General features: G+C 41.2%; 4 protein-coding genes across 23 annotated transcripts; 2 read left to right on the top strand and 2 right to left on the bottom strand.

Moving 5' to 3' along the window:
• Nucleotides 1-20,614: 20,614 nt before the first annotated feature.
• On the top strand, nucleotides 20,615-82,519 carry DOCK5 (dedicator of cytokinesis 5). Of its 4 annotated transcripts, none has more exons than XM_015882883.2 (52): nucleotides 20,615-20,816; nucleotides 35,588-35,671; nucleotides 37,828-37,868; nucleotides 38,115-38,170; nucleotides 38,967-39,063; nucleotides 41,902-42,050; nucleotides 42,929-43,064; nucleotides 43,212-43,369; nucleotides 44,015-44,096; nucleotides 44,398-44,527; nucleotides 45,261-45,333; nucleotides 46,792-46,934; nucleotides 47,273-47,398; nucleotides 47,947-48,071; nucleotides 48,403-48,501; nucleotides 48,645-48,717; nucleotides 48,857-48,960; nucleotides 49,614-49,806; nucleotides 50,353-50,450; nucleotides 50,928-51,017; nucleotides 51,453-51,553; nucleotides 53,503-53,637; nucleotides 53,997-54,108; nucleotides 55,104-55,174; nucleotides 55,882-55,988; nucleotides 56,320-56,456; nucleotides 56,757-56,852; nucleotides 57,326-57,424; nucleotides 59,903-59,997; nucleotides 60,500-60,578; nucleotides 61,121-61,221; nucleotides 61,335-61,393; nucleotides 61,606-61,760; nucleotides 62,794-62,879; nucleotides 63,168-63,324; nucleotides 63,959-63,999; nucleotides 64,112-64,202; nucleotides 64,501-64,620; nucleotides 65,103-65,192; nucleotides 65,970-66,074; nucleotides 67,493-67,634; nucleotides 69,466-69,547; nucleotides 69,734-69,818; nucleotides 70,540-70,626; nucleotides 70,753-70,929; nucleotides 72,606-72,689; nucleotides 73,051-73,188; nucleotides 73,283-73,449; nucleotides 73,636-73,813; nucleotides 75,981-76,119; nucleotides 76,892-77,007; nucleotides 78,727-82,519. In XM_015882883.2, the coding sequence occupies exons 1-52, from the start codon at nucleotides 20,774-20,776 to the stop codon at nucleotides 78,826-78,828; spliced, it is 5,634 nt and encodes a 1,877-aa protein (XP_015738369.2). In that variant the 5' UTR covers nucleotides 20,615-20,773; the 3' UTR covers nucleotides 78,829-82,519. The 4 variants fall into 4 exon arrangements, with proteins under 4 accessions (XP_015738369.2, XP_015738368.2, XP_085366276.1 ...); XM_015882882.3 differs by having other exon boundaries at nucleotides 75,978-76,119; XM_085510150.1 differs by having other exon boundaries at nucleotides 20,649-20,812.
• Nucleotides 82,520-82,794: 275 nt separating this feature from the next.
• GNRH1 (gonadotropin releasing hormone 1) lies at nucleotides 82,795-87,052 on the bottom strand. Of its 6 annotated transcripts, XM_085510162.1 has the most exons (4): nucleotides 85,645-85,885; nucleotides 85,181-85,322; nucleotides 84,425-84,520; nucleotides 82,795-82,944 (listed from the first exon to the last, which is right to left on the bottom strand). In XM_085510162.1, exons 2-4 carry the CDS (start codon nucleotides 85,319-85,321, stop codon nucleotides 82,903-82,905), a joined length of 279 nt encoding a protein of 92 aa, XP_085366288.1. In that variant the 5' UTR covers nucleotide 85,322; nucleotides 85,645-85,885; the 3' UTR covers nucleotides 82,795-82,902. The 6 variants fall into 6 exon arrangements, with proteins under 6 accessions (XP_085366288.1, XP_085366285.1, XP_085366287.1 ...); XM_085510159.1 differs by lacking the exon at nucleotides 85,645-85,885 and having other exon boundaries at nucleotides 85,181-85,495; XM_085510161.1 differs by lacking the exons at nucleotides 82,795-82,944; nucleotides 85,645-85,885 and adding an exon at nucleotides 83,579-83,725 and having other exon boundaries at nucleotides 85,181-85,495.
• Nucleotides 87,053-88,148: 1,096 nt separating this feature from the next.
• On the bottom strand, nucleotides 88,149-95,697 carry KCTD9 (potassium channel tetramerization domain containing 9). 4 transcript variants are annotated; one of them, XR_014932234.1, is made up of 12 exons: nucleotides 95,647-95,697; nucleotides 94,872-94,993; nucleotides 94,083-94,126; nucleotides 93,740-93,836; nucleotides 93,217-93,275; nucleotides 92,534-92,662; nucleotides 91,949-92,016; nucleotides 91,751-91,869; nucleotides 91,341-91,490; nucleotides 90,960-91,065; nucleotides 90,595-90,728; nucleotides 88,149-90,335 (listed from the first exon to the last, which is right to left on the bottom strand). XR_014932234.1 is itself a non-coding variant. In XM_015882892.3 (12 exons), exons 1-12 carry the CDS (start codon nucleotides 95,692-95,694, stop codon nucleotides 90,219-90,221), a joined length of 1,170 nt encoding a protein of 389 aa, XP_015738378.1. In that variant the 5' UTR covers nucleotides 95,695-95,697; the 3' UTR covers nucleotides 88,149-90,218. The 4 variants fall into 4 exon arrangements, 3 of the variants coding, with proteins under 3 accessions (XP_015738378.1, XP_085366281.1, XP_085366280.1); XM_015882892.3 differs by having other exon boundaries at nucleotides 91,751-91,846; XM_085510155.1 differs by lacking the exon at nucleotides 91,751-91,869.
• Nucleotides 95,698-95,724: 27 nt separating this feature from the next.
• Nucleotides 95,725-104,430, top strand: CDCA2 (cell division cycle associated 2). 9 transcript variants are annotated; one of them, XM_032448843.2, is made up of 14 exons: nucleotides 95,725-95,825; nucleotides 96,479-96,998; nucleotides 97,227-97,357; nucleotides 97,718-97,865; nucleotides 97,976-98,211; nucleotides 98,519-98,600; nucleotides 99,099-99,322; nucleotides 99,415-99,493; nucleotides 100,072-100,127; nucleotides 100,477-100,617; nucleotides 101,332-101,506; nucleotides 101,978-102,132; nucleotides 102,555-103,436; nucleotides 104,140-104,430. In XM_032448843.2, exons 2-13 carry the CDS (start codon nucleotides 96,659-96,661, stop codon nucleotides 103,398-103,400), a joined length of 2,613 nt encoding a protein of 870 aa, XP_032304734.2. In that variant the 5' UTR covers nucleotides 95,725-95,825; nucleotides 96,479-96,658; the 3' UTR covers nucleotides 103,401-103,436; nucleotides 104,140-104,430. The 9 variants fall into 9 exon arrangements, with proteins under 9 accessions (XP_032304734.2, XP_085366279.1, XP_015738376.2 ...); XM_085510153.1 differs by lacking the exon at nucleotides 95,725-95,825 and adding an exon at nucleotides 95,910-95,947 and having other exon boundaries at nucleotides 97,721-97,865; XM_015882890.2 differs by lacking the exon at nucleotides 95,725-95,825 and adding an exon at nucleotides 95,910-95,947.
• Nucleotides 104,431-108,225: the final 3,795 nt, after the last annotated feature.

The raw sequence follows: 108,225 nt of genomic DNA, 5'->3' as shown, positions 1-108,225 counted from the left end.
CTTAATCATTAGTCCCCACTGCTTTTAACTCTGATATTTAATTGTAGTTCAGCACTCACTGCTAGCCACAAATGTAAAGGTAGCCAGTTGGCCTTGATGCAAACCTGCTCTAAATCCCATTGTATCTTAATACTGTCTTGTTTGGGAACATGATTTTGGGGGGTTAATTTGCTACTGACAGCTTCAATGCATTTCTGAGCTCTGTAATTCTGGCTTCTTGGGAGCTGTGCTTCTCAGATGCAGGAAAACCTTGTTGTTTTCTATTTCATCCTGTATTCCAGAACCTGCTCACATAATTATTGTTTCCTTTCTCAAGTCTGTTTTTAGCTCTGCTGTTCCTAGCTGCAAATCTTGAGGAGCATGCAGATGTTACACAATGAATAAGTCATCTTACGTGGAGGAAGATGAGAGGATTAAAGTAGAGGCTTGGAATGAGGAAATCTTTGTGGCTTTTTTTTCTGTTGAGTTCTGCAGTTTTCATGAAGTTATTTATATAGATAGAAATATCCATCTGCCTGAACGTCAGTTTCATCAGGCTTCAATATTTCACTTGAATAGCTTTAAGGAGATTACTCAAGTTAATGAGGAGTGTGTGTAGCAGCACTGCAGGTCTTCCCTGCACTGTGTGCCTCCCACACTTCTAAAGTCTCTGATCCTAGTAAACTGATTTAGAATACTTGGAATTGTTGCCTGTGAATCTTCTCTGATAGCTAATGGGTAGATCATTTGTAGTGCATAAAAGGAGCATGAAAGACCTGGTTCTTGAAATGTAATAGTTTATCAAAGAAACAGAATTAAAGGATAAGGAAAAAGGAAAGGGAAGAGGAAGCATCAAGGCTTTTCCAGCAATTTAATTTCAATGTGTGTTTCTGTGTTTGATTGACTAACAACATAAAACATTGTCTTATTCTGGAGCTTTTCATCTACAGATCTCAAGATGCATCAGGAATACTAATTGAGTAGCTTGAGAGGAAGGTTGAATTGTCCTGAGTTGTAATTTAAGAACGTTTAAGCTGTACTGGCTATGTTTCCTAAATGTGGTCCAATTGCATTTGCTTGCACAAAGACAACAATAATCTGATTTCTTATGTGCTGTCCAAATTGACACTGCTGCAAAGTAGGATCAAAACGAGGATGTGTCTTTTAGTGTGTTATAGATTTGATCACTGATACTGGTTGAGATTCTGATCAATGTCTTTCCAGATGGAAAATACTTAGCTGTGTCTTTCCTGTAGTCTGTCAGTATTTAGAATGATTATGTTCAAAATGAAAACTCTTATTTCCCCTGGCTAGTACACCAGGCATGTAAACCTATCTTATTAAAGGACTAATTTACTTAACAAGGCACAAAATTGGCTTGCCATCCTATGAATAATTGGAATAAATATCTGCCATCTGAGCCCTTGCTGCAGTCACCAGAGCAGATTAGATTTGCAAGGTTTGGCTGCAGTGTGTTATAAAAGGGCTCACATACAGCTTGCAATCTGCCTCATGGGCTGTGGGGTCACAGATGGGTCTCATAAGAATCCCCTATGAGTAGGAACCCCTTTATCACCCTGACCTTCACACTTATGGAATTGGAGGTCTGGAACTAGGACAAGAATTTGGAAATAACTTTTTATTACACGAAATGGGAGGGAAACAGAACTAAGGTAAGACTCTATCTTAATGCCCAAGGCTATCTGTAGGCTGTGGATATGATGCTATCTATAACCTTGCTCTGAGCTCAGGTTGGAATCTGTGAACTTCAGAGGCAAAGATGGCAGTGTGGCAGAAGTCTATGGCCAACACAGGGTGGGCACTCATTTGAGGCTAAATCTTTCAATCTGCTGTTGTCGTAACAATAAATCAATACAAAGAAAGATAGTGAAAGAGATATTGTTGAAAGCAGGTGGTTTATCGGCCATAGCCCCAAATTCTGCACATCTTTGCTTGTGCACTCTTTATTACTGGCTAAAATAATACCCTATAATTAAGTAGGTTACTAAAGAGCTTGTAGATTCTAACATATGCAGCTGCTGCAGCATTTTAAATTTGATTTGTTAAGGGATATAGACATCTCTATTAAGTTATCGGCCTATGAGAAATGTGGAATAGGAAGGACCATTAGCAAACGCCATATGCTAACCTCAGTCGTGTCCGCATTATAGGTTATGAACAAAGGCATATTCCCAAATGCAGTTAACTCATATGGAAGAGACCTATAGGGTCATCATGCCCATTGTTCTCGTGGACAGAGCAAAGAGGGTTTAAGTAAAGGAAAGAGGACACGGACAGATGCAAAGCTGTGTGATGGATATGCCTGATTACAGCATGAACAATAGCTGAAGAGAGGGTCATGCAGAGCTTGCTGCTGCGAATTTACTCAAAATTTAATGAGCCCAATCTGCTACCTTTGCATCCTGTAGGAGTTTTGCCATTGATTGGAAAGACAGGAAAATAAGACCTGGTATCAGATATACAGTTTCCTTCAAAAGCTTTTTAGGGGTGTTTCAAGCCAGTTTAGACTGCTCTGATTATGTTTTGCTTTCACTTTATGAGGTATTAGCTGTCTCTTATAGTTTTCTGACTCAGGACAAGACTTCAGTGTACCTCCACATTAGAAATAACCCATAATGTCAAGAAGGGAGCTATCTAGAACATAATTACTTGCAGTCTTACTAAGTGACTTGGAGTCACACTTAAGGTTAAATTTCCTTCTAGGTAGTTGTGAAAGCTGATTTGATTAATGGTATCATGCACAGAATTCGCCTTTGCTATTAGATTACTGCTGCCTTTTTTCCCCCTGATTTTTGCCAGTGTTTATTGATTGAGTGTGATGCTCCAGGCATAAAATAAATAAATAAAATCCTGCTGTCCTGCAGCTGATCAATGGGTGGTTTCTACAAGCCTGCAGATCATGTTACAAGGGCAATAGCTAACGTGGGCTCAGCAGATGCAGCTGCAAGCTGTGATTTTTTGCATGCAAATGTGATTTAAGAATAAACCCATCTCCCTGCATCTCTGCTCTCTGGCTTTAAAAATGGCCTTCCTACTCCATGTTTCATTACAGTGCAGTTGTTTCAACACCTTTCTATGTGATGTGGCTGCCACAATCACAGTTAGTGCATCTCCTAACATACCATAATTATGATTTTCCCCTTCCCTGGATGTGCAAAATAAAGCTTTAGGAAAGTTTTATAGGAGGAAGTGCACAAGATTTCCAATGAGATAATGTTTTATGTTGGTAAGGTGAGCAAATAATGATAGGAGTATTGCTCCAAATAGCACAGTGCAGTAAGGAAGGCCAATCTGAACTTGTTATGTTGAGTTATCCATTAACTGATGCTACTCAGCTGCCTTACAACCCCACAACATCATGTAGAATCTATATAAGAAATCAAATTCCAGTGCTGAATCTGATCTTGCCCATAATTGTTTAACTCCATCTTTATCAGCAGCCTGTCCTAACCCATTATATGATCCTAAATTAGCTAAAGAAAGTGGGACTCTTTTTATGGATTTCTATAGACTTTTGATTAGGTCCTTACACAAACCTGCCTCAGTCCATTAGATTTACTGGGTGCTTTTTCAACAGTTCTGCCCAATCAAGAATATTTACGCTCCTAAATTCAGCAGGGAACTTGCTGTGGAACTGAAGATGTCTCTGTGCATCACTATATTGCACCATGGAAGGGCCATAAATATTTGGGGAACTTTGAGCTGCTACGCCAATGCTTTTGAGTCAGTAAAAGTCAGTAACAGAGGATCACAGATATTAAATTAACCTTCTATCCTTAATATCTATTTGTGTTGAGGGATGTGGTTTAGTGGGAGCTATTGGTAATAAGTGAATGGTTGGATTGGATGATCTTTTAGGTCCTTTCCAAGCTTGGTGATTCTATGATTCAATACTGTTTCAGTGCTCAGCAATGCTTATGTCTGCACACCTGTGTCCTTTTTTACACCTAATACTTCCTATATTCCACCCTTTCACATCTGCAACAAATGTGTTCTTTTGAAATGCAAAACAGTGGCAGAAATGGTTGCGTGGAGATGACTCTGTGATGACTGAAGCTGTGATGAGCCTTTATTTTAGAATCAAGGAGGTTAACAAACATGAAAGAAAAAGCTGTTGAGTGGAAGAGGCCTGTCTTATCAGGCTGCTAACATATCCTCAGCTTCACTTGCTTTGAATCACTGTGTTCTAGCAGACATCATATTTCAGCCTGGATGTTTTTCATTACTTTTAAAGGGTAGGGATATCTGTTCATAGACTCCAAAGCCAGTGTAAGTCATGTTTTCAGAATAAGCAAGAACCATCCTATAGGATTTCAGTTTTTAGTCACTGTAGCAGGAATGTTAAGTCACAACAGGGCCAACCCAGGGTAACTCAGGTGTATGCAATGTACCTGAGTGACCCAAAGGGCTGGAGCCAGTACCCATCCCTTCCCAGACCTCATTTAAGGGTTGGTAGTGGAGGCAATGGGATTCTTGCTGGAGATCCTTGTGTACCTGAGGCCTCAGCAGCTTCTTTCCTTTATTTTTGTGCCCATAGCTGTTGCATTTGAGCAAATCCCCACTTGCTGCAGCCTGGGACCTTGCTGCTCTGCTGTTATTGCTGTACTTTCCATTACATTACTGTCACCATAGGCCAAATCTTGCTGGCTTCTATTTTAGTCAAGCAGTGTTTTGTATGAATTGGTTCAGGAGGGATTTGGCCTCATCTTTTTGTCGCTTTAGTTGAGTCCAGCTGTGGGATGTCTGCACAAACATCAAGTGTGAGTTGTCCAGCAATCAGCAGTGACAGCAAAACATGGTTCTGTTCTGTGTTTACAGATAACAGCCAACAAACTGACCTTGTATATCAAGCATATCAATAAACCAAGCAGCTCTATTCTTTTGAGAAATAACTGCTCTCCTTCCTGTTCTCTCTTTTTTCTCTCCCCTTATACACGTGCTTATTTTCATTTGGTAGAACCAATGGTGCCAGCTTTAGACACTTCAGCTTTGGTTTAGATACACTTCACAACCAGGCTACAAATCTTTCAGTTTTGAGTGTTTATTTTGAAGGTAAAAAGCCCAAAGTTGCTGCATGTTATTCCTATTTATGATGCCTCTGTGCTTCTTGTTGGCATAATTTACAGTACCTTAAATGAATTAGTACCAGAGCTTCCCTGGTCTTGAAAGAATAACTATGCATCATCTTTGACACAGCAGCTAATCACATCCAGGAGAATTCAAAGGCATGTAGTCATAAATTATGTTATTTCAGCTTAAGATAAGGGTTGGTGGTGAAAAACTGGGTTGAGAGCCAAACAGAAGCTTCAGCTTGCAAAACATATCCTGATGTTGGGGTTGAATTCTGAAATTCTTAAGGTCAAAGCGTGCAGAAGTTGTTTTTAATCTCAGCTGATCAGCAGTTCCTTCCTAATCACCTTTTGTACCCCCAAAGCTCATTAAAGTAACCAGGAATGTTGATCTCTAGGTCTCTTACCTCCAAGTTTTAGATCTGTTCAGGTAGACTTCATTTAGGTTAAAGGCAAAATGATCAGGATTTCTAGTGATTAGCTCACCTGTGCTACATGGAACTCACTTCTACTTTGCTTGCACTAATACAGTCTATAACCTTAAGTCCTACAACCATCTCTGTTAATAGATGAAGGCTTGCTGTCATTGCCGCAGTCATTGTGAAAGGCATCTCTAAATATAGCTATAAAAACTATACAGCAGCCTTACCTGACACACTAACTGCTCTGAATCTCTCTTCCTGCCCTATGTCTCTATAGCCACCACTGATTCCACTGGCTTGGCTGAATCATTACTAAATTACCTGAGTGTAAAAGGAGAATCAGATCCACCCGCTGAACCAGAAAGCACTGTACTTTATTCTGTTTGAAATGAGAGATCTCGTGCTTCAGCTGTCAGCAGTGAGACAGTAGATATCACCTGTGGAGCACTTCCAGACAAGAGAGAGCACTGAGAAGCTACTGACAGCTTTTTATTTCCATTACTGGGAGCCTGAAGCATTGATGTGAATGCAAAAGAACACTTTTGTTAGGCATGTGTGCCTGGCTTACATATAATACCCCCATGCCATTCTTGTTTGCACTTTCATGTGACATTTCTTCTTTGTTCCTCTATAACCGGGCATTCTCTAAAAGGAGCGTTTCTCCTTTCCTCTGCATGGTGCTGCATTTTGTCTCTGCTATTTTGTTTTTCCCCCAGCATCCTCAGTTGATTGGGCTGTAAGTAGTTAGGTGAGGGGTGGAGGACGGAAGACATGCAGGCTCTGAAACAGAACAGCAAGGCGCACCTTTGTGTAGCACAACCCTCTTGTCCACACTGCATTGTCCCTACCAAAGCCCCATAGGTTTCTCAATCTGTGCTCTCAGGCTCAGAATCTGGGCTGCCCTTCACAGGGGAGTGAGGATAATGCTGGCATGGCTCTTCCAAATTCAAATAGGTTTAACCTCTGGGACTGCTCCAATTTATTGCCTACAGCAGCTCCCTTGCAGGCTAGTAACAGACAACCTGGAACTGCAAAATATATTCTCTGTGTTTCCTGAAGTCTTTGTATAGGAAACTTTGTTAGCATTGAGGAAGAGGAGCAATCAAAGATAAAGATGTGAATGTAATAGATGGATTTGTATGGCTGGAAGAAATTCAGGTCAGCTGTGAAATGAAGAGTTTAAGGAGTTCCTTTAGGAAGTATTTCTCTACTTTAGCCTTAACTAAATTCTACTTTTCCTTCATTCCCCTGGCTGAACTGTTTACTGAGAGTTGACCTGAATTTACAAATAGTCCATTTTCCACCAAAAAAGCAATTATTTTTTTCAGTGAGTTGAAAATATAAAGTTTAAACAAAGATTTGCCATACAGAGCAGACGGACTGGGGAAAACTGCACTGTCATGCAAGCCTTGTACTGGATCTTTGCAATAAACACCCAGCAATTGGGATTCTCATGCAGGCATTTCCAAACCCTATTCCTCTGCAGCAAGCACTTCCTATGTGTAAAGCAACAAACCAAACTATCCTTTACAGATGCTTTTATGTACGTGTTTAATGAGATTTTGAGGTAAGTGAATATAGATCCTTCATATTCTGGTTCTTTTAGGTTAAACAGCACACAGTTTAATGCCTGCTTTTCTTTGCTCAGAGGAAGGGTTAAGCTTTGTGTTTGTCGACAGCATTGCAGCAGAGGGGATAAAGTAAGCTTGAAGGGCAGAAATGATGTACTGCATCTTTAATAGGGTGTGTCTAATCCACTTGCTGCAGTCTCTGCTGCAGTGAGGTTCAATTTGGGCTCTGTCTGTCTTTTGTTAACTCTACTTATTTTATGATAATTGGAGATAGCACAAGAATGGCTGTTGATTTCATAGTAGCCTATGAAAGGTGGGAACCCTGGTGTAGCACACATCTCCAGGTCTATCACCCATTGCTCAGACTGAAAACTTTGTCAGTGATTCTGTACTTTCAGTGAGCTTAAAGGTTGTGTTGTATATAAAAAGGAGTTAGGCAGGGATTCAGGTACACTGTGCTATCTTACCCTGTTAGCAACTACACATAGTCATCAAATGCATTTTGCAGCAGTTGCTAAATGTTACTGGATCAACTTGGCCCTTATAGAGATTATTAGGCTGTTGAATATCCCTGAGATTTTTAACAGTCCCTCAAGCTCATTTTACCTGCAGTCATAAAAGGCTTTTTAAGGTATTGAGGTGTTAGAGGATTAAAAAGAAGAGATCTGGAAATGGTATCATCTGCCTTCAGGACTGCAGTGCTGACTGTACTGCACTGGGCAGGTCCAGAGCCACATACAAAGTCATTGCACAAAGCTTTCTGTAGTCTCCTGAGTGCTTGTTCCCATTATATATAAACATCCATCTAGGCCAGAATTATCATATTTAAAACCTGTGAATTTGCGTATCACCAACTTAGTAGAGAGTGTTCACAGCTATTTTTGTGTTTAAGAAAGTGTCTTCTTTAAACTACCTTGTAATTTATTACTTCTCTGACATATGGTGTTGCTATAAGGAGAGTTCCAATGTCACTAAATGTACTTGTGGTTTCACACTCAGATCTATTCCTTCTAATTGAACTTTTGATCAGGATGCGAATCCACAACTTGGTCTTTTTTTTTCTACCATGTTGAAGCAGTAACAACTATTTTGTTCATTGAAATCAAAAGTTGATATTTAACCACATCTTAAATAATTCAGGCTATCATTTTAATAGCAACTTGCTTATTCTCACAGACTCACACTGCTAATGCATTTGTATGCACGGCCTCCTGCAGAATATGTGAAGTCCACTGAAAACTAATCAGGCTTCTTGTTAATATTAAGGACAGTTTGCAAGATCAGCCTCTATAATTATAAAGCAGCAGGCATAATTTCTGCTCATCTGTGAAGCGTTCACAGTACTTCTGGTGTTGAAAACGAGATAGCACTTGTTTAATCTCCTCCAATGTCGTGAGGGTTCTCTATTTGAAGCCCTGCAGAGTCTTCAGAGGAGACTGCAGAAAAAGGAGTTGCTGGCATTTCACTTAGAGTTATAGAGCACATATATTTTCAGAGGAAGTGCATAGCCAGGCTTCAAAGCTCATTGAGCAATGTTACCTCTGGAACAGCGCAAACCCTTTTAGATGACACAGTGCATCAGCTATACGAACAGTGAAATGCTGCTGATTCATCTCTATCCTTCCATTCTCTTACCTGAACTGTAGTGCCATCAAGTGTCAGTCTGCAGGAAGGCAGCAGCCCTGCCTGATCGAAACAGGCAGCTTCCAAATTATCTTTTTCCAGGGTATGCAGTGTTCTGCAGCAGGTGGGTCCAGATCTAAAACAGAGAAACATGAAGGTTTGAAGTTGGGGTAACAGCGTGGATCCTTCCAAAGCCTGAAAAACTCACTGTAACTATCAGTGACAGGTTTAGGAATGCTCTCAGCTTAAAAGTGTTGAGTGATTGATAGACGTAATGGCTCAGTAGCTGATACACTGGGTATCAATCCTACAGCATAGCTAAGACCAGAATGTAGCAGCAGATGCTTTATTTGTGACCTGTTCCTTACTGGTCACAAAAGCAAATGTGTGGAGCTGATGGGCTGGATTTTGTGAACAGGGAAAGAGCTGGAAGATGCCTTATCTGTTGGCCTCTAAAACACTATTCCTGTTGGTGATAGATGGAGAAAAAGAAAGATGATACTCATGTAAGACTGTGGCAGCCTTGAATTATGGGACAATACATCATATGAGTGCATTAATCTTATGTAATTTCAGAGAAGGAAACTTGCCCAAAGTGATGTAAATAGAAATCTGGAACATTTTGAGGTATAAACTCTATCTGATTCTCAAGTGGACTCTGCCAGGACTCACAGTGCTGGCATTTTATTTCAATAACACTCAAGGTGATCCACATTTGTCTTGCATTCCTTCCTCTGAGTTATAAGGAGGGAATAATGTCTGTATCAAGCAATCTGTATCACATCTGAGATCAAGTAATAGAAACACCGTTCTCTTCCTGTCAGTAGAGATTTACTGGCTAATTGTACTGTACTATTAACCAGTGCTGTTAATAAGGTTGGAATAATTGTTTAAGTAAGTAAGCCTACTGACTGAAATGTGAGTATGAGAGCAGAACACACTCAGGATGGGGGCTGTAGCTCATTGAGAAGTTGTTCCCTATGGTGTATTTTATGGCTTGCAATGGAACCTAGCTGAATTTTTCCTAAGTAGGCAAAAACTGGAGGTAGGCAAGCAGAAGGTAAAGCCCTATGAATTTTCCTTCTTAGAAGAAGGAATGCAGAGAAAACAATGGTGTGCCTCCCCAGGAGATCTGCCTGTTCCCTGCAGAGCTGAAACAAACACTGCCATGTTCATAGGGCCAGGGATGGCTTCGTCAAATTGCAAATCAAATCTGCTTCTGCTTTCCTTCCCTCAAACAATATATTGAACTGCTACCTATGAATCAGCCGTCCCATCTGGTACTCACTGAAACCAAAGGGCTGAATCACCAAACTGAATAGAGTTGGAGCTGGCTGCTTAATTGGTGGGTTTATGTCTTAATATGGGAGAAAGGTTCAAAGCCCTGAGAGGTGTCAGCGTGTCACTGAAGGCAGTAGAGTGGGACTGACTGACAGCAGCTGAGATCCAGTGCTCTCATTTGTTTTCTCATACAGACTTTAGACAAGTAATTATAGATTGCACATAAGCACACGCATACAATGCTTTTAAGGACAAAAGACTCCATCTTTTTTGGTGCAGTTTTCTTTGTCGTTTGTTATGCTGCAGTCTGGGCTAAAGTCTATGATCTCTCTACTTGTGCTACTGCATACGCTTATATAGAAGAATATAGGTCTGATTTTGGAGTCCTGCAGTGTTTAATCCTTCACCATGAGAGCTGGCATTGGATCAGACGTCGTCTTGCTAAGATTAGTCTTCAATTTCAGTAAAGAAATAATAGAATCAAGTCTTCCTCCCTTTCTTGCAGTGCAGTTTTGATTATCAAATTAGCATTTCTAGACCATTGTATTAGAGAGGACTGTTTGGGTGGGGTGCTGGCAATCTGTTCCTATATGATTTCTATACAAAACTCACTAATTAAAATCCAGAATATCAGGAAAACGGGCCTTTCGCTCACCTACTACAGAGTAATTTGCTAGCAAGTAATTTTCTTTTCTATCGCTTGGTTGGTTGCTTTTGCTTTGCAGTGTGCATACCCTGAATGCCTGGCAACAGTGATCTGACGTCAGCCCGGGCATAGAGCAGCAGAAATAGTGCCTTGTCACTGTGTTCTCCTTGGGCGTGAGCTGCATTATGCTGTTGCAGGGACAGTCTGTCTTAAATTGCCTGCAGAGAGAAATGCAAAGAAGGTGCTTAGCCCAGCTAGACATGGGGGTTATAGACAGTGCTGGCAGTGGCTGCATGCTGAGGGCATGGGTCTGAGCACAGCACGAGCTGTTTCCTACTGGAACAAGTGACTCCTTGTCAGCTATTGCCAACTGCTGTGCATAGCAAAGTGGCAGAACCGCTGTCTTCCGCAGTGCACAAAACCATCCCATGCAAAGCAATGGTTCTCATTTCCTGTAGGGCCCATAGAGCAACGTGCTGTAGTGAGTCATCACTCAGCCAGTTGGCACTATCTCACCCCACCGACTGCTGCTGCTTTTGGGCTCCCACAGTGACTCAGAACATGAAGTTTTATTGAGAAATATGCATGCAGAGTGTTCAGAATATAACAAGGATGGTTTAGGATATGAAGTCTGCACAAGGTATTTGTTGCATTGCTCTGAGGTTTACCTTCAGTTTGCTTTGTTGGAATCAAGTAATTGCTTTGAATTTTGAACAGTTTTCAACTCCTTTTTCTCCTGCAAAGGGAGCAGACCAGTGGCCCCAGTTGTGCTTCAGCTTTGCCATAAAGGGGCCCGGAGTGCTTAGGGCTCTGCAGAGCAAACTGTTTCCCACATTGATCTCTTGGTGGCATCTAGTGTTTCAAACATGTAACAGCATCTACTTGCAAAAGGGACTGCGGTAACCTTGAGGACTTCCATTGGGATTAAACATTTGTAGATCTCTTTTTGTGCTGCACATCAACTCCTGTGAGGGCTGCATGCTTAGACCTTGTAAAAGAAACGATTTCTAATGCCCTCCCTCTGTCCCAATGCTTTCCTTTGATATTGGCACTTAGTGAGGTTTTTTCTTCATCTTTGATACATCTGCCATTAATCCTCGCTCTCGGCCATTTATGATCTCTGCTGCCCTCAGTTCTAAGCTGAGATTCTTCTTCCCTCCCAACAGCTGTAATAGTTTTGTTCCTCTGAAGGGATGAAACAATCCCTTGGAGCCTGTGTTAGAATTAACCTCGTGCTATGGGAGCACTGAGACAACAGAAGGTGTCTGTGAATGTTACTGGCAGGACTGTGTTCAGGCTCTGTGCCCCTCTCATGAAAGGCAGAGGAAGAAGGCGGTAATGTCACAGCTGGGAGAAGTGGAACTTAAGCTTTTTAATGGCTGGTGCTGGAGATCTTCAGACCTATGGACTTTTCTGCTTATTATTTCAGCTCTTTGACCCCATCTCTGTAAGCCATGCTTACTTTGCTTCATCTTTCTCTTCTCTGCCTCACTTTATTAGAGGAAAAAACACTTACATTCAGTATATCATGCAGCTGATACACTGTATAGAGCCAGCACGCTGTCCTGTGGGTCTACATATGTGACAGATGAATGTATATCTCTTTGAATACATAACAAAACTTTCAGTGTCATTTGAAGTTATTTCTAGATACTCTCCCCAGGAAGAGGGAGATTCTACCTCTGGAAAGTAAAAACTGAGGGAGATTTTGCAAGACATTTCCTTTATAAATGAAAGCCTGCCTCAAAACAGAGAGGGTTGACTTATACAGAGGATATGTAAAGCTCCAGAGGCATTCTGTTATTAGCAGTACTGAGCGCATCAGGCAGTGTCCCAGAAAATCAGTGGTTCTGTATTGGTACGGTCTCTCTGTTTTGTTTTTCCATGTTCTGAATACATCTTTTCCTCTTTTTCAATGGAGAAAAGGAGTAAAGCTGAAGAAAAAGGTCAAGATAAAACTCTTAAAATGAACCAGTATTAGATGCATGGAGAGATTCTTAGTGCTTGAATGAAATATTCATAGGCCTTGTTTGTTCCTATGCAAATGAAACTGAATCATCAGAAATATAGTCTTTATTTTCTATTAGCAAGTGTGCATCACGTAAAACTTAGTGCTTATTCAGGGCATTTCCTCTAAAGATTTCCGAACTCCTTATTTAAGTTAATCAAATCCTGTTAGTAAATATAGGGACTGATGTGGGATTGGTCTGATTCTTCTACTCTTGCTGTACTCTATCTCAGTCTATACCTTCCATTCATCAACCAAATCTCTGTGCTGGTTTTGTCAGGAGGTGACTTCTGCTCTACAGCCTGTCTGAAACCTTTGGGAGAAAAACACTCTATTCTTGTATGCAACTTAGGGAGGTGTTTCTACCTTTCTGGTATCCTAACAGCCAAAGTCAGAGGCTTGGATTTGTGATAACACACAACATAGAGACTTCCCAGGAGCAGAGGAAGGAAGAGTATTGCTTTTAAGCAAGGGATTATTGATTGCAGTGTGCTGAAGGGAAGTATGACATTTGCTCACGAATCCAAAGAATTATTGGAAGCTCATTTCCAGCCCTGAAAATTTTGATTAAATCTGACCACAAAGCTCCCTGCTGAGGACACTTTCGGGAACAAGCTCTTCAGACATTAAAGATGTAAGAGTCGCATTAAAATATAAAATAGTCGATATCCATGATTCATCTGTGATGGATAGATACCACAGGTATTGCAAGAGGGCTTCTACTAATAGCCACTTTGGAATTAGCCAGTGATTCTTAATGAAAATGCCTGCCAGCGCTTCCTCCTTTTAATCTTTCACATGATCTCGAAGAGGAGGGAGGAGTGGGATCACTGGAACAAAAGCAAAATACAGAATGAGAGTTTAAGCCTCTTGGTAGCTCCTTGTTCTATTGTACTTGTGCCATAGTGGTCCCAGTTGAGAGTTCTGGCCTATATGGTAGGAAAGAAGCAGGAATAGAAGGAAAACAGGCTGAGTTTTTCCTACTGATATAAAGAAACTGAGTAACTCTTGTAGGTACCAGACTGCAATGACCCTAATATATCCATCATTGTACATCATCTTTCAACTCAAACGTTGCAAAATGCCCTTCTATGTATGTAGAGTGCTAAAACCAGATTTCATTACAGCATTCCTTGCTGTTCCATCCTTTGTAAATGGAATAATTATAGGTTCAGTAATCTTTTATTCTCTCATCTTTTGCAATGAAGCATCTCTTATGGGTGGGTGAAGAGTGCCACAACAGCAGCAGCGACATGTTTGTTCTCCCATCCGGAAATTAACTGAGCTCTGTTGCATCTCACTGATGATAAAAGTGGTTTAATTTTCCATAGTAAATAGGAACAATATAGCATAACAAACCCCACAGTACGTTAGCCTTGAAATTAAAGTATTTTATCAGCTATATGTTTCTACACAACATTTATCTCCACAACAATTATTCAGTCCTATAGGAGAAAGGAGCCCAGACATATTCACAGTGTGAAATGGTGTCATAAAACAAATATTGCCCTGGGGATGCTTTTTTGCTGTTCCAAATCTAGCAGAACTTTGTGCTCTCTTATCACAGTTCCAAACCATTCATGGAGCTGCTGTACAGTATAGAAACAGTGGTAGAAAATGAATAACTATTTCACAATATAATAATGAAAAAAGAGGAGAAAATATAACCTTGTGACCATTTAGAAACCAGCAACTAGATGAAAGAAGGGTTAGTAGTTCATGGCTGTTTGGTAGACCAGTACCAGTGTGAGACAGGAGTATAAATGAACCCAGCAGTTGTGAAATTTCTTCCTCCAGCCTCATTTTTTCTTGTTGTATAATAGCTAATGGGTAAAATAAAATGGCCAAAGCACAGTATGGCAATTTGGAATCCTTAGGTTTGGTTTGCAGTCTCTGAAAAAGTCTCTAACATAGAAAGAAATGAGATTTTGCTCCTCAATTCACAACAATTAGCGCTAAATGGTGCTGCCATTGAAATTGTTCTTTCTCTATGATTTAGATTGTCCCTTTAGGAAGAAAAAGAAGTGAAAACAGTTTCTTTAAGCCCATATTCTGGATTTTCTTGTACTTGTTCTTTAGGTTGATTTACTGTGAAGTATGGAAATGGATTTAGTTGTGAAGAAAGTTGCTTGCTTCTTGCTCATTCTTAATTTGTGAAGCTCCCATCAGTAACTGAGGGAGTTCTAAGCAACCCAGTATATAAGTAGGTACAACACTGACACAAACACACATTTCTTTCTTTCTTCATCTCTAATACCAAACCAGTCACATGAGTTCATAATGATTATTTCTTGTGGAGGTTTCTGGCCCATTTCAGTCACGTACTGAAGATCTGCATCTTCCCCTATGGCACAACATCAGCTCATTGAAATCTGCATAGAAACACCAAGTAAAGGACTGTTCGCTTCTATCAGCTGATGTGTTCTGCTGTATCCTTAAATGTGCTGACACTGCTCACAGTTTTATGGCAGGCTTCATTTGGGTAACTTCTTCAGATCCCTTGTTGACAGAACAAGGTTACAGAGATCTTTATCTTCACAGATTTTGCAATAAAAGCTTGAAGTCTATTTCTGTCAAACTTGCTCGTTCTCTTATCCCTTAGAAATAGCCACAAATTTAAGTTTAGCAATTTTGATTGAGGATTTTACCTGAGGCCACTGGCTTGCAAAACCTTTCATCAACCATGCAGCAATCTTTTGAGAAAGAGAACAGCAAGATAACCTTTACATATACTTTCTGCTAATCTTTCTAAGAGAGGTTCAAAAGCAAGACAAAACCACTTAATATCCAGCTGTTGGGAAAGGTCTTGTTATCCCAAGTTGAAACATAACAGTCGGGTGATCTCCAAGTGAAATTAAAGTCACAACCCTAGTTGTCATTGTTGAGACCAACATTTGGAGCGTGAAGTGTGAAAAGCAAAGAAAGCAATTGATTTCAATGAAGTTGTGCTGATTTGCATCCACTGAAGATCACGTCTGCTGGCTGAGTTACTAACGTGGATTCCAATAGTAGCTCATTCATGAGCTGAAGAGCAGAATTTAATGCTGGCCCATGGGGCTCTTTCTCAGTGCATGTGGCAGCAGTAAATGGGCTCAGGTGAATTATAGATGATGAAGATAGTTAAAAGCAGTTTTAAAGCCAGATCTCTGGATGCTGTACCCTGTGAGGTACAGTATCTCTTTGCATTTTGTATCAGGAGTATTGAATTTGGGACCTACAGGAGTAAGGTATCGACCTGCTTGTACTGGTGCAAGTAAATGAATGTTTCCATGCATCATATACAGCAATAGAGATTCTCTCAAGTGTTACAGACACCATCTTACATTTGCACTTTCCTTGATGTATTTTGCCTCATTGGAGTTTTGCAGCAATTGTAGAAGTTGGTTGCATGATTGGTGCTTTGATTTGCATGGCTAGGATTCATGTCTGAACAAAGGAAGAGATTACCATCTGGAGAAAATGCAGAGTAGATGGGAAGATTCTTCTATCAATCCTTAATAAGAGATAGGTGGAGGAGGGGTAGGGAAACTGCGCTTTGAAATTGTAATAAACTCAGGCATAAAAAATACAAAGCTATTAAAATGAAAACAGCAACTAACTGATAACTCAGAACCTGTTCAGCTGACCTAAGGATACATCAAGGCAGACTTTTCCAAAGCTGCCTAAGGGTTGTTATAGTCCCCATTCCTGTCTAATTGAAAAAGAGTCAGGTTTCAGTAGTCAGATGGCTTTGGAATTCTTCACACCAAATCATGAAACAGAGATGATTACTTTTCATCTGGAATTCCTCATGTGAAAATAGTGATAAGTCTGTCTAATGAGTGATTACACTACACAGTGCTGTGTTAGCCCAGCTCAGTAGCGAGTAACTACTGAAATCAACAGCTCTGTACCATTAGGACTGAAGAAATGCAGGGATGACGTGGAGGAAATCCAGTGGAACTGCATAACTTTGTGGCTTCAGACTTGTCCCATGCTGGAGCTGCTAATTGTGCCAGATGCTGCTGATAAGGAGAAGTAAAGTCCTCTTGACCTCTCCAAGACTCCACACTTACTCCACAGGATTTAGCATTCGAGGTACTTGCAAATTCCTACTAGACATCTTTCATGTCATTAAGCATCTAAATACCTTTATGGATCTATCCCCAAGACATGCATCAGTTTTTGGAAAAGAAAACTCTATAATTGCTTTTGGGATTTTTGCACAAAAGCAATCACTTTACATAACATCTTCTCCCCCTATCGGGCCTCTCAGAAACATTGCTTACCCACTGCTCTCCTTAATATATGATATACCCAAAATATCATGCAAGATGACAGGTTTTATCATATGCAGTTAGCAGCTCCCAGGAGTTTGCTACTCTGCCTTCTTCAGAGAAGTACTGTATGCTCTCCTTAAGAAGTGATTTGTACTGTATATACATAAAACAGAGACAGGGAACTCCCATTCACATTAGACCTTGGGTCAATGGGCTGTGCATAGAGCTGCTATGTATTTTTTCCACTGAAGGAGGTGTTTCCTTCCATCATTGCAGGAAGATGGAACAAATTGTATTTGTAGAAGAGAGGGATCTTGCAATGATTCATAGTCATTTGCCTTTTCTTTAGTCTTAAATAGGAGAGGGCATTTCTGTATGAGTTTGTTGTACTTTAGTTCTATGTGATAATCAAAAGATGGGTAGCAGCTGTAAACCTTAATGTAGGTGAGGAATGTTTGCACTTTCTCACTGCTGTGTTGATTGAGGAAAGCAAAAGATTGCTGAAATCAGTTGTTTTGTTGGAAACCTGCTTAGAAATATCACTGTTGCTTTAAGCAGAACAACAACATGCACTGGCAATGTGATAATGCAAGCTAGTATTGTTATACAAGCATTCGCCTTATTTGGGTAACAAAATATGCAGTGAAATAGTCAGCTATATATACATATATCTGGGCTGCGAGATCTTCAGATAAAGCAAAATGTAACTGCATGATAAAACACGTCCAGGCAGATGGGTAAAAACTTCTTTTGTAGTGTATGTATTTGCATATTTAATTGCATATATGGCTTCCTCTGTTGCTTTTTATTTATGACTTCTGCTGGTGATTGGAAATTAAGGGCCTGTTTCTGATCTATACCTGATCATTCATCAGGTGGAAGGCTTGAATTATAACGTGAACAAACAGAGGGCTTGAATTGTAATAGAGGGCTTTTTTCTTTGCTGTGTGGTCATGCACTTAGTATTGTGCTGAACAGCTTTATTATTGTTTTCCCCACTGTTTCTCTTCTTTCTCTTAATTTAGAGTGTAAGCTGCTTGATCCAGGTGCCACCTTTTTCTTTATCTATGTAAGATGAACTATTGCATTCACCTGCATGGATTCTAAGTCTTACCACAGGAAAAACTTTCTGTTGCTGTTTCTATTCACCCAGTGAATATCAGCACATTCTTCAGCTATTGAAGTTCTCTTTTGGAACATAGGAGGGCACTAGAATCACGTTTCTTCATCTCTAATTACACCACAAAGTAAAGGGATGCAGTTAGGCAGTGCTTTAGAAACTTCAAGTTTTGAAATGCTACGTTTAGATAAAGGATTAATTCCAGATGGCAGGTAAATGGCAGCTATGAAATATGAAAGCAATTCAACATTGTCAGTGCACTGAAATACATATGAACCCTGGACACCTAAATTGCCCTGACTTTCATCTGTAACATGACATCAGTCTTGTGGGCTTGATGTAAAGAGAGAGAATCTCTGCTGTAAACCTGATGATTATTTAATTATCTCTCTTGCTATTGTTAGGGGCAGAGAAGAATAGGATCCAGACTGCCATTAACATCCCTGCTTAAGCAATACATAAGCACTGAAAGATAGAAAGAAAAACATTTGGTAAAATAAGGTTAATAAAAGCCTTTCCTCAACAAAACCTACTTTCAGTGGTAGCTGCAGCTTCTTGTTCCCTGCGCCCCCAACACTTGCAAATCATTGTATTTAACAAATCATTCAACTATCTCCAGTTAAAAAACAAAAAGCAAGCAGCTACTCTAGTTGCTGCTTGTCTGTCTTTCATGTTTTGCTCTGTTTTTCATTTGCTGCCAAGAATTTGCTTTACCTGGGCTGGAAAATACTGGTTCAGTTTAGTCAGCTCAACTCTTAACAACAGGAATCTTACAGTATAATGAAGCTTCTAGGTTGGCAGACTCTCCAACCTCCAATCAAAGGCCTTGGCAGCCACAATGTGGGTCTTCCTTTGAAAACTCATGTCACAGTCTTCCTAACACTTTGCTATTCTGGCCTCAGATCCAGCCACTTCCCACAGTCCCTCTCTGGTCATGTCCAAGATGCTCATTGAGCTGCTGCTTTATTTGGTGTGAGGCTATAGAAAGCCATTGCTCAGCATAAGTAAAAAGGAAAGGAAGCAAACTTTACCAGCAAGGTAAAGCTCTTTGTGAAGTTACTCCCTTTAAGTACGTTCGGGTGTTAGGATGCACGTGGCTGCTTGAACTGCAGTGAGGAATGTTTGGCTTGAAGTACTGGAGCTTTTACATGAAGAACACTTCAGGCATTGCTAAAGCAGCACTCCAGGGTTGAATGGATGGATGGTGAGTTCCTTGGACAGAGAGGAATGTAGGGTGATGCAAGAAAAGCAGTCTACTCTGCTTCACTCATTGCAAATGGCCTCATCCAGACAGTCTGGTATCAGATCAGAGGGGCTCAGAACAACCATCACCCCTTTGATTGCCTTGTTAGCTTTATTGCGTTGCTCTTTGTATTGAGGTCTGGAGTGGTTGCAGTATTAACCTTATATAAGGAACAAGAATAAAAGGATTTGCAATGTATCTCAATATCCCTTGGGAGCAAAGCACATCAGTTCAGAGCAGGGTTTGGCTTTCCAATGGGGGTAACATTGCAGTGCATCACAGCTGGATAAGTAATGTGCTGTGCAACAAAAGCTGAGCATCTGACAAGACCAGCAGGTATTGTTAAAAAGCAACAGTGTGTTGGATGCTGGTACACGTGGTGTGTAGTGATATCAAGTGTAGTGATGCTGAACATGTCAGGCTGGCAAGGATCGAGGTTATTTGTTGGAGAGTGCAAATTACCAGTAATTAATTATTATTTATGTTTCTCTACCAGGCGCCAGTAAAGATGAAGGCAAATTAAATAGAGTAGAAGCATAGATGGGAGAGGCTGTGGTATGGAAAGCTGCTCTAAGATGCACAAGGGATGCATCTGGGGCTCAGATGAAGTGACCTGCTCTTCACTTGTAATGTAAAGCAATGGAAAAAACTGATATCCTTGTATTTTCATGCTTTGATGCAACTAAATAGGTGGTTGTGTTTTCAGCTATTCAGAATGCTTACAGTTTGCATTACCTGCCATGGGAGAGTGGCACAGTGCAATGAGCAGGCACAGAGATCAGATCTCATTACTTCCATCCCCAAGCAGATGGGGTTATAAGGACCTCATAAAGACCGGGACGTTCTCAGGTCCACCCCCAATTTAGATCCGATGCTCTGCAAAGAATCTATGGGTGTGATCTACAGTGGTGCTGCTTAATTAAGGGTATCAGCAGTGGGTGTTACTGAGTTACTGGGTGTTACTGGGACCCTGGCAGACAAGCAGAACTTTGGAAGCCAGTCAGTCTGCTTCAACTCAGAACCTCAGACCTGCACAGCAGGATCCAGGTAGGCAAACAGCTTCTCCCTCCCTTATCGCTTTTAAGCACTTTATCAAGTCGCAGCTCACCGCACTTCAGTGCGGGCTGACATCATCAGGTGCCAACTCAAACAAGAACACATAAGAACAGCCCTGTGAACGCTTTTATTTATTTATTCCCCCAGATGCTTGGAATTCTTTGAAAACAACCCTTTTGGGTTTTTTTATTTTTGTTTTTTTATGTTTTTTCTTACTGATTCGCGGTTTAATATTAAAACAACAGTCTTGGAGCCCTGAAGCATCCTAAAGCACTGAGCTGGGCTGGGCGGGCGCTGCCTTTGGGGCGGGTCGAACCGAGCCACCTCCCTCCCCGTCTCTCCCCTCCCTCTGTGCTGGGCTCAGCGGGGAGGCAGTAAAGTTGAGAGCTGCTATCGGGAAGTTCCGTAGCATGGCGGAGCTCAGACAACACAGAGGGACGGAGGGTGAACGGCTGCTTTGAGCCGAGCTGCGGGTATGGCCCGCTGGATCCCCACCAAGAGGGAGAAATACGGGGTCGGTGAGTGCTTGGACCCCTTCCCTATCGCGGCTCCCCCCCGGTGTCGTGTTCCTGCTGCAGCCCCTTGGTTCTTCTATCCTCCTTTTGGATATTGATCTCTTTTCAGTTTCTCTTCTTTTCAAGTTTGGGTTGTAATCGTTCACTCTTTGGACCCGTAAGGATAAAGGCAGCGGGTTCGCGTTTCAGCTGCTTTCCTGGGAGCTCCGGAGCTGTGCTTAGGGCTGACCTTTGTGATTCTGCCTCTGCAGCGCTGTAAGATAAGGCGTGCTGCTCTCCCCCAAAAGGAGATGCAAGTGGAAGCAGCAATGACAGGTTAAGAAGGTTGTAACGAGGCACATCGGGATCACTAGCAGCCTTATTTCAGCTTAATACAGCAATATTTCAGCTTAAAGAGGAGCAGGGAGGGCTTGAGCTGACACCTTGTGCCTGTTGCCCTGCCCTCCTCTTGGGTTTCATAGGGGATCATAGGGGTTATAAGGACCCCTATATAAGGTTCATAGGGGGATGTTTGAATGGCTCCGTTTTCCTTAGGAGGAACCAAACCTACCGACAAGTTCCCTTTTTACATGAGAGCAACGTGACAAATAGAAAACCACACTATTCTGAGCTCGATTGCAAGCTTTTGGATGCAAAAGAGAAGGCAGGAAACCACTAATGACACAAAACAATTCCTCAGAGTCGTTTTTCAGCTCTTATAGATCGCTTTAACAAGGGGTGGTCATTTGTGCCCAGCACATTGAACAACTGATGCAAGGAGAGTGTTTGCAAACATGCAGAGGGTCAGTTTCCTTGTATCCTATGATGTTGGTTGCTCTGTCTGAGCTGAAGAGCAAAGAAACCCATCCTGCACATTGAGTTTGAAGTGATTTGATTTCCAGGTGGCTCTGTAAGGATTGCAGGTTCATTTTGTGCTGCATGCAGTTCCTCGGAACTTATTTAGCCAGTCTTATCGAGGTAACAGGGAGGGTGTGGAATATCCTACACCCTGAACTTTGTTTCTTTCTGGGTAGGGAACAGCCTGTTTATACATGGGAGAAGCACGTGTATGACTTGGTGACGTTATTCCAGACATCAGGGTTAAAAAATATTGGTATTATAATCAAGCAAAGTATATAATTGTAATCTGAATGGCTGAGTTAGATGTGTTTTATATACGTGTTGGTTTGTGTTGCTTTTAAAGCACACCTTTCTGAGGCTCTTCCACCTGAAGAATGGCCTTGGGCAGAAGGGTGAATCAGAGACACTCCTCTCGTCAACATTTCTTCTTGCTTCCAGGGTGATTTTTTCTGTGCTGTTGGCCTGAGCCAACTGCTGATTATGAAAGCTCCACTCCACAAAGGGCATTGGCTGGTGAGTAAGCAGGGTGGAGAACTAACTACCTCTTCCCTTATGTTGCCAACCATAAGATGTGCTGGTAGGAAGTCACCACTTAGGTCTGTGTGTTTGCCAGCTGATCCTTATTATCCCCCTGGATGCATTTATAGACCCAGCTGACGTGGAGTCCATCCCCTTTATTTCACAACACAACTGATAGGGTTAACCCACAGGCAGCAGGCAGAATTATTTATGCAGCGATAAACTTTGTCAGGCAGTGCTTGATACGCGGTGTTAATGAATCTTAATTCTGTCAATTTGGGATTCTCAGTCTTGTCACTTTCCCATCTACGGTTACGACCTGTGTTATGCTGAAGCATTGCACCCAGATGCCAATCCTCTTTGCTTTTGTGCTTAATTTGACTGTCAGAAATAACAGTAGGGGCTGCTCATCGTAGATAGACTAGGGGTGTATATGGCTGTTTTGGTAGGGTTTTTAAAGAGGCTGCCCCATCCCTGCAGGCATTCAAGGCCAGGCTGGATGTGGCACTGGGCTGCCTGGGCTGCTGGTTGGTGACCCTGCACATAGCAGGGGGGTTGAAATTGAGCACTGTGGTCATTTTCAACCCAGGCCATTCAAGGATTCTGTGATCCCATGAGATGGAAAAGGTCCAGTTCAGTCTGGAAAACAGGGGGCATTAAGCTTTTTCTCCTGATAGTTCAGTTTCAAGAAGGCAATGTGGATTGAAAGGAAACTGTGAGCTTCATAGGCCAATTATCTGCTAACCAGGCTGCCTGTTAGTACCAATTATCAAGGTGGTTTAATGAGGGGAATACCACTGACTTGTTAAGTATAGGCCATTAGAGGGTAAGAACTTCCATTGGCTGCTAGGGTGGGTAGGTTGATGGCTGTAAAGTATAAATACAGAAAGTTCATTGGCTCAAAGGCTGTGCTTTGGAAACTAATAGGGAACTGCTTGCATTTTTAAAACACAACCCTGTAAATCATACCAAAACACAAAGAAATTCCAAGAAGTGAACAGCGTGATTCAGTGCCATGTGCCTAATCTTCGCAGTTCAGAATAGTTGATCTTCTGGATCAGTCTATAGGTCTGTTACTTGTGGGTTCAAATGGATTTGCTGCCTACCAGGTGTTTCATTCTCAGTTGGTTAAACCTAGAGGCTGCTGCCTTTAGTATAGTTAATACAGATGGTGTATGGGCTGAGTTTGAATCTGCATGCAGCAGAGAGATGGGAAAGCATCAAAATCAGAACTTACAGCATCCTAAAGGAAACATACATGAGATGCGAATGACTCGCAGTTTCTCACTCCCAATGGATTTTAAACCCAATAAACAGATTTGGGGTTGGGAGCTTCAGCTTTGTAAAGGGATAAAGATCCTGCTGGTGGTCTGATGGGCAGCATTATGCCCTCTTGTAGCAGTGGAGTTTCTGGGGTTTCATTAAGCTTCCTTGCAATGTGTTTCACCTCTGGTTTGGGAAGGAAAGATGCTGAAGTTGGACGGTCTGAAATGAAATAGCCTGTTTGTGGACTGGGGCTTCCTTAGAACAGTTGTCATTGCATAGTGCCTTTCATGCAAACTTCTTGTGTTGAAGGAAAGAATATCAGAATGACGCCCCACAGTTTTCAGCTTCCGTTTTCTGCTTGTTTTAAGATGATTAACATAGGGAATCCACAATGTAATTGTTTTTTCCTGCTGGCTGTAACATGGGCTTGCATGAACTTCAGCTTAAGTATTGCACTTCAGTTGTAAAAACGATTCTTTCTTTAGTTATCATCTGTTCTTAACATTAAAGTGTTATTTGAGGATTGGAAAAAATATATATTAATGGCTTCAGCACCAAATATGAGAGAGTTTAGAGTCTATGGAATCATTAACTGTTCTATTCCAGTATAAACCCAGGCTGCTATCAGAAAAAGCCACTGGACCCCTTTTACTGATTCCTACCTCGTACAATAACAGAAAACAAGCAGTGCTGGTGGAAGCCAGCCCAGGGAACTGAGCCAGTTCAAAACCAATTCAGAAAGAAAAAGCGCTGAGTTTCTAACCAGAATAGTTTCCAGATGACTATAACAATGCATCAGGTACACATGTGCTTTCCATGTCACCTTTAATTGTGAGTAAACAGGATGAGAAGCGTATTGTATTGTTCAGCAGTTGGTTTGGTTATGCATCTATTCTTCAGATCTTCCACAAACCTGGTATTCCAGAGTGAGAAACCAACTGGAGTTGGTTGGAAAAGCTTTGGACCTGAGGTCCAGAATGGCTGTGTTTGGGTGAGGTTGGTGTCTTGCACCCGCATACAATGGTATGAATCTCTATTGAAATGTGTATTCAACCTGGTTTTGCAGTAAGAGCATCATATATTATTATATAAGAGCTTCATATATTATTATGAGCCTGCAAAAACTTCACTGGTCAGTGATGTATATCAATGAATTCTGTGTGCTTTTGTCATCTTTAGGCTCTTAGCTAAATCCCAGTTCTATTTAGAAAACATTGGCTTGGAGGGGAGCTGATTGAACAAAGCAGTTCTGCAGCTCCATACAAAGTATTTGGGTTCATCTGGTGTGTTTTGAAGGACAGGAGACTCATTAGCTTTGGAGCATCTTAATATCCCAAGCTTTCTTTGCCTTTTCCCATCTCACTCTTCCACTCTGCATACACAAGGGTGGACCTTCAAGAGGGAATGTCTTGTTTGGACCCAGTTCCAAGAGAAGCATGGCTGTATGCTATGGCTAAATCCATAGCCATATTACCAATAGAAACTACATGTCACATGCACATATAAGCAGCCTTTCATTTGCAATCACCTTTTATTTAGGGGGTGCATCAAATAGATATTTTGGTAAACTGACAGGTAATTACCCCTCGTAGTTATTAGCAACCTTTTAAACTCATTATATTCCCCCATGCTTTAAGGAGCAGCACATAGGACTGTTCTTGTTGCAAAGAAGTATTTACTCTGTTGAAATACCATGTGGTGGTTGAGTTACAATCAGCTGCGTCATGTCTTAGGAATGGCAGTAATTTTTCAAATGTAAACCAGTGCCTGCCAGCTACAGTTGTGATTTATGTGAGCAGAAATGCAAAGGATCAGGGAGGAAGAGAGAGCGCTACAGATGATGATTTCCTTACTAATGGGTTTGATTTGTGATCGCTTCTGATGTGTTTGGCCATCAGGTATTGGCTTCGTGTTCAAACTTCATATATCTTCCATAAAGTAGTCTTGAAATACAGTCTGTGATCAAAGGAGTTGCACTGCTGTTTGTAGTCAAATTAGAGCAAATGTCCTGTTTGTTTCAACTTGCTTTTTGCTGCCCTATCTGCAGACTCAGTTTTAAGTATGCTCGGTGGTGTCCCATGGAGAGGAGGGTTCCAGAAGGATATACATAGAAACATGAAGGAAAACTCTTTTACCTTTACCACTTTTAAGTGTGCTTAAGGATCTTAAGGTAGAAATTCAGCACTGCTTCACATCAGCTGCACCTGAGCTGTTGCTTTCGAAGGGAGAAGGAAGAGGAACAAAGCATTTAAACTATTGCAAACCCCTGCATGAGTATTATTGAGTTGAAGGCTTATTTTGATATAAGTTAACAATAAACTCAAGCAGAACTGAAGGGCTGTTCATTGCCAAGACAACTCTGTCATATTCTTCTGTTTCATTCAGCAAAGCACGTTGCACTAGTTGCTAACAAGCAGACCTGAAATGATTTTAACTTCTATTCTTGCAGGCTCTCAGGCTCAGCATTCTCACGCTGTCCTTCCTGATTTCTACACTGTTTAGTTGCAGCCTTCCAGTGGCTTTCACTCAACAAAAAATAAACTCGTGTGCTTCCAGATTTGTTTGTACGGGCATTCTTTTCCTCTGCAGGGCTCTGGAAGGAACTTCCTCTGTGCTAAGAAAGAGTCTGCGTGCATATCCAGTGCATGGGAAGTCTTTATATAGAAGACTCTGGGAGAGTCTTGAGCTCTCTCCCAAGATTTGTTTTCTCACGTTGGTATGTTTTTAATTTAAGTTTTGTTCCAGATTGGTAGAAATTCTGAGTTACCCCAACAGAACAGCTCAGCTATGTGTAGAAGAATGGATTCTTTTAATCTGCTGTGTCTGAAGTTTATTTGGTGTATGAGTTGACTGTATGACTTCTTGCTTCCAGAGTCCTTCCTCTTTTTTGTTAATCCGTGTTAGCCTGAGTCTGTCTTCTCTTGCTTTCAGTGATTACTCTGTTTCCTAATTAGATCCCTGTGAAACTAATCGTGTGGACTTCAAAGGCGCTGCTGACAAGAACAAGACTTGTAACCATTCCTTGCCTTGTTCTTGCTTTGAAAAGTAGATGTAGTATTTCTACAGGCAGCTTGTGACTTTGGGTTGCTCGAGTTCTTTGATTTCCAGCTTAAAACATGTCTGCAAGCCTTGATTTTCAAGGTCTGGTCATCTTAACAATGAACAAACCTCCAGATCTGCTCTTTTGAGGTATCCAAGGCTGCCCAGAGCCACATCCTCCAGCCTTGCAGTTGGGAACCAAAGTAATTAAAAAAATACTTAAGACAAATTCATATATTGGAAAAAATTCACCCAGTAGCTCATCAATCAAGAAGGAATAGAGGGAAAATAACCTTCCCTTGTCGTTCAGAAGCTGAAAGATGTACAGCAGAAGCTTGGCAAAGCTCTTTTAATTCAAATCAGCTTCACTGTTGCCAATTAACTTACACTTAACTTGACTGATAGGATGTTCCTTTGAGTTAGTGCTTGTTGGGGAAGGATCCTGTATACGCTACCATGGTTAGATGCAAATATGGCCAAATATAAACTGCTTTAGTCCAAAGTCATAAACACATTTATTCCCTCACTATCACATGAGAGCTGAGCTTTCACATCCACTGCATCTCATTTATTGTACAATACCTAAAATAATGTAATTAATTTTGGTGTATTTGCCAGGAAAACTGTGCTAATAGAACTGGAAAACATAAATAGGAATTGCTGGACAGCTTGCTAGGCAGACAATTCATAGTTGGCTTTAAAGAAGTTAAGAGTGCTTGTTGGGTCAGTTGCAAACACAGTTTTTCAGCCTAGATGATAATAAATGTCTTTTTTGGTACAGTACAGACTGTACCTCCTAGCAGGATCTTGCAGGAATAGAGGAGGGAATGCTGTTTAAAGGATGACTTATTCTGGCAGCCTCTTGAACCTCTTGGATGGGTGTCTGGCATGTTGTCGGGATGGATCTAAAACAAGTTGTGGTTGCTCCATGGAGAGTCTTTAGCCACTTCTTCCACTCAAATTTTTGGAGGTGTTGCTGCAATAAAAAATGGACTTTGGTTTGGAAATTGCTGAATCTGTCCAAAATGTTCATTGGGTTCCAGTAGAAGTAGTAATAATTTCATGCTCTTGGGAGGCTTGGTACTTTAATCCTCCTCAGTGATGAAACAGTTCAGCTTCAGCTATATAGTTATAATATGGTTTGTGAACGTCATAAATAGTGGCCAGTTTGCTTGGAAAGATTGCTTGTTCTTTATACCAGTAATTAGCTTGTATTAAGAATAGGCTAGAGAAGGAATAAGTGCTCTGACAATGTAATGGAAGCTTCAAGGCTGCATAGAGATGGATCTTATGTACAGTAATAAAGTAACATAAGAAAATGAATGGCAGGCTGTTGTACATGGTAACTGATTCCAAACTGCTTCTCTCCTTGCAACATGTGCAGTGTAATTATGGCCGATCTGCTTACAGGAAAGTTGGGAGAAGTTTATTCTTTGTTCCTTATTTCACCATTATGCCTCTGTTTTCCCTTTGCTCATTACCTGAGGCACGTGGCAAGATGAAAGTGCTTGGGATGGAAGGTGTTGCCACATGGACCCTAGGTCCTTCTGTAGCTGTGAATCAATGAAACCACAGGCATCCACAATGAGATCTACATGGAATGGGAAGTGCTGAAGGTACAGAGGCCAACTGAAATCCCTGTGGTTATCCCTATTAGAAACGCTGCTTGTTTCAGCCCTGCCAGCATGACTTAGCTCAGGGGAGTTTGCACAGAGGTGCTGGCAGCAGAGAGGCTTTTGGCAGCATATCCTCTTGCTTGAAAATAGAGAGGGCCAGGACGTGCTATGAATTCAGCTCATGCAAATTATGGCTGAGCTCGTCTGTCTCTTTCTGAGCTCATGGATGGGAAGGGGAAATTATTGGCGGCCTGGGAATACTCATACACAAATTTGTGTCTGTCTTCCTGGTGAGTTGGGTTTGCAGCTGGTGGAATGGAATCCCTTAGCTTTATTCTCCCTGTGGGTCTCTCAGCTTGAGTTCAGAGTCGCTGTGTGTACTGTGTGTAGGTGTGATGCCAACAAGATGCAATGCTGTAGTTTTAACTCAGGTGAACTTTATGGTGAGGATGAGCCTGTAGGCGCACTTGGACTCCGTGCTCAAGTGTTTTACTCATTAGACCACCTCTCATCTCTGTCCTCACTCCCTTTGGAAGTTATGCATACGGTGAAAACTCATTAGATAGCAACACTCTATTCTGTACAGTAGTATTTCCAAGTACTCTTTTTCTTTCCTTTGATGTTTTGCCCAGTAAGATCTAGGACAGTAATTTAAAGCCAGTGGCAAATTCACTTAATTCTTTTGAAAGTGCCTCACGCTTTCAAGTTGGGATTTAGCTGAGTGGTCCCATTTATCAAGGGATGGCTTTTGGTTGTTGGGTTTTTGTTTCTACACATCTGCTTGAAAAGTTTGTTTCAGAAGTTACTCCTCTGATTTCTGGATCTGAACGGAAGCTGCAAAGTTGAAGGATTGAAGGAAAAAGAACGGGTTATGACAGACAGACTTGGTAAAATTCATTTGCAGTTGTATGTGATTGTAAATGAGCATTTTGGGGAGCATTCAGTCCAGGTTCTATGGCTCAGATTTCAAAGAAGTGAAATAAACCTGCAGGGCTAGGAAGATGTGCAACTTAGAATAATATTTAATGCTATAAGCTCTGTATGGCACCTGTCCTTTGGTGTCTGGTTCCGGCACCTCACCAGCAGATAAAAAGGAGCAGTCTTGTATTGCATCCTGCACCTTTGGAAGGTTGCTGCCACAAAAACAGTTGAATGCATATCTTGGTAAAGGAGAGAAGTAATTAACACACCAGGTAGATGACGTTCTGTGAAGTGAGAGCTGGTGGAAGGTGAAGCTTTGATAGCGCTGGGATCTGAGATTTCTCTGTAGTACTGCAGTAATTACAACATTGGCAGCTGTTGTTGGAGCTTTCAGAACTGAGCACCGCTCAGATTAAAATGGCATTTTGATGTGGCTGCCTTCTTTTCTCCCTTGTTAACTGGAGAGTAGCTGGCTTGATGAAAGAGCAAGAACTTCTGGCAGCTGGATTTTGAACCACAAAGTCATGGAACACCTTCCAGACCCAACAAACTGCATTGTCATCTTTATGCACTTGGATGTGAGTGTCAGGTTGGCTACTCCTGTATATATACTCATTGCAATGGACACAGATACGCTATTGCAGCGTTATATTTGCCCATACTGATCTAGCATGTCGCTTTGTAGTCTCTCTCATAGTTTATGCTGAGATGATATTGTTACTTGGTACCCAAATAAGCATTATGTTTTAGATTTATATCTCTGTCCTTGATTGCAGTATAGATGTACCACAAGAACAGAATCTCCTTTACTATCAGGCAGCTACTGTGGTATAAACAATTTACTATAAATAATTGAAGAGAGAATGAGTAATGGGAATTCTGTAGACATAAAAAGGTGAAGGTTAATTCTTTTTTCTTTATGTTTGTATGTCTTTTGCTTCAGCAGGTCTGAATTATCTCAGTTTGTCCAATCTGAAGCTACTGAAGAAGCTCTAATTAAAATCCATGGGCTGATTTGTCTTTGGGTCTGCCACTTGCTGCAGAGTATTGTTGTGGTATGGAGTGTGGTTTAAGTCGGTGAAGTTGAAAGCCATCAGAGGCCATTAGATAATCCTGCTGGAACGCTGGTGTAATGCTTGTGAAGCCATTCCTATTCCCATGGGCTGAGGTTGTTAAATTGGGTTTCTGCGAAGCAGACTTTTAAGAGATTAAACCATTGATCCTGGCATATGATCCACAGGCTGCCGTGGGGAGAGAAAGGAATATCCCAATGTTGATGATGGCGTGACTGAAAGAGAAAATCTTTCCCAGTCCCAATCTGGCAGTATGACTATTTGTACAGGGCAGACTCTGCTAAGCCTCGGATTATTAGTCTTAGCATGATTTTATCAACTGTGCATCTAGAATGGCATTTTCTTCTGACATTGACAGGTGAGCAGCTACCAGCCTTCTTTAGATTTGGTTTTTGACAGTCTTACGATGGAATTGTGAGTGTTAGAAGCATGTTGAGGACTGTGTGAATCCTCTTCTTGTCTTACAGTTCTCAAAAGGAGGGAAATAATAGAGAAACAGAGAATTCAGCTTAGGTCATGCCGTGTTCTCCTGTCTATCTTGTCTAATTTCTCAGCTGATTTTTAGTGCTCATCTTAAAGCTAACTCAGAATGATTTTTATGAATGAGTAAAAATCCTTCCAAATGTATTTGTGAGGTCAGCCCTGGAACAGTAAGTGTGCCCCATGTTGATAGCCTGCCTCAAGCTCATGAGATGGTTTACTCTGAAGCCTAATGATGGCTGATAACAGAAGCATTCCTATCCAAATAATGCCATTATTGTGAGTTATTTGCATTCAGAGTGCTAAGCATTCACTCAGAACTTTGTGGAATGGAGACTGAATGTCAGCATCAACCAATTCAGGAGTAGTCATTTTTTTTTTTGCATAACGGTGTTGAACCACATTTTGTTATATTTTTCCTTTTCAAACTGACATATAAATCTTAATTATGCTATTTTCAATTCTTCAGACACAAATTCCTGGGCAGTTACAAGAAAGTTTTTGCTCCGACATCAAAAAGCCTTTGTTCCCAATAAGAATTAATTCCTTGGGCAGTTCCTTGTTTTTAAATAAAGCCACTGTTTTTTTGGATATGTCTTGGCAACAAAGAGCATACCAGGCTTCTCCGAATGGGGCTGTCCAGCCTAAATGCTGCTTCTTAACACTGGGTTGATGCGGCATAAAAGCACATGCTTCAGTTTCCATACAGTAGTTTTTGACTCCTCTGTTGAAAGATGTAATGAGATGAAGCCTGCTTATTGCTCCAGCACTGAATGCAAGTCTTTGTTCAGAGGAAGCAAGGCACAGCCCTCTCCTATCAGATAGTGGTGAGGGCAGGCTTCAGAGAAGTGGCATTTGGAAGCTGTTATCGTGTCTTTGTGATGGGTGGAGGGGTGGTTATTTTGAGCCAAGTAAGAGATAACGGATCTTGCAGTGGTTTGTGCTTTCCAGGCCAATAATCCACATTTCAAATGAGTTTAAGCAAGTTATTCTACTTTGAATTACACACAAAATGCAATGCAACAGTTTCTGCCTCCTTCATTTTAGCTTCAGATGCTATAACTAAGCTTCTCCTTTAGAAGAGAGTCCTGCAAATGAGTTATGGTCTTTAAGATTAAAAAGGGTCGAGGAATTAATAGTTGCTTTTCATCTTTAATTGCTATCTTCAGATTAATTGCATACACTGTTCAGATCTTTTTTGTCTGTCCTTTGTTTCTTTGCACATAAAAGAGAGCAATTGCCACCCCCTGGAGGTGTTCAGGTTGGATGGAGCAACCTGGGCTAGTAGCAGACCTGGAGGTTGGTGGCCCTGCTTGTTAGCGGGGAGTTGGAACTTAATGATCCTTGGGGTCCTTCCGACCCAAGGCATTCTATGATTCTCCTGTGCATGACATGGGAGCTTCTTACTGATCAGGAATGTGCTGTGATTAATACGGTGCCTTCATGCAGTCAGAGGGAGTGACATAACCAAACCTGCTCTTCCCATCCTAACCCTATATATGCTGACCCATATCAAACTCCATGCCTTCAGAAACTCACTGTTTGCATTTACGTGGCAATGCTGGAAAGCCCTGGCTGCCTCTGAGGTGTCCTTTGCTCCGGGCAGCCCTTCTTGCTGTTGATGACTGTTTGGTGATGCCCCTGCATTAAGCAGCATGGCCCAACATCCAGCCCTCCCTGTTGCCCAGTGCTGGTGTGGCTCCTCCTGGTCTGTCTTGGGGATTTGCCTTCTGCCCTCAAGCATGAAAATTGCTTCTCCTTATCTCCCCCTACATAACTCCGGCTGCTGTCACCAGCCATAAAGTTATCAGCTGCCCTCTTCAAACCAGTGCCAGTGTTTGCTGCTCTGCCCTTCCCTGCCAATGCAGTGCAAGGGCTGAACGCACAGCCAAAATAAATAGTTCTTAAACTTACTTTCTGCTAAACAAACTCCTTCACAAGAATGAAATTATGCCATGTGTTGCCTGTAGCCAAAGATCGTTAAACCCAACCCAATATCTTTTACCTACATCATGATTTCTTTCCCTGTTTCTTTCTTCGGAATAAATTTGTTAAGACTACAGTGCTTCTTTTCTTTCAGGATCATAAAAGGAACAATTACTGTTCTGAAGTGAATTTCAAAGGACAAAATCTCAGCGAGTTTAGCTTGAAGGGAAAAGATTTATGTTCTAATATTCCTACAAATTCTGGGGCAGAAGTCCCTTATTTCTTCCCTTCTTGCTGCACTGTCAGGTTTCTCTATGCAGGATTTCTATTTTTTTTTCATGTTACGACAGTGTTTGTTATATGCTGCTTCCTCTTTCAAGTTGAAAAGGGGTCAGATTAAATACACACGATGAAGAAGAGGCTAAGCAGTTCAAATAGCTGCGGATGGACTGTTTCAGAGGGGTTGGCTTGGAGCAGCAGGAAGCATCACTTGCAAACAGCAAAGCTCCCAGGGAAAATATGCCAGCAATTTGTCTTTTATAACCTTGCATATAACCATTGGGTAGGAGGTTTTTATGTATGCTGGCCCTCTGTTCTTGTTTAATTCAATCAAGCAAAGCGAGATGCTACAAATCTTGCTTTTCTTTGATGCACAGTGGTGAAAGCGTGTTCCTTTGGCTAATAAATGCAGTTTGGGATGGGAAATCTTTCATGGGAAGCACAGGGAGAGAAGGATGTGGCTCTTTTCTCTTATAGCTTTTTTGTTATCCGATGGGAAGGGAGCTGTGTTGCTTCTCCTTCTTCTTATGCTCTTGGCTTTTGAATTGACTGTCTGTGCTCCCCAAAGAAAGGCTGGTCTGATGCCCGCCCACCTTTCTGTTGGGCACTTGGTGCTGCTCAGACTGCTTTTGTCTGAGGCTGAAGTGGCACTTTATGGAAAAATACAGGCTTGCGTTTATATAACATCTGTTTGTCCCCAAAAAACCCAAGGCTAGAAATCCCACGTAGGAATCTCTGTACGTATAAGCATGTGTGCATTCCTAAAAAGCAAAGCATAGCCATGAAACTAGAATTCCAAACAGCATTTAAAGACAGAAAGCGAGACAGCCTGGTTGTAACCACAGGAGGAAACTCCAGCGGACAGAATGCAATCAGCTGGTTTGGAAATTGGCTGAGGTGCTGTGGTTTAAATCTCCTAATGCTACCAGTGCTGTAGCATTGTCAGTGTCTGCCCATAAGCTTTGATGCTTGGACTCTATCTGGGGAACAACACCTCCTGAGCACTGCAGTGTCCCCATCTAGGAAGCCTGAATGGTTTTATTGATGCACGCTGCTTCCTGCTGCACATGGGGGAGATTTAGAGCTTTCCCATCCAGCCCTGTTTTAGGGCTAGGAGTGATTTGGCAGGGTTACTGCAGCAGGAGGCATAGCTGCAGGGAGTTTGCTCTCCTTCGGGTTGGGCGCTGCACTTATAAGCTGACCTCTGCAAATCCTTGCAGAATTATTTGCTGCATCCAGCAGAATGGTGGTTTCTTTTTAACTGAGTCGCATTCAACGTTAACCAGTTCTTCTCTCCAATTAATTCGTGACCTCAGCATCTGTCAATACATCCTAGAGCTCAACGGAATACTCTGAACTCCTGTTTGTGTTTGACTTTGCCCTTCAATGCTATACAGGCTTTTCTGCAAAAATATTGATGGAAGTTTCTACTTTTGGGCCTTTTCTGGGGCCTTTCGGTGTCTGAACTGAATATGCAGCTCAGCAGTCCATTCTGATTATCTTGGCTCACAGCTCTGCTGTGGGGAGGGAGGGGAAACTTGGATATTGGAGTAATTAATGCTGGAGGAGCAAAAGTCCAGTAACACACCCGTAACCCTCTGGATGACTGTGTCATAGATTGCATGTTATATATGTGCAATGTGGATCTCTGCAGGCACTGGAGGGTATGGCCAGCATGAATGAGAGTCAGCATGAATGAGGGCCACCATGAGCACTCACTGCCCTTGCAATGTAAGGGCATCTGTTTGCAATCGGAGTTTATTTCAGATCCTGCAGGGGATTCTCACAGCCTGCCAGCCTGGATTATTTATAGCTCCAGCATTTTAAAGAAAGTTAGCATATGTGAGATAATTTCCGGTGTGGTGAGCCACAGTCATTTGTTTGTGCTGGATCTTGGCCAGGAAGCAATGCACCTCATCTTGATGGAACTGATAGGCACTTGATGTGAATTTCTTGATGTTCTTGTGTTTAATTTTCAGTTCTTCACATAGAAACCCTCTGAAGCCAGACGAATGTATCCCAAGTCCTCTGGAAAAGGAGTGGTCTAATATGACTTGATTTATCCATTCATTCAACCACAGCAAAGTGTTTTCCTTGCTGCTTTATGCACCTTTTTACTTGGATTAATGGAAAGCAAAGTCAGCTTTCTTGCCTTGTCAGGCCTTGAGGAAGCTCTGAGGACGGCTCTGCTTTGCTAGTTAGAAGGAAAGTTCCAGAGATGAGACAGTTCAGAAGCTTCTGGACTTAATCCTCTTCCTGCTGGAAATCCGATAAGCGTTCAGATTAGCTTTATCTTTGCTGGGGATTAAATTTGCAGAGAATCTCCAAGTTTTCATACTAAGATTGGTTCCTGTCTGGAAAGACCCATTGGTAGCAAACAGCCTGAAGTGTTTGATAGAGCACAGTGCTACTTATATAGACAGAATATTTATAGTGTTTTAGCTATGCTTGTGAGTGCTGTGTCATAGTTAGCCCTGTGAAATGCCAATAAAAAATGACAATTATCTACTTGATCCAAAGCCTCTGACTGGGGTAATAGTGACTTTTGGGCAGGTGTCGTGGGCCTTTATTCCTACAGGTTAAAGACTGACTTGGGCTGGTGAGAAGTTTCTGAAGCTTGCAGGAACCAATAATGAAATCTGGATATAGAATTTCTGCACACTTCTCTAGTGTGCCATATGTACAGGATAGCTTACTAACCTTATAGTTAGCAAATCCTGTTCTGCCTTTGATAACTGATAAGATACGAGAATCTGATCGCATTGAAATCTCCTGAAGTGTTTTTTCAACTCTCTCCCATCTCCTTCCTTTCTAGCAATCTACAATTACGATGCTGCCCAAGATGTGGAGCTCTCCCTGCAGGTCGGTGACACCGTTCACATTTTGGAGATGTATGAAGGTAAGTTGTGAATCACTCCCCACTACTCAGTAGTTCATAGAATCACAGATTATTATAAATACACATCTCTGCTGTTCCTGGTAGAGGTTTGTCAAGGTAAGATTTCACCAGCAACTCAAGGCAGCACTGTTGGAGAAGGAAATGCTTTCTCTTCTGGCTGTTCATTCCTGGTTTTACACCACACCTGTTTATCTTCACTCCTCCTTATACTAGGCCCAGTGCCTAGTCATGTGATGAACCCATCCAGCTGGAACAAGAACAGAATAAGTAGCTTTTAACCCCAATTAGTTCTTTGATCTAAGACAAAGGAGGTGGTAGATGAAAGAATGGAACAAAGCCATTTAATTAAAGAACGATCTAGTACCTACTTCATTCTGTTGTGTCTGTGCTCATTTTCACAAGCAGCATCAGTTTGGAAGAGATTCTTTGTATAGAATTTCTTCGGTATCACTGCTATGACAAGCTGCTTGTTGAGCAATCTGTTCTCTTTGTGACACATCAGACTATTTAGTATTTACACTCATATATGTCAAAGTGGGGAGTGTGTCTGGGGCTGGAGGTGGATATAGTGCTTAATACAACTGACGTAGGAGCTGATTTTGTCAGTATAAACTGCTGTATTGAAAAGGATGCATTTTGCATGATCTATACTGTTGGATTATTTTATATCTGTGTTTTTTATAGGGAGGCTGTTGCTCAGCCCCATTGCTTGGTTTGTAATAAGCTGTTCAACAGGAGTGATGCTCGAGAATAGGAAACCTGAAATGTCCCACTTTGAAACTTCAGCCTGAGAGGATTGATTCGTAAATTGCTGGGGAAAGCAAATGATTTCCCATAGGTATAATTCATCTTGAATCCTTAGAATTCAGTCTGCGTGGGAGGAAACTCTTCTGACTTATTGTCTCTTTTCCTTTGTTCCCGGATATTTGTAGGTTGTGTTTTTGAGAACTGGTGTTCTTAAAAGAATACTTCCCTATTTCTTCTTATGCTAATGATATCTACTTAGAAACGTAGCTCTAGTGTAATAAAAGTGGGTTTTTGTTCCTCTAATCGCTGTTCTTATCTGGATACAGGAGTCTCAATTAAAATAAAGTTCCCTTTAATCAAGGTGTTGGCTTTGCAAGAAAGGCTCAGGGATGCTTCATTCAGTTTTCCTTTCAGGTGTAAGTTATCCCTGCAGCTCTTGGTGTGTTCTGCAGGGAATTAAGTGGGTCAGGGTTGTCCAAAGGCTTTTGTATAATAGTAGCAGTGACTTGGAAAATCTTACTCCTTCCTATTGTTCCCTGTGTCAGACTGCACAGGAGCATCTTTGTGAGTTAGCAGAGCTGTTGTACTACAGTTCCCTTTCTGCTCTGTCGTCTAGAAGATTCTTCCATTCTTCCTCCTGTTTGAAGTCAGAATGTTTCTGCATTCAGTGAAGGCTGTCTGTGCATGAAACAGCCTTCACCTGAAAGCTCTCTATCTTCTGCATCTGGGGTTTTGGCTGGCTCTGGCCTTGAAGAATTAGATTTCAGAAGCATGGAGTTTGTTCCTAACAGCGAGGCTGCAAGGTTGAGGCTCACACTCAGATTTGTGTTAACAAGTGTTATCTGACTCCCAGATGGCCAAGTAGCTTCAAGACATAACAGTGCTGCAGAATCCAAGAGGAGAAGGAAACTTGCTGCCTTGAAGGCTTCTTTAGTGCAGACTTTGCTTTCTCTGTAATTCCATCATTGAGCAGTGGTGAGCTGTGGAAGATACATTTCTGTTCAGGGTTAAATCTTCCCTATTCTGCAATATATATGCTTCAACCAGGAACTGTGTGTGCATAGCTGTATTTGCCTCTGTGCTCATCTGTCAGATACTGCAAGCAATAATTCTGTGTTGGGAATTTATAAGCAAGGGTTGTCACTCCTAACTAAAGTGACTCCTAACTAAAGCACAGGGTGGCTTGATGTTGTATTCAGCCCAATCAGTGTAACTCAAATAGAGGTTGTCAGTTCATGCAGCCTTCTGTCTATGGACCAAGCTTCCTACAAACAACAGAAATGTCTGCTCAGTAGCAGACTTCAGGTGAACAAGATCAAGAGATTAATGCTGTAGGACTGCAGTGAGAATGACAGTGTGTACTTAACTGAAGTAGATAGGAAAAAACTCTTTTTGTTTCTCTCTGACAGGCTGGTACCGAGGATACACACTCCGCAATAAATCAAAGAAGGTATGACCTCACTTCTCAGTAACTGAGCATCAAATACAAGGCTTAAACACTGACAGAGTTCTATTGCAATGCCCTGTCTGGCTGACCTAACACCTTTCTGTTGTGGGTCAACAGTAAATATCATGATTAGGCTCTGCTGCTTGTGCTCATACCCCTTTCCCTTGTGTTTTTGTTGAATGCACTTATGTTATATACTAGAGTGTGATTTGTTGGGTTTTTAAACTTATTCTATTTATTTTATTCCAGGGTATTTTCCCAGAAACATACATCCACTTAAAAGAGGCAACTGTGAAGGACCGGGGGTAGGTTGGAGCTTCTTGAGATGTGCCACTGAGAGCAGAACCAAAGGAATACAGTTTCACTTTATTGTAGTTGTTAAAGACATGCATTTAAAAAGAAAACAGAAACTTTAGTGGTTGTTGACATGAGTGTTGTTATTAGGCTGTGCTCTGCTTCTGGAGCTGCATAACTTCTCCTTTTTTTCATGGTATGTCCCAGAAACAACTGTGGGCAGAGAGGCAAGAGAATAGCAAAAATAAAAGAGGTCTGTTAGACAAGTTAGTAGTAAGACAGGACAGACAAGTTACACTGGGGCCCTCTGGGGACTCCTGCAAATCATAACGTGTTCCTGCTCACAGCCAAAGAGTCAGCAGGAGTGTGAATTCCTTCCTGTCTTGGAAAACATTGGAGGAAGTGACTCCTCATTTGACTCTTACAAGGGATTCTGTGATTATTACAGCGTGAGGAGAACAGCAGTTGTAATAGGAAGAGATTTTAGAAGGCACTTTTCCTTAAGTAAATGTGTCCAGGTTACTATTGAAGGCAGTGATTACTGAGAACTTCTGTCCATTTAACACTGAGTTGCTGGAATGGATCCATTGAACATAACAAGACAGAAATTGGAATCATTTTTTGCATTAAAAATGGATAATGATGTGTTGGAGAACCAGTTGAGCAATGTAGAAACTGTGGCATCATGAGTGAATTGTATGAAAACCTGGTCTGCTTCTCTAGTTATGTATTTAGCGCTGAAGGATGTTTTATGACTGGGTACAGATCTTAATTGTAACGCCCTTATTCTGTTTTCTCCATCTTTAGACAACATGAAACAGTGATTCCGGGTGAATTGCCACTTGGGCAAGAACTTACATCCACCCTGAGGGAATGGGCAGTTATCTGGCACAAATTATATGTGGTAAGTCTGCTTCAGTGAGTGGTATTTGGTGGAGGAAGTGGGAGAAGGGCTGTTCCATTCAGGTTGAAATGCAGACAGCTTGCAAAGTCTTTTAAAGGCTTATTTCCATCTGTGCAGATAGAATTTGTGTGTCCATCTCTGCTCTTAAGAAAGGCTGAAAATGTTCAGCCCTCCTCTAGGCTATGAGCACGGAGGGAATAGTGCTTTAATCCATGCTACAAAGCGTTCACTGTATGTAAATAATTGGGTGATGATGCAGCACTGATGAAGACTTGACTCTCACCATTGACCCAGCACAAGTCACACTCAGCATCGTGTCAGCTGGTTGGGATTGTGTGTATGAGTCACAGTTCACTACCTGAATAAAGGTTCCTGCCTTGCATTGTCCTGTGTGAGGGCAGGATGTCTCAGTGAAGTTAGGTGAGAAATCATCATGTTGTTTTAAGGTTTAACAAGTAGAAACTCTGTTTTTTCTAGACATAGTGTAAATACTGAATGGAATGGCTCATCCTCACCATAGAGTGCCTATGGGTCAAAAAGTCAAGGGATGGGAAGTGAGCTGGGATGGTGAGCTGTTTAGTGGCCACGTGATAAATTTACTGTGGAAAAGTCAGACAAACTTCATGCATGGATTTGGTAGTTTTGTTAAGATAGCTGAAATTCTTGCACGGAGAAGCTGGTGTTCACAATGACTTGCTGTCTTTCAAAGGTCATTATTAAGACACGCTAAGAAGAGCCAAATGATTTTTCTTTGGTCAGTAATGAATTCAACCTGCATTGTACTATGTGCTCTGAGACTCTAATTAAGATGAGAGAATTATTTTAAATTAGCTCTAACCATTCAGCATACCCAGAACAAGCTTTCCTATTGAAAATGTTATAGGGCCACAAGTACACTTTGTTTATGGGCCATGAAACCACAAACACTCATTCCACCCTCTTCATTTAATGAGAAAGTGTGATGTTATTACCATGTGAAAACTGACTTTTGATCCTGGCTTTATTTGTAGGTGATTGTTGGTGTTTTTTTTTAATGCATTTCTTGTTTCAGAATCTGTTTTTCCTAAAATCTTTCATGTTCCTGTGCTTAACCAACATAAGTCTTAAAATAGCATTGGAAAATGTTATGGTTTGAAATGGGGTTATTTTATTTTCCTTTGCAGTATGCATTGAAAGAAAGAAGAATAAACAGGACACCAGTGGAGGAGGAAGGGGATATTTGAGGGGAGAAAGGAAATACAGGGGATTTCTTTATTTGGCAGCACTTTATTTCCCTTTAATTTCTGTGTTTTTCTGCAGTTGTTGTACCATTGGGTATATCTACTGCAAATAAATACAAAAATGGGTGGGAGCTTTTAAGCTTGGGCTAGTTAATAGCAGTTAACAAATGTAAATAGCCGGAGAGATAACCCAGGTTTAGCTGACTGCCAACTTGAGGCCTACTATGAATTTCTCTAAAAGCTCACCCAAGTTGCCATCTATTTAAGTGACTTTGTCTGCAAGTTAATAGAGCACTCTCTGTCTCCAAAATACACCTGCTGTGTCTTCCCTTTATCAACTGTAGACTAACCCAGCTTCCCCATCACCTTCACCCATCTCCAATGGAAGATGGCTCCCAGTTTATAGCTCCCTTTGGGCTTATGGGGCAAAATTTGTGTCATTTCATCTTCTGTCTGCTTTACAGAACGGGGCAATAACTTCAGTCAGCCTCTCTGTCAGGTGTGTGTGAGCAGTTGGAGCTCATAGTTAAACATTAACAGCATTGATACCACACAGTGCCATTAGTCAGCTGCTGGTGACTGTCCCAGCAGTACACAATTGACCAGTTCCTGCTAGCTGTTGGTAGAAAAAAGTCCCACTCTTAATGACCATTTTGGAGCTGTATAACCATAAACTTTGTCCCAGCAGACCAAAGATGATGTAAGTTGATCTGTGGCCTTTTCCTTCTGAAAATGAGCTGCCCTTGATGCTCCACATGGGTCAGAAATGTTGTAGTGCCTAGCTAACTTGAGTGGTGGTGAGTGAGGATGAGGACTGACTTCCTTCTTCTATCTGACAGATGATGCTTTGAAAGGCTTTATCTAAGCCTGTTCTGCTGCAAATATGGTTATCACATCATTATCCACTTTGTAATTACACGGTCAGGCTTGGAATCCCAAGCTCTATGAAGGAGTTGTGCCAGTAGGGTAACTAATTTCAAGAGGCTGGAACCAGTTAATTGCATTAAAAGTATTTTCATTAATCAGAGATGATGACAGTAGAAATGGGAGAAGGAAACTTAACAACGCAGGTTTCGATCTCCTTTTAGACACTTGATAATTACAGATGCTGCATTCATAACAAAAGATGAATGGCAGAGTCAAATGAATACCTGGGTAGACTGGGCAGATAGTACCTGGGAAGCTTCTTTTATTCACATGGTCTTGTTGCATTATTCGGCTGGTCTCTGGGTTTGACCAATTGTAGACCTTTCAGAAACCTCTGTTGCCATTCTGCCTGTGCTTGAAAGCATTGTGTGATTCAAGACTGCATTGCATGAAGTTCTGTGCAAATGCAAACAAAAACGAGTGCTCTGAAGAGCAGATAATCTTCACCTTTATTTGCTGATAGGCTCCAGTCAGGGAGATTATCGTGTTTCGACAGAGCTACTCTGGTTTCCATGAGACTCTTGTCTGGAGGTCAGGCATGGGCACAGCAATCCATGTGTGAGTTAGTGCTGGATAGGAGATGAATCTTGAAGCAGTGTGTGGATGCTGGCGGTATATCTCAAATACTGCTGCATTTGGTTGTAGTTTTCAGGTTGTTATTAACTTGAAATGGTCCCTTTTCTTCCTCTAGGATAACAAAACAACACAGTTTCGTCATGTCCAGCAATTGACTTACAGCCTGATAGAGTGGAGATCACAGATACTATCTGGGACACTTCCCAAAGATGAACTGGCTGAACTCAAGAAGAAAGTCACTGCAAAAATTGACTATGGCAACAGGTAAACCTCCAAACTACATCCAGAGGGCAGGGGGAGCATCCCAGATCCCACTGCAGGCTCTGGAACTGTGTTTTGAGGATGGATGTGAGTGGCCATTAATACAAAATGATGTAAAGAAGCACACAAGAAGGGTGCTGAATCAGGCTTTATGTTTTGCCTTGGAAAGGAGATGATAACAGCTTTGTGTTCCCATCAGAACGTGGCTAATCTGACAGGTGGGCATGTGGCAGTTGGTTTTTCATATGCCAGCATTCTCTTTATATTTGGCAGCAAAGCTTACCTGTCTTAATTCTGCAGCAATGCTGGCTCATGATTGCGTTTCCCATGGAGCACAATTTGTGCCTGGCTGACTGGAGCCACGATTTGGATGCTGGTTGTGAACTAAACTGCTTTATCAGCAACTGAGTAATACAATCCTACAGGCCACCAAAACTACATCTTTCATTGGTTTATACAGAATAGGGATTGTCTCCAATACTCATTTATCTACCTGTCAGACTTGATTCAGGTCAAATAAGTCAATTAAGAAGAAGGCTTACGGCAAAGAATAATGATTAGCTACAGCCCGTGAGCTTCATAGAAATACCCATCATTTTATATTAAATATTTTCAGGTGAGAGCAAGGAAGATGTCATCTTAGCATAAAGTTACATGGCTAATTATTTTTCCCTTTAATGGGAAAACTTGAGTACTGGGGGATGAGGAAGCTGTTTCTGGGTGGTAAAACCATTAATGTGATTGTTAGAAGGAATAGTGTCAATGAATATTGGCTGCCTGGAGCAACCCACAGCTTGATCTGTTGTTTGTGCTCTCTCAGTCACCTTTGCCTCTTACATATTGTGTTGCTGCTTTTGTCCTCTGATTTACATGCTACTCAGGATCCTGGGTTTGGACCTGGTTGTACGAGATGACAATGGGAACATCTTGGACCCAGATGAAACCAGCACAATCTCCCTTTTCAAAGCCCATGAAACTGCATCCAAAAGGATTGATGAAAGAATCCAGGAAGAAAAGGTACATCTCTTACTGCTGGCTTTACCCTCCTCAAGGAACCAGTACCTGCTGTATTTATACATTCCTCTTAGGGATATTGTGCTACTTTGGCAGCAGAACTAAAATGTTTTATGTTGTTTTTAATGGGATTACTGTTCTTCTTTGCAGTCTCTGCAACAGAATTTGGAACTCCGAGGGCAGCCAATATTTAACACAACACACACATACAGCCTCTATGTAAACTTCAAGAATTTCGTCTGTAACATTGGAGAAGATGCAGAGCTGTTAATGAGCCTCTATGACCCTGATCTCTCCAAATTCATCAGGTAGGGTGTAGGACTTCTTTGTATATACGTGTGCAGTTTAGTCATTCTGAAGAAGCCAATGCAAGTTAGAAAGCAAGAGTCAGCAGAGAAGTGTTTTCAGTTCTTCTGGTTGCTGCTCCAGTAGTGATTTGGAAGGGGGTTGTTTAATTTCAACTAAGTGAAGATCATGAGCACTTGTGCTCTGCTTGTTAAAGCTGGGAGTTCCTATGGTACAGTAGTGAAATCCCAGGTAGTCTCTTTTATGCTCTTTGATTTCCCTATTATTTTCACTGATTTGAGGCATTTGATTCATTGCTTCCCTTTTAATGATGTATGCACACGTTGTTTTCTGTGCATGTTCACTCTTAAAAGATGGCTAACTCGTGCCAGTCATGGAAGAGAGGAGGATTAAGGAGGTGTTTATGTGTCAGGCACCATCTGTCTCCATCGCTGAAGTTATCAGGTGTGGAGATGTAGTCAGTTACAAGAGAAAGTAACTGGGAATACCCATTCCTCCTATGCCTGATTTCTGCCTTCAGTGAAATCAGCCTCTTCAGAATGTAGAATATTTTGGCAGGTCTTTTCAAGCACTCCTAAAAGATCAAAATACTTTTGGATAATAGGAATGTCAGATGTTGAGTTTTGCTTTTTTTGCTTCATTTGCAGTGAAAACTACCTTGTTCGTTGGGGCAGTAATGGGATGCCCAAGGAAATTGAGAAGTTAAATAACCTTCAAGCAGTCTTTACTGTAAGTTGTTGTATTTACAGCCTGGATATTCTTCCTCACACTGCAGACATCGGAGTTGGGAATTCTTTCTGCTTCTTGCCTCTCTGCTTCTAGTGGAGGTGGCAATTTAGGTTGGTTTTATGGGCACTTAAGATTTCATGGGTGGCCTCAGAGGAATGCTCCTGAAAAGTATTTTTTGAAGAGTAGATTTCCTTTTAAATGCATACGGTCCAGCAAAACAAAAAGCCTTTTGCTCTCTGTCCTCTTCTCCCCCTCATTTATAAAGCAGATTGATGTAACTTTTATTTTTAATAACTTCCAGGATTTAAGCAGTTCGGATTTGATCAGGCCAAAAATCAGCTTGGTGTGTCAGATTGTGAGAGTGGGGCATATGGAGCTGAAAGATGGGAAGAAACACACGTGTGGGCTCCGGAGACCTTTTGGTGTGGCAGGTATGACAAATTCAGACACAGGAAAGAAGAGCATGGTTCAGTGGTTGGGAAGTTGAATTAGGAAACATAGGCTGTATGCCAGCAAAGCCTGTTAACCCCTTCATGTCAGCATCTCTTGAGGACTGAGAATATGATGCTGAGCTGTTCTGTACTCCTTTGAGATCTTCTAGTCTTCACATCTATGAAGGTGACATGCTGTCAGTGCTCGCTTTTTGCTTTGTCTCCACCTAAATAGATAACATGCTGCTGTCACTACAGTGGATTTTTCAGATCTTTGAAAAAGAGGGATTTGCTCTTCACACCTAATAGGATAAAGATGGATTTTTTCCAAAGGAGCTTTGGTGAACGAGACATCCAATTCCCGTTCAGTTGCTGTGATTGCTTGTGAAGAGCATTGCTTGAGATCTGTGGGGAAAAGAGTTTCAAAATAGCATTTGAAAACTAAATGTTTGGAGTTTTTTTTTGCCTTAAAATGCCTGAATCCCACCTGTGATTGATTTATTTGTTTTTTATCATTGACAATATTCACATTCAACCCCATGTGCTGACTTAAGCATTGATAAAAATACACTTGTTTAAAAGTTAGAATGGTGAGAGCGGCCTTCTGCATTGCTGTCATGAGTGGCATTGGACCAAAACAAGCAGCTATTGTTTCCATTCTGATAGGGAGAGCTCTCTCTGTATTCTCTTTAGCCACTTGGCAGAACTGTGTGTTGGATTTGTGTTGTTGCAGTGATGGACATAACAGATATCATACATGGGAAGGTGGACGATGAGGAAAAGCAACATTTTATTCCATTTCAGCAGTAAGTATTATGCTTCAGAGTTCATCACATATCTGGCTCATTTAAGGCACTTGTCCTTCAAAGAAGGACAAATTTGTATGGGAGCCTGGCAGCTTACCAAGGTCTCTACAAATAGATTAGCTAATGGTAGTAGTCAGCTTGTTGGAGGAAAAGATTTTTGTCAGTCCTCTGATGCTTTTGTTCCCCTGGATATACATGTCTATACAGTAGGTTACTTAGGGAGTCTTGGCAGTGCTGCTGGAGTTGGTAGGGATATCTACTATGTGAAGGAAGAAAGGAGAGCAGAGAGCAAATTAATGTGGGGTCTGGGGGATGTGACTTTAAAAACTGTTGTGGAAGTGAGGCAAGATTGTGAGGAGCACCTGAGCAGGCAGGGAGAACAGCTTCTTGTGGTCAGCATTATGTGGCTCTCTGGGCATTGCCAGCCTGTAGCTTTCCAGGCTGCCTGGTAAGAGTGAGTCAGAAAAGAGTCAAGAAAGAGATTTCTTCCTCTTCCTGGAAAAGAAATTCAAGCCCCGCTGTGGTGTGCATTTCTGTAATGCTAGAACTTGTGTGTGCTCTGCCTGCTCTCCCATTGCTCACTTTTTCAGCCCATTACAGTAATTAGAATGGAGCTTGTTTAGGTAGACTCAGCTTATTACTGTCCTAAATATAGCGATCCATTTGGTGTAGCTTATGTTGTTGCAAGGTATTTTTAGGGGAGGCTGTTGTATGTCCCTGCCATTTTAGCACCTGCAAGACTGCAAAGAAGGATGTATTTTAATTTGCAGAACAACGAGTCTCTTTTATCCCTCCCCCTTCCATTTTTCCTCTGTTATAATCAGATTGAGCTTAGACCCAAATCTGGTCACCTCTAAAGGGGCGGGGAGTCTGTGGGGATGTTTGTATATTCATTACTGATGGTGTGGGAACAGGAGTGTAGTCTGGCTCTAGATCCAGGTTCACTAGATGTGTTTGCTAGGGACAGTTTCAACACTCTGGTGTTATTAGTCATGTTAATTTAAGGCTATTAATGAACATAATCTCCTGGGGACATCTCTGAGGCACAGCTGAAGACAGTTCACCTAATGGGACCAAAAGACCCCACGTGCTGAGCAGTTTTCCTGCATGGTTCTGCATAGCTGTAACTGCTTTACAAGGCAGTCTGGATGGAAAAAGGAACAAAGTAGAACTGGCTGCCTTTGTGGTTGTCCTGAGGGCTGCTGGTTCAGCATGGTACAAATGTGAATTCACAGAGCTCTTAAGTAGGCATATGTTACTTATTCTAATCCTAGACTAGCACTGATGAGAGTTTAGATGGGTTTTTATCAGTTGGGTTTAGGCAGGTGAAGAAAAAGTCTGAATTTAGAAATAATTACACTACTTGGAAAGCAGTTAGCTGTTGGCCAGCCCTTGTCTCGTAGAGCCCGTGCTTGATGTTAGTTTATCCACTTCCCAGTCTGTTGTTGTTATTCTCAGGATTGCCATGGAAACATACATCAGACAGCGACAGCTAATTATGTCCCCGCTGATAACTTCCCATGTGATTGGAGAAAATGAGCCCCTCACTTCTGTCTTCAACAAAGTCATCGCTGCAAAGGAAGTGAATCATAAAGGCCAAGGTACAGCAGTCAGGCAGGACGTGAAAAGCTGGTGTGGGGAAAGGTTCCTCTTGCTTACAGAGGAAAGTAAATGGCTCATGAAAGTCCAGAGATCGATGTTTACTGGAGTTTGCTGTCTTCACCAAGCTAAACCAATGATCTTTGTACTAATGGCTGTTATCCCAGCACTTTCAGAGCTAGAAAGATTAAAAACGGGATCTGTTCTTAATTGAGTGGAATGAAACCCTCCTTTTCTAGCTGGTGCTTTCTATAGATGTCATTTTATTTTCTCAATGTGTTATTTTCTTATATGTCTGGTTCTTACCCCTAGTAAGTGAATGTTACCCTTCTTTCCTTAGGTCTTTGGGTCTCCCTGAAGCTGCTCCCTGGTGACCTAGCGCAGGTTCAGAAGGATTTTTCCCACCTTGTAGACAGATCGACTGCTGTGGCTCGCAAAATGGGATTCCCTGAGATAATTCTTCCTGGTAGGTCCCATATTCTTTCACTGGCCTGTAGAGTAAAACATGTGAAATTCTTGAATTTCTGCTGTGAACAGATTGATATCAAAGATAGCTTAAAACCAGCTTGTTTTTACTTTTCTTGATGTTCCAAATCTTTTTTCTTTGATGAAAATGCTTTCTTTGAGTAGTCTAGAAAAACAATAGCATCAGTACTCCTTGGAGGTGAATCTCTGTTTAGTCAGAGAGGTCATTTTGTTGCTTATGGATCTGACCCTGCTTTGCTTTATCCATTGGGAACTGCTATAGAGCTATACAGCCCACTGCATTTAAAAAGGTGTTACATAAAGGCAGAGGTCTCTGAAAGAAAAAAAGAGAGTGGTACATTGTAAAAACTTTTCTATAATTGGAAATGAAGGTGAGATAGTGTGGTGTTGGGTGCCATGAGTATCTGTTATTAATAGCTATGAAGAGGAGAAGGATGATGTGTTGCCCTGTGATGTTAAATATTAACTGGGGAACTTCTGTGACTCTCCATACAAGAAGAAGAACTCACTGAGTGCTGTGGATTTTAGGTGATGTTCGAAATGATATCTACGTCACCCTGATACAAGGGGAGTTTGACAAAGGGAAGAAGAAGACTCCTAAGAATGTAGAAGTCACCATGTCTGTACACGATGAAGATGGCAATCTCCAAGAGGTATGATGGCCTTTGCAGAAGAGAACAAAGCTGCTTGTTTGGATAGGTGGTAGCTCTGGTGCATAGGATCTTTTGCATTCTTCAACTGTATGCAAGGACTGCATGATAATGAGCTAGAGAGATTACAGGAGATTCCAATGAGTACATTTGAAGTCACTAATTTTTTATGTTGCTAGCAGATGTGAGTAAGAAAAGAAGTGACTAAGTTCACTTGACCGTAAAACATAGATTTTGAGCAACTCTTTCAACCCAAAATACCTTCTTTTATTGTCTTTCATTCTAGACCTCACCTTTTCTTTTTTCTTCCTTCCCTTATTTTTGTTTTCCAAAGAAAGCTATCCATCCTGGTGCTGGTTATGAAGGTGTCTCTGAGTATAAGTCTGTTGTTTATTATCAAGTCAAGCAACCATACTGGTATGAAACTGTAAAGGTAAGAGTGTCTCATTTCTAATCTTGTTTCTTTGAATAGAAAAAATAAATGACCTTATTTAAAGTCAGTTAATTAAAATCATATAAAACTAATTTGAAAACATAATGTCCTGTAAATTGATGATGATGTCCTATCATTTATAGGTGTCCATTGCAATAGAGGAAGTCAGTCGTTGCCATTTAAGGTTCACCTTTCGTCATCGGTCATCACAGGAATGTGAGTATCCAAAGAGAAGGCCAGCAGAAACACTGCACTCTTCCTACTCCATTGAGATTTTCTGAGTTTCTACCATTGGTGTAATGTTTGTATTCTGCTTGCCTAATTCCTAATAATTTTTTTTGCTTTCTACTTACAGCTAGGGATAAGTCTGAGAGGGCTTTTGGCATGGCCTTTGTGAAACTGATGAATGCAGATGGAACAACACTACAGGATGGCAAACACAACTTGATTATTTACAAGGTAGCTCTGGCATAGGCAGTCCTCGCTTTGGTGTGAATGATGAAAGTATCTCTTTTGACTGACTTTATATTTTCCAAGCAATGTAAACACTGTTGTTTCGTTGCAGACGTGTTAAATAATTTCTTTTACAATGATGGTAGAGCAGCCTCTTTTTGTAAGTTACCATCAGCACAGCTTTAAAGGATTGGTTTTCTGACTTGTTAGGCACAAATCTGGTACATACTAGTGTGTGTATGTAGAGTCCTTTCACGTTATTCACCTGGACAACAAGCAGCAAACAGGCCTGGTGAACACCTCATTTAGATGATCAGTGTGTCAGGGAGAGAGATGTGGTGCCTTTCATCACATCAAGAGGAAGAAGCTAATGTATTGCTGTAGAAGGCTACAGCATGATGGGGTGGGTTGAACTCCTGCATTGTGTGGCTTGATTCACTCTCTCGAAGAGCTGAGTTCATTGGTAGTGTGTGGGCAACTTCTATTCCTTAAAGTCAGAAGTCCAAACAGTGTAAGTAAGTGACTATAGACATGAAAATGTATTGAAAGCCTTCTGTGGCCATCCCTGTGCTTAAATGGTTAATGTATCTGCAGATGAGAGCTGCAAGAGTTCAGAGATGTTTGAGATAACCCTCCTTATTCTTGTGGTCAACCAACAGGGTGATAACAAGAAAATGGAAGATGCAAAAAGCTATTTAACTCTTCCTTATACAAAAGTGGAAATGGAGGAGAAGGAGACCTCCTCAGGGAAAAGCCTGCACCATCTAGCCAACTTTACACCCAACAAAGACAGTACGAAAGACAGCTTCCAGATTGCCACTTTAATCTGCTCTACCAAACTCACCCAGAATGGTAGGTCTTGTATTAGCATCCCAGTGGTGTCATGCTGTATATTTGAATTTAAAAGGGCAATTTCTTCCTGCAGATGTCTGTGGCATTGTGGCACATGTGAGCTTAGTGCTTTAAGTTTAATCTTGCTGCTTCACTCATCAGTGACAGCCCAACCCCAGCATTGCTGGCATCAGTATTGCCATTATTTGCTTTAGAGTTCCTGCTCTAAAGCAAACACAGAGCAAAGCACAAGAAAAGTCATATACTCTTATAAGTGTCCTGGCTTGAGGTATCTTCTGCTGAGTGAATGAGAATCTTGCATATTTATCTACTGAATGCTTTATGTTATCAAAGTACACCAAGGTTTTCCATTAATAGCAAAGCTAACTTTCTTGCCAAGACAAAAGAGCCACCTCAAGGTAATTTTCTGTACAACACAGTGTGACTTTTCCTTGTAAGCTGATTCTAAAAATAACCTCTAATACTTATTCTGTACTGTTCTGCAGCCATTAAGTCAGCTGTGTTGTTGTAATCTGTTTCTAATTGCTGATGTTCTGTCCTTGCTAGTTGACCTGCTGGGTTTGTTGAACTGGCGTTCCAACTCTCAGAACATTGCCCACAACTTGAGGAAGTTAATGGAGGTGGAAGGAGGAGAAATTGTGAAGGTATACATAGAGATTCGAGTCTCCTTGTTGTGCAGGAACTTAAATGCTTTGATGGCTTATCATTGTCTTGTACATAAAAGCTCCATGTATGGGATAGAGATAGCTGGTCTTCTAGCTGCTGAGTAATGGCAGAACAAAAAGTATATGCTTTGATGACACGGATTTAGCTTACTGCAAGCTTTATTAAATAGCTCTTCTGGATGGTTGTGCTTTTGCACAACAGGCTGATTAAAAAGGCAGTAGAGCAGAAATAATAAGATCCTCCTTGCTCTTATAACTGAGAATGGGATGGTCATCATGACCAGCATGTGAATGAACACAGGGCTGAGATCCCTTTAAAAATGAACTTTTCTGTATGACTTTTCCAGTTCAACTGAGCTAGGAAGGAGGGAAAACATGATCCAAAAGAACAGTCTCCTGTGCAGTGTTCCAACAGTAGTGCTTTTTTCTGACTCTTTTTGCTATTTATTCTTCTAGTTTTTGCAAGACACTCTCGATGCACTTTTCAACATAATGATGGAAATGTCAGAAAATGAAACCTATGACTTCCTTGTGTTTGATGCACTGGTGAGTGACTTCTTAGTGGCTTTTGGGTGCTGATCAAGTATGTACTTGATGGTTGAAGAAAAAAAGTGAAGCCAAATATATCCAGTTCACATTGGTTGGGGCCAGTGAGGACAGGGTGCCCTAGCTCTGATATGTGTCATTGTATTAACCAGGACTGAGTGTTACCTTGGAATACAAGTGATCACAATCTCAAGTTCCAGCTTGAAAAGAATGAGTTAGCTTTAAAAAAACAGCCTTCAGCCTTTTTAATCCTATGCAGCCTTCAGTCAGCACATGGACATGTGTAGCATCAGTGTTATTAAAGAGAAATCAACAAGAATCAGGACTCAACAAAACCAATGATGTGATTGGAGACTAAGTTGTGTTGCAGGTAGTAAAGATTGTGTCATCTCTGTGTCATCTCTCTCCTCTTAATTATTCTTTTCTTTTTGGCAGGTATTTATTATTTCTTTGATCGGAGACATCAAGTTCCAGCACTTCAACCCTGTACTTGAAACTTACATTTACAAACACTTCAGTGCAACTCTGGCATACGTGTAAGTGTTGGTAACCACAAACCCACAGACTGACCTTCAGACAGCATCTCTCTGATACTGACGGCAAATTAAACTAATGTGGTCAGAACAGCATAGACCCCAGATGATTGTTTTTTGTCTGCTTTGCTTTTCCTCTGCTTCCAGGAAAGAAAACCCTGCATTTACCTTTTTTACTTTGCTAAAAGCTTCCATTGTCAGAACTCTTTTCTGCAACGACAGGACGCTACTGGCATGGCAAATGCTGTGTTAAGGGCATGTGAATCAGACTCTCTTCTTGACCTGTAGTACTCGCACTTTATTTTGTGCACGTGTGTGTGTTTTACAAAAGGGTCTTTGTGTTTTGCAGCCTGCTTTCCTATCAAAAACAGACTTCTTGCAGTCAGTTTGTATGGAAGATGTCATTGCAAGTCGCTGGGGGAATTGATCAAGGAGGATAAATTCATTAAAAGTCTGATCTAATAAGTATTGTGCTGCTGGAACTATTTTGCCTTGCTGGTATCTACCCACGTCCTTCAAAGTACTTTAAGCAGAAGGAAGTTTGTGCTCTGTACGGCTGCAATCTTTGTAGTATATTTGAATGGTGCTATGGGGAGCAGAAGCAGAGCCATGTGTGGCTAACATTGTGGTTGATGGTAGCAGAACTAAAGTGAAGTTTGCTCTCACCCATCTGCTTACAGCAAGCAGATTGTGGTGGCCACAAACTTTAGAGAAGGGCCAAATGTCGTGATGGGGGGTTAACACACATAGGTTATACTCTACATATCAAAACTCTCAAGTATGTGGCCATTTATTTAGAACAAATTTGCAGTTCTTCACCTTCAGAAATGCAGTTGAGGATGATGGGAGTGATTTCGTTTTCCTGTAGCAGTTGAGTTTTAGGACTTCAAAGCAGTTTAAAGAATTCAGCTCACAATCATTCGTTTTAATTCATCAAGGAAGGAAAAAGCTGATGACACCCAGAATTGATTTACTTACAGATGAAGGCTTATAGTCCTGTTGGGCAGTCTGGTGACTTTGTGTGCTTAAAGTGGGGTATTGGTTGAAGTGCCTATTGTGGATTATGTGCCCAAGGGTGTGTAGGATATTGGAAGAGAGCAACAGATATAGGGTGAGAGCAATATCCAGGTCTCTTGACTCTTCAGCTCCCCTTGCTCTGGAGCCCCTGAGTCCAACAGTGATTACCTTCATGGTAACAAGGAACTCAGAATTTAAAACTCTGGTCAGCAGAGGCAAAAGAAAACAACCAAACTCTGTTTCCCCTCTGGAAATCCCTTCTTATTTTTAATGGTAGGTGTTAATTCTCAGCCCTGAGTATGAAGCCTCTGGCTGGAAATACAGATACAGCAAAGTCCTCCCATCCTGGATTGCTTTCTTCTTCCTTGTCCTGGCTTCACTCACTGTGTGCAAATGATTTGCTTCCCTGTAGCCTGAAGAAAATTTCCCAGAAGAAAACTTCTTTCTCTTTACTATTAATAAACTTCTTTGTCTGCTTAATGGACGTGCTACATCTTAGCTTTGTTGTTGCCTTGTCTTGCTTTCCAGCTTAGCCTGACAATGTAATATTTGCATAATGCCAAGTGAACTATGATATTAGATGGTGTCCTTTGTGTGCTCCATGTGCCAGGGGTTGACAAAGCAGGGAATTGGATGCTGGTAGTGTGGGAAGCAGAGCAAGTGCAAAAGCTGTCGTGTACTTATCTAATGCTCACACGCCACTTGGAGTGCTGGGATTTGTTTAATGAAGGGGATTTTGCATGAAGGGCAATGAGATTCCCATCCTTTGATTCAGGAGAGACTGGATGGTGAATACTATGTGTTATGCAACTTTAGTGTTGCTTGAGACGCACTCCTGTTACCTGATCATTAGATTCCTCTTTGGAATAAGGAAGCTGAATATGCACAGAAATTTTACTCTGTCTTTATTTATTCCCCTTTTTGATTTTCCAAAGGAAACTCACTAAAGTGCTGAACTGTTACGTGGGAAATGCTGATGACTCCAGCAAGACAGAATTGCTGTTTGCTGCTCTGAAAGCTTTGAAATACCTCTTCAGATTCATCGTTCAGTCAAGAATATTGTACCTGAGGTGAGGCTTCGTCATCTTCATCGTGTCTCTTCATGGAAGTCAGTCCTTCCAGTCAGCATCATTGGGGAAAATGCTCCTCAGTTTTATTGAAGCTCATTTTAAGACAGAAATGAGCCACTTGATTCTTGGAACCTAAGTGGATTTTGAGGCATTGGCAGTTAGAGAAATGCATCTTTTCTGTTACAAGTTTCATCAGCAAATTACTCCCATAGTAACTACAGAATCCCAAATGCCATTCATTTCTTTGTAGAAGGAGATAACTGTAAGATGTTCTTCCAAAGTATAAAATTATATCTCAGCTGCTGTGACTGTTATTCCAGATTTACATTTGTGACTACTCCCCTTTCTGTCTTTTATAGGTTTTATGGGAAAAGTGAAGATGGTGATGAATTTAATGATGCAATACGCAAGCTGTTCTTCTCCTTCAATGTCCTCATGGACCGTCCTTTAGAAGAGGCCGTCAAGATTAAGGTATGCATAATTTGCAGGAAGAGCTAATACTTTTTATTACCTCAACTGATACATTTGGGGAAAGGCAGAAAAAGGATCAAGCTTTGAGGTGCATAACCCCATTCAGATGAGTCAGAACAGAATCTTCAGAGTGTCTGTTGTAGTGCTGAATGTGATAGGAAAAAAAAAACCATTTAAACCATAAAGTTTATCAAATGAAGATGAGAGCTTCTGGCTGAAAACCTGACAGCAACTGTTAGGGTGAAAGCTAACAGCTAACTAAGATGTAGCATGAAAGACTCTTCAACCACCATTGCCAAGCCTATGGTTGATGGTGATACAAGTGTTACAACACTGCAAAAATGAACACAATGCTGGAAATGAAAGTACTGAAAAAGCAGATGGTTCCTAAGTGTATCTTAGATTGTATACTTGCTTGTTTTTATGGTCTGGACTGGATTATGTACCTGTATCTGGGCTCTGAGGAGGAGCAGAGCAGCTGGTGCAGTAAGCCTGGCTAGATTACTAAAGGCAATGAGTACTCTAGATGGTTTATTTCACTACTTCTAACCACATGCCTTTCTCTGCTTAAAACAAGGATTGATTTTGGACTACAAATGAGTATTTGGGTCATTTAAAGTCCAGCTTTGATTTTAGTATAAGCAAAGTTCCTGCTGGCAGCAGCCATGGAGCATCGCCCAGAGGCTCACTTTAGTTACGGTTGCATCCAGGTGCTCGGATGCTACATCTGTAAAAGCCATTGTGGGAACTATTTAACATATTCCTCTGTATGTGGACATGCTGAAGGAGCTTGAAGTTGCTGGAGGCTTTTTGGATGCATAGATCTGATTTCATGCCAGAACTGTGCAGGTGTCTGCGTATTTGTTCTTGATAGAGCTGGATTTGCCATGTCAGCCATGGGCATTGCTATTGTGGCATTACACCCTTTCAGGATGAACTACCCAACCTCACTCAGTTTCCATGTGTGCTTTATGTCTCCTTTTTCATTCTTGCAGGGTGCAGCTTTAAAGTATTTGCCGAGCATCATAAACGATGTCAAACTAGTCTTTGACCCTGTTCAACTCAGGTAACCATATTAAGTTTGTCCTGCAGACTCAACTCATCTGCTGGGGGGAAATAAAGGGAAACTTTCCTAAAAACAGCTGCTCTGATTATGATGTGCTCATGCATGTTGTGCATCATTTTATAGGAAGCTCCTCCCAGGGCTCTGGAGGAGCTCAGTATTAATGACACTTTGAATTTCTATTCTTTGGTATACATAGCTTTATCAGGAACCTCCCTTTAGTGCTTCCTTGTTCTCACACAGATAATTTGCTCTCAACAGCAGGCAGACAGCAAATGTAGATGGAATTTAATTTAATGGAGTCTCAGATTAACATGAGTCATCACTCGTGATGAAAGGGGCATCTGGAAGGATGTGCCATTGTGCCTAGCAGTGTTTCAGGCTTCAGCAGTGCAAAATTCTGCTTTCATTTTGTGTGAGACTATCATTATTTTACACTAGCAATAAGGATGTGCAGCATTTCCTATTTATTAGCTTTTATGTCATATCTCTCTTGCAGGCTTTACTTTGAGAGCCTGTTGCCTGCAGTTTCTGGATGCTGTTCAGTTTTACTGATTGCTTTGCTAAGTTTGTAGCAAATAAGTTAATAAGAAAACAGCAGTTCAACACAGAGGCAAAACTGCTCTACTTGCCAAGGCAGTGTAAATGTGGATGGAAGCTCACTGGGTGAAAATGCTGATGCTGTGTTTGCTTTGTGGTTTGCATGTTAGTAACCTCTTCGGCAACTTCATCCAAAGTATTCCTGACAACCAATTGGTTCGACAGAAGCTGAATTGCATGACCAAGATTGTTGAGAGCGATCTGTTTAAGCAGCCTGGTGAGTAGTGAATGGAGGTCTCTGGTTTCTTTATAGAGCTGTGCACCTCTGCAAGCAAAAATATCTTTCACATTTACACATTTAAATCAATCAGTAGCAGTAGTCCACAATCAAATCCATCTGCAGAAATATTCTTTGCCTTTGTGGCTCCAGGACTTGAAACTTTTTGTTGTTCAGCATTTATGATTTGTCTCCCTCAGTGTGTCAGAGTAGATTGAAGTGTATGTTTTGGTGTCAGAGCTAAAGTTAAGAGCAGAAAACTGCAGTGTGTTACCTGTTCATATGGAATGCTGAAGAACCAACAGGGTACGGTGCTGTGTTTCCTTTTCAGAATGCAGAGATGCTATTCTCCCTCTGCTGATTGACCAGCTGAGCGGCCAATTGGATGACAACTCAAACAAACCTGACCATGAGGCCAGCTCACAGCTACTGAGCAGCATACTGGAAGTGCTGGATAGGAAAGATGTGGTAAGCATGAACTCTCAAGGGTGCAAATTAGGGTTAATTCTTTCTTTTCCCTAACTCCTCAAAAAAAAACTGTTCTCAACTTGTGCTGGGGTGAGCCAGTGAAGCTGGAAGAGATGAATTATGCTATTACTTTTCTATGTCAACAGTATTCAAATCAGCTGTTGTTGTGTAGTAAGTTGTCATCTTCGATTCCTTAGATAACAGTTAAGCACTGTCAGGGCAGTCCTCCCATGTCAGGGAGCTTTCTGTTAATCAGTATATATAGAAAATAGTCTGATTTTCCTTTTTGAACATCCCCAGGGGCCCACGGCCAACCACATCCAGCAGATCATGGAACGCCTGCTGAGGAGAATAAACCGCACGGTGATAGGAATGAGCAGACAGTCTCCACACATTGTGAGAGCCCTTTCCTTTCCTTCATTTACTACCTTCCCCTCTGTAATATTGGAATTAATTCTTCTGGGAGGTTTCGGTGTGTAGAGTGGTTTATGAAATCATCACTTCCTGCAGCACTTCTGTGCCACTCCAACATGGCTTCGGGTTGCTGTCTGCGATGGGTATTGGGATACAAAAATATATATATATATATGTATACTTATATGTGTATATATGTACACACACATATATAAAAGTACTCATTCTGATGTTTAGAGGACATGTTTTTCTTGCAGACTGCAACCCCCAGGTGAAAAAGAATTAGGTATTGAACTGGTATGGGGGAGAGGAGAAAGCAGACAGACCCACAATGCCAGGACCTATATGTGCCTAGTGATATTTGACTGGGTGGAACCCTGAGGGCACGTGCTGCATTTTGAGCTTTGGTGCTTAATACAGAAAAGTAATCAAATGTTTTGTTTTTCATATTCTAGGGTATTTTTGTGGCCTGCATGACAGCCATCCTGAGGCAGATGAATGACTACCATTACAACCATTACATAAATACTTTCAAAACCAGGCAGGACATTATTGTAAGTCAGCTTGACTAAGGGATTAGCTCAGTCCATAAGGAATTACTTTCTCCTTCTGAAAGGTCATTTCAAGTTACTGTATTCAGTTTAGGCTGATGAGAGTGCATTTATTAGCAATGTCTTCTGTGTTCCTAGAGCCACAACCACTGGGGATATTTTCACATCACCCTTGCTGGGTGTGGACAGTTGGGTGTGGGGATGGGGATGGATGTTGCTGAGACTCTGGAGCCTGAACTGGAGCATTGGTAGCATTGATAAAAACATGTTTAATAACTTTTTATGTCCCTGCAAGTAGAAGGTCAGGAACCAAAAGAGTGAATGAAGACACTCTCACTGTATGTCTTTTTGATTGTTTCTTTATCTACTTCTTTCTAGTTCATCCCACTTCCCAGTTTAATTAAGAGACCGAAAGCTTTCAAGTGCATCTAAAGGAAAGACAGCAGTTTTGAAAATGTATCTGCATTAATTTCTGAAAACAAGGAGGACTTCTATTAATGAAGTCCTATGGGATAACAGCTAAAACCCTAATACTGAATTCTAATTTAAACCGGAATGCTTTGTCTTGCTTTAGTGGGTGGCGGTGGAAATAGTTCTTTCCCTGTTAAAAGCTGTGTACAATTCATCTTCTCAGAGACTTTAGGTATAAAACCAGGGGACACATCAGGCTTTGATTTTGGTGGTGGTGGGGGGGGGGGGGGTTGAGCACTTTAGAACCAACTATTCTGACTAAACTGCTCTAGGAAAAGTCAGAACCAAAAGCAGGATTTATTCAATTCTCCATAGCATAACACAGCAGTTGTTCTGAGGTTTTGCCTTCGTGCTCCTAATTTTGCAACTTAAAGTGCTTGCTTATTGAAATACTGCCTGGGGAAGAGCCAGGAGTTGTGTTCTTCCTGTAAAAGATACATCAAAAACCCCCTCAAAAAGGTCTGTAATTCATTTTGGATGAGGAAGGTGATCCTTTGGTTCCCTGAGCAGTTGGAATAGCTTGCAATCTATTGAGCAACATAGCCACCTACAGGACACACACATTTCTGTCACTTCTGCACCCACAGGGCTGATAGTCAAAAGGGAGCATTCAGCATATAGGTTTAGAGCTGCTTTTAATATATTATGTAAATGTATTTTATGAAGGGTTCGTTAGAAATCAGAAATCAAGGTGCATCTTGTTTCACCCTTCTCTCTGCATCTTCTGCCTCAAACGGGATGTTTCTTGTCTGTTTCTGTATACAGAAATGTATCAGGAGGGTGAATATGGGTAATAAGTAAAGCTGCATGAACATCATTTAAAGAGATATCAATCCAAAATACCAGTTTATAATTCCTGTAAATCTCAATCTACAGAAGCAAGCCTGCATTTGTGGTAACGTGTGATAATGCCAACACAAAGTTGCATTATTTTTGCTATTGCAATAATTGTTTTTCTTTCTTTTTGTTGCTCGTTGTTGGCTTTTATGCTTTGGTTCTTCTCAGCCCTGGTGTAGCATCATGACTTGATTGGTTTAATACTGCTATGAGTTAATTCATGTCTTCAAGGTGCCCCTGGACAAATCCAGACCTTTCAGTCAAGCTTTGATTTAACGATGCCTGGAGGGTTTTCAGCGAGGCAGCACCAAATGCCCATTTCTCTCATCATATTCAACTTGCTTGCCGTAGAGCAAGCTGTTCAACTTCACAGAACTATTATTATCTTTTTGGGGTGGTTTTCTTTGCAAGGTGGTGATTTCTCGTGTGACCTTTGTGTCCCTCTATTTTTGAATGCTGACCTGCTGTCTTTGCAGAGACTGGAATCTATTTAAATTCCCACAGTTAGCATTTTTTGTCTGCAGAGACCACGATACAGAGAGATCGATATTATTGATATATATATCTCCTTTCACCCATCTTGTCTTTCTCCTTTATTCTTATCCTTGCATTGCCAAAGACTTCAGGTGTGCAGGCTTTGTTGGGGGCAGAATGTGCAAAATGCATCTTTTCTATGATAATATTCTAAACCATCTGTTTGAAGCTCTTGTTTATTACCTTTTCTTAACAGTACTTCTGAAATTAGGCTTAAATAATTGGAGAAATGAGTTTCCATTCTGGGTTTCCATCTTGATAGAAGGTACTGCATAGGGCTGCTATGCTGTTGTTGGATACAAGTACTCCAATGTCGGTTTTGCTGTTCAATCCATCTTGTGCACCAGAACTCATTACAGCATGGCTTAATTTGGAACAGTAAAGGTAGATTTAATTAAACAGGAATAATTCCATAGAACCTGATCTCCTTCTGCAATTGAATGGATGTGATGTCAGAAATAATTTAGTTATTGGAATAATATTCCTGCTGTAAGGGATCCTTCTTAGGAGGTAAAATATACTGATAGGTTATCAATGGAGTAGTTAATCACTGCAGTTGCAAATACTTACATTTCCCTATATGTTCATGCAAATAAAAAGGCTACTCATTTCAACCTGTGCTTTTTATTTTTCCAACAGGACTTCCTGATGGAAACATTCATCATGTTTAAGGATTTAATTGGAAAAAATGTCTACGCATCTGACTGGATGGTCATGAATATGATGCAGAGCAGGTACGTAGTTGCTGCTGTTTTAAGTCACGTTACTGATTTGGAGTCTTGTTGCTTCTGAAAGGAGGGTGGTTCCCATGGTCACAGGTTCATCGTGTTGGTCTGTAAACCCAGATTCATTTCTGTCCTGTGATATGGAGTTTGTCATAAGGGTGCAGTGTGGAGGAGGACATGGAGGTGACAAGTTATTTGAATGCATCAGTGGTGAGGATAGGCTGAGCTCTGGAGGAGCTGTTGTCCAGAACAACACTGCATGCTCATACACACTGAGCCAAAACACGTTCTGTTTTTTCATCTGCCTCCATTCGAGGCTGGAAACAGAGGAACAGCTTCTCCTTGACATCTCTATACTGCAAAAGAAGTATAATAGTACTTCCCAAATCTCATTTAGGGACATGTGCTCTTTTCTACTGAGCTTACCTTTAGGAGATGTGTAAACCCAGAATACAACATTATTATTTTCTTTCAAAAGCCACCTTTTCTTTGATATTTTTACCTCTTTCAGGGTTTTCCTCCGGGCAGTGAATCAATTTACCTCCGTGCTCAACCGCTTCTTCCTGGATCAAACAAGTTTTGAACTCCAGGTAATAGTCCCGTTATTTCTCGGTTTTCTTTTGGACATCAGTGTTTCCTAAAGGGCATGAGGAGCAAGCAAATCCCACTGCTGCCATTGGAAAACGTCTGTAGAGTCAACTGAGTGCATTGCATTCTGAATTACAGAACAGTGGTTAGCAGTGAGCATAAAACAGTGCAACTGCTGTAGGTAACTGACCTTCTGAGGTCAAGCTGAGTGGTCTGCTGGCTAAAGCTGAACTGTACTTGACTAGTTAAAATCCTATGGGATGTTACTTATTAAGTTGGAAAGTCCAAGGTAAAAGTAGTGGTAGATTTTGAGTTGCTGTAGGGGGTCGCTGGGGGTCTTCCAACCCAGGCCATTCTGTGATTCTGTGCTATGTTCTTGGCTTGCCTGCTTTGGCCAAGACAGTCTCATCTGCGCTATTTGTTGGTAACCTTCCTCGTTAACTGAACTGTGAGACCCACAGCATTTGGACCTGTGTATCTCCATTGTTTTGTTTGGTGCTTTTCCTTTGCCTTCTCCTATTTTGGACTTGTTTCTCTTCCACAGCTCTGGAATAACTATTTCCATTTGGCAGTGGCCTTTCTCACTCACGAATCCCTCCAGCTGGAGACCTTCTCACAAGCCAAGCGCAGCAAAATTATCAAGAAGTGAGTTTACACTTCAAAAGTTGCCAGACCTTTTTATTTTTAAGAAGCATCAGCTTTGCAGAGGTAACTTCAATAAATAGCCCTTCGTATTTTTTTCTTCTGCTTCTTTCTAGGTATGGGGACATGAGGAAGGAAATTGGCTTCAAAATAAGGGATATGTGGTATAATCTGGGTGAGTTCCATCTAAGGAATTATCTTCATTCAAGCCGTTAAGCTGGATTTCTAATAGTTTATTTCTTTATGTAAGCTATTTGTGTTTAATGTGGGGAAATACATGTAGATCCAGCTGTTCAAGAGGACAAAGTTTCTTTGAATATCAATATATCACATGACTTCAAGCAACCACGTTCCATTAGGATGTATCTGACATCGACTTTCTTGCAGGTCCCCACAAAATAAAGTTTATTCCAGCAATGGTAGGGCCAATCCTGGAGGTAACTTTGGTCCCAGAGCCTGAGCTACGGAAAGCTACTATTCCCATCTTCTTTGATATGATGCAGTGCGAGTACAACTTCAGTGGGAACAGAAACTTTCATATGGTAAGGGAGCCCCATACGTTAAGGGCAAATGTTCTAAGTGTGCATTAGGCAAGAATATTTGAGCAAAACCAAATAGTTTTCTTATGGTTTAAACTAGGCCACCACCAAACACATAGTGCTGAATGTTTTTGGAAGTAATTATTAAGTAATTTGACAGAGCAGGGAATGGGACCCAAATCCAACCCCGTGCTAATTCCTAGTTCCCTTTTATTTCTATTGAGAAAACACCAGACAGGAAGGAAGAAAAAGAGGGTCTTCTCTTCAGTCCTAAAGTTAACTTTTCTCTGCAGTTTCAAAGGTCGTTTTCTTCCATTTTTCCTCTGGGAATATCAGACCTTTAACATCTCAACTAGCAGACAGGGGACCCTCTAGTTATGCTGTACACAGACTTGTCCCTGGAGATGGGTAGGAGACATCCATCCAAGAGGCAGCCACCTTGGCATTTCAGGTCATTGTCAGATGTGATGTGCATTTCCCTAAGCACCAAACTCTGTCCAGTTCAGACCCCAGCTTCACTGTGTGTATTGGGATCTTTCTTCCCTTGAGATCTTCAGTGTTTGGCATGGTTGGCCCCAGGGTCTCAAGGGTTTTTGGAATCAGTAGAAGGAAACTGCTTATGTGGCATGGATTTTCTGTTCCAGCAGTATATATAATATTTATGATATCCTTCATGTTCTGGAACAGGAATGTTTTATACCTCAGTAATCAAGTTATAGCTAAAACTAAGTACTTGACTTACTGGTATGTAACAGAGTGTATCTTCATGGCTGAACAAGGGCTTAGTTTCATGAGAAGTTGATTTAATTAGCAATCACAGCTTTTACGATGATCAGAGAGTGGTGACTGGCCCTTAACTGGTGGTAGTAGAGCAGTTTCTTTAGGGTGAGTGAATCATCATTATCTTCTGTAGCTGGTCACTAAAGTTACTTTTCCTTCCTAACAAAACTGAACTGCTGATCAATGGGGGAGAAGCATTACTGATCATGCCTTATGGAACTGCTGTCTACTTAATAGGTTTTTTTTGCCTTTTCAGTTTGAAAACGAGTTAATAACCAGACTGGACCAGGAAGTTGAGGGCGGCCGAGGGGATGAACAGTACAAGATTTTGCTGGAGAAACTGTGAGTTTTATAGGGAAGATGGAGGCTCTTTGTTTACAGTGTAGCCAGCTATTTTTCTAAAGCAAAGAAACCCTAATGTAATCAGTGGCTCAGAGTCCAGTTGGAAGCTTGTAACTAGTGGTGTCCCCCAGGGGTTGGTGTTGGGCTGGGTCTTGTTCAGCATCCTCATCATTAACCTGAATGAAGGGATGAGGGTTGATTTTGATGGACAAGAAAAGCTTTGACCTGTCTGATTTGAGTATCTGACTTGGGTGTATTGCCTTTAATCTCATGGGATTTTGTCTACAGCCTGTTGGAGCACTGTCGGAAGCATAAATATCTGTCTGCTTCTGGGGAGAAGTTTGCTTGGCTGGTTAGCAGCTTGCTGGAGAACCTGCTGGACTACAGAACAATCATGCATGATGAAAGCAAGGAGAACCGCATGAGCTGCACTGTCAATGTGCTGGTATGGCAGAGGCTGGGTTTGGATGTGGGTGCTGCTTTAGTGACCTGGCTTTTGTGTTGTCCTGGGGTGGGTTGGGTGCCATGGTATGAATTTGGTGACCTCAGTTTGCCATGCAAAATAATTCACTGGAAAAGTAATTTCTTTGTTGATCTTCAGGAAGAAAGACATCATAAGAGGCCATGAAATGAATTTTTTTAGGATTTTAAATAATATTCTCTGTTCATTTTGGGTAGTGATGGGCTCACATCAGGCTACTGCTTATTGGCAGCTATAAAACATAGGTATATAATCCAAAAGCAAATCATGTGTCTGAGCCTTGCTTATGTGGTAACCCAAGGCCCTGATATATGGGCAAGAAAGATGGCTAGCTGGTAGTTTGGCAGATGTGGACTTAATTCCCTGCTCCACTGTGAAGAGTAGTTGTGTACCTTTGGTCAAATTAGCCTTTTACTAGAGGTAATTGTAGTCCCATCTTATGATAAGAGAGGCATAATACACTTCTTAGCGGGCAAAGTGATAGCAAACATCTTTGTAATATCTTGGATTGATCCTTAAGTTACTTGTCCAGCAATGATTATGCAAATCCATGGTGGTTTGCATTAGTTGGACTGTTTCTTTTTCTACCTTTTGGCAGAATTTTTACAAAGAGAAGAAACGAGAGGACATTTATATCAGGTAGGATGATTCCTTCCATAGACCTGAACAGAAGCCTTTGCTTCCCTTGTTTTTCATCACACTGATACAGCAGCCCATCACATAAGTTAACAATTGCTTTTCGTTCATATAGATACCTGTATAAACTCCGGGACCTGCACACAGACTGTGAGAACTTCACCGAGGCTGCATATACTCTCCTTCTCCATGCAGAGCTGCTCCAGGTAATGCACTGTAGACAGCTTTAGTTCCCTCTGCGAGAGGATGGGTTTTAAAGGAATAATAAAGAATCCACTCTTTTTTTTCCTTCTTCTATTTGTTTTTAAAGTAGTTTTGCATAAGCTGGTTTCCACTGGTCGTGGATACTACGTGGATACTACATACTTTCTTGTCCTCTCTTAGCATTGATGCCTGATTTGTCTTGAGTGCATCCATGCAGTAGATTAGTGTGTCCAATGTAAAGATTTATTCATCTACACATATTCCAGTTCTTTCAGCTTTGCCTGTTTTCCTCTATTCTAGTGGTCTGAGAAGCCATGTGTCCCTCATCTGCTGCAGAGGGACAGCTACTATGTCTACTCACAACAGGAGCTCAAGGAGAAGCTCTACCAAGAAATTATCTCCTTCTTCGACAGGGGCAAAGTAGGTTTCTTTGGTGTTCTTAGGGGTTCACTGGTACTTAGACTGATGAAAATAGCTGCCAGAAGTTGTTCCTAAGGGGAATAAAGAGCCTTGATTATTAAGGCCTGGCTATTAAACATACCAAGCATTAGCATGAGCAGGGCTCCTGTTTGACGTGTTTCAGTCCCACTCCCTTTTTAGTTGATGATCTGTAAAATTAGCCCTATTCTCAATACTGTCTAGATAAGAAAAATACCAGTGGTTTTCTTTCTTTTCCTGGCTAGTGGCTTTTGGTTTGGTGGTAGGAGGGGCTGTGTGACTTATGACAGTCATTGCAAAAGATGTATAACACGCAATCTAAGAGAACAGTGGTTGTGCATTAAGCTACTGCATGAAATAAAAAAAGCTGAATTTTTTGTGTGACCTGCCTGTGGTGATGAATGCTTTTAACTGCTTCTTTGTGCTCTTCTTCCCTAACTTCCTTCCCTTCATCTTACTTGGAGATGTGGGAAAAAGCCATTCAGCTAAGCAAAGAGTTGGCTGACATGTATGAAAACAAGGTTTTCGATTACGAGGGACTCAGTAACGTCTTGGTAAGGATTTTTCTCTATATGTTTTGCAGGCTGCTAACTGCTTAAAATAATATCATTGAGCAGGATAAGCCCCAGATAGAATTATGTTGAAAACAAACTAACGTGTTAACCCCTCTACAAAACCATAGGGGCTATTAGAACAATATTTTCCTAATTTTTGTCTTTAAGTGTGTGTGCTTTTGACCTTGCAATTAGCATGACAGTATTGTGTGAAGGTGTTTAGTGTCCTTAATGTTAATCAAATAAGCTAACATTTGCATAGCGTGTTATCAGGCTCCATAAATTCATCACCTTGTCATTCCTGCTGTAAAATTGCTGTGCATCAACGCAGACCTATAGAATGGCCTTGGTTCTAAATGACTTTTTTTTTTAATCACTAAGAATGTAACCAGATGGTCTTTATGTCCTTTCATATGAGAATCATCTGCCCAGTATAATTTGTGCCAGTTCTCTGACATTTGTCACCATTTGTGTCTGCTCAGCTTTGGGATGTGTTTACTTTTAATTTGTAGTGAAAGATTTCAAGTATTCTTCTGGAATCCCAAAAAAACACGGCACTGTTCTGCAGACCAGGAGATGGAGTTGATTCTGGCTCAGGCAGACCAAATATTTAACCAAGTAAACGGATAAATATTGTCTATAAAGCGAAAAAGAAATGGTCGAAAATACTCTGTAGGGGAGAGCTGATAGATCAGCACTTGTCACTGGGAATGTGAGCTGCGGTCTGGTAACATCATTGAGCGCTCTGAAGTGAAAATGCTGACTTTTCTTTTTCAGAAAAAACGAGCTACTTTTTATGAAAACATTATGAAAGCAATGAGACCTCAACCAGAGTACTTTGCAGTTGGATACTACGGTCAGGGTTTCCCCTCTTTCCTCCGGGTAAGAGTTGTTTGGTACCCAACATCTGCAGTAGTAGGTACCCTAAAATCCGGAACTTCTAGAGCCCTCAGGAAGACTCAGTTGCCAAACTCTTTTTGTCCTTTGAATGCTACTGAGAGATAGGAATCCCTGCAGTACATCAAAACTTTTCAGCATAGAAAAAAAGACAAGTTAGAGTCTGATTATTTTTTTGTATTAACAGTTATTAAAGTTTTGTATTAGCTGTTATTTAAGTTACTGTAGTGCAGTTGGGTTTGTTAGGTTGTTGTTGTGTTTTCATATGAGCTTAAACAGAATCTACCTTTGGTATTAGTACCCTATAAACTACTGCAGAATTATTGTTGTTGTTAGAAAATGTGCAGCTTGTAAAGAGCTTACCCATCTCTTTTTAGTCTGAACTTCATTTTAAGGGCAGGGCTCATTGCATTGCTCAAGCTCATTAGTGAGAGTGTGGACCCACGCAGAAGAATTAGAATGCAGAGATGCTTCCTGTTTGAGGTTCCTGCTGAGCACTGTTGGATGTGTGCTAACCGTAACAGGAGAACCCAGCCAAGTGAGTCAGATGGGCAGGGTGCAGCATACTAGAACTTTTTCCTAACTATTATTTAAAATCAGGGAATGTTTACTTTTCCAGCTTGGAAATGGCTGGTCGTTTCATTTGGGGTAGCTGGAGAGAACCAGGTGTAGAACTCACAGATAGGTCCTTCAGTTGTCTTGTACCAGAAGATGGCAATCACACAATGGCTTTTGCTAAGGATGGATAGATAATCCCACTGCTGAGTCCTACCCTTTGAAATCAGTTTCTGTGTCTTTGCTGTCTGTGTAGGGTACCCCAAAGATGTTTTGCTATCCGATAGCAAGCCTGCAAGTGTAATTTAAGGCATGGAGGTAAATGAGCACTCCATAAAACACATTATGCTGTGTGCCCAAGCATGCCTGAATGAACGAACACCCAATGGCTGTCAGTAAGGCAGTCTGTCCATCAGTCAGGCATACTGTTGAAACCTCCTGATGGGTAAATGGAATAAGCCTGGAACAATAGCACTGTTTATTGTGAGCTATGGGTGTTGTGGGTTACCAATGGCAACTGTGCTCAGTATACATTATGGAAAAGTATGCAACAGTTCAAAGCAAATGGGATAAAGCAGAATTGCTAGAAAGCATGAGCGTATTCCATAACACTGGTGTGTGGAATATTGACATTCTAGGCAAATATGAGGATGCCATGGCAGTGCTTTGCTCATGTGAGCTGCTGTGTTTCCAGTCTAACCTGTGTTTATTCTCTCACGTGTCCTGACTGTTAAACTAGGAGGAAATCTTTCATGTAAACCTGTGGCACTACTCAATATGTGTTTGGAAAGCTCCTTCTCAGTGCTTTTGATGTTAATTCTTTGGTGTTTTTTTCCTGCTGCCTACAGAACAAGATTTTTATCTACCGTGGCAAGGAGTATGAACGAAGGGAAGACTTCAACCTGAAGCTCCTCACCCAGTTTCCCAGTGCTGAGAAAATGACCAGCACTGCCCCTCCAGGAGAAGAGATCAAATCTTCTCCTAAACAGTGTATCTTTTGGTTCTAAAATGCTTTGACACACTCAAGATCTGTCTCCTTCCAGGGATTGTAGGATTAGTAAGGAGCAGATCAATGCCCAAGTGCAATTGAGTGAAGGTGCTTCAAACTCTTCTGTTTATAACTTCTGCTCTATGCCAGATATGCTCCTGGAAGACACATGTTAGTGAACACCAAGCTCTGCTGGGATTCTGGCTTGTGTTGTACAGGCCAGAGAAGAGAATCTGATGGTCTTCTTTGGCCTTAAAAGTCTGTGTACAAAGGCACAGCTCAAGCAGTGATACCAGATGCTTCCCTCGCACTAAGCCTGCCAAGCACACAATCCACATAGGAAATTAAAATTCATTCAAGACCAAACTTGGTATCAAAAAATGCCTTCTCTGTTGCTGCTTTGTTTCAGCTACTTCCTTTGCATCTGTTTGTGTTTGTTTCTAATGGTTTTGGCTCGAGATGAACCTGAACTGCAAAATTTGGATCCAGATCTGAACTCTTCCAAAAGTTGGGGGTGTTTGGTTCCGGGTCTTTGGCATAGCCCTGTTATAAAGGGGAGCAGCTGCATAGCTTGGATGTGGTACAGTTTCTTCTCGGACTCTTACAAACACCATCTGAAAAGATGAGAGGTTTGAGTGCCCAAATTGCTGTTCTATTAGGCAGAGCTTGACTGTTCTGTAGTTTGTTTTAATTTCATGTTTGTTTGGTTTTATACTGGAAGGCTTCTTGGTCTTGGGCTCTTTTTCACTTTTTCTTGTAATCTGTTGCCCTGCTCTTGTATGATATAATGCCCTGTGCTTCCTTTGGTTGTTTCATAACAGTGTACTGGAGCTAATTAAACTGTACACCATCTCAGGGAGTGCCTACACACACAAACTGGCTGCTCTTCCACTAGTTTGGAGATAGAAGCTGTATAGAATGCTGAGCAATGGCACAAAGCCCAAGCTAATAAGCTCTCCTGAGAGAAGGAGTATATTAGCTTGGGCTCAGTACTTGATCAACTGTAGCTGTGTGGTTTTGGGTCAGGCTTGGCAGGTATCCATCTGGCTCTTCAAAGTGGGCAGAATGACCTTGTCTTTGCTTTCAGTATATTCCACCATGGATATTTCTATATGGTAAAGGATGTGAGGGGCTGCCCTACCCACCAGTAAAACATTGCCACTTCAGAGTAGGATTGGCAGGTGACTCACAGAAATGGTCTATTAATGTGAGCCAACCTGTCTGTATTTCACTTTTCCATACAGGTTTTTGCTTACATAAAGCCTTCAGTGCAGTCCTTTAAACAGAATATTGCAGGAATAACATTGTGCTTGGGGATCCTGTTACTAATTTGTCTTGAATTTCTGTTGAGGTTCACAGATGTAAAAGGTGAAGATGGTATAAGTGTTAAAAACAACTAGCTTTATTGATCTAGAAATTGCATGGGCAGCATTTTCATTGTCCTGGAAGAATATGACAAATAATTGGGCAGGTAGAGGGAATAGATGGATGCATTCATTACAGAACCTCGTACATAATCCTGTTTTCCTGTCCCTGAGGTTGAAATCTTTAGCATCCTGGGGATGTATTTCACCAGGGGAATGTAAGTAGTTGGAAGCATTCATTTAGCCCTTATCTTTCAGGGCTTTTTAGTTCATGGGTAGCATACAGACCACAACAAGCAATATAATTTCTGTTGTTGATCAGCACTAAATATTTCTCTTCAGACATGACAAGAGCATAGGGAATGGTTGAGAAATCTGATGTTTGATAAAAACAGGGAACTTTTTTTCCCCCTTCTTCTCTTTTCCCAAAAGAATTCCTAGTTTTTCATCCTTAACTGTAGCATCTCAGATGTGCAGTGCTTTATAGTGAAGCCTGTGATGAACCTGCCACCTAATTACAAAGACAAACCTGTTCCTGAGCAGATCTTAAAGTAATTTGTTTTCCTTTTTCTCTCAACATTTCCTCTATGTTTTTCTCAGTGTAGTCAGAGTGTCTTTTTTGTCTCATGTATTTGTATGCTGGTCCACTAAATTATTTCTGGGGGGCAACAGAAAAACAGGGAATGTGAGGAAGATGGATGGTGAGAAAACTCACTCTTGTCTCTGCTTCTTTGTAGCTACTACAGAGCAAATGAGGTACAACAGTTCACACATTCACGACCATTCAGAAAAGGGGAAAAGGATCCAGAAAATGAATTTGCTGTGAGTCCTTCAGTTTTAGTGCCAGCTGCCCCCAGTTGCCTGTGCTATATGTGAACTGTTTTGTGCCTTTGCTTATTCTGCCAGTGGTGTTTTGAACAGCACTCTAACCATTTTTCTTTCACCTGTGGCAATGGGGGTTGGATATTAAGATGTTGGAGGGACAAAGGGCTACACTTCACATTTGTTGCAGTTTTAAAGCAGAGATAATGTGATATACTGAGGTATTCTGTGCCTGTGCTCAAATTCTTGATGTAGGATCCAGTTCTACAGTGTGGTCTGGTGCCTGCTATTGCCTGCAGGTGATGTAGCTGTCCTTAAGGAGGCCAGCATTTGACTATGAATGATCAGCTCAACTTCAGTCCAGCTTTTAAGATGTGCAGTGGAGACTGAGCTTTGGGTGCTGTTTAATACCATGTTTCCTCACTGAGGCATTATCTGGCTCACATGTAGTGGTTGGGCATATTGCATGCAACTCTGGCTAAATGTACCATAATTGTACCCCTAGTAGAGGTTTATGTGGAAGGCAACTGCATTCTGCTGCCTATGCTGATACTGTTTGTTAGTAAAACCACCAGGTTCCATCCCAGTCAATGAAAATGAACCTCATGGTGTAAATCCTGACAGCTGAGTGCTGAAAGCCCGTGTTCTATGCTCTAGTGCATAAGAGGATTGAATTGCAAGACCAATGTTTTCTTTACATCTTGTAATTTTTTCCTTCTAGACTATGTGGATAGAAAGGACAACCTACACGACAGCGTATTCATTTCCAGGCATCCTCAAGTGGTTTGAAGTCAGACAGATTTCAACGGTGAGTTCTGCTTATGGGTTGTTTTTAACCCACTGTAATCTTTCATAGAATGAAGTCTTGCAACACTTAGGACTCCTACCGATGGTAGGGCACACCATTAATTTGTCTTCTCCTGCTTTCTCCCAGGAAGAGATCAGCCCATTGGAGAACGCCATAGAAACGATGGAGCTCACCAATGAGAAAATAAGCAACATTGTCCAACAGCATGTCTGGGACCGGAGCCTTCCTGTGCATCCCCTCTCCATGCTCCTCAATGGGATTGTGGACCCGGCGGTCATGGGGGGATACACCAACTATGAAAAGGTCTTTCTCACATTTATCTGTAGCTCAGTTTGACTTCCTCAGTGATGGATGCCTGGATTGTGAAGCGTGGTGTGTTGTAGTGGTGTGTAATGCCACAGAGTTAAGGAGTAGCCCCCCTCTTTGGGGCCATATTTACATTGGTGGTAATGATGTGGGATCGTGGTGAGGTGCTTTACCCAACAAGCAGTGCAGGTCCCAGAAACAGAAGCCAAATAGCTAAAATTTCTCCATTAATGCAGAGTGGAAAGGCAGCAGATAATATCTCATTGCAGTGTTGCAGAAAAGAGCATTTATTTCAGGGCAAAAAAGAAAAGAAAGAAAAGGAGTGTTTCTTATCCATGTTTATTCAGTTATTCGGTTGACATGGTGTGTGTTCCTTCCTTCTGTGATGTTAACTTTAGCTGTTTATTCCCAATATTTAGCTATGGTCTCCCAAGCACGAAATGCATTGCTTATTTCACTAAACTGAATGGGTGGCGTTAAAAGATGTTTAATTCTTCTCAAACGTGTTGCAGTCACACAAAATGAAGTGAAAAAGTTAAATAGGAGAAGGTCTGGAATATCTGGGGTATAACTAGAGCTGCATACTTCACCAGCAGTGAATTTGGCCCCGAATCCTCCCATTTCATGAATTAAGGTTGACATAAAGTTTAGAATTACGAAAGTGGGAAAGCAGTTAAAACTAGGAAACACAAAGTATCTGTAACCACATCTGGAAATACTCATTTCTGGTTCACATTTTCCTATTTCAACTGGAGACCACTGCAGAACATTTGGCTTTTGTGGGCGGCTAAAAAACTGAAGTTTTAATTGTTTTCATTGTAGCCAAAACCCAAAGTCTGCATTTTTAACATGTGCCTTCTTGCAATAATTGAACACTTTCAAGAAAAATCCATTGGGACCTACCCAACACTCCTTCCATGGGCTCACCTCCTCTTGACATCAGTCCTTTGCTGAATCCTACCTCTTGGCCTATAAACACTTGTGCATGCAGTCCAGTTAATGGAGTGCAGAACTTAAACAGATGCAAAGGCTGAAATAGATGAGAGAAGGTGTTTTGAAACCAAGTGAAAAATGATCAGGGATTTTTTTCTAGGAAAAGAAAAATGAAATTCTTCTGACTGGGAATTGTGATACATTTCAATGCGATGCTCTGTGGCACATAGTGTGAATTGGCACAGTTGTGGGATTTCGGTCCAGGGAAGTCTATATGTGTTTGTTCAGCTTTTAAACCAATCCACAATCTGTATTCTGTTGGTCTGAAAGTAAATACGTGGGAAGTGTGGACTGAGGGTCCTAAACTACAAGTTAGAATCTCAGCAGTCTTATTTCTGTTGACTCTTTGTAGCAAATCCCATGTAAAAGCGTTGTACTTCAGGACTTAAATCTCAAGGAATCCATAGGCAACAGATGGTCTGTTCACCTTTCTGAGACTCCAGTTATTTGCATATCTTTGTTTGCTGTAGGTCATTGAGTGCTAAAAACAAAGTGAGAACACTGAGACTGATTCTGCTGCTTGCATGTAGGTGACAAGTAATATAGCTTTGATTATTCAAGCCAATACCAGTAGAGTTTTGTAACCTATCAATTTTCACTGACAGTATAATGAAATCTTCATTGAAGAGCATGCTCTGCAAACAGCATCGTGTCTAAATCATCTTCTCCCTTTGTTTCAGGCCTTTTTCACAGAGAAATATCTTCAAGAGCATCCTGATGATCAAGATAAAATTGAACTGCTCAAGCAACTGATTGCTCTACAGGTATCACATTGGCAAAGATAGAGATGCACTGTGTTGAGTGCAGGTGTTTTTCCAGCATCATTTTTTGGGAGAGAAAATACAACTAGATACTGTGAGAGCAATCTCTATATTTATAGATAGGGTTCATATTTCTTGGTAACACACACACCCAATTCAAATAGGTGGTCATGTTATTGTAGTATCACAAGTTATGAGTCAGTAACTGGATACTCTGATTGCTTTTTTTCCCTCTGCAAACTTAAAACATACTGATTCATGTTCTTTGCTTGTATATGAGGTGTATGATATGCATAGAAGATTATTTGCTAGAGCAGGAGATCAGATTTGCCTTTTCACATCTTTATGTTGTTCCTCCTCTCAGATGCCATTGTTAGCAGAGGGAATAAGAATCCATGGTGAGAAGCTGACGGAGCAGCTGAAGCCCCTGCATGACAGACTGACAGCCTGCTTCAGAGAGCTGAAGAAGAAGGTGGAGAAGCAATACGGTGTAATAACTTTGGTAAGCATAGTTTGATGCTTTGCCTCAAAGAAACACAACTCTGCCCATACAGCTTCTGGATTCACACTGTGTGATTTGTCATGTTTCTCTGCAGCCTCCCTCTCTGACTGAAAGGAAACCAAGCAGGTCAGGTTCTGTCGTGTTGCCCTACATCATGTCTTCCACGCTGAGACGGCTCTCAGTCACATCTGTGGCCTCTTCTGTGGTCTCTACATCTTCCACATCATCTGATAGCACTTCCTCTAGACCAGGTTCAGATGGGTGAGTAGTCAGCCTTTGCATGGGGATATGGCTTTGCTAGAATGGTTTTGTTTCCATGGTCCTGGTTCAGTTTTTCGTGGTAACCTGTTCTGCAAAAGAAGAGATAATGGCTTTTTGACAACACACAAAATATCTGATGATGGAGTAATATTTTGTGTTTTTTCACTCCTTTGGGGTGGGCTGAAGATCTATTCTGGAGCCTCTTTTGGAGAGAAGAATATCAACAGCTTCCAGAGCTGAGGAATTGCCCATGAAAGAAGATGGTGATAACAGGATTTGCAAACTGAAGCGGAAGGAGTGGAGTATCAGCAAGTCTCAGGTTATTGTGGAGAAGGAGCCAGAAATGGAGCTGACTTCCAATATGGTAAGGCAACAACAAGAGAAGCATAGCAATAATAAAATCCCAGCAGGAGATTTGTGTTTCCATTCCTCTCAGACATGATTGTCATTAAATAATGGGAGGGGTTCAAATACCAAAAGCCTTGGTCATCTGAGTAATTCCTGCTTTCTTATTTGGAATATTTGTGTCACTGACCAAACTGCAGTTTGACTTAAAGCACAAAAACTGGAGGTATGAGGCGCTGATGTTTCATCTCAGTTCTCTCATTTCTTCTAGGAGATGGAGGACTCCAGTACACTCAGAGCTGTGTATAATTGTTCTGTTTGTATTGGAGCAAGCAGATATTGCTAGCCCACACAAAAATGCAGCTGGCAAAACAGATGTTCAGCTGCTGTCAGTCAGCATCACTGCACAAATCAAATGTACTGCATCAGTTTGGTAGTTTGGGGAGCTGAAAAAAGATGGTCTGGTAGTTAGGTCATGAGTTTGGCATGACCTATCTAAACAAAGCAGGTTTTCCAAGTGTACACTGTGCTCCAGACCTCCTGTATGAGAGCAGGAGCATTTATTCCTTAGGAAAGGTTTTTGCTAAAGAGGAATAAAAGAGAATTAATACCCCTATAGCTAAGACAGTGTTGCACTGTCAGAGAGTATGCAATAATGAGGCATGTTAGTATTTAAGCTGGTAGCTCAGTGATAGGGATTTAATATAACACAAGTTGTATAACTAATAATAACTCGTCAGCTCTTCTAATTCCCTTTCCTTGACCAGATCTCAGCTGGATCCAGCAGGAATGGGTTGTGTTGCTATAGACTGAGGAATTCTCATCAAGTCTGAGCAATGCTGCCAGCACTTGGGGTCTGCAGGATATTTCTGAAGAGGGGGAAATGTGGTTCTAGAATCTGCCATTTGGTGTTGATAGGAAAATCCGGGATTGTAAATATTAGTGATTCAGGAGGCCTGGCCCTTTCCCTTTGGAAATGGTGCTGTTGAATTAAATGGGTTTAACTCACAAATCGTGATGTCAGCTGCTGATCGCTTCATTAAGTAAAGCTAGATGGAAAGTTTCTGGCAGAAAGCCTGTTTTATTGACCGGTTCCCTGGGACAGTAAGGCATATGTGTGCAAGACTTGGCTTTGCAGAGAGCTGAGAGATGCAAACCAGAACACCTACCTACCCTTCACACCATCCCTCTGAGGGCACGTTGCATGTGTGATCAGCTTACTGAAGTATACGAGCAGTTAAGGGTTATACTCATGCTGAAGAGCATTGCAAAGTGCACATAAAGCTTTTTTTAATAGCTGGTTTGTTCCATGTCTGCGTAGTGCAGCACAGGAATCAGGCAGAGTGATTTTATGCAGCTCTTGAATAAGCTGTGTGGGAGCTAGAAAGCCAGAGGGAACCAAAGGCTTACTGTATGTCCAGCAGCTTTGGGTTATGTTTGTTTTATATTCACTGCACACCAGTGTGTGCTCCCTTCTGTGCAGTGAGAACTGCTCAGTGAGAATTGATCTCCAAGAGTTCAGGGAGTTTAATTACATATGTAAGCGTGACAGCTTTCTCTGTAAAGCAATGAATAATATTTAAAGGGACTTGGGTATGTTTAGGACTCTCCAGTCTATGATAAGAGGGAATGAATTTCACCTTTGTCTACTTGGCTGAGATGTCCTTTTGGCTGCCTCTATATTCAGGCACACAGTGCTATTAGGAAACCTGGACAACTGGGATTGAGGTGAGGCCGAATGAAGCTTTTGATGTCTCTTGTCTTACTGACACACTTAATTAATAGCACTGTGAACAGGTGGGTTTGCTAATTGGAGGCACTCTGAGTCAAGCTGGCCAAAGAACCACCTATCACTTCATTGCCACCAAGCTGAATGTGGTGTTTGGTTGTCCGACTAAGGACCTCTGCACAGCTTTTTACTGTATATATTGATGTCATTAAAAACAGTTTAAGATTACTACCCATTTCCTGATGTCCCAGAGAAGGCTGAATGTGTCACAGGAGCACACTGGATGCCTTTTGACATGGATTAGCCAGGGCTGTGGTTTCACCTGAATGCACCTTTCTCTCTTACACGCGGCTCTCCTGGAGCATGTTGGTGCCTTTGTGACAGGTCTGATGATCTGATACGTGTGCAGCAATTTTGCTGACTTCTAAAGGCTTTGTTTACTCTTTGTTTTAAGCAGAGCACGTCAGGAAAAGCTCAAAGGCCAAAGAGTCTTCAGTTAGGAGACAACAGGCTGACTTTGCTTCAGAGTTCTTCTCTCCAGCAGTCAACGCCTCTGAGCCCACCACCCATAACTCCCAAAACCCCAAGGACCCACAGTAAGTTCTGTAACACAGCAATTGAGTGGTATGGGTTAATTTGCTAAGGTCACCTCAATAGGGAAGGAGTAAAACAAGTGGGTTGATAACAACATGTACTATTGGAATACCTGTAGTGAATCCACCAAAGGGAACTGCATTGATGCTGCCTGGTAGTTTTGTTTGGTTTCTGAGCAGGTCTCAGGCTGAATATCCTCTTACATGGATTAAATTCAGAATCCAGAGTTTCTGAACAATGAAGTGAAGGAGCATAAAGCTTGTACAGGAGGTTTAAAACAAAAAATACTTATTGGGGTAAGGGAGTAGGGAGGAGAGAACCAGGAATACAAACAAATGTGGGAATAATACATAAAGAGAGATCTGTGAAAGGGATACAAAACCTCACAGCAAGCAGTTTTAGTTGCTGTTAGTAGCAGGACAGCTTCCCAAAAATTCTTCTGAAGTTTGAGTACTTATCTACCCCATCAGCTGGAGTTAAAATCAAAGTGAATTCTCAGGTTGAGGCCCTGGCTGAAAGGAAACCCCAGTGAACATTGCAGATGTGATAATGGATTCAATTTTCTGTTCTCTCAGGCATGCATTTTTCACTTAAGCTTAGATTCATTTGATGGAGACAGAATTCTTTGGGGCATTTTGAACTTGAGGGAGATAAAACTTTGATTCTACTTTGACATCTCTTTTCAGATGTAGCTGCTAGAACAAATACATGGTCAATTCATTTTCCCACTCCTTTTCCTCCTACTTTTAATGGCTTGTCTTACTGTTCTTCTAGGTTTTCCCTCATTGCAGTCGGATGGATTGCCAGCTGCTAGCCTGCAGAGCACACCACCCCCACCTCCACCCAAGAGCAAACCCTATGAGAATAGCAACCCGAGGAACTCTGCGGAGGTAAGGAAATAAGAGCTGACGTTTCTCTGGAAGGCAGCATTTGAGAAAGACACCAGTGGAATTTTCCAAGCTGCTTCTGGGATGGTGCTGCCTGGAACCTGTCTAATCGTTTTACTGGTTCACCCCCCAAAACTACAGAAGAAGTTTTGAGAGAGAGAGCTGTCAAATGCAGCCCCGTTTTCAAGTGGTGAATGTGTTGTCCTTGATTACACAAACTGTGTGGGGGTGAGGCAGGAAAGAGTTTCCGAAACATGATCAACATGTAAAATAGTACAGTAATCTGGTCCTGAAAAGGGATGTCTGTCCTTTTAGTTTCTTATTTATGGGTCTTTGAATTGAAACATCCCTTGTTGGGAAGGTTGTTCATCATAGAAAAGCAGTGGATCTGGAACTCAAAGCAGAGCTTCAACCTTGAGTGAAGTGCCTCAGACAGGCAAAAATGTCAGATAATCAGCTTTGGAGACATCAGTTGTGTCAAAATCACTTCACCAGCCCTGAAATGTTGCTTTCCCAGTATTACTTACGAAGGAGATTTGTGCAGTACCTAAGTAACAAGATATGGATTTTTACCAAAAATAGTGAATTTGAAGAGTGGTGACACATCCCAAGTATTTCACTTCCACATCACAGAAAGACAATGCAGCAGTTGGTCATTTATTTCTCAGTGACAATGGCATAAAGTCTTGAAAACGTAGGGTAAATGGGAGGTTTTATGCTCAGACCATTTGCAGATAGACTCTTTTTCTCAAGAGGGGCATTGTAACTGAGGTAGGTGGTGGTGGATGGCGGAAATGTGCCAGCCCTGGGGATGCTGTGGGAGTTGCTGGTTCAAGAGGATTAATGAAAGAGCCCCCTTCCCTTGAGTCTTGTAAGAAAACTAATTACTAACATGCTCTGGGCTCACAACGTTGACCTTGGCTTATAGCCAGATGGGATGGATTTGAAGGCCTGTAAAGAGAGATTTGTAGAAGTGTTTTCTGAGGTGTTTTGCTCTTTTTGCAGTTGATGTAAAGTTGAGTGTGTCCTCATTTGGTTAAAATAATCGTGAAATCTTGGTGGTTTCAGCTAAACAAGGGGTGAACCACGTGAGTTTCTTCTTCACCTGGCCTTCACTTTTCATGTGTTTCCAGTATGTGCCTTGAAACAAGCAAAGGGCCAACTTGAAAGGACCTATTTAGTGTGGTTTGGGGCAAGAACAACAAGCATTCCACAATCCCAACTGTTGGGCAGGAAGGCTGTGGCTTGTTTTAGCAGAACTTTCTGTTAGCTGCCGTTTTATGGAGTTAGTTGCACCATTCTGATTTGGAAGCATCTTACATCCCTTCGGTGTGTGGTGCAGTTCAAGCCAGCAAGATAAAAACAGTTGAATCTTGAAACCCTGAGAAGTGGATTTATTTCCATTTTACTGGTAAAACTTTGGGACTGGGCATATAACTGACTCAGGCTGTGGATCAGAAGCAAGTAAAGCATATTTATCACTAATGATTTCTCTGACAACTAAAACATATCTGTTGTATTACCTATGGGGGATGTGTCCTTCTTTGTCACTCTCATTGATCACATGAAGCACTGAGAGGATGAATTCAGAGATATGATCCTGAAAGAACGATTAAGAAGCACAGGAGTCTTTGCTTTGCTTCTTTTTGGTCAAGCAAAATGTCTTAACTTGCCTGGTAATGGTTTTATTTTTTCTTGTGTGTTTTCATTTTATCTTCTCAGGTTGCTCCACCACTACCAAGCAGACGTGAATCCAAACCTCCCCCTCCACCACCAAAAACCAGAAAATCCAGTGTCCTCTCTTCAGAGCAAGGATTGCAGTGAAGATTATTACTTGCTTGTCTAACAGCAAGTACCTAGAGAGAGATGGCTGCTTTCTCTTCACTGACTTGCTTGGGGTTTTCTACCCTAAAGACTATAGTGATCTCAGTTGCCATTCCATTCACTTCCATTGAAGTTGTCCCTGGGAAACAGCAAAAGGAACTCTTATGTAACTATATTCCCAACCTCTGGTTTATCTTTCCAATAATGAGACACTAATCACAGAAGGAAAGAAGTCAGCCTACTGGAATTCTTATCTTACTCTTATCTATCCTGAATTTTTTTCACTGATGCAATTTCAGCAGCTCGTTCCTAGTGTCAAACTATCACAGTAGTGATCTGAAACCACTGCTTAACCGAGGTATGAGATGGGTTCTGCAGTATTTTCACATGGGTCCATTACAGCTTTATGCTAAAGCACAAATCCCTCCTTCTGTCACTGTAGTCAAGCCCTGATTTGCATGAAGTGAGACGGATCACAGCCATGCAATGTCAGGTGTCGGTGTGTGATGTGTGGTCTCCTAAGATTCGTGATTGCAGGCAGAGACCTGAGCATAGTTAGCAGGGTAAGAGGCCTCTTTTCTGCTACTCATCATATATATTTAAGATGAAGTGCAGACATTCTGCCTTACATCGTCTCTGCTCAAGTAGTGGCAGTTGCTCACTCCCAATGGAGAGTTTAGGTTTGCCAGTACTTAATCATAGTTTCACTGTTGATTTTGGTTTTAACACTACGGAGCAGTTGATATCCCTTCCTTTATTGTGTTGCTACTTTGTGCTTTTCGAATAGGCTGTTAAAGTGACTTTTCTGCTGTGAATGTCTCAGAATGGCTAGAGGTTGTGTTGATACCAGCACTGTATTGATACCAGCAACTTGGGGAGGATGGAGTGTGTACTGTAAAACTTACATTAGCTGACCAGATCATCACAAATAGAAATAAACATCATCCTCCTTCCCTCCCCTCCCCATTTAGGGCAGTACTTGCACTTTGTTTTGTAGCCTCCCTTGGTCTAAGTTGTTCACAGACTTTAAGGAACCACTTGGATCTGGGATGTGTGGAAGATGTGACAATCAACCACCACACTTCCTTTTGTTTGGATTATTCCAGCTCTGCAGCTTTTCTTCCCTTGGAGAACGAGATAATTATATTATTTATAAGTATGTTATTAATCTGCTTAATTATTCTCTTTTAGTTATTTATTTCCTGCTCTCTCAGGATGTTAACATCAGTCTTTTATTTATTCTGAAGAAGAAAAATGTCCTGATCTTGGGTTTTAACCTTATAAAATCCCTGCCTTTCCTCACAGCTCTCTAGCAACCAAAGATAGAGCACAAATATCATTACTCCATATGGACCAGATGGGCCTTGTGCAGTGTTGAAGATAGAAGGAAATTCAATTGTAGTGTGTATTTCGGGTCTGTTCTACCACAGAATGATCTAGATCACTCCAGCAATAGCTTCAGCAGCTCTTTCTTGCTGCTCAGAGCAGGACCTTCCTAAACTCCCTGTTTCAGAACTCATTCCTTGTTAGGAACTTTGCTGTTCAGTTTTCAAGCAGCATAATTACAACTTTCTTATATATCCCCCCAGAGTTGTCACTGCCTCCTGGTGCCACATTTATTTCTTCTAGCAAACAGTATTGCTTGCTACCTGTCACTGTCATTAAGCTCTGGATTATTGGGTATGATATATGAAGATGCATTTAAAACCCTACTGGGGAAGTTGCTCTCAAGACAGACCACTGCTACAATCTTCTGCTCACCTGATTTAAATGAATTTCATTGCCTTACTGAAAAACTAAAGTTGTTTGAGATGGGCTTTAATGAGGTTTAAACTCTTTTTCACATAAAAAAGAAACCCTATTCTGGCTGCAAGGACCAAAGTTGCCCTTTCTCTTGTTCTTATGTGTTCCTTTGCCTTCTGTGTGACTCCAGTTAAGGAAACCTGCATTTATTTTGCTGTGTTAATGGCTCTGCAAGCAGATTGCACTCATTAAAGGGTCAGATCAGATTCCCATCACAGAGCAGGATGGAGGCACTGGGGAAGTTGCACTGCAGTCACAGTTGTGTTCACTATAGCTCACATGAAATTGTCTTCTGGGCTTTTGCCTTCTCAGGGGAAATCTTTGAAACCTTTCTGGACAACCTGAGCATGTTTCAATGCTCCTGCAGTGCATTGTAGTTCTTGTCAGCTCTGCATTACGTTCCTGACTACAGATGCTGCCTGACTGGAACACCACAGGCTTTTCTCATCCTTCATTTGTGTCCATTCTCCCTCACCTTATAAGCACCCTCTTCTTTCTGCTGCTGTTGCACACAAACTAAAGGATCCTCTGAAACTCTTTGCTTGAACAAGAACTTTTTGTCTTCAGCCAGAGATTTGTTAAGGCAGAGCTGTAGGGTGAGATGTATAGAAACCTACACCTTAACACCACCTTTTGTAATTCAGTGCCTTGTCTTTGCATCTGCCTATTCCCTCATTCTGAGGTGCTTTTTTCTTTCCAGAGCATGTTTGCTTTTGATAAGGCAGCAGGAAGCTTCCTGCTTCTCATGGGTTGACAGCACTTCATTTTCAAGGTGAGAATCAGCTTTCTACATCACTCAGTGACACTGGAAGCATAGGACTGGAAATGGGAGTCCCAGACTGCTCCATAATGGAGATCTCCACGTAGCAGAAGTGAAAGCAAACTGGCATTTATACAGATCTCAGTAGCTTTGAATAAAACAAACTTCGATATGCAGTCTGCAAAGGAGACAAGGTCTGGATCCCATCTCAAATCCATGCTGTTCACATCTAGTGGTGAGTTTCAAGTCATAGAGAGGATCTCTTTTTTTCCCTTTGGAGAAATAAGCTCAACGTTTCTTTTCTGGAGCTTTTAATTAAAACTCATCACGCTGTGATGAATTCCTTGAAAAAATGTTAACAGGCTCTTAATCCGCATCAGGGAAGAGAGAAACAGACAGCTTTCCATTTCAGTGGATTATTGGATTAGGAAAGGACACTGATTCCACTGAGAGCAGCTCTGTGATCCGCAGCAGCAGAAATGCCATGGTGTGCATGTAGCAGTTGTTGAGAACCTGTATCCAATCCCCACCACGCTGTGCAGCCCACGAGCAGCAGGTTGGACTTGTAGTGCTAATGGCTCTGGCATTGCAGAGTGTATTTAACTGGTTTTAATATGAAGATGGATATCCTAGTTGGAACAGAGCGAGGTTCCTGGCATGGTACGACCCCAGCATCCATGGTGTGAATGGATGTAGTTGTTCCCTGTTAGTGTTATAAAGCTTTAAATGGCGTGATGAACCACAGGACGTGCTTGTCTTGAGTTCAGAACATGGGTGTTTTGTAACACGTCCTTGTTAACATTTTGAGATCCTGGGTGTGATGGTTTAGTTAGGAAATAGCCACATCTACAGACTGCAAAACCTCTTTTCCTCTTTTCATCCCCTGCAGTTGAAGCAGCAGAAAAGACACCTTTTAAACTGGCTCTGAAGGAGGGGTAGGAGCTGGGCATGGGGGGAGGAGGCTGCATCTCTCTGGGTGAGTAGCATAGGATTCACTAAGTCTGTAAAGCAAGGTGTATACTTTTTTGGTTTTTTTAATGTATTAACTATTGTAAATTTGTAAATACCTTTTTTTAATATAAATGTAGTTTTTATGCGTGAACCAGTAAAAAAAAATAATGAAACATATGGAAGATCTTTTGTGTGTGGTCAACTGATGTGAGCGGAATTCTATGCTAGCAGTAAAATCATTTGTAATTTGCAATAGAGTTGTATTACTGTCGTGATCAGATGATGCTCATGCATTGTGCAAAGGTGTGAAACAAAAGCTGTCACTGCCAAGTTTTCATTATAGAATGCAAAGCCAACCCCATAGAGCTGATTCCCCACCATTGGACTAGAACGTGTTCTCTTATACCTACAATCAAGACATCTTGATGACAGTATCTTCTACTACTCCCAACTAATTTAACAGTATTTATTCACATATTGCAATCAAAGCAGAGACAGGAGGAACTGTTTTCAACATTGCTTTGGAGTTTTATTCTTGGTTTGTTGTTGGCGTTGTGGATTTAAATCTTCTTTCTTCTGGCTTCTCCTTCGATCAGACTTGCCTGTAAGCACACACCACATACTATTTTAAAAGAGAAGAAAGAACTTTGATGATAGAATTCTAAAGCCTGCTCAGATGCTAACTTACTCTTATTGAGGTCTCCGTTGGAAGGAGGATTAGAATGACATAAATCTGACCTGACGTGATCTCTCTGCCACCTGCCCATGGATCTGATGGTGCAGTATAATGTAACTGACACTTATAATAGCCCTTTTCATCCCAAAGTGCATGACCAGCTTTACATCTGTTGAGAGGCCCATCGCTGCAGCAGCTCTTAGAGGGCAGCCCAGCAGCTGCAGAACACTCAGTTTTGGCATGAACTTACACAAAGCATCACTATGCAAAATGTCTCCGTCAACTTAAGCAGCTGGTTAAGATACCAAGGACAAGAAAGTTGTGCATGCAAAAGTGCTGCAGAGTGGAACAGTTGTCCTGTTCCCATCTCTGTATACCTTAGTGCTTTTAGAATGGAAACACGAGTTCCTGTGTCACATCCTGATGGATCTGGTCTCCTATTTGCGCATCTATTGATGTTGTTCCCTCGGAATTGAAAGCCCAAGGTGATTTGGGTAGAGGTGCTCAGTATATTCTTGTTTCCCTTTTATATCTCAGCTCAGTGTATCTCTGTGCTCACTACCAGCAGCTCCAGGAAGTGATGAAGGCAACCTGAAAAGTTGTTTCCATGGGCTGGTCTGTTTCCTGACACCTCCCCTCTGATTGCATAATGCTCCCGTGTCAGCTTCAGCAATGCGTTAACATTGGAAAACCTACATCTGGAAAAGCTTTAATTTGTTTTCAGCATCATTAAACAGCTAGAAGTAAGAAGGCCAAACATTTCAGGCTATACCACAGGAACAAGATATGCCAAGTAAGTGTTTGAGTGTGTATTTAGAGGTGAAAGTTACATTGTTGGGCTTCAGAAATTAATTGGAGAAGGAGTGTTTCAACTTTAGGACAACTCAGAGATATTTCCCAGTAAGTGAGGACCATCTGGGCAGGTCAAGGTGCTGCTGTATTGTTTGAAGAGCACTCTTCTGCTTGAGAGTGTTGTTTCTGTGGCAGATTGTGTGTATGTGAAATCTCTGCTGTCACTGCATTAGAGCATCTAATGGAAAATACATTTCCCAGTCCTGGGACCTTGGGAGCAGCACTTCCATATGGCTCAATCCTTCAGCTGGCAAAGCAGTGCCTTTGAAGTTAAGCATCTGCGAATGCTGCCTACATTTGTACGAAGTACGTGCTTGACTTTATTTTGGTTTTAATTCAGTAAGTAATGACATAGTTACAGCAGGAGCATCAAGATTAATATAGTCATATTCTTGGACATAACCAAGAGTGATGCAGAGCTGGGATTGCCACATGTGAACTAAGCTTTCCTGCCTCTTCTCCCCCACCAATCGCACCCATCCCTCCCTTGCTTTCCCAGCTTGGACTGGTCTGAGATTTTCCCACAGCAATAAGAGAAAAACCACGTTACTTACCATGGTTTCCTTCAGATTGCTCAGCCTGGGATGCTGGTATGAGTCAGGGCATTCAGCCTCCTTCACTTCCCTTAGATTTTCCATTTCATTTGCAATCTGAATGGAGAATAAATGCAGCCTTCATGAAAACAGATATTTCTCCTAAGGCAAATCTCCCCAGGTTAAAGGCAAAGTTTCCACTGCATGGTTGCATTTACCTCTTTCCTACATGCTACACATGTGCTGTAACAGCTGTAGAATGTTGGAACTGTAGTTATGAAGGAGTACATGTGAAATATTAGAAAGCATAAGAAAAGCCATTGGTGGACAGAACCTTTCCCATCTGCTTTGTGGTTTGAGTCCTTCAGAGAAATGCTTGCCATCGAATCCCGCACCAGCTGCCATTGCCACGTTCTCATGGAGATGGATGGATGTTACAAAGCAGCTGATCAGAAGAGCAGCTCAAACAAGGGACAGTGAAATCAGGTTTGACCTGGAATCAGACTTCTATCCTTCCTTTAGAGCAAACTGCTGAAGCTTTCTGTCTGCTATGGAAGCACTGCTGTGTGTGCAAGGCTCTCAGTTGTCACCATACCACCATTCCAGTTCCTACTTGACACAAGGTCTACACCTATATGTGTATAATACACGCACATGTGTGCAAAGACCCTGGTAAAGTCTGTCATCTCTAGTGCTGCCATATGGCTTTTTGCTTGTTTCTAGTACTGATAAGGGATCATAGCAAAAACAAGAGCTGCTTTGCAGTCCTGAACCTACCTCTTGAAATGATTCCACCAGATTTTCAGCGTTCCTTTTCCCTCCTGGTTGCAGGCCATAAGACCAGTGTTGAGCCAAGCAGATTGCCACAGACGTGGTAAACAGGAGAACACCAACCAAGATCTTCCTGGACTTCTCCATTCTGTGATGAGAGAACAAAGCATATTTCTGACCCTGTGTCATCACAGCTCAATTTTTGTCTTACAGAATCGTCTCTGGCCTCCTGCACCCCGGTGGCACTGTGCCTACGTGTGGGTCACAGCACCCTGTCAGGGCTTTAGGAACGCCTGGACCTCAAAGGTTCACTGAAAATCCCTGTTGATATATAACAGATGGGTTCAGTGTAGCGAATTTCTATTCTAAGTGCTCTTTGCAGTGCTTTCTAATGCAAGTTCCTTCTAATGCAAGCATCTGTAAGGATTGAAAAGGTGAAATGGGTATGGTGTGCTGTTCAAGTACATTACCTGCTTGCTGAGAGAGGCTGCAGAATCGCTCCAACTCTTCCCTGCTGGAAAACGTCCTGTGAGTTGGCTTCTTGTCTCCCTTTATATCCAGCCAACCCCACCACCAAACCTTTCACAGCAGGTAACGTCACCTCATTCTATCCTACAGACTGCAATTTTGTTCTTAAAGTCGCTGTCATGTTCTAAAGAAGTAAAGCACATAATTGGAGCAGCTGGGTGTAGCTATTACCTACAGCTGTTTTCTCTTGGAGCCATAGAGGTTACAACTTTCCTTTTAAGAGGCTGTAAACCTGATGTTCAAACCTAACTGGCTGCTGCTGCCCCATGGAAAATATATGGTCTTTCAATGGCTTCTGGTTTTTTATAAGCAAAATGGGTTTGAATTTCTGAAGAGTGCCTTCCAAGAGTTGAAATAGATGAGGAATTCAGTTTATTCTCTGTATATCAGACCCAAAGGAAACAGACCTTCAGTGCGTAAACAAGAGGTTGGCACAAGCACGTGGCACTTTTATGCTCTTCTTTAAGCCCTTAATGCTTAAATAAAAATGGCTTTGTGTTCTGTGCTCTATAAAATGCAAAGCACTATTAAGTGGATCAAATAGACACGATTATGAGGTTGTGAGCATGCTGAGGAAGGGGCTCTCTTGCTTGAATAGGACCCTCTGTATATATGTATGTGGAGAATCCTATTCAGATGTGTATATGTATATACAGATAGGCATATGTATGGGCGTGTGAACTTAGGCATCAAAACACTTTTGGAGCTATTTTGTTCTTGAGAGGTTTTGGAGAGGTCATGGTAGCCATCAGAAGTCAAAGTCAATAATTCTGATGGCAGAAATATCTTTTTTTATCCACCTGGCCACTGTTCTATGTGCAATTGGGTGTATCATGTTTAGTGGTCTTTTAACATCCTCTCTTCCTGCCCCCGTGATCTCTTCAAGATTAATGGATTAAATGTAATTTAATAATAGTTGAAGGAGGATTTAGTGACTTTAGCAAAGAGTAATTCTTCCTGCTGTAATGCTCCTACTCACAGCAAGAGGAGCCAGCAGTAGTTCAGCTGACAAACTGATCAAGCTGTGAAAATAGTGGGTTTCAGTAGGAGAAAAGTTACCTTAACGTAAGCAGATCACTTGGGAAGGGAGATTTTCTGTTTAATGACTGCTTCCATGCTCTGCATAGCGGAAAGGGCATGGAAGATTCTGCTTATCCTGAAAAATGGCATTTAAAGAAGGGAAGGGGCCTGTTTAGCCAGGTAATTGCACCTCTTATTAACCCACCATCTGAAGCCAAGTCTGCCAGCAGCTGTGCTTCTCAGTGGGTCTCCTTATTGCTGCTCCTGAAGCACATCAGAAGGAACCACAGTGGTGAGCAAGCTGTTCTTGTTTCGTGTTCAACTCTGGGCCATGGTCCCAAGTTAAATTAAGGAGGTTGGAAGCTGGGGAGAAGAGACTACAACTGGTTCTGTTTGCCCACAAATACTTCTGTAGCCCCACATAATGGAAGCCAATGAAGGACTCTGATTTTGGCAGAGGTGGAGCCCACGTGGAAGGCTGATCCAAAGTCTGGGAGAGCTTCAGTCAGAAGAAATCAAAGAGGAGAGCTGGGTTTTGGACGTGACATCTCTTCAGTTGCAGCCACTGGTAAATATGGTTGGCACGGAGTCTCCAGAATTGCTCCTAGATGTCGACTTCCCATATGTCTTGTGTTTGTATTAGCAGTGTTCTATCATAGAGTTCATTAGACTGAAATCATCAGCCCTTTATTTAGACCAAAGTTGAGCACAGTGTTTTCATGTGGAAATACTTAATGAATTCTAAAGTAACCTGGGCTAACAGCATTTATTAGCAGCAGCTCTGGAGGTTGGTGGCCCTGCCTGTGGGGTTGGAACTCAGTGATCCTTGGGACCTTTCCAACCCATTCTATCATTCTAAGTCAAGTGGGGCAGCGTACCTGCTTGCACTGCATGATGATGATCTCTGATGTGGAAAGCAGGTCAGAAACAGTACACATATCTATGTAAACTGTGCTCAATGACTTCTGGCTCCAAGCATTTCATGGAGCAGATATGATGGGTGAGGAGAAAGCTGGTGAATGACAAGTTGAAATAAGATGAGAGAGGGCATGGTTAAAGAAGTTCTCAAGCAGAACGAATCAAGTATTGCAGAAACCCACCCCTCCTAAATCTCATTCTCTTGCTTTTCTAACAGGCAAACTTTATTCTTGAGCATAAAAACCTTCTTCTGCTTTCTCCTATAGAGCACAAACTGCCTGTTCAAAAAGAGGGATGTCTAAACTTCTGTCTTCTCATAAAGTAAGTAACTAAGCATATACCAAGTAGTCCTTTGGAGAGAACACATACAAATCCAGGCTAAGGATTTCATGAAAGGCAAAAGTCAACTTTAGTTATAGTTTGTATACAAGGAACAGTGAATTTTATGCTCTGGCATCTTTTCTAACTTCTTGTCCTAAGTAAAATTCAAGTAAGACAAAGACACTTGTTTATTTCCCACTTTTATTAATGCAGTTTGAATTAAGTTGGAACCTGCACGTTCTGAATGTGCCACTTCAGGCTATTCATACAGCACTGTCATAGCAAAAGAGGTACCTTAAAATCATCTGCAAATGAATGATGCCACGTGCCATGATTATTTAAAACATAGTGCTTCAGTGAAAGTTCAAATATATTTTATACACAGTGATTATGAAAATATATTTTCCCATACAATATTTTACTTCTAGCTACAAAATATGATAAAGAAAAATAATTCATCTGTTTCTCTAGCCCTAGGAATCATCATCTTCTGCAACATATACATCACTCTGTGAAAGTGATGAGGTGGGAGACAGGACTCTAAAAACCAAATCCCCTATGGATGTATTTGACCAAGGGGAGGGTGTTATCCTAGAGCCAGATTAAAGAGGCCAGGGAATCCAGAAAAGAAATCCCAATTCTGAACCACAGGGCTGTAGGATTTTGAGTCCTGGAAGTTCACATAGTATGCCTGAGTATCATCAAACCCGACTTGATAATAATCCCACACTTCTCCCCCAAACACATCACAAACTGTTCCTTAACTAACCTTTCTAGACTGATGGCAAAGCAGCATTTTCATAGCAACCACTGAGACGATAAATATGATTTCAGAGGATGGGAAGTTCTGCACTGCATCTATGAAGGAACGCACCGAAGTAACTGGAACTCAAACCACTGCTAGCAGATCATGTTGTGTAAGTTATAGGATACATCTGGTTCTAGACTTCAGTAACAGCTCTATTTCTGTAGATTCAATGTTAGTTTTAACTTTGGGGTATTTTAAAGAAGCATCTGAGGTAAGAGTTCTTGATGTACCTTTTTTTGGTATAGTTTCTTCATGTGCTTTTTGATTGCGTATAAAACAAATGTTACATGAGAACTCAGCTTGATATTACAGTGGAAACAGCTTATGAGATGAAGTGCACCATCACCTTAAGAAATGCTGTCAGGCTTTCTGCACTGCAGAAGTCATGTAGTTCCATATTTGCTCACATGTAAAGCAGCTGTGGAAAGGGCAGTCCACCACAAGTAAATAGGCTTTCACAGCCACTTTTAAGCAGGCCCAAAGTGGTATATGAGAGAGATCTGGCTGGGGAAAGGATTATACCCATGCGGTCAAGGATGCAGTGTACAACAGTATTTGCATAGTACGTGGAAGGGAAACAAGTGCCATTTATTCATATACTGGAGGCACGGCAGGGGAGAAAGGAGTGGATGCTGTGACAGGTGGATTGGATTTTCCTATGTACATTTAATTCCCCACCAAGAATGACTGAAAATCTACAGGTACTCCAGGCTGGGAATGAATAGGACATTTGAAAGCTTTCCTTAGCAGCTGTAATTGATAGTGCAATCATATACTAATTTGGAAAAGATGAAATAAGCAATCCTAGTTTTGAACAAGGATTGTTTTGTTATAACCAAATCTGCTGTGCATGCAGATCCCTTCAGTGGAAGAAGCTTCCACAGCACATTTTAAAAGGTAATAAAGCTGTTCTATACCTGAATCCTAACTACTACAAGGCAATATATTACCAATGATGACAGCTAACTACTGTTTTCAACCCAGAAGAGTATCTGAAAACATCCTGTGGACCTTATCTAAACCACATTTTCTTTAATGTACTGTGCATGAATGAAGAAACTAGTGTATTTACAGTTAGCCTAACTGTAAACCTGAACTTTGATGCTACTATACATGAATAACATTTTCTAGTCATATTGCAGCTACAGATTTAATAAATAGAATTGCATATATTGTGCTTTATAAATTAAAATGAATTCCAAAGTGAGGCAATGCTTGTCAACAGAAAGCCACACACTTCCTCACTCTGTTCAGAGGTAGAAACAGCATCTATTTATCTATTTCTACCTCTTCAGTTAAAGCTCCCTCCCCAAGAAGCAATCAAAATAGCTTACTTAGGCACTACTGCAAATATAAGTTGTCTAATAACCAATACTTCTAACTTAAAAGGGGAGGACATGAAGAAAGTCACCATGTTTTGATTCCGTCCTCTGCAGCATATTCTTCTCCCTATCTGACGCTCTGAGACATGTGCAAAGGTGTCAGCATCTCTTCAAAAATAGCTCCTTTTACGTTAGATCCCCTCAAATTAGCTTCTTGTAGATCACAACCTGAAAGATCACAGTTCTAAAGAGTAAAAGAGATCAACCGTTAATTGAATACACACAGAACTTGGGGTTCAAAAACTTTAAATGCATTTATAGAAGCATACGTGGCTTCTGCATAACTTCAGTCTCTTTACTCTGTCATAATTAAACAACTACAACTAGAGTAAGACAGTGGTTGCTCTTCACAGTAACAACTGGATTTGGATTTGCTGAATGCCAGCAATCCCCAGAATTCAATCAGTTGACCATTTAGTATGTAAAAATGAATTACAACTCACTTCCAAATCAGTTCCTGCCAAAGTTGCTCCTCTAAGGTTACAGTTCTTCAGTTTTGCATTTTTCAACGTTGCAACTCTGAGGTTAATTCCTGTCATTTGACTGCCTTCCATGTCAACACCTTTCAGGTTAGCACCTGGAACACAAAAGTACCGTTAGAAACATGGGATTCCAGAGGAATGCTTGTTCCGTGCTATGTAAATTGATATCTTCGTGTAATGATTATACAGTTGCCATCATATATATGGCTTTTCTAATGTAAACATGAATTGCACAAAGCAGGGCTCAATCTTGTACATAACTTATGGATCTTAAAACGCATGTGGCTCAGTTTCCATGGAATACTTAATATACAAAAATCTCTTACCTTCCAAATTAGCTTTAATGCCTGATGGGTCTTCAAAATTGCACCCTTTTAGAGATGCTCCTTCTGCATTGGAACACAGCATCTTCACCCCTTGGAGGTTCGCACACTGATAGAAATAAATGCATCAGTAAAATTCATGCAAGTGCAGAATTGAACGATGCCAGGAGTAGTCAGACTGTAGTCTTCATTTATGCTTAGGATGTGAATCTACTGAAGCATAACAGCCTTACTGTTTTGAGGCAGTGTAAGAACTTGACATCACTCCATTGGGAGAACAGGTAATTCCACACCCTCCTCCTCCCCTCTCCCCAGCTTGCTCTAACTCCTCTTTCCTTAATATAACAGGTCAGCCCAAACCTTCCAAAGCCCAACAATTCTTACATCAAGTACCGATCCAGAGAGGTCAGCTCTTTCCAGATTTGCACAGCATAAATTGGCATGGGCTAGGTTGCAGCGGCTTAGGTTAGCCATCTTGAAGTTGATATATCGAAGATCTAGTCGGGAAAGATCTGCTCCGCTGAAATTGAGACCCTAAAACCAAAACCAACCCCAAAAGTTACAAAAGGCTCTGAATATAGAACACTTCAGAGCATTATTTCTCTGTCACACACGCAAAGATACATGCACATACAACAAAAGCACCTATTCTAGTACATAAGACTAATGCAGATGCAAAGCTGTAAAGCACTGACTTTAGTTATTGGAGTATATCCTACATTTAAATAGAACAGCTTAACAAACTGATCTAAAAGCAGCCCAAATAGATCAAGGCAAAGTTTGCATTTCCACACCTGACATCGCAGCTCAGATTTGGTTGGGGTTGCCAGCAGGAATCGTACAAACTCTTTTCGAGATATAGGAGAGTGGTCCTCTGCTGGCTGTGAGTTCTGTTGAGAGAGTTGTTTAGAAGCTAATACAGATAGGACTAAGTTACATATTGCCTGGAAGAGCAGGACATGCATATTGATGTATAAAAGCAAGCAAGTTACCTTAATAGCTATTTCTAGATGTTCAATTAATGAATCGATACCAAAAAACCTGGCTTCTTCCAAAACACCTAACAAAACAAAGCAGTTATTTGTTATTTACCCAGAGCCATTAAACGAGATATCACTCTTCCCTTACTGGAGAAGGCAACATATAGCCATGCCAAGAACATAAGGACCAGGCTATTCCAACCTTGCTATCAGAGGTCTGCCAATTCAACTGACTTTCCCTGTTTGTCATAACTCTCTTTTAGCTACAGTAACCAAGAGATAAACAGAGCACCTGCTGAACCTTAGGAAATGCCTATAAAATGCATTAGCTAACAGAACTGTCAGCCATACACATTATATAACATTGTAATGGGAAAGAGGAAAAGTCAGCTTACTTCCAGTTTAAAAGAAAAAGAATTTAAAATATAAGTATTAAGAAATCAAATCCAGGGCACTGAGAATAAATTCACCATAGGAAAACATCAAACATTTAGATAAGCAGACATGAGCCCCGGTAATTCTATCACATTTACCTCAGGGCAAAGTTAGACTTTTAGAGAATATTAACTTAGGAGATGTTATACAGGTCATACTTACCTAGCAGATTGATGCCATCATTTACAATGAGCTGTCCATGTCGCAAGTAGTTCAAAATAGGCTCAAAATACTCTGGGCTGCGATCAATTAGGAACGCTCCTCTGTGATCTTGCTTATTTCCCCAAGCATCTGTTGCCACAAAATACACTTAATTAAATCTGAAAACATTTGCTTCAAGTTTCAGGTTGTTACCACCAAGGGGTTACAGGATTGAAACCTCCCACGTGAAAGGGCGTTTCTTAAAGAAAAGGAAGGAAAATAGGAGTGGAAGGGAAAATTCCCCTTACATCTAACCCCTTCCTGCTATAAATAGCTTAAACACATCTCATGATGTGCCTAAGAACCATTACTAGAGTAAAAGCAGTATTAATCTGCCCTTGGTTGGTAAATACATCTCATTTGAAACAGAGTAAAATGCAACAGCCAGAAAAGTCTAAACTAGAAAAACAGACTCTATTATAAAGTATTAGCTCTGGATGGGAGTTTTATTTTCAGTGTGTGTGAGATAAACACTATATGAACAAAGGTTAAATAGACAACTAGAGAAAATGATCATATGTAGTGCTTTGATGCTTTAACATACTTTTAATACTTCAACACATAAACAAGAGCTTTAACTTAATAGTGCCTTTTACCTGTTTGGCTAATTTGTTAGCTTAAAGGGAGAGTTTTGAGATACTAACCTTTATCTTTAAACATGTGGGCCAACATACTGTCAGGTTCTTTATTAACCAAAGTACTCCTAGAAAAGAAAGGCAGTGCAGTTTTATTTTTCAAGTGGAAAGTTTTGCTATAAGACCAATATGCTGGAAGGAATGCATTTCCTTGGCACACTGAAGGTAATTAACGGTGCATGATATGCATTCCAACTCTGTGCTAATTTGATTTCAGAGGAGATAAAGCACACTTCTGATCTAAGGTGTACCAAAAGTACTTCAAATAGAAAGCACTTCATTAGCTGAAATGTTCCAGGGATAAATGCAGACCTGCTCAGGCTTTTCACCACTGTCAGCACATATGTGAACTGTTTATGGTGGCAACAAATACCTAATACTAAAAAAAAGCTGCAAAAGATTTCCTACTCCACAGCAAAAGACTTTTCTTGTTCTTTCTCAAGAGCATCTAAAGTCTCACTACCTGAACACAGCCCAGCTGCTATAGCAACCTTACTGAAGGTAATTCCAGCTCAACTAGCCCCATTTTTACCGTGTGGTGGTGAAGTATCGACCTCCAACATTGAGTGTTAGCCAGTCTGTATGTGCCCCTGTTAGCTCTTCATGAGGTCTTGCATCAGTCTGAGGATCTACACAGGTGATGAGAAGACAGATGTTAGAACTGTGAACATTTCTGAATCCTCCATATGGTAACAGGTCAAAATTTACACTAAAGCAAAGCATAGAATCATAGAATGGCTTGGGTTGGAGGGACCTCAAAGCCCACCCATCCCAACAGCTACCCTAATTATTCCTTCTTTTAGCATAAATCCATCCCCCCTTGTCCTGTTACTATCTGCCTATGTAAACAGAAGGCTGAGGAATTAAAGACTTACCAATGAACGGTTCCCCTTCACATACAAACAGAACATCATCATCCCTGGAAGGGGAGAGAGCAGGGGGAAGAAAAACAGGAAAAAATTGATTAAACAGCTATATGTTCATCTAAGTAACATTGGGATCCTCTCCTGATTAGTTTCAGGTATATGATAATCCGATGCCATTAGTTAGAATTAAGAATCTGATTGCTCTCTTAACTTTGCAGGTTCCAGATGACTGCAATTTTACCAGCTGCACTAGAGATGCTACCAATAGAAACTTGTATCAGCCAGGTAGGGATCACTTCTGATATTCAGCAACTTTAATTTTATGAAATAGTTCCTTTTCTCCCCACTCTGAGGTGCTTTATGTTACATGAAGCCAAAACCATACCATAGTTTGTCTCCTTCTCAAAAAAAAATCTCTGGTTTTACGGTAAGCGCTTGTTATTCATTGAATAGCTTAGGAAGGGACCTTAAGGATCCCCAGTACCCCTGTTGTGGGCTGCTTGCCCCCCATCAGATTAGGCTGCCCAGGGCCCCACCCAACCTAGATCTCATCTTTCATTTTAAAGCCATTTCCTTCTGTCCTATTACAACATGTAAAAAGTCAGTCCTCCCTCTTGCTTGTAAACTCCCTTCCATTACTGAAAAGCTACAATGAGGTCTCCTTGGAGTCTTCTCCAAGCTAGACAAGCCAAACTCCTTCAGCCTTTCCTCACAGGAAAGATGCTCCTGCCCTTATTAAGAGCATTAACAAGCTATTAATCTCCATCCACGATTTGGCATTTATGGGATCAACCTTACCTAATCAAGGCAATATCATCGATGAGCCCACCTTTCCCATTGTAAACACTGGTTGCTTTGATCCCCAGCTTATTACTCGCCACAGACAGCAAATCTGACAGCGTGCCATATACAGCCACTACCTGCAAAGAGAAAGAAACCACATTAGGGCTGCTACCATCCCAGAGCAGCATTGAGCCTTAAAACCTGATATGCTTTTGCTATAGACACTGCATCACAACTTTGAGCAGAAAAAAAAGGTTATTTATCAGCTGCCCAACAGAAAGCACAGCACAGGAAGGCCTCAGCACATCCCTAATGTGCTCAGGGCACGTTTCTATCAGCACAGCACCACTAAATGGGAGCTGAACTGCATTAAAGAGCAGTTATGCCTGTATGGCCTGTATGGGGTCTATGGGGCCCATATGGGGTTGTTGGACCCGAAATGGGTTGTGGGGCCAGTATGGGGTCTATGGGGCCCATATGGGGTTGCTGGGCCTGAAATGGGTTGTGGGGCTAGTATGGGGTCTATGGGGCCCATATGGGGTTGTTGGGCCTGTATGGGGTCTATGGGGGCCTGTATGGGGGTCTATGGGTCCTATATGGCCTAGGCCCAGTGCTGCCCCATACACAGGCCTAGGCCTCAACCCGGCCCCTCAGACCCCACTACCCCAATCACGGCCACAGTAGGCAGCCCTCCAGTCCCAAAGCAAGCAGAGGAAAATAGAACAACCTCAGAAACCCACTTTCAGGTTCCCAAATCCGACCCACAGGCCTCAACCCCCCCACCCCTCACCTTCCCGTTCCGGGGACTGCCGTTAACGAACAGCGTGACCCGCCTCATACTGCCACCAAACCCGGAAGTCAGCGCTCCCTGAGCGACAGGAGCTATAACCAATCACAGCCAAGCCGCTGGCCAATGAGAAACGCGCCTCGCTGGAGGGGCGGGGAAACAACGAGTGGGCGGAAGCAGAGGTACCAGCAGCCAATCAAAAACAGGAGTTGGGTGCTTAAGGGCAAACGCTGCTCGCGATTGGTGCGCGCTGTCACGTGGACGGCGACCGTTGCAATTCAAAATGGCGGCGCGGCGCGTAACGGTCATTGATGGCTCCGCGGTTCGAACGTGAGGGGAGAGCGGGGATGGCGGCTGAGGTGGGGGGGGGGGGGTCTGTGGTAATGGCCCTTATATGGCCCTTATATGGCCCTTATATGGCCCTTATTGCCTTAAACAGCCCGGTCCGTGGAACCTAACGCGTATTCTCGTGAGCTGCTGCTGTGGCCTGTCTCTCTGAGCTTTAATACCTGAGAGAAACCCAGTAATGCGAAAGATGTGAGAGACCTAAAGAACCACCCCCCCCCCTTTCCCCTTCCCCTTTATACTATTCATACCTCAATTGCGTTTAAAACGGGCATTTAAACGCTAAATGTATACATTTACCACAAAATAAAAGCATAAGCCTGTGTTTCCTTACCCATAGCCAAGCTTCTGTGCTTCTCTTACCATAAGGCTTTCCCTATTCTTCCCCTTTCCCCCCTCCCCAAGTGGTTTTCTAGATCTGCAGTCATTTCATATCATTACAGAGATGTTTTCCTTATCTAATGACTTAAAACTTGTTGTTTTTTAACAGGGAGCTGTTGTTATTGGAGGCCAGTGAATAACGTTGTGCTTCTTCGGGCTTAAAACACGTTGTCGTCAAAGGTTAGAGATGCTGTGCTGGAAGATGAAGGCAATGAGAGAAGAAATCTTGCAGTGACTGAAGAGATCCCCATTAGAAGAGTGGAAGGTTTGCAAAGTGACTGAGCCTGAAATGGCATCTGAGAAAGAGAACGTAAGCAATGGGACCAAAGGCCAAGAGCAGGAATTGTATCATGATGCTGAGAGCCAGCAGTGGTCAGAATGTCCCTTAGATACTCCAAAAAGGCCTGTGGTTGGTGAAGCTGCCCAGCCTCTGAGCAGCAAAGAGAATGTTTCAGGTCAATCTGTGCCTTTGGGAGATGAGTGCTACTCAACGCCTGTAAGGCTCAAAGCAGAAGAAAAATCCTATTGTGGATTAGCAGAGAAACAGAGGAGAAAAAGTGTCGATTTTGCAACTGTAACAACTGCTGATTTTGGGATTACTCCAGAAAGCTTTGTTAATGGATCTACAGGTAAGGCAAGACTGGAGTGATCAGAAAGGGTTGGACTGGATCATCTTGTAGGTCTTTCTGCTCATGCTGATTAATTGATTTTCTGAGAGTTTTCTGAGCTGTAAAGCTATATAAGGTTGTTTCCAGAAATAACACAAACCATTCTTTAAGGAAAAAACCCAAACCCCATTAAACCAGCGTTCTGTTGTACATCTTCATTGTTTTTTTTTCCTTCTCTCTCCATTTCAGCAAAGTCTCCAGCTGCTCTAAAGCTCAGACGAAGATCAGCCATTGGAGCAAGGGGGTCTCCAGAAAACAATACCCTCATTCAATACCTTGCCCAGCAGAAGAGCAACAGGCAAAAAGAAGCTTTAACACAGGTGAGGGTTGTTCTCAAGTGTCTAATGCATCATTTTAATTCCCTTAGGGATCAATATGTAAGTCTTCCATTTTAACACCTCCTGGCAGAAAGAGACTAGAAACCCAAGGAAGGGGTCAGTAGAAGAAATAGCTTTGGCCTCAATTGTCTTGATTTTCCTTGGTTACTTTTATTTTTAAATAGAGAGATGAATGCTGGTTTTGTTTCTGCAGAGTCTGGAATCTCTTTTTATCTATTTACACTTATAATAGCATTCATTTATCTGCATTCACTGCACTTTATGCCAAAGGCATAGATAAAAACTAAAAAAAAAATTTCATGTCATATTGGAAAGTGTCTGCTAACACTGATTTTCTATTAGCAGGCCAGTCCTTGTCAGTTTGCCAGGTCACTGAAGAGCAAAATGGATATCTTTCAAAGAACTTTTAAGTCAGTTCAAGAAGCTGAAGGGAAGACGGGCTTCTCTGGACTCTCACAAGCATCTACTGCTTTTCAGGAAGATGGCTTTTGTAAGTTAATTGAGTTTAAATATCAGGTCTTCCCTTAAGTAATAAATATGAAACACCACTAAAAATGTTTTCATTTCAGTCTTTAATTTTCATATGTTATTGCCTTGAAGTTTTCAGCCCTGACTGTATCAGTAAAGAAGTCAGAAGTAATGTGATATCAAATCAAAGCAGGAAAAAGGTTAATTTTGCAGAAGAACTAATTGTGGGAATATATGATGAAAGCGAGCTGCCTGTCACACCACTACAAACAAAGAGTGCTTCGTTAAGTGAATCCACACAGAGTGGCTCACAGCTGAGATCTGTGTTGAAGAAAACACCAGTGAAGCAACTGATGGACTGCATGAAGGTTGGTTGGTTAACTTCCATCACAGTAGAAATTGATTCATATTTTAAGATGCTTTCAGACTATTTGTATTCACTGAAGATGGTTATCAGCGGTTGTCTGTTTGTGTCATGGTTGGTTTGAAGCTTTCTTGTGATGAGAAGATCCATTTTTATGCTTTCAAGTTTTACTCAGCAAACAAATAGATTTGTTAAAGAGTTGCACTGATTGTAAATTTTACTTTTAGAGGAAGTTATTTTCTTTTTCGATTTGAAAAAGGACAGTCCTTAAATGAATGGTACTTAATAGATGCTATTATCACATTTGATAGGAATATTCAAACAATGCTGTTCATGGAGGAGGAAGCGAATCTTTTACAGTCTCTGATCACATCTGTGAAGCACTGCAAACAGGTTTGATTCCCATTTTGTTGTGTTATTTTCTTCTGTTGTTCTATGAATTGAAGAGATTTGCGAGATCTAAAGGATATTATGGATTAGCCACCACTGAAATAGCTCTTAAGTGGTAACATACAGTGTGAAGTGGAAAATAAAATTACCACGGGGAAAAAAATACGCTTCAGAGAATATTTAATACCAAAAATACTGATGTTGATATCAATATTACAAAAAATGGCTGTAATTCATTAGACATTAAAGTTACCAGCTGTAAATTGTGAAGACCAGTTATCTCTCTAGACTTCTATTTTCTTTTTTTCTCATTTCTTGATACTATAGTATTGCTAAACTAAAAATTCTTGTAGAGTTGATGTCTAAAGGTTATATTTTGTTGTTTGGTTGGTGGGTGATTATTTAAGGGAATCTTAAGACCTGTAAAAAGGCCTTGAAAAGTCTCTGCTCTGTGAAAGCTCTGCTTGAAGTCTGCTAAGCTGTCGGTGTATTTTATTGCAGTAGAGCAAAGTGAACAATACAGCCCTAAAAGGGCAAAGAAGAAAAAAGTGACTTTTGGTGAAGATCTCAGCCCGGAAATATTTGATAAAACTTTGCCTGCAAATACTCCAGTGCGCAAAGGATCAAAACCAGTCTGCCGTTCAGGGTCAGAACATGACAGCCCTTTCACAAGGGCAGGGCTCACTGAAGAACCATTAGCTCAGCCAAACTTTGATTGCAGTGATGTAAGTTTTTGTTTCCTTTATAACTACAAAAACAGCTTCTTACAATCTGTGAGTGTTCAATGTATTAAGTTTTTTTTTCATTTACCTTACAGGAATGTATTGAGCTTCCTCAGGAGCTACAGGAGGGCTCTGTTGTTGCAGAAAAGCTCTTACCTATTGAAAATACAAAAGGTATCCAACTTGTTGTCATTTAGGCAATACATCTTGCTGTATCTGAAAATTGAGAGATGACACAATTGTGTTGGTTTTTTTTCTTTGTTTGTTCAACACAGGACATATTGCGCCCGACGTTAAATGCTCTTCCTTTCCTGTAAAGGTCATTGCAGTAGCTGCCAGTGTTTGCCTACTGTTCAGATTAACTAGATGTTATTTGAGCTTGTGTTTTTCCACACATGTGGCTGATCTAATCAGGCTTACTGCTTTAAATAACTGGGCTTACTATCAGGATTTTATGATATTGTGATTTGGATGGTTTTAAAATAGCAAGCAAAGCTATAAGAAAATAAAAAGGAGGATATTCATTTGTGTTTTTGTCTCTCAGAGAAAGCTTTGCAAGTGTTAATTAATTTGTTACTGCCTTTTATTTTCTTCTGATTTATTCTGTAATTTTTTTTATCTTGCCATGTTTGATAATCCTATGTGCATTCAGATCTAAACATGTTGTGTGTAGTGTTAAAATGCTGTGAATAATTTCCTCAAAATATGATTGACTTTTGCTGATCTGAACCAATATTCTTATTCATCTATAGAAGCAGAAACAGTCAAATCAGACCTGGAAAATACTTGCTCCTCTACTAAAAGCAAGGTAAGATTATTTAATGGTTGGGTTTTGTTTTCTCTGCTCCTTCCAACAAGGATTTGTATACTTCTTGAAGTGCATCAGAGCTTTTGCATCCTCAGATATGAGAATTATAGACATCCAGGTATATGGAAATAAATGTTAACTGTTGCAGGAACTTTCCCAACGAGTCTAGATAGGAGAAGCTGGATATATATCCCTAGGCTTTCATTCATGGGATCAAGGGCTTCAGTCACTGACATGTAATTACAGACGGATTCTTAGGGCTTTTGCACTGTGTTGCTTTTTTGAAAAAACAAACGTACCTACACGTAAACATTCACCCTAGTAACTTAAAATTCCTATTCTTCAACAGTATGGCACCATTTCTGAGGGGACAGATTGTAGTATCTCAAGAGCAACTAGCACTAAGAATGCTAAAGACACTAAAAATCCAAGGAAAAATGGACCTCAGAGACCAAAGAGTGTGACTGTATCTGCTGCCAAAAAGAAGCAAGTAAGTGACAGCCCAGTGCAGCTGGTGAATACTACCCTTATTTCTTTGTCCTAGTATCTCACACAATTAGTCTTCTTTCTTGTATGTTTTCCCTGATTATTTTGCTGTTTATATTACAAATTTTCTACAGGATGTTTTTGTTTCCTGTTGCTGCCAATACTTTCCTCATCACGTCTGTCTCTTGTTTTCCTTGACTTACTATCACACCCATATTGTTAGGGCGGACTGGCAGGGCTTTCAATACATGTAGAGTAAAGAAGGTAGTTCAGAAGTGAAGGGCACAACCCTTGAGACCTCAGGGACAGTTTATGGTTCTCTTGTCAACTGCACACAGCTGATAATTCTTTGAACTTTCCGCATTATATGTCAGTTTGCTTTAAGTGAGGCCTCTGAAGTATTTGAGCTTTTTTGCATGTTGGAAAGGAAAGCACACAATCCTTTTCAAACTGGAAATATACAGTTTTAATCTGATAAACTCATTTGCTTGATTTCCTGGTTTGGTTAAGTTAAAAAACAGATCTCATTGGAGAAATAATTCTTTATATTGTAGTTTTTAGATTAACGTGAAGAGAACAGAACAAGCAGGACATAATTTGTAGGGAGATTATTATTTTCCATGAAATCCAATAATGGTGCAGATTACTTGCTGGAAAATACCACAAAGGATCCTTGTATTTGCATTATGCTCTAATGTGGTCCTCTTGATTTCTTCAGAAAACAAAACATGCAACCTTTGGAAAAAGAAGAAAGAGAAAAGTGAAAAAGTCTTTATACGGGGAAAGAGAAACGGCTTCAAAGAAACCTCTTCTGAGTCCTATCCTTGAGATTCCAGAAGTTTTCTCTGGTGCCTCATCTCCAAATTCACCAAAGGAAATTGTACGTTTTCCAGGTAATGTGTTCTCTAGTTTCATTTTGCCTTAGTCATTCCTTTCCTTTTATTTCATAGTTATTTACTAAACTGTTGAGAGCTACCTTCAGTTCTGTGCACAGATAAAGAGCCCAGTATGCATTTTTCACTTTTAATGGCTTCTGGAATAGAATGAAGTAGAAGTAAATAACAGAGTCCAAGGTATCTAACAGATTATTAGCCTCTAGCTGCATAAATTTAACGCTTACAGGGCTCCAGTGGGAAGCTCACCACAAAAAAAGATTCTATACTTTCACTGGATACTGATAAATAGGAACATGATGTGCAGCAGCTTTCTGGGGAGATCTTTTTATAATGCTGGTAGTGTGGAATGCTTATTTAGTAGATTTCTGTTTGGTGAGTAAAATACCAGAAACTTTTTACTGTAATACTTCAGAAATTGATTCTGTACATTCACAACTGGTAACCATGTGTCATTCTTTGTATTTTTAGATCATTCCATACCCAGGGATGTTCCCAATGATGTTCAACAGGAGCAAGTGACTGAAAGAAGGAGAGAGACAAACATCCCTGTTGTTGATGTGTATCCAAGCTCTGAAGACCTGGATATTGTGGAAGAAGGCAGCCCCAGCAATACAGTATTTCAGGTGATCTGAAGTCTGTTTCTGGTATTGATAAGGTTCCCAATCTACTTAATGTTAGTGCTAGAAAATAAGTCTTGTGCTTGGTTTTGTTATATTAAAAGTAAAAAGAAAAGATTTTAGGGAAATGGGGAAAAAAAATTAAAAAATTAGCTGTTAAACACTGAAAGAGGATGCCCAGAGAGGTCACGGAATCTGCATCCTTGGAAGGAGTTGCTCAGAAACTCAGCTGAGAAGGCCTCAAGCAGCATAAACTGCACCCCTCTTTGGAGCAGGTTCTTTCCAACATGTGGGGTTCCACAAATTTGGACTTTTTTTTAGTTGTTTGGCTTTTAGTTTTGAGAGTGACTCAATTTAATGAGGAAATCTAGAGCGCTTGTTTAATTATCAGCTGTTTGAAACAAATTTTGTATGGGTTATTTTTGCAGTTTCCAAATGTTGCGCCAGACACAGATGATGTTCTTAATATATACGACTGTTTCCAACAAGCTGAAGAGACTGCATCATTAAAAGAGAAAACAGGAAGTGATTTCTTGATAGAACATGAGAAATTACAGGGAGATTTCCCAAGCAAGGAAGAGTGGCTAATAGGGCTGGAGTTACTGAACCAAAAGGACATTGATGGACATGAGATGCTCCAAAGAACTGAGTGTCCGCCTACAAGGCCTTCAAGAAGGAGACCATCAAGAAGTAGGAGTGCTGTGTATATTCCTCCTATAGAAAAGTCTCATTTTGAAATGACTGGAGATGATCTTCAAGTTTCTTCTTTTGATATTGAAGAAATTTTATCTGCTCCTCAGCTAAAAAGTAACTCCTTAAAAAAGCCTTTGAGAAGAAAGTCAAGTATGTGTGGTGAAACAAGTCGGGTGAGACGCAGCATGAGACTACAGAACAATGCTGAAACTGAAGGGCTTGCATGGATTGAAGTAACCAATGAGATTCTGCAGAACCCTTCTCTGCTAGCACCTGCTTGTAAAACCAGGAGAAGAATAAGCACATTTGTCCCTACAGAATCTGAGAATATTCATCATAGAGAAGAAAATGTCTTCCAGGTTGCAGAATCAGGGAAGGAGAACATTGAATCTGTTCATGTTGCTGCTGGTCCTTGCAGAAGGAGGAGGAAAAGCACTTGTGAATCCATATCTCGAGAAACAAAAACTCGGTTTCAAACCAGGAAAAGGAGCATAACAAATTCGGTATATAGGAGAGACAGCAGTAACCAAGAATACTCAGAAGAAATGAATGTACCTCTTCCAAACAGCATTACCACGTAGTGAGGTTTCAGCTACCTCTCATTTTCTTAAGTGAAGGTCAGTATTAGATTCTTATATTCTCTCTTGTGAGTTCTATTTAGAAATAAGATATTGATTCTCTATTTTACTTAAATTCTTACCCATTATTTCCTTATTAGTATCCTGAGGAACTTAGAACTGATTTTGCTAGTTAAGATGAATAAAATGGTTGAATATCAGAGTTGCATGGAAGACCCAGCTTGGGCTCACGGTGTTGGTCCATAGGCAGTCATGGCAGGTAACCCAGGGATAGCTTTTTCTCCCATGATGAACTGGATTCTGACATAAGCTCTTCATTGTGGTCTACATCTTTGCTTATGTGTTTTCATACATTAGCTTAATTCATACATTAGTCTAATCAAATAAAACATGAATTTCTATCAGTAGTTAAGCCACAAATGTTCTACAGTCTACCCTTTTAGCTTGAATTGTTTGACATGGTGATATTTCCCTTGTGATAGGTCATTCCTTATAAATTATTTTTGAAACCTGTATTGCACATTTCAGAAATGCCATAAAAGAATTTAGATCTCAGGAAATAAGAAACAACCTCTGACTTGAAGGGGAGGAGTGTAAGGCAGCAGAGCTGCTCAGTAGCTGACCTGTCATTTTAGTGTTTCAGTACTTTAGATTTGAACAGTGTAAAAATAAGAAGTGATGATTGTAGGTGCCTATTTAAGCAGTTGCTGTTGCTTTCATTTCTTATTCCATTCTGTTTCAGCCCTGATGAAATACCTGTGCCATCTTTCAGGAAATAGAGCTTCCTGCTGAAAGTGATCTCTTCTGTGACCTTGTTTTTACCGTAATTGAGATGGAATAAAATATGTCATGAACTTGGATGATTTTATAAAGCTTAAAAGCAAATGGAACAGTTTCATTTTTATGCATGTTTTACTTTTCTCTACAGACATCATCAGCTTTTCCTAAGAACTAAGGCAACTTGAAGGAAACTTCACTAATGAATTGCTGTTCGTTTTTTAATGCTATAGAAACATTACTGAAGTTGTCAAAACAGTCTCCTTATGTTTTATTTTGGGCTTTGTGTTTGTGTCACAATGCAATGCTTGGGCTTGGAATCGAGATGGCAACAGTTACTCGGGTTGTTTTGCTGTGATGGCAGGATGTTGGCTTACCAGGAGAGGGCACTCTGACATGAGTTTTGTGGTCATAGCTGAACTATTTTGAAGATATAATGTGTAAGTCTTTGAACAGATGCTGTGTGACATCAGAACTTAATAATAAGAGCTGCTACCATTTAACATTCAGAAATATCAAAACAACAACTAAACTAAGCACTGAAATTAGTCAATACTAGAGAAGTGAAACACGCACTGTATTCAGGTATGACTTTGCATGTGGAAATCATATAGCACTTTAAAATACAGCAGAGATGTTAAGATCTACTTGTTAAATCACACGGTGAGGCAGAGGCAAACCTTTTGAGGCTGTGGATGTCAGAGATTGAATATCTGCCTTAAACAGTCAGATCAAGCATTGAGATATCCTGGAGGGAAAGGCAGTAAATTAGCGTGTGTGATACTAGAAAGCTTAATCTGCATAGAACCTGCTTTTCGTGGTGCTGCTGTCCTATGCATCATTCAGAGCAGCAGTGGAAGAGCATTTTCCCCTGAGGTTTCTTGGTTGAATGTGGTAAGTGCACTTCAGATGTGAAGCGTAAAGAAAATCAGAAGTAGAAGAGCCCAGGCTAAGGAGAAGAAAAACAAAGGTTGGATTTGCTTCCTGGCACTACATGGTAAATTAAAGAGTTGAATCCCATGTACTCAATGGCAGTTTGCCTGGCTTAGGTGAGGTTGGAACCTGCATAAAATAAGAGGTTACAGTAAGTGGGTTTAATCTGGAGAGGACTTGAGTGGAGACAAGTCTTCAGTTATGCAGAAGTTTGGTGGAGGTTAATGGTTGGTTCTTTGTAACTCTACCAAATGGTACAATAAATGTTTTATAATTGGGGGGCAAGGGGGAAATCTGGTTAAGCAGAAAGTAGAAGCTCCAGCACCAGAGATAGCAGATTGCCTTGGGAAGCCATGGAATCTTTATCACTGGAGGCTTTTAAGAACAGTTTAAACAAATATCAGTCTGAAATGACATACGATACTTCCTTGGGGTAAGGATGGGGCCTGGACAGGCTCTCCCGGTCCCTTCTGGCTGTGTTTGCTGATTGTTAGAGATTAGGGTTACAAAGTGAATTGAGACTGGCTAACAGTGAAGGTCTGAGCTAGAATCTGTCATGGAATAGGGAGTAGGAGGTCTGCTGACACTGAGGGCTGTGTAGCAAGGGAATTAAGTAGGGAATTTAGGGAAGAGCACTTCAAGTAAGACTAACAAGATGGTCCCAGTATTTTAAACATTCAGCTCACATTGTGCAATTTGTTCTTCTGAGGCAAAGCTTCTCAACAGACTCCAGCAATTGTGGAACCTATGATTTGGTGGCTCATGCTTTAGGTATATTGTGTGCTGATTCAAGATATTTAAGTTTGTAGTTCTAGTTTTCAGCTGTTGCAGCACTACTTGGAGTAATTTTAGTGATGTTCTGCCCTGTGAGGTTAGTTTATTCACTTAATACCACACACAGTTTTAGTAGTGACAGTCATTCAGAATCAATAGTGTGAGACTGAGCTGTTTTGGTTTAATCATTGAAGCAGCACTGAATACTAGACTAGAATTAGAGTGGGATCTAAAAAAATCTATGGTGTTGGCAGTCTCTTTCAGTTCTCAATTGTTCTCCCTGTTCTTCCAAAGGGAGGTTTCTTCTCTCTCTTAAGAGGGTTATTACAAAAGGCCATTTTCTGTTTCAGAGTATTAACCAGCCTTACATTTTGCACTGCATAGATATGAAATGTCTTCAAGTATGGTGACAGCCAGCACTGAGTGTATATTGCCAAGGAACTGTATTTAGCAGATTGCCACAAAACGATCATGGTCTGATTAACAGAGAACAAGTGGTAAGTCCTAGAAAGGCTGGTTGTCTTGCCAGTCCAATGTAATCATGATGTAACTAATAAGTAAGAGTTGTTATATTGGTTTTATTTACTCTGTCTTAGGAAGCACAGTCTTCATGTGTTTGTAGATAATCAGCTGACTATGCACTAGTACATCAATTTGTGTTATGTGAGTCGAGAATGCAAAGAACACATGTTTTCATAGAGTAATTTGAGTTAAAAGGGACCCTTAAAGGTCACTGAGTCCAACTCCCCTGCAATGCACAGGGACATCTGCAGCTCCATCAGTGCTCAGAGCCCATCCCCTGACCTTGGGTGTCTCCAGGGTATCCACCACTTCTGTGAGTAACCTATGCCAGTGCCTCACTGCCTTTATTTAATACAAAACAAAAACAAATTTCCTTTAATCCATTCTAAATCTTCCCTCTTTTAGTTTGAAACCATTTCCCCTTGCCGTGTCACTGCAGACCCTGTAGTCTGTCCTCTCTTATGGCCCCTTTGGATACTGGAAGGTTGCTATCAGCTCTCCCCAGAACCTTCTCTGCTCCATGCTGCACAGTCCCAGCTCTCAGCCTGTCCTCATAGGGGAGGTGTTTCATCCTTTCTTCAGAATATTTTAAAGTTAAAGAGTAAGCTCTTTAATATTATCCTTTCCCAGTCATTATTTTATGCCCGTATTTCGCCATATTTAAGATAAACATCAGTTACAAAAGTGGAGAGTGCTTTCAAGTTTTCTCATGTGTGATTTAACAGAATTAAAACCACTTTCACAACTTGATAGTTACCATAAGCAGGGAAAGTAAACAATGAGAACAACTTGTGCCATTTTTCTGATTTACTGGTAAGCTTCACTTTAAAGTAATTATAAATAAACCTTCACATCATTGGTTTATTTTTCTCTACTTGCTTCTGACTGATTTGATAAAGTGGATATTGAAACACCTCTACGCTGCATATAAACGTTGCTATTTTATAGTTATTTAATTGTGATGACTGCGTGGTTCTTTAGAACTGTAAATTTCTGTGCTGTAGCTCTTCTTTCCAACTCTGCATCCTCTAGCACTCACTGTTCACTAAGAGCAGGGAGGTAATTAGCGATGAGCTGATCTGTGCACGAAGAAGCAAACAGAAAGGCATTGTTAGATCTGCATACAGGGAGATGGAGAGAGGAAGAAAAAAATAAAGCTTAAGCACATAGGAACAGGAGTGGGCAGTAAAAGAAATTTCATCTTCAAGCTAACAGGTATGTATACAATGGAAATAGCTGTTTAAAAACAAACTGCGGTGCTTGGTTGAATATTCCTTCAGATTGCATGTTTCTAAGATTAGGAGGTAAATAGTGCAGATCACAGTTGTAACTTGCAGTAAGGTGAGGTCTAATTCTGCTGTGTCCCTGTGGAAAAGATGAAGTTGTGCCTTTAACTTATAGACAAGAAGGCTAATGTATTAGTTTTGTAATTAAGTCCTGTAAATTGTGCATAACAGAGCAATTAACTACTTTAACCAGGCTTTGCAGGGAGAAGAAGAAAAACCTATGTGCAGTGGGAATGAGGGTATGGAACATATTCCCTAACTCAAACCTGAAAAACCTGGTGTTAGTTTTGGGTTATTTCCAGTGACCCCTTGACTCCCATCTTCCTGCCCCCTGCACAGATTTGGAACTGGTCAGCCATTTTTGTTTTTGGAAGGGAGAGGAGACAGATATAATGAATGGCTTTTATTGTGCAATATTTCAAAACCTTTTTGACTGCATTCGGATGGGATGGAAAATGTTCTACCCTGTGCTGCAGCCAAAACAAACAAAACATATTCCCTAAACCTGGATGTGTGTTTCACTCAAACTGGCAGTA

Source organism: Coturnix japonica, chromosome 10 (assembly GCF_054131305.1).
Source record: "Coturnix japonica strain WE chromosome 10, WE-NBRP24, whole genome shotgun sequence".
NCBI lineage: Eukaryota > Metazoa > Chordata > Aves > Galliformes > Phasianidae > Coturnix > Coturnix japonica.
This window is presented reverse-complemented; position numbering and strand designations above follow the sequence as displayed.

Excerpts from the sequence above, each read along its gene's own strand:
- GNRH1 (XM_085510156.1), bottom strand. The coding sequence starts at position 85,363 with ATGACACAGGGTCAGAAATATGCTTTGTTCTCTCATCACAGAATGGAG. Across the intron at positions 84,521-85,180 it reads TGGTGGAATCATTTCAAGAG|ATTGCAAATGAAATGGAAAA; the intron begins GTAGGTTCAGGA and ends TTCTCCATTCAG.
- CDCA2 (XM_032448843.2), top strand. The coding sequence starts at position 96,659 with ATGGCATCTGAGAAAGAGAACGTAAGCAATGGGACCAAAGGCCAAGAG. Across the intron at positions 99,494-100,071 it reads ACCTATTGAAAATACAAAAG|AAGCAGAAACAGTCAAATCA; the intron begins GTATCCAACTTG and ends ATTCATCTATAG. Across the intron at positions 101,507-101,977 it reads GGAAATTGTACGTTTTCCAG|ATCATTCCATACCCAGGGAT; the intron begins GTAATGTGTTCT and ends TTGTATTTTTAG.
- DOCK5 (XM_015882882.3), top strand. The coding sequence starts at position 20,774 with ATGGCCCGCTGGATCCCCACCAAGAGGGAGAAATACGGGGTCG. Across the intron at positions 50,451-50,927 it reads AAGGAGGAGAAATTGTGAAG|TTTTTGCAAGACACTCTCGA; the intron begins GTATACATAGAG and ends TTATTCTTCTAG. Across the intron at positions 61,761-62,793 it reads GGAACAGAAACTTTCATATG|TTTGAAAACGAGTTAATAAC; the intron begins GTAAGGGAGCCC and ends TTGCCTTTTCAG.
- KCTD9 (XM_015882892.3), bottom strand. The coding sequence starts at position 95,694 with ATGAGGCGGGTCACGCTGTTCGTTAACGGCAGTCCCCGGAACGGGAAG. Across the intron at positions 93,276-93,739 it reads CGATACTTCACCACCACACG|GAGTACTTTGGTTAATAAAG; the intron begins GTAAAAATGGGG and ends TTTCTTTTCTAG. Across the intron at positions 92,663-93,216 it reads CCACATGTTTAAAGATAAAG|ATGCTTGGGGAAATAAGCAA; the intron begins GTTAGTATCTCA and ends TTGTGGCAACAG.